The 144179-nt window shown below is 32.7% G+C and overlaps 9 protein-coding genes and 3 long non-coding RNA genes across 19 annotated transcripts; 7 read left to right on the top strand and 5 right to left on the bottom strand.

Annotated features, from left to right (window-relative positions):
* Positions 1 to 7833: 7833 nt before the first annotated feature.
* LOC103496526 (uncharacterized protein At3g28850) lies at positions 7834 to 9134 on the top strand. The gene has a single exon (XM_008458401.3). The coding sequence runs from the start codon at positions 7949 to 7951 to the stop codon at positions 8999 to 9001; it is 1053 nt and encodes a 350-aa protein (XP_008456623.2). The 5' UTR covers positions 7834 to 7948; the 3' UTR covers positions 9002 to 9134.
* Positions 9135 to 10479: 1345 nt separating this feature from the next.
* Positions 10480 to 12522, bottom strand: LOC103496527 (uncharacterized protein At2g39795, mitochondrial). 2 transcript variants are annotated; one of them, XM_051082730.1, is made up of 4 exons: positions 12324 to 12522; positions 11868 to 12208; positions 11300 to 11401; positions 10749 to 10897 (listed from the first exon to the last, which is right to left on the bottom strand). In XM_051082730.1, the coding sequence occupies exons 1-3, from the start codon at positions 12492 to 12494 to the stop codon at positions 11338 to 11340; spliced, it is 576 nt and encodes a 191-aa protein (XP_050938687.1). In that variant the 5' UTR covers positions 12495 to 12522; the 3' UTR covers positions 10749 to 10897; positions 11300 to 11337. The 2 variants fall into 2 exon arrangements, with proteins under 2 accessions (XP_008456624.2, XP_050938687.1); XM_008458402.3 differs by lacking the exon at positions 11300 to 11401 and having other exon boundaries at positions 10480 to 10897; positions 12324 to 12521.
* A 2632-nt stretch (positions 12523 to 15154) lies between these two features.
* On the bottom strand, positions 15155 to 23625 carry LOC103496528 (nuclear pore complex protein NUP1-like). Of its 2 annotated transcripts, XM_008458404.2 has the most exons (10): positions 23237 to 23625; positions 21768 to 21814; positions 21195 to 21310; positions 20665 to 20866; positions 20268 to 20522; positions 20078 to 20173; positions 19254 to 19985; positions 18095 to 18795; positions 15650 to 17129; positions 15155 to 15582 (listed from the first exon to the last, which is right to left on the bottom strand). In XM_008458404.2, the coding sequence occupies exons 1-9, from the start codon at positions 23490 to 23492 to the stop codon at positions 15668 to 15670; spliced, it is 3867 nt and encodes a 1288-aa protein (XP_008456626.2). In that variant the 5' UTR covers positions 23493 to 23625; the 3' UTR covers positions 15155 to 15582; positions 15650 to 15667. The 2 variants fall into 2 exon arrangements, with proteins under 2 accessions (XP_008456626.2, XP_008456625.2); XM_008458403.2 differs by having other exon boundaries at positions 15155 to 17129.
* Positions 23626 to 61532: 37907 nt separating this feature from the next.
* Positions 61533 to 65728, top strand: LOC127148579 (uncharacterized). Its single transcript, XR_007819681.1, has 3 exons — positions 61533 to 61631; positions 61784 to 61929; positions 65534 to 65728. It is a non-coding gene; the product is annotated as an uncharacterized LOC127148579 (long non-coding RNA).
* Positions 65729 to 71650: 5922 nt separating this feature from the next.
* On the top strand, positions 71651 to 72237 carry LOC127148632 (uncharacterized). Its single transcript, XR_007819719.1, has 3 exons — positions 71651 to 71810; positions 71884 to 71979; positions 72061 to 72237. It is a non-coding gene; the product is annotated as an uncharacterized LOC127148632 (long non-coding RNA).
* A 1389-nt stretch (positions 72238 to 73626) lies between these two features.
* Positions 73627 to 75971, top strand: LOC107991496 (uncharacterized). Its single transcript, XR_001763575.2, has 2 exons — positions 73627 to 73878; positions 75541 to 75971. It is a non-coding gene; the product is annotated as an uncharacterized LOC107991496 (long non-coding RNA).
* Positions 75972 to 79706: 3735 nt separating this feature from the next.
* LOC103496529 (uncharacterized) lies at positions 79707 to 81618 on the top strand. Of its 2 annotated transcripts, none has more exons than XM_008458406.3 (2): positions 79707 to 79921; positions 80297 to 81618. In XM_008458406.3, the coding sequence occupies exons 1-2, from the start codon at positions 79792 to 79794 to the stop codon at positions 81484 to 81486; spliced, it is 1320 nt and encodes a 439-aa protein (XP_008456628.2). In that variant the 5' UTR covers positions 79707 to 79791; the 3' UTR covers positions 81487 to 81618. The 2 variants fall into 2 exon arrangements, with proteins under 2 accessions (XP_008456628.2, XP_050938627.1); XM_051082670.1 differs by lacking the exon at positions 79707 to 79921 and adding an exon at positions 79963 to 80120 and having other exon boundaries at positions 80297 to 81593.
* A 5245-nt stretch (positions 81619 to 86863) lies between these two features.
* Positions 86864 to 99439, top strand: LOC103496530 (chlorophyll(ide) b reductase NOL, chloroplastic). 2 transcript variants are annotated; one of them, XM_051082974.1, is made up of 15 exons: positions 86864 to 87013; positions 88260 to 88825; positions 89583 to 89651; positions 90176 to 90237; positions 90382 to 90468; positions 90870 to 90937; positions 91022 to 91070; positions 91148 to 91233; positions 92070 to 92127; positions 92644 to 92694; positions 93010 to 93060; positions 93149 to 93190; positions 98850 to 98960; positions 99055 to 99122; positions 99225 to 99439. In XM_051082974.1, exons 2-14 carry the CDS (start codon positions 88471 to 88473, stop codon positions 99100 to 99102), a joined length of 1137 nt encoding a protein of 378 aa, XP_050938931.1. In that variant the 5' UTR covers positions 86864 to 87013; positions 88260 to 88470; the 3' UTR covers positions 99103 to 99122; positions 99225 to 99439. The 2 variants fall into 2 exon arrangements, with proteins under 2 accessions (XP_050938931.1, XP_050938933.1); XM_051082976.1 differs by lacking the exon at positions 90176 to 90237.
* Positions 99440 to 104064: 4625 nt separating this feature from the next.
* On the top strand, positions 104065 to 110015 carry LOC103496531 (probable inactive leucine-rich repeat receptor-like protein kinase At3g03770). Of its 2 annotated transcripts, none has more exons than XM_051082973.1 (8): positions 104065 to 104179; positions 104322 to 106553; positions 107139 to 107269; positions 107735 to 107975; positions 108369 to 108571; positions 108664 to 108716; positions 109228 to 109339; positions 109434 to 110015. In XM_051082973.1, the coding sequence occupies exons 2-8, from the start codon at positions 105200 to 105202 to the stop codon at positions 109683 to 109685; spliced, it is 2346 nt and encodes a 781-aa protein (XP_050938930.1). In that variant the 5' UTR covers positions 104065 to 104179; positions 104322 to 105199; the 3' UTR covers positions 109686 to 110015. The 2 variants fall into 2 exon arrangements, with proteins under 2 accessions (XP_050938930.1, XP_050938929.1); XM_051082972.1 differs by having other exon boundaries at positions 109225 to 109339.
* An 846-nt stretch (positions 110016 to 110861) lies between these two features.
* Positions 110862 to 116263, bottom strand: LOC103496532 (probable mitochondrial import inner membrane translocase subunit TIM21). 2 transcript variants are annotated; one of them, XM_008458411.3, is made up of 9 exons: positions 115992 to 116263; positions 115690 to 115803; positions 114722 to 114787; positions 114600 to 114618; positions 113968 to 114128; positions 112771 to 112949; positions 112610 to 112658; positions 111577 to 111696; positions 110862 to 111459 (listed from the first exon to the last, which is right to left on the bottom strand). In XM_008458411.3, exons 1-9 carry the CDS (start codon positions 116103 to 116105, stop codon positions 111301 to 111303), a joined length of 981 nt encoding a protein of 326 aa, XP_008456633.2. In that variant the 5' UTR covers positions 116106 to 116263; the 3' UTR covers positions 110862 to 111300. The 2 variants fall into 2 exon arrangements, with proteins under 2 accessions (XP_008456633.2, XP_008456634.2); XM_008458412.3 differs by having other exon boundaries at positions 114606 to 114618.
* Positions 116264 to 118451: 2188 nt separating this feature from the next.
* LOC103496533 (phospholipid-transporting ATPase 1) lies at positions 118452 to 124096 on the bottom strand. The gene is made up of 7 exons (XM_008458414.3): positions 121736 to 124096; positions 121323 to 121629; positions 120429 to 121128; positions 120231 to 120354; positions 119595 to 119814; positions 118975 to 119433; positions 118452 to 118884 (listed from the first exon to the last, which is right to left on the bottom strand). Exons 1-7 carry the CDS (start codon positions 123336 to 123338, stop codon positions 118662 to 118664), a joined length of 3636 nt encoding a protein of 1211 aa, XP_008456636.1. The 5' UTR covers positions 123339 to 124096; the 3' UTR covers positions 118452 to 118661.
* A 12916-nt stretch (positions 124097 to 137012) lies between these two features.
* LOC103496534 (uncharacterized) lies at positions 137013 to 142611 on the bottom strand. 2 transcript variants are annotated; one of them, XM_008458415.3, is made up of 8 exons: positions 142408 to 142611; positions 141584 to 142321; positions 140829 to 140920; positions 140652 to 140728; positions 139962 to 140031; positions 139398 to 139488; positions 139233 to 139295; positions 137013 to 137924 (listed from the first exon to the last, which is right to left on the bottom strand). In XM_008458415.3, exons 1-8 carry the CDS (start codon positions 142438 to 142440, stop codon positions 137289 to 137291), a joined length of 1800 nt encoding a protein of 599 aa, XP_008456637.2. In that variant the 5' UTR covers positions 142441 to 142611; the 3' UTR covers positions 137013 to 137288. The 2 variants fall into 2 exon arrangements, with proteins under 2 accessions (XP_008456637.2, XP_016902016.2); XM_017046527.2 differs by having other exon boundaries at positions 139233 to 139310; positions 142408 to 142600.
* Between the last annotated feature and the right edge of the window lie 1568 nt (positions 142612 to 144179).

The following is a 144179-nucleotide window of genomic DNA, read 5'->3' as shown; positions in this document are numbered from 1 at the left end:
CGAGGAGTTCCCACCCCTGTACAGCCAAGAGATTGACATGTCACAGGACGATGTACACGCTTTAGAGGGTTGGGTCGGATCGAGTGGATCCAAGAAGAAGAGGGGAAGTCAGCGAGAGGTGGATGTTGAAGGCATACATCTGGCACTCGACCAAACGAACGAGCAACTCAGGATGATTGCGGAGTGCTCTGCACGCGTCCTTGCCAATGACAACCATGTGCGCACAGAATTCTTCCGCACATGCGTGAGATGCCGAAACTAAAGTTTGGATAAGGCGTTGTTGCAAAGGCATCATCCATCTCGTATAGACGACCTGCAGGGTTTTATACTCATGCCTGAGGATGAAAGGAAGGGCTTTTGTAGAGTCCTCCTACGAGACATGACGAGATAATTTATGTTTGTGTTGACCTGGGTTGCTTCTTATTTGCTTACTTCACTTTCTCTATGATATTGACCGTTTATGTTTTTGCTATTGTAGCAACTATTTTTTCCTTATGTACTTGAGTTGTTTATGCATATGTATTTTTTTTGTCCCTTCTACATCCGTTCAATTTCATTCATAATGTTTATTTAAAATTAAGGAAAATAGTAACAATTTCACCCAGGCGTTATACCCCGTAATTATATATGTTCAAAATATGGGGACGTATGGGGACGTCGCTATCGCTAATTACAAATAGGAAATAATTAATTTGTATTTCTAAAAAATGAATTTTAATAAAATTTTCACAATATGCTCAGAAATCAATTACAAACTGGACAACTATCTTTACTAATTTAATAACATTACACATAGAATAAATTATTTGTAATAAGACGGGTTCGACGCCTTTCATAAAAAAGTATGCAATAAGAATTTTTTTTTATCATATTTACAATCTCATTTAAAAAATATTATAATATATAAAAAAAATTATTAACCCAACCCATATGACACTTTCCCCAAATAATTTTATCATAAATTCCACATAAACCTACCCACCTAACCCTTCCCCCAAACACATCTATAAGAGGTCTTTAGTTGGTCCTTATGATTTGGTATTAGAGGTCTTTGTGAATTAGGTGGAAATTTTTTTTAAATCCAACCTAATTGTTATATGTAATACTTTTGCACATTTCTCGACCATTTTTATTTTTAACCCCTGTTACATGACTTCCTTAGAACAAAACTAATTCATAAAAACATTTTGTTGTACATTTTAAGCTATTTCAGTTGAACAAATTTTGAAAAAAAAAATTGTATATCTTTAGGTCACTTTTTTCTTAAAGCTTTCGAAGATTATTTTTTACCTTAAGTTTGAAAGATCATGGTTTTGGTGCAATAAAAATATATTTTCGTATAATTGTACATTTAAAATTGAATTCATATGAATTAAAAATTTGATTTACAAACTAGCATTATTTTGATCTTCCTCTACAATATCATCGCCTTGTCGTTGTCGTCTAATCGAATGCGTCTTTGATCCGTGTCTGCAACATTGAGTCGTCTGGTTTGCTGAAAAATATGTTCTATATTTTCAAAGGTTTGATCACACATTAAACTCAAATTTTGTAAATTGTGTTCCATTGACTATTGAGTAAGCATGTACATTTTGAACAAAATTATTCTGAGCGATTACAAATAATATAATTAAATTATGTGCATATTATAAAATTATAGAAGAAATCATATTAAAATGCTTACCATGCAATAATAGTAAGTGTCATCAAGTGTGATAAATCGTCTTGTAAGTGACGTGCATACTAGGGAAAATAGTCCTCTGATATAATTGGCTAGTGTGTTGCTTCTTCTGATACACAAAGATCAAATCGTGAATGCCACATTGTGATATATTTCGCATGAATCTGATGCCGATCTTGATAGTGTTTGCTTCTTAAATCAATTTACAGTGTCGGGTCTATAAAGCACAAATGTTGGTTGGATTTTAAGCATACCTAACTGTCGCAACACACAATTTGGTAGATGCAACATACTCAACTATATGGAAGTATATCATAGAACCCATGTAAGCCTAGACCTCTTCACCATTATGACATCGATCAAGAAGCAATGTCATAATATCATGTGTATGATGTCCAATTAATTTGTTAAAAAAACATAAATAGACAACATTCATATAATACTTTACTACTTGAGTGTGCATCAATTGGCCAAATATTTATCAACAATATATTTGCTAATAATTGTTCCAATGTAGTTAGGACACCACTCCATCTACCTAAAATCAAATAATATGCCTAAAATCAAATAATGTTAAGAATTACAATCTAAGCATTATTTAACAAAATCGTGTACCCAATCCACGACTAAGTTAAATTCAACAAAATCACACATTTCCACTATATAAACAAAAATATAGTACAACAAAACTATACAAGGAAAGAAATACTTTGTGACTCAATTATAGCTTGCTTTCAAAATTTAGAAAAAAAAGTTGGTATAAAAATATATACCAAAATCATCTAACACAACCATAAATAAGTGTGAGATGATTGACTTATAAATAATCTCATTTGACCCCCAAAGAGGTGTGAGTAAGTAATCTTCAAATGAAAGATCTCACCTTACTTCTTCTTGTGCTTAGATGAATATTAGTCGTGGCTAATACTAATTTAAGTATTGGAGTGCAATAAGTTTGACATCATACTAGTACGAGAATCTCTTAAAATAGTTAGTCCCAATAAGATAGAGACTAAACTAGAAGGGAGTGAACTGAATGTCACGAACACCTAACACCCATAACATAATTCCCTTCAAGGGATCACAAATCCAACAAACCCAACACCAATAGAACATGCATAAGAACATAATTAGCCTCAAATATAATAGTTGCGATGCATTTTTTGTTAGTATAACTGCAATACAATCTAATATCTCTATATTTAACCTTTTAAATTAAAGGATAGATTTTACCCTAAAACATAATGTTGAACAAGAAATTTTGACCAATTAAATTGCACTACGTCATCACAACAAAATTTTGATGATCATATTTTTATTGAATTCAGGTAGTCAAGTTTTCTCATATCCAACCCAATTCAAGCTCTAGATGAAAAATTGGGCCAAAGAAATAATGGATCCGAGCCCACGAAGTAAATGGGCTCAAGCCCACCTAAAACCCATCAAATTTCTCTATAAATGGTGACATTTGCCATTCATTTGAATATCTTTGGCTAGATGAAGAATTGAAGCTATGAAGAATTGAAGACAAACTTCAAAAAGCTCTTAAGACGTGCAAGTTTTTATCAACCTTGAGATCATCATCTTAAAGATTGAGGACTTGAAAGATCAAACCTTCATAAAACTCCAAAAGATTGAAGCTCAAATCGACTTGCAACGACAACTTCCTGAAGATCAAAGATCAAGAAGTTTTAAGTTTAATTTGTATGTGAGAGAAAGAATTAAAGGAGTAAATACTATCCACAATACCATATAAATCAATATATAAAGTTCAATTTCACGAATTACATTTTTAGAAAAAATTTATGTGAACACAAACGTCACTTTAAGATTTTAAAAGTGGATAATTAGTTTAAAATATTATCCAATGACATTATGGTTTACTCCAAAGCATATCCAAGAAAAAAAAAATCAAGTCTTGTTTTTTATTTTTAGCCTACGTATTAAAAAAGATTAAGAGTAATTGACAGTTAGCTTACGTATTAAACCAAAGTACTTTTGTACGTCTCGTATCAATCCGAAGAGTTTTATAAATATATATAAATTAAATAAAGTATAGCAAATAAGTACTTTTGAAAATGTCCATTAAGTTGAATTATTATGAACAGTAAAATATTGAATCTATTGATAAAATAGAGTAGAAAAAACTTTAATAGCCCACAAGGAGTTCTAACTTGTAAGAAATAATAAATTTAGTTGATAGCTATTAAAAATAGTAAAATGAACAAAAATATTTATAAAATATAGTAAAATAGTACGGTCTATGATTGAAATTGATTAAGATATATTACTATTTGTATCTCATATATCACGATAGATACAAATAGTAACCTATCTTGGTTTATCACATATAGATTATGATATTTTGTTATATTTGTAGGTATTTTTAGAAGTTTTGTCATTTAAAATAATTTTCTTTATTACTATTTAAAAAAGACATTCTAGTATATTATTATTTAACCAATTTTAAAAAAAATAATTACTATTGAAAGACTAAACTTAAAGATTTTTTTTTTTACATTTAAGTTTATTAAAAGTATAAAAACTATAAAATCTTACATTTGAAAATATAACGAGTAAACTATATTAAAAACTAAGAGCATGTTTAGTAGAGAATCTAAATTCTACTTTTATATTTTCAAATTCATTAAGTTCAACAAATATGCATTTAACAATATTTTGTTTATCTAAAATCTGTTTTTGAATAATTTTGTAATTCAAATAGTGTAATTATATATATATATATATATATATATAACAAACATTTTTATTTTTAGGGTTTAATTGTATCTAGAAGTTGAATTTTACATTTTAAATTATATAAATATATATAAAAATATTTAGAAATGGAATATGTCATATTATAAACTCAATTTATTTTTTTAATTAATATAATATGTTTTATGTAATTTATTTTAGATTATAATATATTACAAAATAATGAATATATAAATATTTTAGTTAAATTACAAATTAGGTTTATTGTGATATTAGAAAGATAGAATTTAGTATCTATGGGTTATAATTAAAATTTAATTCCTTTTGGTCTGATCAAATCATGGAAATCATGTTTTATGTTATAGTGACTATTTACGAAGATTTTTTAAACTATAAGAACTGTATATGATGAGGTTTTATCAAACTACAAAATTAAGCTCCTACTTTCTCCAAACCATAAAGACTAAATTTACAATTTAACCAATTTTTAAATTCATAAATAAATCAATTATAGCTTATTGTTAACTAAATCTTGGTGGATAAGTAAGATTAATTTAGTATCACACCTTTAAACATTATTTTTAAAAAATTAGAATCCAATTTCTGAGACATATGCATGTTTTCATCGAATTCCTTGATTTTAAATTTTTTCAAATTTCTACTTCCAGATTATCTACCAGATAGGTTCTAAGGTATTAAAAAATATATTTTAACCCAATAAAATATACTCAACTTTATTCGATTCAAATAAATAGAGAATAAACTCAATATGGATCTTGCAAGAGAATATAATCAATCCTAGTCGAATTCAAATGAAACTCACGGAATCCTAATGTTTAGCCTCTGAGTTTTAAAAATTGATCTTTTTAATTTTTATGTTTTGAAAGAATAAGTTTATTAGGTCTCTTAACACCACAAACAAAAATATAAAAATTATCCTCATGGCGATTGGACTGTCCAAGTGGGTTTTAGGCTTCTTTTCAACCCTTTTTTTTTTCAATTTTTTTTTTTTAAATTTTAGACTTGTAACAAATATATATTATATTATATATGAATTGAGTGAATGAATTTTCAGGGCTTCAATATGTGAGGGAATTTTGTTTTGGTTAGGTAGTAGCTTGTAACTACATTGCTCTACAATTTTCTTAATTCTGTAATTTCCTTTCCTTTCCTGGTGTTTGTTTAAGCTTCAATTTCGGAATTTGCTTTGTATAGTAACAGCAGCCATTAAGTATATATATACACATTAAACAAGGGAGTATAATTCCAAAAAAAAAGGTGACAATTAGACCATAATAGAGTAAGTCCTTCAATGCATCTTCAATTTCAACCTCCTGCAAATAAAATGATCAATGAACAAAAAGTGAATTAAAAACAAGACATATCTATGAATGCAAAGTGAAATCATACTTACAGTAGTAGGAATGTTCAATGAAGGTTCTCCCTATTGTGCTTCTTGTCGACTTTTGTGCTAATGGCCCCTTATATATTTTTTCATTTTGTTTAGTACCTTTACATCAACTACATTTTGTAATGACTTGAATGCATTTGTTTTCTTATGCAACCATATGGTCTACCAAGAGGCCTTTGAATTTTAGGTGCTATCAAAGGTTCCAATTTGATTCTTGGTTACAATGGTGGACCATCAAGCAGGGGTTTGAATTTGAGGTCGTAGCAAATGTTCAAATCTGATTCTTGGCCACAATGGTGAATCATTGACTGATTTAACAAAGTAGGAGTAAATGTTTTTTAATGTCTTCTTATGGTAAGACTCGTATACAAACTCCTCGGGTTTTTTTTTTCTTTTCTTTTCTTTTATGTAATAGATACTTTGTATAGCAAAAATACAAGGTATACCCGTTAAATCCCATGATCTATGACTACAAGTTTTTTTTTTCATTCAAGTCCACCTTATATTGGGAAATACCACTTTCTACCTCAAACATCATGTTCTCAGCCCATGTTAGTGTGCAATTTCTAGACTGAGCCTTACATTTGTCCAATTCTTTTGTGCACTCAAGATCCTAACTCTCCTTCCAAACCACTGTATAATTCATACTTCTTTTATAATCTAGACCTAACAAGTTTTCGAATAGTCTCAACCATTTGGATTATTGGTTTATACCTTTGCTTGTGACTATAGGCAATAAAGCATTCATATATGTTGTTCAACAAAAGATCACATTTAACTATGTTAAGAATGCATACCTAGACCAATACTTCATTTCGTTATATCATTCAAATATTGGTAAGCACGCACATCCAACTTACCAATTTCTTTCGTAATATTGTCAAACTCTGGTTTTTAGTGGCCTTCAACATCTGAAAACATGTTTTTCAAAGCCAAACCTTTAAACTGCTTTTGAAAATTATTGTACAAATGTCTCACCCAAAATCTATAACCGATGTTTGGGAACACGTCGTTAGAAGTCAGAACAAGACCCTGAACAAAAACAATCAAACAAACAACATGAAAAGAATTGTTAAAATGTCATTCTACAGGAAGGGAACAATCAAACAAATAAAATTACCTTTTATTATTATTAATTAAAGTTAGATACTCAATTCTTACCACGTCAAACATAAAAAAAAGCACAAAAGTAAAATATATTTTTTACATTTACTTATTATTCACGTATTGAATATAGTTGCTGCTATTTTGAGAATTGTTTCTACTCTTTTATCTAGAATAAAATCTTGTAATATATATAATATACACTAAATAAAACAAATATCAAAATATTAAAATTATTTTTTTTATTTAACAGAATTTTATCCCTAGATCACTTTTAAGTTATTTCTCAAATTTGATTAGACAACTAATTTGATCGTTTAAGATCTCATTGGACGTAAATTCACTCCACGAGCCAATTAACCTTTTTTTGAGAAAAAGAAACTCTATTTCTAAAAAAAACAATACTTCAAAAACTTAGATAAAAAGTTTGAAAGTGAAAAAAATGGTTGATATTCTTATAATTTAAAGGCTTATTATGCAGAAAGGTTAAAAATTTATGAATTTATTAATTTCACAAACTAAATTAAAAATAAAAAATATGAAATAGTTTATTTTTAAAATAATAATAATAATAAGTTGGACACTAAAATGAAAGGAGAAAAAGAAATAATTGGCGAGAGAAATCACCAAATTTCTCCAAATTATGACCGTTATTCAAAGAATTCCGACGTCCACGATATCTCTTCCAATGAATGCATCACAAACCACACATATTTCCGCGTGTCATTCTCTACAGCTAATTGATCATCAATTGACAAAATTTCAAAATACATCACACGTGGCATTCTTTCATGAGCCATCTCTACGAGCTTATGATGTAACCGAATACACATGATTACAGTTTCCCTCTCAACGTTCTTGAAAAATCGCTAAATGGAACTTTTACTAGCCGTTTGAACTCCATTGTTGCTAACCTTTTTCCATTCTCTTTCTCTCTCTCTCTCTCTCTCACTGAATTCATCGCAAGCTTCTGAAGAAAATCTAACAATCTCAAGCTTTGAATATCCCTTCTTCATCCAAATCAGATACTAAAAATGAATGGGGTCGGAGGAAAGTTCATGAAGAAGCTAAAATCGATCAAGCCCGCTATAGCTTATCTAAACCAAGATCGAATTCTTCAGGCCATTGCCCCAGATGGGTACTGCGATTTCTTCACTAGAAACGAGAATTTCAAACCCAATATTCCGATTCAGAAGACGATCCAGAAGATCGCTTCGAATTTGGGGAAGAAAAACGGAGATGGGGTTGAAGATGGAGAAACAGAGGAGTCTGGTTTCGATGAAAAAGAGAACATTGAGCCGTTTGTTGAATGTAGAAATAAGGATTCCTTGTGTTCAAGTAGTGGGAATTTTTTAGTGGATTCAAAACGAGAAACCCCTTTGTCGGAAATTGACATCTCGTCTTTCCGGCCACCGGATATGAACTCCGGTAGCCTCTTCGACCCTAACTTACTTGAGGTTTTTCAACAAGCTGTGATGGAATATATGAAATATAGGGAAGATGAGATCGAATGTAGAATCGAATTTGAAGAAGAAGAAAAGAGGAGTCCTCTGTTTTGCTTTGAAGAAGAAGAAGAAAAAGAAGAAGAAAAGAGGAGTCCTCTGTTTTGCTTTGAAGAAAAATGCCCACCAGGGGGATCAGACTCTGTTATTCTCTACACAACAACTCTAAGAGGAATAAGGAAGACATTTGAGGATTGCAACAGCATAAGATTTCTATTAGAAACATTCAAAGTGAAATTCCACGAGCGAGATGTATCGATGCACACGGAGTTCAAAGAAGACCTATGGAAAGTTTTGGAAACAAACAGAGCTTTACCTCCCAAGCTGTTCATAAGAGGAAAGTACATTGGTGGAGCAGAGGAAGTTTTGGAGCTGCACGAAAAGGGGAAGCTACGCCCGTTGTTCGAAGGTATTCCGATTGATCAATTCTCCGGGATCCCGTGCGAAGGGTGCGGCGGAGTTCGATTCGTGCTTTGCTTCAAATGCCACGGGAGTCGAAAAGTTGTTGATGATGAGAGTGATGAACAGAGGAAATGCACAGAATGTAATGAAAATGGATTGATAATCTGCCCTTATTGCAGCTGAAGAAGAACATGGATTTTTGTTGTTTGATTCTTTGATTGTGTAAATTGGGTTTTGATTTTTGTTAAGATTCTTTTATACAGAACATGTTCTTCTCAAGTTCAACAAGATATTTCAGGGTTTTTTTTTTTTTCATTTTGCTGGATTTAGATGTGTAATTAATCTAATATTCTTTGGTTAGATTTGATTGAACCCCTTCATTAATAAATAAAACTTTGGATTCTTATGGAATACCAATTCTATTGTTATTTTTTTGTTGAAGTTCATTAACGTAATCGACATATTCTCTTATCTATGCTTTTTAAACAAGTTAAAATTAAAATATATTTATTACCTGTGTTAGTTAAGAGATCTGTTGGTTGATTCAAGAATTTCGATATAATGAAACGTCGACTCATCTTTTATGTTAGATGTCGAACAAAACTCGAATACAATCAACAATAAATCCACCCTGGAGCAACAACTCTTAGGTGGGGTTGTTATTACGGTCCACAATTTGAAGGGTGAAGTCATACTAGTGATCTTAGCTTACAGGGATTTTAATGACTGTTGTGATCAAAGCTAGTTCGCTTCATCAGATGAAGTAGATTCTCTAATCTATTGAAATCGTTTAACAAGTTGTCGTTTGCCAAAAAACAGTGTTGTGGGCTAATCCATAATCTTCTCATTGTACGCGTGAAGGAAAACATTGTTGCAAATAATTTTGTGCATACACTCGTTTCAAGTCCTAAATCGAAAATTCCACATTCTTGGCTATTTGTAAGGACTTTATAAACCATTTCACTCCCTGGTTTGTGTTTGTATTCGTTTTCTTTGCTAAAAACCACCACAAAAATATCGATGAAGATTTCTACATGTGCTCGAAATGACTAAATGTTTTTCAAATTATCGTTTGGAGGCAATGCCTACCACCTCCATTCATCCATGATTTTATCTAGTGAACTTGAAATTCTTGATTTTGTTTCTTTAAAATATTTATATTTCAATGGTTTAAATTTAGTTCATGTAATTTCAATACATCTTAAATTTAACTTCTCAAAGTTTTTCTTTATCGAGATTAGTTATATAATAATATTTTTCACATATAAATATGTTTTCAAAATTTTTAATAAAAAGTATTAACAGATAACAAAAAGTAATATGAAAAATGAACAATAAACTAACACTTCAGGGTAACTTTACAATTTGACTAGCCGTTAAAAGATTAAAATCAAACAAACTTAAAAGAACGTCAGTATTCAACAAATGTCTGCATTGATTCATAGATAAGTAAAAGCAGGTTAAAACTATTCACTTCCTTAGAAGATTTGATTGATCATGAGAAAATAATGGTCAAGTTTCAAGAGCAACTCAAGAAAAGGAAACCTTACGGGTTGGATTGCTTGTGTCCACGTGACAAATCCCATTTGACATGGATGCTGTGAGTTAGTCTAATATGCTCGACAAGCCGCGCATATAAACCATGGGTAATAAGAGAAATATAGTTTCAAACAAAGATCATTGCAACGTTGAGTGCTCGAATTCAACGTTAATCGAATCACATTTGAAAAACAAAACCATGGCTTATCAAGAAGAGATAAAGGGCTTACAAAATTGTATAATGGAAGCGAAATGGACCATTTACCTTATACACCTTAACCAATTTTGAAGATGGAACCCTGAATTCCACGAAATCAAAGCATCCAGACCAACAGTTTTTCTATCCAATGCTTTAACTATCAATCCTTTTTACCATTCTTGGGCTCATAGATGAATGTGCCAACTGATCTGAACCATCGCAAAAGATTTCGATGTTCTTTCACATAAAGCCATGCTTGAAGAAATGGAAAGAGAGACTCATTCACACCTCGCTCTTCTATATAATTGTGAAACATATCTCGCATTTTCTCATCCAGATCTCTGTCATCCAAAGAAAAGTTTTAAGTGTAAGTTTTCTCATGGCATGTTTTGCCATCTCCAGTAATTTGGCATAGATCATGAGTATATGAACATCTAAGGCCGAAAACATGGCAATCCCACTTGGGTTCATAGAAACTAACATATACACAATGAAATAAAAAAAACTACTATCATGATCCTTAGATACCATATCTAGACCAATTAAGATGAACAGCCTAAAAGGTGTCTACGAGCAAAACCTTTTAATAAGAGATGGCTTCCACAAAAGGAAAATAAAAAGGATTATAGAACTACATCATACAACCAAACCAAAAGGTACTAATAACTTATTAAAATCTGCAAATTTGCACTATGCTATGATGCTAGGTACTAGGATCCAAGCATCTCAGGTGAGTGACTAACACGATATGAGGGGATTCAATCAACTGCAAGAGAAGAAATTAAATCAGTTGTGTGAGTGAAAAACAAAGTCTAACTTTGTAGCCATGAATCAGCGGCTGCAGCCTGCAAGTGAAGGAACAAAATAGGTAGCTGCAAATGAAGATTCAAACACGCAGACTAAAATGATAAGCATTTAGGCAATACACAATAATTACTTAAGCGAAATTAACTGAATACTTATAACCTATGAACCAAACTAACATCCAGAAATCAGGATAGTTCATTACCAATTGGGTTGTGTTGTTCCTGTTCAGTTCAAGTTACTGGTTATTTGGCAGTAAATTGTATTCGGCAACAAAACTTGAACTTATAACCTTCAATTAAATCTTAATTCATACCTTACTCTTTTGATTACTTTATCTGATTCTTTTCTAGTTAGTTTAGTTGATAACACTAAAAATTAAGACAGGATCTAAAGTAAAAGCATTTCTTTAGTTGATGAACTACCACCAAAAACATACAAGATACAACATGAGACAACAAACTCCAATATAATTGCGGCTGAATAATTAAAAGACATTGAACTTACTCGAATGTAGGACCATTATAGCTGGACGGAACAAGGAGAAACCCCGACCCCGAAGATTCGCCTTTCGGTCTCATCGAAACGGAATGAATACCTAACGCATCAGGATACAACCCACAAAGAAAATGCAAAGTATCCTTCTGCTCCGGCTTCGATACACTCACATGAAGAAACAACTGGTTAATGTCATCGTCATCGTTGTCTCCACCACCTCCCCGAACAATATTAGACAATCGCATAACCGAAATGTTAACCTCTTCTTTACCGTAGTTCTTAGTAAGCACCGGTCCATGGCCGTCTAATGCGCCTGTGATGATAGAAAAGGAAGAAGGAGGGCTCACTTTCTGCAATAAAAACCAAGTAGCTAAGTAAGAAAAAAAAAACTACATTCACGTAGCTTAAAACCCTAATTCTAGGGTTTAATGATTGAAAACAGAGAACAGAACATGGAAATCATACTGGAGGAGCCGGCATTCTGGTGATCTCGAGATAGTGTTCTTTGAGGGAGCGGAGGAGAAACGAGTTGACGGCGGAGGATGCGGAGGTCGAATGGCGGCAAGTGACCATGAGAGACGGCCGGCTGCCACTCCGGAGAGCCACCGCAGTGGCGGCCATCAGTTTGTTCAACATTTTTCTCCGATTTTGTCGTAAGGTTGATTTCTCTTCGACTTAGTTTTAAAGCCGAATTTTCCGGTCCGCCGAGACGGTTCGAACCGGTTTATAAAACATAAACTTGGTCAGGTCAATGAATACTTAGACCGGCCGCGAGAAAAATTAGAAATATAATTTAAGGAAAAAGCATTTACATTTCCTAGAGAGAAAAAAACCACTTATACATACATTTATTATCCTTTATTTTTCTACGAACTATTTTCTCAATTTTTCTATTTTTAATATTTTTTTATTTTCAATTCATTTGACACTCCTTATTTAAAATTTTAAACTACTTATTATAAAAAAAAAAAAAATTTGAAAAAAAACAATACTTTTTGTTTGTGGGATAAATTTTATTGAATCTAAAATTTGAAGTAATTTTGAGAGAGTAAATTTTAAATAAAATTGAGAAATGTGTGTTAAATTTTGATATTTATAAATATCAAGTTACTTATATAAATATATATTCAGTAGAATAATTTCATCATCAGTTTTAATTGAAGATATAGATGTCGACAAAAATATCGAGATTTTAGTTTTACAAAAACATCATAGAACCTTATTGTCAATAAATATTTTTTAAAAATGTTTTACAAAAATTCAAATTTAAAAAAAGAAAGATTTTAATTAGTAGATAGATATTTTATGATTCAATCAAAATGTATATTTTTCAGAGTTTTTAATGATATTTTGTTGCTTATTCTTTATGTTTTGTGATATTTTTTGTAATATATTGAAAATATAGATTCATCATTCATATCGATATCAAATCCATTAGAACGTGTGAAAATATAGACATATTTATACAAATTTAATACTTAGGAAACTTACCCTCTGTTAACACGAGATCTTTGAAGAAATTTAATTTGTGGAATTTGAACTTTGTATTTTTATTAATTTCAATATAGTAGGTATAATTTCTAATACATGTTTTTTTTATGCTCTCTCGAGAAAAATAAGCTTTAATTTTTCAATTTGTTGATCTTTTTGAGTAATCAACATTTGAGCTTGGTGATCTTCCTAAATGATCAATCTTTGGGCTTAATGATCTTCTTGGATCGGTTATTGACTCGTTGACCTCTTGGAGAATCAACTTTCAAACTTAATGATTTTTCTAGCTAACCTAGCTTCCTAATTATCAATTCAACATGGTGAACAAGAAAAGTTATCCCTCGACCAAGAGGAGTCTCTATCGTGTGGGAGAGGTCTCTTTTAGAAGAAGATAGAGAACCTGTTTTGAATGTTCCTCTTTCATTCTATGTTTACAAAGTAGGAAAGGGGGAATCAGACTTATTGCAACAGATTGGCTCTTACCTACTCCTGTAAACTAGCTCTTATTTGCCACAAAAGGATCATTAAAGGTTAGATGATTAGTTTGGATTGATTTCTGACTTGCAATCTACTTGAATCCAACTTCAGCAAAGTTATATTCTTTAAATCTTCAAAATTTTGATCATATAATTTTTTAGATCTTAAAAAATTGAGCGAGCTTCAATTCTCAGAATTTGAAAACTTCAAAGTTTTAATCTTCGAAATTTGAGTGTTTCGGTCATCTAAAATTCAAGTAAAGTTTAATCTAATAAATCTTCAATTTTTAAAAGATGATAATTTCAGATTTTTTCACTTCATCGTCAATTTTTGAAAAGGGAAGCTCCTCTTTATAGAAAATTTGCATAGAGTTTAAAATATTTTCAATGTCATTCAAAAAACTATGGTATCAATTGTCAATTCTTCATGTTTTTAATATTTGAGATTTGCGTTTGCATAATTTTTGTTTTTGTTTTCTTATACACTGAATGTTATTTTTCTCTTTCATTGTTGGCCTCTTCCACTTCCAGTTCTATGCATGTGTCACCATACCAATCTACCCATAATATAAACCAATACAACCAAAGATACAATTTTTTTAAATCTCTCCTTGCCATCATCATTCATCTCTCTTTCTTCATGTTTGAACTTTACATTTCATTTCCAACATTATGGTCACATATAACTTAAACATCTTACTTGTAGTAATTCACTAAAGTCAAAGTATTGGATGGCAAGGAGGGATTTCATCTCACTATCTATTGTTAAGACTTTTGTTGGTTTGAAATGACAATAACTCAAGTAGGTCTAAGGTAAATAGTTGTTGCTTCGAAATAAGATTATAATATGCACCAATCAACCCAAAATATGCAGCATGCGTATACATTTTTAAAATAGACTACTTATATATGATTAAACCATAGGACTAACTTCAACTATATTTTTTTAATACACTTTATGTTATCAAACAAAGTGCATGAAGGGAATTGTTATCCTTTTATCTCTTTCAGCTAACTATTTTCTTATTCTAACTCCTCTTTCCATACTTTCTCTTACCCTAAATTTATCTCCTAGATTTCCTCATCTCCATCAAAATAAAGTTCTTACTTTATATTCTAAAAACAAACCCCTAATGTGGACTAAAGAAAAAAAAATATTGAAGTGTACTAAGGACTTGCCTTTTCTTTTTTGTGATCTGAAAAAAAATAAAAGAAGAGAGAAGAAAAAGAAACAAATGTTCACAGAAACAAATATGAATCGAAAAAACATATATTTTTTCTAAGAAAAGAAAGAAAAAGAGGGAAGAGAAAAGGGAGGAGGAAGAAGAATGATGAGGAAAGCAACAAATGATGCTCCCTTGGACAACAGCATATATTTCCTTTGTTGTTGTTATAATACAAATAAAAGATTACAGGAAAACTGAGTCCATAGCACAATAGAAGAAGATGATTGTTACCTCAAAAACATTCACAGACTACACTTACTTCTTAACTACAGTACACAGAATGTTCTTCCATTTGGCTAATTAGCTATTACAAAATTTCTCAACTTATGCTCCCACAAATCAAACCACGAAAAATTTTGCCAACCGAACCGTTCGTTTAACTGGAAGATCGAAAACCAACAATTCTTGGCTTTAACGCTTCCCTGTATCATGCCGAAATCAAACAATCCAGGTGACAAATGATACCCTACCCCTCCACCCCTCCTCTTTCCAGTCATCGATGTGACGGAGATGGTAGTATAATTTTTTTTCCTAGATGAAAAATAACAGGGATATAGAAACACAAAGAAAAAAAGAAAAAGAAAAGAAAACCGAATACCTTCTCTCTTGATTCCTACTACTTCTTTCTTGATTTGCTTTTAACTTTCACGTATTTTCGGTTTGATTTGTCACCGCCACCAGCACCTAATGAGAAGCTCCCTCCTGCACTGGCATTGAAGTCTAAGCTACCAGAAGCCTGGAATGGGGAGGGATTCTGTGGTACATTTTGCTGGCTACCACCGAATTGAAAAGGATTTGCTCCTAGCGGAGATGGAGCTGTTGAACCGAACATAAACCCTGACGATGGAGGTGGTGTGAGGGGCTGTTGCCCGAAACTAGGCATAGGCGATGCTGTCTGGACGGTATCTTCAGCCATGCTATCCTCCATACTTGCTTGCTCATTATTATTAGCAGGAGGAGTTGAACCAAAAGTGAAGGCATTATTAGAATTACCAAAAGCAGGTTGTGACGTCGTCGCACTTGCAGCTGAAGTAAATGAGAACATAGAGGCTGGCGATGCACCGGTTGATGATGATCCAAAGACCATAGGAGCACTATTAGAAGCAGAAGATGATGACGAAAGACCAAATGAGAATCCTCCGCTTGGAGTTGAGCTGAAGCCAGTAGAAAACGATGGTGTTGAGGAAGGCTGCCAGTTAAAGAAGCTAGAACTAGTACCAGCACTGGAGCTGACAGAATTGTTAGCAGAAGAACTGGAGGAAGCAAGCCCAAAAGTAGCACCGGAAGTGAACGGATTAGATGCTGGAGCTGAAGAACCAAATAGAGAACTGCCAGATGCCAAACCCGTATTCCCAGTCAAACCAAATGACGTAGATGAACTGAATTGCAAAGCAGGTGTACTCTGAGTAGATGATGCAAGCCCGCTACTAGAAAATGAAACCGGAGCACCAAATGCAGGAATGTTGTTTTGAGCAAAAGTTGAATTTGCTGGTCCTTTATTGGCATCTGAAGTAGTAGATGCAGCTCCAAATTGAAAAACACTGCTTCCAGTACTAGCAACTTTAACGGCAGCTGTGTCACTTGGAGGAAGGCCACTTAAATTGCCGAAGGTTGTCTCTGGCTTGGTCTTGGCTTCTACGGATCCAACTCCACTTGGTGCTGATAGAGCTGAAGCAGAAGTAGATGGAACACTAGAGCTTCCAAATTTAAAAATTGGTGCAGCTGAAAAGGATGGCATAGGAGAGGACATAGGAGGACTCGTAGAAGTGACAGGTTCACTGTTGCTAGTGGCAGCAATGGAAGAAGGTTTGATGGATGAATTCTGACTTGTTACATTATTAGAAAAGGTGGTGGCTGGAGTTGGCAACGTAGATGGAGTAATAGAAACAAGAGATCCGTTGTTGAGATTTGAATTAGTGCTAGGGGAGCTAAAAGAAAACAAACTCGGAGTTGGTGTTGATGTTGAGACAGATGACGAAAACAAATTCCCAGATGTACCAAATATAAGACCAGGACTTGAACTCTTATCACCAGCTTTCTCTGACATGGACTCTTTTGGAACTCCAAATGATGGTATGCTGCAATTAAAACCGTCCAAAACATCAGATACTAATACATTTTGTAAAGCACAAGTATCTTTATAACCTAGAAACAGACAGACTGCCCCTTCAACCTTGGAAGATGGACGAGGGAAATTTCAATTAAAAGGATATCTTAATATTTCAAATGTCCTAAAGCCCAATCAGAGCCATAAGCATATCTAAGTTGATGCACAACAATTTTCTCACCCCATAGAAAGCATATAATTTTTTTTAATACACACACTCACGTAACCCTGAGATAATGTTGACGTAACCTAACATGAAAAACCAAATGAAAATTCTTGAATCAGTAAAAGAAAAAGATACAGGTACATAGAAATGTATGCTCTAGTGTTTCTATTTCCAACAAAGTATCTACTCTACAAGAGAAACTAAAGCTGAGAAAGAGATCACAAGAAAAACAGCTCCATTTATCAACATTGTCTTAAATCAATTAGCTTCATATAAATCTAGGCATGTTTAGATGAAGACTGCCTACGCTAACCTAAAAATAGCTCAAACACAAAAGAGGGAGTAATGCAATCAACAAACAGTGAAAAAGCTTAAGGAAAAGTGCCTCAATTGTAAAAGTCAAGGCCAAATCATAATAAAGAAACTGATAGATATATCACATTAAACAAAATAACAGAATTCTTGAGCACCGTTCACAAGTAACTTAATTAGATGGAAAGTCCTTTCAAACTAAAATTTAATTTAAGATGTAAAGTGGGAGCATTCAGGAATCAGAAGTATACAGCTTAAAGAATAGGTATCCCAGTTTTCTCAAAACAATTAAAATCAACGGAGCATCTTCAAACCAAATTGGAACACCAACGATTATAATCAATTTATCATGCATTTCACATAATCTAATAATAGAAACATACCCCTACAATGATAAAAGTGCAAACAAAGCAAACATTCTCCAACTTCAAAGTGACAACGGTAACAAGCAAACTGACCTGCTGCTAGAATTCTCTGCTTTAAAAACTGAAGCACTACCGCCAACATTAGCACCTTCTTTTTCGTTAACCAAAGGTGATGTGAACTTAAATAGAGACCCCGCACTCTTATTTCCATTTTCTGTAGCGGCATTTGCTGGAATAGAAAACGAAGCTTTGTCTCCAAATTTAAAGGTGGTAGGAGTAGAAGCATGTTTAGTTGGTTCGGTGTTGGCTTCTGAAGTTACAACAGGAATAGCATTTTGTTCATTCGTTGTGGTAGCCTTGCTTCCAAAGGCAAAGGTGGGGGGTTGAGACAATGTTTCCTTCCGTGAAGGCGACTTTTCTCCAAAGCCAAAAATAGGGGCAGTGGCTGCTTTTGGTAACTCGGGTGAAGCAACTTTTTCAGGTCTCAAGCTTGATTCAGGACCCTTCACGTTGGCTGTACTGCTAGGTGAAGATGTTGTTGGAAAGGAAAAAATGGGACTCTTTTCAGTAGTCGTGGGAACATCAGATTTTCCTTGGTCATTTATTTTGTTCATTACAGATACCACAGATGGTTTAGCCTCAATTGAAGGCTTCGATTTAACTACTGTAATGGCTTCAGTATTCTTCGGCTTACTCACAGACACTAATGAGTCATCAACTTTTTCTCGCATCTCAAACGATTTATCAGCTACTGGTCCATTAGAAAATCCTTCTTCATCCATATCCACAAAATCCTAACAAAAAGAGAGACAATCCATAATTATTGCAACTTGGAAGGTTTACAAGGAACATATAGATAGTGGACATCAAGATCCACAAAATCCAAGCAAAAAAAAAATAGATAACTGAAAATTAAACCAAAGAGGCTTTGTAACAGACAGACATAACGATACACTTTTTTTACAACTTCTATCGTGATATACTTTGAAACCTTCTTATTCGGGTGCGGGTGCATGTAAAAAATATGAAGAATGAAAAACTTCAAGGGGAATGGAAAGATATTTGATGGTCGATAAGTAATTTACTAATTTAAGATGGAAATGCTGGGTGCTGAGAGAAATATACTCATCCATCCCAATTAGTATTCTTTTCATCTATTTAATTGGGAAATCTGGAAACGAGGATAAATTTAAAGATAGAAACATGATAGGATTGACCCATTGAATAAACTGGAAGGTAGAAAATTACATACCTCATGTGCACTCATCTGGAAGGCACATTTTGTTTGTACGGAAGGACCAACAAATGAAACTTGCATACCAGAACCAGATCCGATATCCTTAGTAGGAACAGAAGAACCTACACCATCACTGGTAGAAATAGATTTATCATTGGGTACATTAGATTTTGACGGACTACTTTCCTCGAACTTATCATTCTTTTGAGAAGTAGGATCACAGGCATCGTTAGACTGAATGCCTTCAACATTTTCCAAATACTTAGCTGAATCCACATTTTCCAGGCTCCTAAGAGCTGGCCCATGCAACATTGATGGTGATAACTTCATGGGTGAGTTATTCCTCACACTAAGCAGCTTTAGTTCCGAAGATTTTTCCTTTGGAGGGGTCAATATATCAAGCTGCTCTAATATTTTTGATGCCATCTCACTTGACCTGAGGGGAATTCGAGGAAAACTTGAACTAGGTGTCATAGCATTTTTGGACTCTGCAGACGTTTTGGAGAAATTACGCTGTGTCTCACTTGAATAAAGTGGCTTCCCACCATTAGACGAAAATGGATGTACTTTTGTAGACTGCAAATGCCGAGCAGTCTCCGAACGAATGCCACTTGCTGGAATAGAAGTGGAACTGCTTGGTAAACTCAAACCTGTTGGGAATAGGTGATTGGATTTCTGACGAGTTCTTCGGATAGGACCAACAGATCCCATATCATCATCTAAAACTGAGTTTCGGCGTTTCAAAGCCTACAGAAAAAATAATTAGATAAAATAACATGATCTGATAGGTTCACTCAATAATACAACATTTTATAAAAGAACATTTTCACAAATCATACTCCTTGTTTAGACCCCAAAAGTCCCCCTTGCTCCCATGCTGACTGAGATGATGAGGATGTTGTGGCCCTGTAAGCATCTGTTGTGGCTATACTATTCTGAGGAACAAACCAGAGAGGGAAAAAGCTAATAAATACATGAGCTATAAAGTAATCAAAAAATAAAACAGATGTATTTCATTAGAGTACAAACCTTTATGCTGGGGGTTGCACGAACTCTGGAATATGGAACTCGAGCCATGCTGTATAGGGCAGATCTACCACGAGATCTCGGCGTGACAAAACCATTTTCAACAACATCAAAATTTCCAGGAGACCTTGGCACAAGAGATAAGGTAGAGGATTTCGAAGGATTGCCTGCCATACTCAACGGAGTTGCTTTTGGAGGTCTGCTGCCCATGTATGCTTTTGCAATCTCAGCAGGTGAAGCAACATCCTCATCGAGGACCTGAAATGATTATCCAAACGACAATAAGATCAAAAGCATGAAGTACAGTTTTCAGTGTGAACAACCAGCGGAAGATAAGCACAAAGCATCAACCAATACTGAAACCAAAACGGCAAAAAAGCATAAACGGAGAAATTCTTACATTTGCATTCACAACATGAGTTGGAGCCATATGCGGGCTAACTCCATCCTGACTCTGAGTTGGAAATTTTGGAGATCCTTCCTGCAATCCATGACTGGTAACAGGGGTTGAAGGGACCTGTTCAAATTTCCTCGATTCAACTCCACTTGGAACGTCAGCAACTCTTGATTTCAGAAGTTCAGTCAAGCGATCAATCTCAAATCTGTGAAGTGGTTAGCATTTGACACATTAAACATTAAATCCTTATCTTGCTTAAAATAAATATATAGAAAATGAAATCAAATTTCTGTCCCAAAGGTTAAAGTTGACATGGTATATCGTAGCAACATTGTGGTTTATACATTTCGCACTATATCGTAACTTCTTACCATGCTACAAATTGCAATATGTGCTAATTTGTTATACATTTCCCTGAGTTAAAAACTAACAGACAAAAAAAAAAAGCAACCAACCAAAACTAGGCAAAACTTCAAATAGAATTGAGGTGAGTGACTAAAAATAACTTGACCAACAGACACTCAAGTACTTACCTAGAAAAGGTCTTCTCCTTCAAAATTTTCTCAAGGTCACTCAACCCTTGGGTGTTACTAGAATTGATGCTTGGAACAAAACCGACATTAGTCCCTTCTTGAGTTCCAGACGGATCCTGAAGAATAATTAAAAATTCAGAAAATGCTGACAGAAGTTAAGACTACAGTTGCACAAAAGCATCTGATTTTGCATCAGATTTTTTAAGGCAGTTTCACTTCAATGATGAGAAACCTAATGCATTTGCAAACATAAATAGCTTTATGTCAGCTACTAGTGCTAACATTGGCATCATGTCTTTTAAGGAATGAACAGTTTAAAACAACTTGTTAACGTCAAATCTGAAAGAAAAGAAAATGTTGATTAGTTAAAAGAAAGAGGAAAGGCAACAAAAAATACTCACAATGTCTGCAATAGGAAAATAATGATGCCTAACAAGCATGCACACCAAGGTGGTAACACATTGATGGTGTGTTGTATTTTTAATCAAAAGCAGAATTAGATTTTAAAACAAAAATACAAGATGCAGATGCAAATATTATCGATAATCAAAACCCATAACAGACAACACTTACAGCTGCAACTTCTTCCTGATTCCTATGTTCCATCTCTTCATTAGCCTCTGGAAGTATAAAATGGGAGAAAAAAGGTTAAAGATTAAGAAGAAAACTAAATATCAAATGAAAAATTTATGCCACAGCCACACTATCTTGTGACTATTTAGTACATATCAACACATCATAGCACCTGTCCCCAAGTCAAAAGTCAATGCAAGCGCAACAGTATCTACTCCAAAATACATGATAAGATAATGGCATAGTGCTTCACTGCTTCCTAAATGGTTATCAACGATTCAACATTGATATAATTCAAAATCTTACATGTTACTTTCATAGAAAAGAAAAAATTAATAAGAGATCAAAATGCTTGAGAGCACAACCAATTGTTTATAAACAATTTTCAGTTTTAAATCTTAAAAACGATTGTATAGAATCCTTGTTCAGCAAAACAATTTTGAATGATAAATAACAAAATAACCAACATAATAAGAAAAAGAATTCTGCTGTTTACGTGTTATCATAAGCTGGCTTCTAAACAACTGGTGATGCATTGTTATAGCTTATTATTAATTTATTACCATAATTTACTTTAGATATATTATGTTTATTAGATTAACACTTCCATCCATTGGTTAAAATTAATATACAGAAAAGGGCTCAAGGGTAACAGTGGAAAGGACTTCTAATGGGCTCTAATTGAGGAAACACAGTGAATACAAGAAGACCAAGTGGAAGCTAAAACAAATTTTCTTTCCAAGAGTTTTGAGTTTTCTAAGCTCTAGAAATATCTTCAAGGACTCTTTCTGTTTCGTTTCACACAGATGGTTTAAGGGGTAGCATGAATCGCAATGCAAGAAGACCAAGTGGAAGCTAAAACAAATACTTTCCAAGAGTTTTGAGTTTTTCTAAGCTCTAGAAATATCTTCAAGGACTCTTTCTGTTTCGTTTCACACAGATGGTTCAAGGGGTAGCACGAATCGCAATGCAACATTCACATAGCCCTCGGCCTTGGCTTTAAGCTAAAATATATGAGACAAAAAATATCTTTTTACAGTGGCAATTCTTAAATACTCTTAATGACATCCAAGCAACGGAAAAACACAACATTCCAGGCAAACTCAATATAATTCGACGAGCAGGCATGGAAACCTCCACTCTGACATATTTCAAAAGCATAGAGCACAGAACCACGTAAAGCAATGATATTTAAATAAATGAAGCCCTAAATCAAAAAATAAGAGCTACAACTAACCCAAAACCATACGAAATGATACATCCAGTTTCATCCAAGACAAGGATTAAAACCCCACGGTCATGAAAACTCCCTCGCGAACAAAAAAATCAAAATTTAAAACAATAATATCAACGATATCTTCAGGCGACACCCTCTAAAATTAAACGAGCAAGCAGAAAAAGATACGTAAAACAAAAACCCCAAAAAACAATTTTTGCAATTAAAAACAAGAAGAAGAAGAAGAAGAAACCTCGAGAAAGTGAAAATGACGGCGGCGGAGGGGGAAGGCGTTTACGAAAGACAGTAGAAAAAAGCCTATGGGCGCTGGAAGTAATTAGCTTCTGCGCAGGATCGACAAGCTTAGAAAGCCATCCTTTAGCAGCAGAGTTCCTAAGAGCAGTCGGCGGCCGATCATAGGGCGTGGTATGAGACCTTCTAATAGGCCTTTTCTGGAACTTCCCACCTCTTCCTCCTTCATATTGAACCTCCTCACGCTCTGTCGCCATTAACAACACAGAGTTGAGGGCTTTCTCTCTTCAATGGCGGAATAGAGAGGAAAATTTGTTGAAAGGGGGAGAAAGAAAAGTAAGGTATTGAGCAAATTAGGGTTTTTATTCGGACCACGCGCAAAAAGAGAAAGAGAGATAGAGAGGACGAGTGATAAATTTTGAAAAATTAAAAAAACAAAACAAAACAAAAATTGTGTTTGTGATTTTTTTTTTTTTTTCTTCCAAAATTTTTTTAAAATAACATTCGTAATTTAAAATTTTAAAAAATTACAACAATTTTCATAAAGAAAATAGAATATATAAATATATAGTAAAAATGTCAATATAAAATAAAGAGTTAAAAAATTAGTATGAAATGTTTTAATCTTAAATATATCCTTTTTTTCCCATTGGGAAATTTATAATTTATGCAATTATGTATCTACTCGAGTTAGTTGGAACCAAGTGAATGTTAGATTGACCGTTTGTTTTCATTGATATTTAAGTTATTTTCATCCTTTTCTCAACTTTTTGAACTTTCAATTTTTTCCTCAAGATCGACATATGTCGATTTACATAATATTTTGAAGTTAGATGTTAAATTTTCTTGTAATTAATAAAACTGTCGGACTTGTTGATTTATTGGGGAGAAATGATTTTAAAAAAAAAAAAGAAAAAGAAAATTTGATTGATTTGTATATACCATGTTGAGTCGCTTTTTAAAGTCTTTTGTTGGGTTGAGTAGAATTTTGAAGTATGTAGTTAATATGTTTGTGGAGTTAAAGAAGTTTGTGTTTAGGTATAAAGTTCTTTTAGTATGGAGTTAATGTGTGTTATGTTGGATGTGCAAAGTTTAGTTATTAAATAAAAAATATACAAAGTCAATTTTTTGGTAATATGAAAAAGGAATATTTTATTTCAATTATTTTTTTTCTTAATTGTTTGTTTAACTTTTTAGTTGCGTATCCATTTTCCAGAGATTTTAAGTTCAACTCGTACATCAATTTAAAATCTTCATACATATTTTAGAATTCTTTCATATAATTGTTATATTTGAGGTAGACAAAATACTTTTATTTTATATCGATAGCACTTAAAGCGTGTTATTTTGTTTCATTTAATTCAGAATCGTTCGTTGATCTTACATGTTTATTTTATGATTTTAGAGATTACAAGCGTAATTGAGATAGAACAAGCCTTAGACAATAACATGTGGACCAAATTGGAATCTCAAAGCTTGGGGCAAAAAGAGAGAGAGAGAGAGCAAAAGAATCTTTGAGGGCTACTAAGACGTGTCTTGGCTCTTGTCATGGTGCAGCTCACAAAATGCAAACAAGGTAAGATAACTACAATGTGATGTCATTCACAAAATGAGGATAGATCATGAAGAGTCAAAGCTCCACAATGTTATGGCACAATGCGAGTCATATAAAAGGCAACCCTTAAGGAAAGCATCGTGGAACTACAAATCTGAAGGTGGATGCGCATGCGAAAAACTATGTAAAGTCACGCTACAACTCAAGTGTATAAGTGTTGCAATGTTAATGGGATTTCCTATTTAACAGCTAAACGACATTATTGTTTTTCTTAATTCTCCCTATGCTTCTTCCTCCGTCAGTCTTTACTCAACCAGACTCATGTTCATGCATTTTTTTTTCTCATACAAATCGATTCCAATGATGATTATCAACTACTCACATAAATCATAGCTTGGTCATCACGAGTATTTTTCAGGTTTTCGACAACTTGTGAAACATTCTCTTCATCTAAAAGTGATTATTACTATTGTTTTTCTTCTAAAGAGAATTTTTTATCATGTTATCTTGAGGTTGTCTAACAAACTAGCCGGAGATGAATGATTTTTTTTATCAAAGATTTATACTTAATACATCATCATTAAGTCAATAAAACATTGAGTGGCAAATCATTAGGCTAATTAAGCAACCTAGAGGAAATTAGAACTGTATTTAGCATCTAATTAGGCATTACCAAATTGAATTTCATTTTAGCATTACCTTTGATATTAACGTGGTTAGACTAAATTGATTAGCATGTGTTTCTCTCTATCCACTTGGTCTCTCTATTAGTTAATCAATAAGGTTGATTGGCTAACATTAATGATTAACTTGCCAATAATACATGTGAAACTTATATTTAAAAAACAAGTAAAGTTTTTTTTTTCTTTTTTAAATAGAAATAGAAATATAGTTAATTGAACATATAGTCATCTAGACACCTAAAAAATAGTTACGCATCATTTTACTCAAAATCAAAATACCCATAAAAAACAAGTGAAATATTCTATTTTTTTAGAAATTTAAATTTGGAAATCAAAATATAGAAAACTAGACAAAACAAAATATAATTACACAATATTAGTAAAAGTGTACGAAATATAGTTTTTTTATACATAAAAATGCATGAAATATAGTTATTACAATATAATTCATACAATCTAACTTACTAAAACTTCAAACATAAGTAAGTAGTCTACGTCTTTGTTTTTTAAAATTTAAATTTGAAGAAAGAAATAGAGTAAATTGGACATAAAGCATATAAACATATATGTATTGGTCAAAATGTAAGAAATATGCTTATCTAAACATTTGAAAAATAGTTGGAAATTATTCTTCCTACCGATGGAGAAGCAGTCTTTGGGATCAAAGTATTGGGTATAGAGGTATTTGTATGAGGATTGGTACAAGGAGCAAACATTCGTTTTTCGTCATCCTCGACTCCCTAGAGGTCAAACTCTCAAACCAGTCACATCATGCATTCCTAAAATTAGGGTTCTTTAGGTGTGGGATCTTATTAAAGATGATGGCTCTTTTGAATGATGATGATATTGACAGAGTGTCGTGGGATGTAGATAAAATGGTTGTGAGATCTATCCCTCTATCGTCATCTCATATGTATGGATCTGTAATTTTTCTCATAGTGAATAGTTTACAACTAAATCTGTGTATGTAGCCTCAATTTTTAAATCTAAATCGATCTACTATGAAATGGTGGAACTATGTATGGAAATCTCTTTTGGCCTCAAAATATTTTTTTATGAAAGATTTTTTTAAGGATAGTTGCAACTATAACAATTATATTCAAAATAATTATGTATATAACAACATTCTAAAAAATTACAAATATAACAAAATATGTCAAAGTCTATGTTGTAAATATTGGTCGATCAGTGATAGAAGTTTATCACTTAGGGGCTGTTTGAGGTTAGGGTTGACACTGTGGGCTTGGATTAGCCCAACCTTAACCCCCACTTAGGTCGAGTATTAAGGAAACCCTAGTTTAGGGTTTCCTTAACACGGATTCAATCTCCCGCAAACAGCCGAAACCCTCCCCGCCTCTTCACCTTCAATCCGTGTTTACCATTTCTCCTCAATCCGTGTTCGTTCAAAACCCTTTCCCCCTCAATCTGTGTTTGTGCGAAACCCTTTCCCCCTCAATCCGTGTTCGTGCGAAACTTTTTTTCCCTTCCTTCATAATTCTCCCTCATCAAATCCCCTCAAATCGCCCTCTTTCGTTGTGTGTTCTTCCTCTTTCGATGTGTTCTCCCTCTTTCGATGTGCTATCCCTCTTTCGATATGTTCTCCCTATTTCACTCTATGTTCTTCCTCAAGAAATGGTTGAATCATTGTTTCGTTGTGTGTTCTCCCTTAATTCGTCTTCATGCAAAAATGGTTGCGTGTTCGTTCAATCCGTCCGTTTCGTTGTATGTTTTCTCTATTCGGTTGAATCATTTTTTTTTCTCCTTATTTGGTTCTATGTTCTTCCTCAATCCGTGTTCCTGCAAGTGGATTTTGGGGTTGGGGTTTGGCCGATTGGGGACGATTCGTTTAGCCGAATCTCTATCTACATCTCTCTCACTCCCGAAAGGATCCGTCGTGTTTGTTGAAGCCGACCCTTCCACGGTGTTGGCTCCAAACACAATAACCTTTCGGTTATTGTTTTGCCTCCAAATTCGTTTTGTTGAAGGCGATCCCAATTGCAAAATCCTTGCCACTCGAGGTTCCATTGTTGCGGCTGGGTGTTTGGCTTGCCATTTCGTTATTCCTAATCTGATAAGACAGAAACTTCATCCCTTGTCTGCCAATGGTTGCCGATCGAGCTTGGTAGGGAGGTATTGGACTCTTTTTCAATCCAATTCCATAACCGATGATGAGTTTAAGTTTTTTACACAAACTTATTTTCTTACCATTTTTGTTTTCCATATGTGTACGTACCCTGATTAGGAATAACTGTTCTGATTTAATTTGGCTATGTTGTAATGTATGTTGAGATTGCATTCTGTCTTCTTGCCAATATGTTCGGATTGAATTCTGTCTTCTTGCCAATATATGTTGCATTTTGTCTTCTTCCAATATATGTTGCATTCTGTATTCTTCCAATATATGTTGTACAAAATTTTGTTTGCCTTCCATTCTGTGTTATTTGCTTACTTTTCAGTTTACTTTGGTTTCCTTGTTAATTAGGTTTTCATTGTGTCGGTTTAGTTTGGTTTACTTTCTTGCCCTTCAAATTGTTTCTGCCCTTCCTTTAGTTTGGTTTACTTTATTGCCCTTCAATTTGTTTCTGTCCTTCATTCCATATATATAGATTTTGGAAAAATCTATTCATTTCTGTTTTGTCTCTTCAATGGTTTGTCTTTATCTTTTCATGTGTACTTGGTTGCAGAATAGCTTGGTAATTCTACTTTTGACTGTTGTTTGACTTATCTTCTAGCCTACTTTTGTAGAGGTTCCCTGTCTTTTCTTGGTTGGGTCATTTATTTCCATATTTAATCCCCATATCCTCTCTATATAAATCTTGTTTTCTACTTATGATTTACCACTTCCATTTTTCATTGCTTGGCTCTGTCCTTCATATTCTTCTTTCGTAGGTAAATGGATCTTTCCTTCATATTCTTCTTCTTTTGTATGTCCACTATGTTTCTATGTCTTCTTCTCTCACGGTTTGTATGCCTATGTTTGTATGCCTTCTTCTCTCTCAGTTTCTGCATTGTTCTCTCACCGTTTCTGCCATCTTTTGTATGTCCACTATGTTGTATGTTATGAACAGTTTTTTTCACGTATGTTGGCGTGATGTTTATCACATACTTTCTGCCTAATTTTTACATGTGTTTTTGCATTTGTTGTTTGTTTTTTATCCTTCTTAATTGATGTTTGAAACACGATGAAATCTGGTTTAAGTTATTGAACCGATTTCTATACTCTGAGGCAACTTAACCTTTGTTTTCAATTTTTATTTTTTGTTTTCAATGGTTTCTTTTTTACAGTTTCAATATCGTGTTAATGGTTTTTAATACAAGGTATGCACTTCTTCCATTTCTTTTTTTTTTCAATTAGGTTGCATTTGAAAAACGTGTATTGTTTTCGGCCTCACTTCTATACTAACTTGTTCATTTTTTTTTCAGAACGTTCCCCGTTATCCCACACTTATAAGAGGTATTATAGGTTACGTATATGTACACTAAACTTCCATGTTCTATTTTTTCATTTAAATACATTATAAATTATGTATGTATGTACTTTGATGGCTTATGACTATTTGTTTTGTAATAATTTATTTTGATGGACATTTCATTTATATACATTCAATAATATTATTTTTCTTCCATTGTATTTTCAATTTTTGTTGAAATTAGGTTTCATGTTCAACAAACGCCCTTTGAACCCGATTTTCATACCAATATTTATAACTAAGAGAAATAAAGCAAATAACCTAACAAAATTAACATACCAATTTTTCTAAGTTCACAATTTTTTATGAAAAAAGTTTTCAAAGTCTGAACAATCATTTTAAGTAAGACAAATAAAGCAATTCTGCAAGTTATTTCTTTTACGTTACACAAACAAAGTATTTTAAAAAGACGTTCATAAATTGGAGAGGATTTAAATACAATAGTTCTTTGTTATTTTTTAAGACATCATTTCTCTTTTCTTTCTTTATTTTTTTTCCGTCAAGTCTACCAAATCATTTTGTCAAAAAGAAAACCGTAAACCTAGTTTAGGGAAAATTGATATTAATGAGATGTAGAGTCCAAAACGAACCAATAATGAGAGTACATAACCAATTTTTTTAAAAAAATGAAAATGTAACAAAATATATTATTAAAATTTGATAGACTTTATAAAAGAAAGAATATTATACCAATTAATATTGTCTTTGTCCTTACTTCTTCTATTTGTTACTAAAGAAAGAATAGTACATATTTCTTCCATTAAGTTGTTATACATGAAAAGAATAGTTATGATTAAGTTTCGTAGGTAAAATTTAAGAACTAATTAGGCATGAAGTATAGGTGAGTGAATGAAGTTCTAATAAGCTTCATACATGACATGTATCGCATATTAAATGGGGGGGGGGGGGGGGAAGGGGTTTAGCAAATTACTAAGTTTAGGGTATTAATAAGTGCGTAATAAGCTTTAATTACGGATTTTTCACAATGTATATGGATATTGTGCTAATTCACTCAGTACATATTTTTAGGAAACTTTACATAGTTCGCGATTCTATGTCATTTATAGGGGTTTAGCAAATTACTAAGTTTAGGGTATTAATAAGTGCGTAATAAGCTTTAATTACGGATTTTTCACAATGTATATGGATATTGTGCTAATTCACTCAGTACATATTTTTAGGAAACTTTACATAGTTTGTAATGGACCAATAAACACTCCTTGGCGTCCTAACTGCGTTCACGCTGGCCCAACGTCTGATCTTACTAACGTTGGAGCTACTAATGAACGACAATAGGCGTATCACATATACACCGTCCGATACACGCCATAGAATAAGGCAGCTCGCGTACTTTCGCATGATACACGAGTCAGATCTTGGGTGTTGCCAAAGCACACGAATGGACAGGCGAACATTCGCAATTCTATGTCATTTATACTTCGGACTGTATTTGGTCTTTCGTCCACTGAGATTGTCGACGTTGAGGAAATGGTAGCAATGTTTTTGCGCGTCCTTGCCCATGACGTGAAAAACCGCATCATTCAAAGGGAATTTGTACGGTTCGATGAGACAATATCGCGACATTTTAACCTTGTACTATTGGTTGTCGTCCAACTATATGAGGAGTTAAAAAAGTGACCTGTTCTGGTGACAAACAACTGCAATGATCAACGATTGGAAGTGTTTCGAGGTGGGCACGGTACAAGTTTAATGTATTTGAGCTTAATGTACGTGGCACTTATATCGATGTGTTTATTACAACCGGCAGAATTGCCTTTGCGCGTTAGACAGGACGTACATAAAGGTGAACGTCCCCACAACAGATCAGCCTACATTCAGAACGCGTAAGGGGGAAATTGCCACAAACGTACTGGGCGTGTGCGACACGAAAGGGTATGTCTTTTTTATAATAAAACAACGTCGCTTTCTACTTACTTATTCAAAGCGCTTAAACGAGTATTTTAATAACAGGATATTATTATCTGTGCGATGCGGGTTATCAAGGCGCGAAGGGGTTTTTGGCCCCGTATAGAGGCTAGCGGTACCATTTGCAAGAGTGGCGTGGTGGAGGAAATGCGCCAACAAATACTAAGGAGTACTTCAACATGAAGCACTCCTCGACAAGGAATGTCATTGAGCGCACCTTCGGTGTTCTTAAGAGTCGTTGGGCCATTCTTCGTGGAAAGTCCTACTATCCCCTGCAAGTCCAGTGTCGCACCATACTAGTGTTGGGTTTTATGTCCTAAAACTCGTAGATAGTAAATATAATCAATTGACTGTCATTAATAAAATGCTTTATTATTATAATTTCAATAAGTGTTATTGATTATATTATTAGTTTTGTCTTAATAGCCTAAATCCAATAAACTAACATTCTAAGCTGTTTGATGAGTCTTGAACAGTATGTAGAGACATACAGGGATCAATGTTCAAGATCAGCTTAAAGGGTCTATAGTATAGGGTTAAGGTTGGGTACCTTATTCTGTTAACACTATGGATACTGCTCACTTTGTATTTGATACAAACACATTGATCCAATGTGTTCATGTATGTGACATGCGAGTGAGGGCATCCTATGTAATGAGTTTGCATAAGACTGGACCACGAAATAGTAATTCACTAGATGTAACTCCGTTAACTAATTGGATTTCTATTTCATTAGAATGACTTAGGTGACTTAGTCTTAATCCTTAGTGTATTATGAACTCCTGTTTGCAAGGGATTGTCCTTTGATTTATACGGGTGAGAGTGGCCAAATTGTCGACTCAATATGCTTATCATTTTGGGGACAAGACTGAGTGGGGAGCTGGGAACATAATCACACAAGATAGAATTCACTCCTTCCCACCTTTAGGGTAAGTAGATAAGTGTTCCCTTAAATGGTGTCTCCGAGACTTGAACAAAGGGCCCTATCCTTTCTATGGCACGAGAGGGGTTTTTGTTTAGTGGTTGGACCATAAATAGGTTGTTTATTAAAGGAGCATTGGTATTTAAGGACTAGAGGTAACCCAGGGGTAAAACGGTAATTTGACCCAGCTGGTGTTACGAAGACTTGTAAAGGCTAACTTACTGGTATTGGTCTATATCCGTGAACACAAAAATATATCTACAGTGAGAAGAGTTCAGCTGTGAGTCTACGTGGAGTGTACACACAGTTAACGAATATTGATTAATGTAGTTAATGAGTTTAGCTAATTAATCTCATATCGTTGTAGCTTCTGATCTGTAGGTTCATTAGGTTTCATTCCTAGCTCATAAAGAGTAATGAGATTTATTTATATTGGTTGTAATTTGAAATGTTCAAATTTACTTTGGGAATTAATATAATGTATATTAATTCATTATAATATAAAGTTTATTAGACTTTATTATATAAATTTAATTTTGGATATGATTCAAAATTAAATTACGAGAGAATAAAATATTTGAATAAGTTCAAATATTAGTTTAATTTGAATTAGATTCATATTAAAACTATAAGTTAAAATTTAATGTGTATATGATACATATTAAAACTATAGGTTATGAGAGAAATTTATATTTGAATATGATTCAAATTATGGATTAAATTAAATATAAGATATTTAATTTAGAAATTAATTAATTGGAAAATTAATTAATAGTTTAGTTTAATTTGATTTAATTAAATTTGATTTAATTAAATTAAAACTATAGGTTATGCGAGAGATATTCATTTAGATATAATTTAAATGAAAATATTAATTAAATATGATTTAATTAATTATTAAATTAATTAATTAGTTTAATGTATATATTAACTTAATAATTGTTATTAAGTTAATAGGGAACGTGGGTGGTTTTCCCACGTTCGCATTTATTATCTCCAACTTCCCACTTCTTCAGACACTTTGCGTAACAAGGAGTGAGTTCTGCGAATTTGTGAAAAATTTTGCTCTCCCATTTCTCTCTGACCAAAAATTTTCTCTCTAAGAAAAATTCTCTTATTCCAATTTTGGTTCCCACAAACCATCTCAATCAGATAATAGGAAGGTTTCCAAGTGGTGGTGCCCAAATTGGTGATCGGTAAATTCAGAGTCGTCAACGAGCGTAAGTTTTCTTCTCTGTATTTTTATTCAAAGCATGTTTAACCATAAAAATTGTTTTTGTAATTTTTTTGCCAATGTATTGGTAATCTTAAGGTTCCAATTAAAATTGGGTTTATGTAATTTTTCGCTGTAAAGGGTTTTCATCCCTGCAACTAGCATGTTGCTTGCTCCACAATTTGATCAGTAGAAAAATGACATATTGCAACGACGTTAACGACGTGGACGAGGGAGACTCCACGTACTCGACGACCACCGCTTCAGAAGACATTCAATATATTGAGACGACAAACGAGTGGTCTCAGTGGCGCGACAAACTAGTCGAATCAATGTTCACTGATTGGCAGTTACGTAACGCTTAGATAAGACAATTTTACATTACAAGCCATCGATTGTATGTGAATTTCTATCACCTGTAAAATGTACTGTTGCATATGAAATGTATGCGTGCCTTTTGTTTGTGACTGTTAAATGTGAAATTGTGAAATTACTAACGTACTCCATGTATTTTTGTAATTTGTCATTCTCAGAATGTCAACCTCAAACCGTGCCCCGAGACATGTCTGGACAAAGGAAGAGGAGGAGGGCACTCTTGTGGAATGTTTAATGGAGTTGGTGACAATATGGGATGGAAATCGGATAATGGTACGTTCCGGCCAGGTTACCTTGCCTAGTTGGTACGCATGATGGCGAAGAAACTACCTGGATGTCAGGTCCGCGCAACGACTGTAATTCACTATAGAATTAAGACACTGAAGGGACATTCCAGGCCATCGCCGAAATGCGTGGGCCAGTGTGCAGTGACTTTGGGTGGAACGATGAAGAGAAATGTATCATTGCGGAGAAAGAATTATTTGATAATTGGGTTAGGGTAAGGAAAATATTATAAACGCCACACAACGTTCGCAATGTACATTTACTTAACAATTTTCTATCAGTCACTACAACAAATTTGGGTTTCAACGACGCAAAATATGTGTCATAAAGAGTTTCAACGACACACTTTTCGCGTCATTGAAGCCACTGTCAAGAAAAGCTCTTTAACGACACTTTGGAAAATGTGTCATTAAATATGATTCGATGACACTAAAATTGTGTCATTGATACCTTCACCTTGACGCAATAAATATGTCGCTGTCATCTATAAAACGACACCAATATAGTGTCATTAATACTCTTACATTGACGCAAATTATGTGTCACCGTTATCTATACCTTGACAAAAATATATTGTCATTAATACACTTACATTGACGCAAATCAGGTGTCGCCGTTATCTATACCTCGACACTAATATACTGTCATTAATACTCTTACATTGACGCTGTAATTGTGTCACCGTTATCTATACATTGACACAAATATATTGTCATTAATACACTTACATTGACGTAAATCAAGTGTCACCGTTATCTATATCTCGACACCAATATACTGTCATTAATACTCTTACATTGACGCTTTAATTGTGTCACCGTTATCTATACCTCGACACGAATATATTGTCATTAATACCATTTTATTGACGCTTTAAATGTGTCATCGTTATCTATACCTCGACACGAATATATTGTCATTAATACCCTTATATTGACACTTCAAATGTGTCACCGTTATCTATACCTTGACCCGAATATATTATCATTAATACCTTTATAACGACACTAATATATTGTCATTGTAAATGTTTCGTTACACATAGTTCTTGCCAAGAAATGTGCTTTGACGACACTGTTGCTGTTTACTAAAGGCTTATATGTCGACACATGTTTGGTGTCGTTATTATTCTTTTTTGCAGCACGTATTTCCTATCATATATTTCTTCCTTCAAAAAAATTAATTACTACATTTTAACATTATGCACGTTTGTTTGGAAAGATATTTATATTGATAATAAAAAATGTAAATTACATTGTCGGTAAAGGTTTTTCAATAATCCAAAAGATAAATTAACTGTAATATATGTACGACCTAATCTAATCAAACTAATGTAGGAATGAACTTGATCGATACCATGATCCATCTATTCTTCAATTACCTACAAAGTTGAAGAAAATGAACCTTAGTCAACTTTCATTACGGAAAATGCATAAGCATAAGCATAAACATTAAGTACATTCCAAATAGGAACTTTTTAACATAAACGTTCAAAGTTCATACAACCAAGGTTCTTTATAAAAGACCCATAAAGAACACAAAAGATAAAAGAAAAACACCGACTACATAAGCATAAGCATAAACAGAGAATCAAATAAATATATTTCAATTCAATCTTTAAAGACCTAACGATATTCTGATTTGAATTTAAAACTTAAGCATACACGTATCCTTAGCCCCCCGTTCAAAGTCATTTATAAACTTAAACATTAACTTAGCATCTCACTCACTCCTTCCAAGGTCATTATCAAAAATAAATGTATCACTCCCCTCCCACCCAAGTCATACAACCAAGTTTCTTAGTAAAAGATTCATAAGGGAAGCAAAAGAGAAATAAAAACACCAACTTCATAAGCATAAGCATAATATATAAGTAATGCAATAATTTGTTTTGATTCATTCTTTACAGACCCAACAATGTTTCAGTTTGCATCAAAGAACAACTTAAGCATAAACGTACCCCTAGTCCCAACCCCCCGCCCCTCTAAGTCATTTCTAACCTTAGCAACTCACTCCCTCCTTCCAAGGTCATTATTAAACATAAATGTATCTCCCCCCCCCCCTAATTTCCCACTCCCTCACCCCTTCTAAAGTCAAAGTTGAGCTTAAACATGAACTTAGCACTCTCACCGTCCCGCTCCCCACTTCCAAGGTCATTAATAAACCTAAACATAGACTTACCTCCTCCATTCCACAAACACCTATGCTACGAATAAAACTTTACAAGTAAACGAAGTGAACGAGAAATTAACAAAACAAAACAATGTCAACACGGTTCCTAAAACATGTGTAAGCAGATTGAACAAAATAGCTAGCTTATCAATGACTACCATAACTGCAGGATAGTCAACACAACTATGAACAGAGATCTAAAGTACATGTCAACATGATTCCTCAAACATATGTCTAAAAATCAACAAAAGAGCATTTAAATGACTACCATAACTGCAGGATAGTCGACGCAACAACACGTGTTGTAATAAAATCCACACAAAAAAGCATATAAAGTTGTCTCGTTTACAAATTTTACCTTTGAGATTGGGAACAGAAAATATATTTGTTAACGAATTCAGCCCACTCCGTTCTTACGACATCTAAATCGTCCTGTGAGTATGTTGAGGTTGATCCTTCCATCTATTCATCATTTAAAAATGATTTAATATGCAACAATTGTACATAACATAAGTAGTTTAAAAAGGTAAAATGAAATACTTACTACTTCAATGATTGTCTTGTTGCTTGACAATATTATATCACGCATGAATCGCATCACATAATACCCGCACTCCACAATGCCACCTTGCTTCGGACACTATCCATCAGAGAAAAAGAACAAAATACCCATGTTACAGTTGCAAAACATAAAGTATGTTTACCTATTTCTTCTACTAAATCCCCACTCCCCATACCTTGATTATCCTCCAAACAGGCTTCTTCTTGTTCGAAATGTCGAAAGCCCTAAGAATGCATATCAAACAACGTAAGTTATACAATCATTGTCTCATATGCAACATATTAACTCATTATTGTTTTATCATAGATAAAAGTTCCAACATACATCCAGACGACATCAGAGGCATCATTGTTAATTCGATTTCTCAAAGGATCCATCCAATATGCAGTGCCTCTTGAAAAATCGATGGCTATTAGACACCAATGGTTTCTATATTGACAGGTAAATGTGAGTTAAACTTAGAATGAAGGTCATATAGTTCATTAGGTGCATTAGCTGAAAATTTTTTTGCACATACCCTGAATTGTATGGAAACATCAAAATCTGACGATGGTCGGTCCCAAGCAATCTAGCATTCAGGATCTGTGCTCGATCTTCTTTACTTTACCAACTGAAACAGAGCCAGCGTCTGCAAACTTGTAGGATCCCAACGTTCCATTCTCTTCCATCACTTTGTAGAGATGACTACAAATATGAACAGCATACTCGACTTTACTGCGTGGTACACGTTATTATACTATGTAATTGATGTACAAAAGAGGTAACTTACAACATGAATGCATCAATGCATTGGGTTGATATAGGCTACATTTGACAAAATTCTTGGAGTGCCTCGAGGAATATGCAACATTTTCGTTCATACCCAAAAACTTTAGCAGGTACGTGAATTTGAATTTTTGACCCAATATAATCAAATTCCCATAGCAATAATCGTAGTGTAACTGGTGCTCTCTTTGTATTCAGTGTCAACGACGGTAATCGCGGATCAGCTTGGTACACGCTTTTCATCTGCCACAAACATAAAATCTCATCCATATGAAATATATTTAAACCAAATCCATTGTGAAAAACACATTACCTTTTCGTCTAGGGGAATGACTAAATGACGAGGCCATAACAACTGTGGACCAACTTCTTGGGAAAGCATAGTCCTACCTTCCCTTGTTGGAATAGGAACGAAGCAATTACCATCGGTAACCATGTCCACTGATACCTTCACGTTGTCACCGTCCATGTAGTAGTCGAAAATAGTTCCAGCACCGACAACATTGTCCTTAGTCCCAATTGCAAGTCAACAAGAAGTGCCATCCTACAATATACAGTGAAAGAAAATATGATCATATTACTATATTGCATCTGAGAAATTGGAAACTATAGGAATCAAATTCATACTGACCTTCACTTTTGTCAAAGTCTCAATCGATGCACAAACATATTTGTTCTCCTCACCAACCTTCGTCGCACATAAGTGTTAATTGATCAGATATTTAATCATTAAAAAAATAACGTTTGAGTTAAAAAAATAAAAGTAGATGCTTTCTACCTTATCTTGTTTTTCTATTGTCAAGTCCTCTATTGTCAAGTCTTCTAGAACTTGTCTATTTTCTTCTTTTGCGTCATAGTCATTTGCATCATCTGATGTGTCAATGCTTTTAGAAGCCATTTGACTCTTGATCTTGCTCTCGTCAGTTTCTCCCTTTGTGGCCACTTCAGAAACCTTCTTATGCTTCATTAATTCTGCTTTCAGTTTTAAGATACGAGCAGCCATTCTCGCTCGCTCTTCAGCATAATCTTCTTCTTTACCGACCTTCTTTCGTTTTTCTCTTGCAGTGTGGAAGTATTTACTTGGTGTGACGTATTGACCCACCCCTCGAATCCTTCCTGGTGGATCATTCCCTCCGATGGCTTGCGATAATATATCACAAGTTACGTTGTCCATTGAATGAGACACACGTTTTGAAACAAGTAGGTTGTCCTATCATGAAAAGGTTATAGTATTTTTAGTAAGTACAAAAAAAAAAAAAAACACCCTTACAAGAGGAAAGTACTTACAATTTTATTGGCACCTCCTTTGTGTCTATGTCTAGAATCTCTCCATCTTTAGTAGTTCGTGTTTTCTTCCATACTAAAGCACGATCAATTAACTCACCATTAGATGTGCTTGCTTTATGAAAAAGGAAAGAACACTATGATTAGTTGATGCAACGAACATAACCCCACTATTTTGAACCGTTCTAGTGTCATCACGGCGCTTTGTGTTGTAGCAAATTCCATTGACTTTATATCCCTCATATATCATCACAACGGGATGTGGGCCATGTGCAATCCATCTGATTGTCGTGCTCACGACTTGACCTTCCTGGATTTCACGCATGACCTATTATGGCGATCATAATTAGTCACGGTTGTTCGTACTTTCTATTATGTGTCAATAACATGAAAGTACATTTAAACAACATACCTCGTCTCGTATCCAGTTAGGAAATGATCTATTGTGCTCATCTCGCAACCATTTCTCATTTCTTGCCCTTCGTGGGTTGGAAGATTTCAAGATTTCCATATGTCGTCTATGTAAGGCCAATCGAGTTGGAAGCAGTGAGTATCATTTATTTAAAAGAATGTATATAAAAGTAAAATAACTTGTCAACGGTAATGAATCGTACTCTCTGTATGGATGAACTTCTTCAATGTTTTCTAGTATGTGTAGATGGGCTTGTTTTAGTACAACTTGACTAGGTGTAATAGATGATCCAGCAGATAACGGTCTTTCGATCCGACCTTCCTCTCGAGATTTAAATGAACCTAGTCCAATGGGGTCAAGCCCAGATAGAAACTCAGAACAAAATTCAACAGCTTCCTCACATATGTGTGCTTCTGCAATCGATCCTTCCGGACGATTTCTATTACGGACATAACTTTTCACCACTTTCATATATCTTTCGAATGGATACATCCACCGAAGGTATATGGGTCCACAAAGTTTTGCCTCTCGCACAAGGTGGACGCATAGATGTACCATAATGGTGAAAAATGATGGTGGAAAGTACTTTTCAAGCAAACATAATGTTTCAACAACGTCTTGCTGCAATTTATCTAAATCTGATATTCGCAAAGTCTTGGAGCAAATAACGTTGAAAAAAGAACACAATCTAGTGATAGCCACTCTAATATTGTTAGGTAAAACTCCACGTATTGCAATTGAGAGAAGTTGTTGCATTAGAACATGGCAATCATGTGATTTAAGACCAGAGAGCGTTAGGTTCTCTAAAGATACCAAACTTCTGAAATTCGATGAATAACCTTCTGGAGCCTTAAGATCAGACAAAGTTCTGCAAATAGAGACTTTCTCCTCTCTTGACAATGTATAACATGCTGCAGGTATGTAAGTTCTACTTCCATCGGACACAGGGGCCAACTCGGGTCGAATGTTCATTTCTACCAAATCAAGTCTAGCACTCAATCCATCCTTACTCTTCTCTGGTATGTCAAGCAGTATACCAATTATATTCATCAATACATTCTTCTCAATATGCATAACATCAAGACAGTGTCTTACATGTAATTTTTTCGAGTACGTTAACTCATAGAATGTAGAAATCCTCTTCCAGTAGTCGTTCGAAATATCTTCATTCAACCTCCTAGTAGACCTTTTACCGCATGGAAATGTCTTATCCTTAAGTCTATTATAAATTGTCTCGCCTGATAAAGGGAGAGGAGGTGTCCCATGCTCATGATTACCATCAAATGCTTTCTTTTGTCTCCTATAAGGGTGATGACGTGGTAAGTATTTTCTATGTCCCATATATGCATTTTTCTTCTCATGTGGTAGTCTTATAGAAGAAGTTTCCTCCCCACATATTGGACAAGCCTTATACCCCTTCACGCTACACCCACACAGGTTCCCGTATGCAGGAAAATCATTGATAGTCCACAGTAAGACAGCTCGCAGGGTGAATCTTTCATTTCTATGTGCATCAAAACACTGAACACTTTCTTCCCACATAAGTTTGAGATCATCAATCAAAGGTGCTAGATAGACATTTATGTCGTATCCTGGTTGCTTAGGTCCCGAGATTAACATAGTTAACATCAAATACTTCCTCCTCATACATAGCCATGGTGGAAGGTTGTATATTGTAGCAATCACAGGCCAACAACTATATTTCGTTGATAAATCTCCGTATGGATTGATGCCATCTGTGGACAACCCCAAGCGGAGGTTTCTCGGTTCGAACCCAAAATCTGGCCACAAATGGTCTACCAACCTCCAAGATGGAGTATCAGCTGGATGCCTTAACACACCGTCTACTTTCTTGTCATTTGCATGCCAACACAAGTGCTTTGCATATTCGGAGTTCTTGAACATCCTTAAGAACCTCGGAACAATTGGAAAATACCACAGCTGTTTAGCTGCAACTCCCTTAATCTCTTCATTTGAGTTCTTACTTGTCTTCCACCTCGAAATGTTACATTTAGGACACCTACTGATGTCTGCCAGATCTTTTCTATACAAGCAGCAATCGTTAGGGCATGCATCTATTTGTTGATAACTAAGGCCCAACGCAGTAAGCGTTTTTTCTTGCTTCATACATGGATATCGGCATTTTATTATTTTCAGGCAATAACTCGCTAATCGTTGCCAGTAGTTCGGAGAAGCTAGCATTACTCCATCCAAATCTAACCTTCAGGTTGTATAGCCTAACTAATGCTGATAACTTTGTGAATCTTTTACAACCAGGAAATAGAGGCTTCTTTGCATCATCGAACATATTGTCAAACGTATTAGGTACTTCAGAAAACTGATCGCGGACATTTTGAACCATATTTATGACATGAAATAAATCATCGTCGACCGTTTCTTCATTCGTGTAAGCCTGTCGATTACATGAAGTCTCTAATGTAAAAGATTCGCCATGCTAAAACCATATCTTATAGCTTTGATCGATCCCATTGGCATATAGATGATATCTGACTGTTGATTCGTCTTGCGGCAAACGGTTCCCACATTTCAAACATGGACACCTGATAGTACTGGAACCTTTGGCATGACGAAAACCAAATTGAATGAACGCTTCCACTCCCAATTCATACTCCCTGGACATCCTATTCTCCATCATCCATGATTTGTCCATTAGACGATATTACACGGTTTATATATCTCAGAAGTTAGGACTTAGTCAAACCTGTTTGCAAAGAAATAGTAAGAAAACTGGCCAAATCCTCTAAAAGAAAATAAAAAGAAACCAAATGGCTATCAAATTCCTGACCAAAAATTTGTGTCTAAAACAAGCATGTTAGAACTTAGAAAGACACTCCAAAGTTCCAAATCTAGTCTTAATTTAGAGAAACCATGCACCTAGTAAGTGGGGAGTGACTGAGAGTTTAAATAGTTCGTTAAGAGAAGATAGGTGACGGGGAGGGGGAGTAGTGGGGAGACCATCTAGAGAGAGAGGTTGAGGAGGAGATGATCTCCTGTGGGGAGACCATTTTGATATCTTTCCCTCACCAACCTGAAGCCTGTGTAGAGAAATTTCCACAACAAACTAGTCATTCAGCATGATTTTAACTTCTTCCCACACCCTTTCCCTTAACAGCAGTACCGTAGCCTAGGATCACTCCATAATTGTGTGTTGCTCCACAATCAATGAGCACAATAACTTTTTCTCCATGGATTGTTCCTCTCACCTTCATTATAAGTTCAAACGAACCTGAAAAGTTCTAAAAACGTGTCTAAGTGTCACTTGAACTTTCAAATGACCTAACAATGGTCAAGTGTTAGTTCATAACTCATAACCTCCCAAAAAGTTAAAAGAAGTCGAAAAAAAGCACTTCCTGGCCTAATTGGCAACCAAGTGTGTAAGTTTGTAAGTCATCACCTACCAAAAAGTTAAAAACATCTAAAAAAAACACTTGAAGTTCGTAACTCATAACCTACCCAACCAAAAAAGCGTTCAACACATTTATAAGTATCACATTACTTTTCAAAATGACCTAACAATGCTGAAATGCAAGTTCGTAACTCATAACGTACCCAGAAGTTCAAAAAGTGTGGAAAAAACACTTAAAGACCCAAAATGGCAACCCGGTGTGTAAGTTGAATAAACTTAGTTTCAAACGAACCTAAAAAGTTCTAAAAACGTGTCTAAGTGTCACTTGAACTTTCAAATGACCTAACAATGCTCAAGTGTTAGTTCGTAACTCATAACCTTCCAAAAAGTTAAAAGAAGTCGAAAAAAGCACTTCCTGACCTAATTGGCAACCAAGTGTGTAAGTTCAACAAACTTAGTCTTAAACCAACCTACAAAGTATTCACAACGTGCATAAGCATAACTTTCAAAAGGACCTAACAAAACATAAGTGTAAGTTTGTAAGTCATCACCTACCAAAAAGTTAAAAACATCTAAAAAAAACACTTGAAGTTCGTAACTCATAACCTACCCAACCAAAAAAGCGTTCAACACATCTATAAGTATCACATTACTTTTCAAAATGACCTAACAATGCTGAAATGCAATTTCCTAACTCATAACGTACCCAGAAGTTCAAAAAGTGTGGAAAAAACACTTAAAGACCCAAAATGGCAACCCGGTGTGTAAGTTGAACAAACTTAGTTTCAAAAGAACCTAAAAAGTGATCAAAAGGTGTCTAAATATCACTTGAACTTTGGGGTACTCAGCTTTATAGTTCTCTGCTAAATGTCAAACAACTGTTGAAACTATGAAAATATCACAACTTTGATAAGCAAAAAAAACAAAAAAAAAAAAAAAAGAAGAAGAAGAAGAAAGAAAGGAAGAACGTTATGCAGCAGTCATTTACCTGTGATAACCCCTAGATTGACTGCTAATGACTGAATGATGACAATAGCAAAGGAAGCCACTAATATGATCCAAAGCAACTGTACGGAGAGAAGCAACATTAGTTGTCAGGTCCACTAGGAATATAACAAGCAAGTGAATTCTAGTGACATGACAGGACTTACTAGCTTCAACAAGAAAAGATAAATATAAATAAAATTGGAGCCTATTCAAAAACATTACATAATCGAAAACTTTAGGAAATTCCTAGTTCTGAAACTTGTCTTGATTAGATTTATGATTAGGCTGGAGGTAGCACCATACATATGTTTACAAACAAAAAGGCCTATGGTGAATATGGGTCATCTTAGCTCTTCATAGCAGCATACAAAATCTTCTAGGGGAAGGAACGACATTAAGCAAACAGACATTGTTGATTCTTCCAAGTCCAATGAGAATGCCAAAGAAACTAAACAAGCTGGAAGTCTAGAGGAAGAGAAGGTTAAAAATGTTCACAGTGAAGAGAAGATTATAAGAAAACAAAAACGTATCGTAATGAACGAAAAGCAAATCTCAGTAATTCAGAGAGCTCTCTTTGATGAACTTGAAATGTAGCAGAAATTCCTATAAGGCAGCAGAAATTTCAGATATTCTGTGAAACAGACCTAAGAGTTGTGACTGTTCATTATATACCTCATTATTCTTGCTATAATTAGTGTTTTACACATTAAATATTCTGCTGAAACTCTGCCTTTAGCACAATTATTATTTGTATATATATATCCCTTCATTGGCAGCACCATAGATTTATTATTTTAATGGTTTCTTTGAGATTTTGCTCATGTAGTTTCTCCATTCAGCCATACAATTAAACATAATTTGAGGCATGTACTTTCACAGCCTTGAAGAGAAACTACACGATCTACCTTCACTATAACGGTTGTCAAACAACGTAGCTTTAGGTGAGCTTACTGACCATTCACATAGAACAAACAACTACTAAGCCGATGCGTGACTAGCTAATTTGCCACCAGAATAACAAGAAACAGTGTAAAACAACAGCAAAATGAGAATTCAACAATCATTCTTCATTTCTTTAAAGGAAACAGACAAACAACGCTCTTCTTGACCACGAAGAGAAAAGAAAAAACAATCATCGAACATCACTTCTCAGGTATTTAAGGTAAGAAGATCATTTCCAGCAGTAAAAATAATAAAAAAAAAACACAACAAAAATTGAAGAATACAAACGAGAGGAGTGACAAGAAACAATTAAAAATGCTAAAAGCTAAAAGCAGTCTCCTTTTTCCGTGTGTTTTGCAATTACTTCTTAGACCAATATCTTTTAAATGAAGCATTTGTCTCGTCATTGTTTGGTAAGTGATGGAGTTAAAGAAAGGAGATGAGAGATTAAGAAAAAAACATCTGCCGGAGACCAAGACTTGTTTTATATGTTGGAATTATGGCTTGGTTCTCTTACATGTCAACTAACCTAATTTAAGTTTAGAATTTGAGCATTATCCATGTAACATGCCTAGGATGATTTTTCTTAGGTTGTTCTCTCTTAGTAGTAACTATTTCATCATATACTTTGTCATGGAAGGTTGAAGGGTCCAAGTAGTTATGGGAAAATGTGATGAATGTGATGTTTTCTTTAGCCGTTGTGTCATTGGTATGGTGTATGAGTTAGGTAGCTGAAGTGTTTGAAAAAAGTACCCAATCTTCAACAAGCTTCAAATTGGATCATTATAAATGGTTAGTGTATTGCCATTATATATTTGTATTGCAATTCTCAAGCGCCAGAAGTTCCAAGTCTTTATATTTCAAGGACATAATTCTATCATCAATGTTCATAAACTTAGAAGTTAAAGTTCTTAGTTTTAACACTATTCTCATTTTGTGCTTTGTTACTTGCTAAATCATGTTTGTCGTTAGTGTGCATTGATAAACTAAATTGGATGATAAATTTGCAAGGAATGGCAGCAGTGGACAGTAAAAAATAACATAGGATTCAAAATAGCAATCAAAGAACTCAAATTTCAGCCAAAAAATGTGAATGAAAGAAAAGAGAGTGAAGGGAGCGAACCGGAATGAACGGAGAATGAAGCGGATGAAGGAGGGAGCAAGGAGAAGAAATCAACAGCGGAAGACAACTTCACGGAGGTAACCAGAAATTGATTTTAACGGTGTTGCAAATGTGATGCGCTTCAACAACTATTCCTAAAACACAAAGACTTGCAAGTGTCAAAAACGAGTTTCAAAATGGAGCTAACCTAATGGCTACCATAAAACTTGATATTTTAAACCTTCCTTAAAGAATACTCATGTCTTACAAACCATAAAACTAAAAGATAAGAAACTCCAACCAGGCCCTACGACCATAAAGTATCTCTCTTAATCTAACAGTAACAAAACAGAAAAAATACCTCTAAATCTAATAGTAACAAAACAAACAGTTCACGGAATTAGAACCACAATGCAAGCAGCCTACGAAGCAGACAATGAACTAGCCAAGCAAACTTAGTATTAGTTAGTAATCCGAGCGATTAGACATAGGTTGGTATTCTGATAGGAAACATGTTTGAATGATTTTTTTTGTATCTAATGATGATTAGTTTATTGTGTTTTTATGTAAATAGGAGCAAGACAAAGCTCCCTAAAAAGATGATAGTTGATAGTAAAAGTTAGGATACAAGTGTAGAAGGTTATTCTATTCAATTTATAACTTTGGTCCACAGAAAACACAAATGAAGTGCATGAACCATTCAAAATGATATGAATAATCACTAGATCTTGTCAAAGAAGATGTGGTAGAAGTTCTCAGGTGTTGTTCCAATTTTTTGTTAACTCAATCAAACTCAAAGCTATTGATTTTGTTCTACTTCAATGTATGACTAAGCAAAAACGAACAATACAGGGGTGCCTCTTCTGAGTCTTATCTTAAATATTTATGCATTTATGAGAAAGCTATCAATGATGAAAAGCAGAGAAATATTTGCTGAACAGGTTGCTAAGCTATTTTGCACTTAAGTTTCTAATGTGGTCACATCAAAACTGTTGCTAGTGATGATGGAACACTAAAATAAGCTTTAAAGAACCAGGTCAGTATTGTACAGGAGCTAGGAGCCTTGTCTTGTCTTGAAGTTTATATCTAGTAACTGCTTTTGAAAATTATATTTCATTGCAATTCAGAATTTTACTTTAAAAGAAAATGTATTCATGCATGCTTTAATCCTCACATAAACTATGTCACCTTTGTACTCAAAATCCTCTGGTTGCCAAATATTTCAAGTCAATTTTGCAACATTCCAAGCAGGCAATGCTGCGTTAATCCCACAAGTTCTCTGTTACAGTCAAAATCAATTTCTTCAAATATATTTAAGTTTATAAATTGAGCAGTATCCAAAATAGCAATCAAAGAACTCAAATTTCAGCCAATAATTTTGTAAATGGAATAAAAGAGAGTGAAGGGAGCGAACTGGAGAAAGAACGAACCGGAATGAATGGAGAACGAAGCGAATGGAGGAGGGAGCGAGGAGAAGCAATAAACAGTGGAAGACAACTTCACGAAGGTAACCAGAAATTAATTTTGATGGTGTTGCAAATGTGTTGTGCTTCAACAACTATTCCTAAAACACAAAGACTTGCAAGTGTAAAAAATGAGATTCTAATAAAGTCAATAGCGAACCTTAAGTCCTCCAAATTCATTTTAGTGTCCATTTTTCAAGTTAAAGTATCTAATATTTCCCATATTGTTAAAGAATAGCTTCAAATTGCTTAAACAACCTTAAATCCCAAAAATAAGCATTCAATGACAGAAAATAACGAGTACCATGTGTAAATAAAAGGAGTCAAATGGACTGTAGGTAACAAGAAAATAGCGAGAATAATGCTGAAACGCCACAACACGAGCTGGACATGGAAGATCAAATGAGATTATAAAGCGCGAGGAAGTTAAAAGATAGCAATTATACCTTCACATATTGCCATCTTACTTTTAAAAGTGAAAGGAAAAATAAAACACGCATTTTAGAATACTATGAAAAGTTCACACTGAAGCACCAAAGTTTAGAAAAGTTTCAATAGTCTTATTCTTCATACAGAAGAGAAGATAATCTATGCATGCATCAATCACATTAGTTTCCAAGATGGTAAGTTCAATATAACATCAAATAAAAAAAAAAGTGTCTAATGCATGAGCTGATGAGCATGATCTTGGCAGTTACTTTCTCTTGGATGGAAAATTAGAGTTTCCTTGGATGCTGGGAAACTATAAGAAACTATAAAAAGAAAGTTCCTAGAGAAGTAGATGGGTAAATTTAAAACTGAAAAAAACCCCAAATTAGCGTAGTTCATACGGTTAATAAGTGATGGTTAAGTTAACTATACAAGTTTAAACCGATAATATTTCAGTTTATAGCTAGGAACACAACTAACTGAACCACTTACACCCTTTTGTACACTAGATAAGCATAAACACCATATCCATCTCAAGATCTTTGTAACCAGACAAGGATAGTTTTAGAAGTACATAGTCAGAGCATACACAATAGTCTTGGATAAAACAGATCATGCTTTAAATTTTATTTTAGAGATTTAGTGGAGATCAAAGAATGAGAACAGTGAGCTACCTCTCAGGCTGATGTTTTAAGAATTGCTTTGGATGACCATAGTCTTGAATTGAGAGTGAAAGCTGTAAATGAAACTGAAGCTGCTTTTCAACAACGACTTTCTGCCGCTGAAATTGAAATAACAGAGTTAAGATCTAACCTTGATTCTGCTGACAGATTTGTTCTTCATCTTCTACTTATTTGTTTTTATTTTATTTATTTACATATGAATGTAACTTCTCACTGGTTATTAAATGGAGTACATGTATGCAAATACTCTCATTGCGCAGGGCATAGTTCTCAAAGAGTAGAAAAACCCAAATGAAAAAGAGAAAAAAAAACGAGATCTTAATTATCAATTACTCAGGCTAACTATTACTACTCAAGGTGGCAACATTCTTCTCTCTTATCTATATCATTTGCAAGTGCTAGGATAAAGAAGAAAGTCAGTTTTCAATATTTAAAAGTAAACGTATATGATAAACATCGTGTAGTAAACATATATGAAATTTTTTATTTACAAACTAAAAGAAAATCCAAAACTATGGAAATTAGGTTGCATTATTTTGGGGAATCCATCAGGAGTTTGGTTTTTATCTCTCTTTAGTTCTCATTACTCAACTATGGAATGGAAATGCACTTTGAATGAATGATAGTCTTGATTTTTTCTCTTATGATATAGTTTTGTTGTTTCCATTGTAGACATGGTGTTGGAGCTTTAGGGGAAGAAGATGTTGTCTACAAATACCTAGAATCAGAGTATTTCACCATAGGACTAAAAATAGAAATCAAAGAACTTAAATTTTAACATAAAAAATGCAAATGCGAGAAAAGAGAATGATGAAAACGAACCAGCAAAAAGAAGCGCTATAGAAATGAATGGATAACGCGAGGAGAACCAATACACGGTAGAAGACGGCTTCACTGAAGTAACCAAAAGAGGAAAATTAGAAGAAAAGAAGATTTGCAGTGAAATAAAAATATAAGCAAATGAAAAAGGATAGAACGATATATAAGGAACATATTAAATAGATGGATAATCCAAACTATGTTTTTATTTTGTTTTAAAAACTTATCAACAATTTTCAAATTGGTAAATTGTCAACAGTGATTATCGAACAACTTTATATTGAACAAAGAAAACAAAAAAACAAGTGAAAAAGTCGGTTACAATGGTAGAAAATAAAAAAGAAATTGGCCTTCGACAAAGAATTACAAATTACAACTCGTAAGTTTTAATGTTATATACAGCTCCTCGTTTCTTGTCTTTGCCATTATGTGTGCTAAGTGGCTTTTGTCATTTAATCTATTTTCATTAATTTTGAATTTCATCTTCTTCTGTTGGATATACAAAAAAAAAAAAAAAAAAACAAAACAAAACAAAAAAAAAACTTTAGACGTTTCAGCTATACTTTCTTCGTTAATTGATTTCTATGTTTGTATTTGTACTCCCATCCAATCCCATCTTTAAGGAGCTTTTCTTTAGCTTTTCTCCTAAGCAGATCCCTCATGGCACGCTTTATTCTCTTAATCCTGAGAAGTTGAAATTTTGAAGGCCAAATCCTTTATTTTGCAAGTAATGTATGGGAAATTTAGCACTTATGAGTCATGGTGAATATCGACAATCTCAGATAGTCTGTTAGATATGGAGCTATTTTTCTGAGTCATTTGCTGTTTGCTGGCCTTGTAACCGGAATTGTTGTTTAGTGATTCTTTTTTACAAAGAGACTATCTACATTGTGTAGTTTCTTTTATGGGGAAGTTTGACTAGGGCGGATGAGGAAAATTTGTGAAGTGTAGGTGCCAAGAAGAAATTAGGTCTCTCACCATTCAATGCATCTATTTAGATTTATTTTTTCAAGAATTGTTGCAAATACTATTTGGCTGCCCTTTCATATGAGCTTTAAAATTGCAGAAACGTCCATTCTCAACATTACAACTATCATTTGAATTTAGCGTCTCGAGATTGCTATGGATATAATGGTAGATAGTTGTAGACCTTCACTGGACCAAGAGTGGTTTATTTTTGTGAAGATTTCCCACACGGAGCAATTTTGATAACAAGAGCTTATGTATTCTTTAATATGCATCGTAATCTTATTAATCTTTATTTCGTAGTCTAAAAGGAGCCTTAATACAAAGAAGTCAAGGTGTGAATTGCTCTTAAGGATATGTTTGATGTTTTAAGCTAATTGACAAGGACAGCCCAAAGGAGATTGAAAGTAGTACACCTGGTTCCTTCCATAAAAATCACATCTATAGAATCCTTATTATATTATTTCCTCCATCTTTGACATCCTATTTATGAATCTTTGGAAGAGACATTTTTTACATTGGAAAGAAATGTGGCTTAATGCTGTTAGGAGCAATTTTTAGGTCATTTTTGTTAGAAGAGAAGGGGAACTTTTTTTTTATAAAAAGAGAGGCAGGTCAATCGGTAGAACTGAATTTTTGTACCTCTACCAAATGCATAGGCTTTGAGTGCAGCTTGTGGTCTTGAGATGCGAGAATTTTCTTATAAATTCAACCGGTAATCAATTTTTATGTTCGTCTGTAGTCTACAGGTTTGGGTTCAGTGGTTCTATCTTGGTCTTTTAGCCTTTTTTTTTTTTTTTTTGTGTTGGGTTTGGTTATTCAGGCTTAATAATGAGGCTCTTTCTTGGAAAGTTTTTTTTTCTTCTGTTGGGTTTGGTTATTCAGGTTGAATAATCAGGCTCTCTTCTTGGAAAGTTCTTTTTCTTTTTATGTGTTGGGTTTGGTTATTCAGGCTGAATAATCAGGCTCGCTCTTGGAAATTTGTTTTTTGGAGTGTTTTGTTGTTGTATGGATTTTTCCCCTCTCTGTTGTATCTCTTTGATGGTTCCCTTATTGTGTTCCATTAAGTTCTTTTTTCCCTCACTTGAAGACTTTGTATCTCAGACAAAATAGCTACTTGCAATCAGACATATAATAAGTAAATTTGGAAACAAGCTTACACCCAGAAACTATATTCCCTTGTATCTCAGACCTGCCACTTGAACAGTTGCTGTCTTTTTAAGATGAACAAGAATAAAGTCCTATCTACTTCTTCAGAGAAATATGGAAATTTTATGTATGTAGTACATACATAGTGATGTTGCATTTCAAAATAATTATTTTGTAAGCAGTTAAAAGAAGCACTATATTATATAAAAGGTAAATATATACGGTTGGGACGGAATTACCTTGCTGAACGATAGCAAAAATCTCTTGGAGGAAGACGACGGAGGGTGATAATTCAATAGGCAGACGAGGTGGTATGAAGAACTCGACAGAGGATGTCTGCGAGCGGTTGGATTGTTCGAGTGATTCGACGGCGGGAAATCAAATGCGAGCGGTGGATGGCGGAGGGAGAAAACGACGATGATCTGTTGGATTGTTCGAGTGATTCGGCGGCCGAAAATCGTATACGACTGAGGTCTGAGGGCTGGGAGTGGTGGATGGCAGAGGGAGACGACGGCTAAGGTCTGGGAGTGGTGGATGGCGGAGGGAGACGACGGTTGAGGTCTGGGAGTGGTGGATGGCAGAGGGAGACGACGACGGTGATTGGATTGAGAGAGACGACGTCGGAAGGCAGCAGGCGGCGCAAACACAAAACTAATTAGGGATTTTTTTTGACACATATAATTTGTGTCAAGAAATAAGAAAATTATTTTTTTTATTTGAATAACTTTTTAATGACACTTTAATTATGTCGTTAATTAGGAACGCAAAATTTTTGTCAAGGAAATTTGTGTCCAGAATTAATAAAATTATTTTTTTATTTGAATAACCTTTTAATGACACATAAATTATGTCGTTAATTAGCGACACAAAATTTTTGTCAAGAAACATTAAATAACGACGAGAAAAATGTGTCGTTAAAAATTCTGCATTTGTTAGTTTTAACGACACATTTTTCTTCCACCCCACCCTTTTTTACTTTTAACGACACAATAATTTGATTACTAGTGTCGTTAAAACCCAAATTTGTACTAGTGAGTACTCATAAGTGAAATTTTTTCCCCGCAGTCGCATCCTGCAACGAAGAGATTCCTGAACAAACCGTTCCCGTATTACGACGAACTTACTTCGGTCGCGATAGGGCGACAGATCGGTTCGCTGAGACATTCGCCGACGTGGGGTCTAACGAGCCTGGCGGGTATGACTAATTTGATATAGGGGATGGAAACGAGGAGTTCCCACCCGTGTACAGCCAGGGGATTGACCTCTCGCAGGATGATGTACATGCATCCCGACCTTCTTGCGCTTCAGAGGGTAGGATCGGATCGAGTGGATCCAAGAGGAAGAGGGGAAGTCAGCGAGACTTGGATGTTGAAGGCATACATCTGGCGCTCGACCAAGCAAACGAGCAACTCAGGATGATTGCGGAGTGGCCTGCACACGCCCTTGCCAATGACAACCATGTGCGCACGGAATTCTTCCGCATATTGCGTGAGATGCCAGAACTAACGAGTTTGGATAGGGCACTATTGCAAAGGCATCTTCTGTCTCGTATGGACGACCTTCGGGGTTTCATACTCATGCTTGAGGATGAGAGGGAGGGATTTTGTAGAGTTCTCCGATGAGACATCACGAGATAGTTTATGTTTGTACCGACCTGGGTTGCTTATCATTTGCTCACTTTTTTTCTGTATGATGTTGACTGTTTATGCATTTGCTATTGTAAACTATATTTTTTTCCTTCATAATGTTTATTTAAAATTAAGGAAAATAGTCACAATTTCACCAAAGCGTTATAACGGGTAATTATATATATGTTCAAAATAGGGGGACATCGCTATCGCCGATTACAAATACGAAATAATTAAATTGTCTTTCTAAAAAATGAATTTTAATAAAATTTTCACAATATGTTCAGAAATTAATTTGAAATTGGACAACTGTCTGTACTAATTTAATAACATTACACATACAATAAATTATTTGCAATAAAACGGGTTCGACGCTTTCGTAAAAAAGTATGCAAATTTTTTTTTATCATATTTACAATCTAATTTAAAAAATATTGTTCTACCTAAAAAAAGTTATTAACCCAACCCATATAACACTTTCCTCAAATAAATTTTATCATAAATTTCACATAAACCTACCCACCTAACCCTTCCCCCAAACACATTTTATCATAAAATCCCCATTAACTCTTCCCACCTAACCATTTCCCCAAACACATATTATCATAAAACTACATTTCTAAACTCTTCCCCCAAACAAGGGTTACGATAAAACTAGATTTATCATAACACTAACTCTTCCTTAAATCAACCCTTTCCCCAAGCGCACCTTTATAGATTTTGTATATTTATAATTTTTTTTAAATTTTGTTGAATACTTTAACTATTATTCCTAAGACTGTTCTAAAAGGGTTTTTGTTTTTAATTGAAATTGCATCCTACCAAGAAAGAAAGTCAGCTGTTGGGCCATAAGAAATAATAGAAAATGTGTTTGAATAAAAAACTAGAGATATGTGTAAGGTGGAAGGGAAAGTTGACTAATCGTTTGGTTATGTGAATGAGTATGAGTTAATTTGATATTTGAAAGTCGCACCATGAAACTTGTTTGCAGGCTACCGATCAGGTGTCCTCCAATGGTGGAGGGTCTGAAGATGAGCGTGGACAATGCAACACCTGAACCTCTCTAGAAAGAGGGATTTGGAATTGGGATTGCGCTGGTGATGTTGTTCTTGGCCTAGCTATATATTTGTTATATATCAACTGAAGTGGCTGCAGAAGCTTTTGATGATGTGATGAAAGGGTTAGATACAGGTGGGTGAGAAGATTTGTGTTTAATTGATTTGTTTGGAGAGGTGGTGCTAAAGTGGTGGTTAATAAAATCCACACATTTAATTTTTCTCACTCTCAATGTAATGTGTTGTTGTCAAGACTCAATAAGAGTTTGATGGAGTCCCCCTATCTCTGTCTCTATCTCTATCTACATCATGCATATATCAAAGCATCAACCGTAAATCTACCAAGGACAATATAAAAATAATGAAAATAGAAAACCATGTACACCTTGTTCACCATTTTCTCCATTCTTCCGGTCCACAGCCACCCTAAATTTTCTTTTTATTTGATTTCATATACACTCACTTGGGTTCAACCCATTCTTCGGTTTTTGCGACTTTCCCTCAAGGTGTGTTTGGGGAAGGGAAAAAATTATGGATAACCCTTTCCTTGTTTGACATAACCATTCCTCAATCATTCCCCAATCTTTCCTTTAACCCTTCTTTATTTATAATTAAATCCATTTAACTTTCAATATTATTTTAATCAAATTTTCTTCTCATTTATAAATTTTTATTACTTAAAAGTTTTATTAATTTTAATCTTTTTATTTAAAAAACATAACTTGCTTTTAAAGTCCTGAATTTGGCACAATTACATGAATCTAAAGTTTTCATTTATTCTTTTGCTCTTGAATTAGGTAATTTAATGTGATTACACTGCTTGACTCGTAATTTTTTTTTCCTCTGCATTACATAAACTATGACGGTTTGGTAAATTAAATATATGAAATTTGTGTATTGGAGTTTGAATATGAATTTTAAGAAAATGATAACTTTTGCTCTTGCATTGTATTTCATGTAATTGACTTTAGTTTATAACTCCCTTCCTATAAACTATTTTGTTATTCGTATATCGTTTCGTTTGAATTAAATTATATTGTCAATCATTAGTTTAAATCAATTGTTAAATATATGTATTGCATTTAGAATATCAATTAAAAAGAAAAAGTAAAATTTATTCACACATAACGATTCAACGTTAAAAAGGTTGAAAATGGACGTCGTCTTTGAAGAAATTACTGAAAATTATTTTAAAAAACAATGATTATTTTATAAATTAAATATATATAATTTATATATTGAATTTAGAATAAGAATTTTAAAAAATTAATAACTTATTGACATGAAACTCTTGCATAAAAAACATTGAAAATAAATATCGTATTTAAGAAAATTAATGGAACTCGTTTTACGAAAATATGACAATTTGATAAATTAAATAAAATATACGAATTTTAAAAAATAATAATAAAAGATAATTTTCCTAATCCTTTCCCCAGATAAAAACAATCATAACACTACCTATCGTCATCTAGTCATACCGCAAACGCAACCTTGAAATAATTAAAATACTTAGGAAGGTCGTTGGAAGAAACTTGCATTTATCTGTCATCAATGATGGATGGGCTTGGGTCATTAACGAGCTTAAACGGCTGAACTGGGCCGTTAACCCATAATCAAGTGGGCTCGTACTCAAAGTAAAATGGATACAATTGGCCCACCCTATATATCAAATTCAAATGAAAAAAATTTTCTTTTTAATAAATAAATAGTCAAACAAACAAAAATCGATTTTTTTTCCAATAAAACTTAAATAGGTTATTTAGAATTTATTTTTTTTTATATAAATAATTTCGTTTTTCTTTTCTATTTTAAAATATGCTCCTTTTTACTATTTAAAATTTAATTTAAAAATATTTTAAAATGGTTGTCATTTGTCACACGCTTGAATTTTTTTCTTTGAAAATGATTGATTTTTTAAATTAAGCATTTGAAGATGTATATTCCAACACACTGTTAGTCTTGGTAGTTCTCGGTACAGTTTACACTAAAATTTTAGTATATAGTCTCTTGTTTATTATATTTTGATTTTTTAATAAAAAACTTAAACTTGAATAATCATCACTAATTTTAAACGAATCAAAATATTTTTTTTTGAAAATTTTTCAACAATAAGTTGATAAGAGATATTAGCAAATCCTTCATCCCTAAAAGTCGGAAGTTCAATCTCTACCCTTACAATTATTGTACCATAAAAAAACTTAAAAAAGATGTATTCTTTAAAATGTTAGTATAATCAAAGAGAGTCTACATTTAAGAAAATTGCAATGGAGGACAGATTTAAAAGGTAAAATTGTAAGTGTTACTTTATTACTAAAATAAATTGAGAAGTATATATTATAAGTTTATAAAATTATGGTTTCTTGACTAATCTAAGTTATGTTCAAATCTTGTTTTGGAGTGATTTTAGAATGGTTAAAATTACTTTTATTTTAAAATCTTTTAGACACGAATGAGTAATTATTTAAAATCAATTTTGATGATCTAAAGTTTATATTTAAAAATGTAAAATTAAACCGATTAATTACTTGTGTGTTGATCAGAATTATATAAAATTAGAGACTTTATTAACTAATTGAATGTTGAGGAATCATTTGACATCATGCACCCCTTTTTCAAGTTTAAAAATGTGCTTTAAAAATGTGTTTAAATTTAAAAACTAAGATACGAAACTCAAATTTAAGTCAGAATGTAAATTGATATTAAAGGTAAATTTAAACATTTCATTCCCCTTTGTTTAGTTTGAAATTTTAATAAATATTTAATAAAAATACTTTAAAATAAAATCAAAGGGGTTTTTTAAATATAGAAAAATTGACCAAATGGACACAAACATATCTATAGTGAGGGGAGTCGAACTACGAGATTTTAGTGGAATCTACCCCTTAGCTAACGAATGTTGATTAGCTCGATCTAAAAAAGTTTATCCAGTTAATCTCAGATCGTTGGAGCTCATGATTTATAGGTCTATTAGGGTTCTCTGCTAGCTCATATGAAATAAACTTATAATAGTATGTTGGATTAGTTTGAATTAGGAAAGAAGAGAAAAACCAACAAGTATATTTGGTATGACATCGATTATCATTTAAGAGATAAAGTTTTGTGTTTAAAAGTGGTTTGAATATAAAAAATATGAATGTGGATTCATATTCGGAAGCTTGGAAATGATCAAAGTTATAAAAATTCAACCCTATGACTTTCAAATAGTTTTGACTTTGAAAAGTCAAAATCTGATCGGTTTTATATTTAAATGTGGTTTGAATTTTGGAAAAATGAATACGGATTCATGCTCGCGATAACAAAATGGTAAAAAATCAAAATGTCGGTTTTTGGTTTGAAAAATCAAACTTTGACTTTGATTATAATAGTGAAAAGACCATTCTAAATTTTGACTAAGTTACTTGAAAAGTTCAAGATTTGTTAGATAATCAGATTTTTCCATTAACTCCAGTGGGCTATGTGGTTACATGAGATGTTGATACCAAGCCTCCTAAAATCAAGTGTTAATGCTTAATGAGATGTTGGGCCCTGGTGAATTAAATACATGCATTTTTGCATGTAATTAGTTTATAAAAAGAGATATTTTCAAATGTTGAAAATTTTATGGATTTTTTGTATTACTTTCTAAAATATTCACCGATGTTTATTGTTAAAAGGAAAATTATGTTAGTATTTTCTATTATTATTTTCCTTTTATGAATTTTCTTTTAGTGGTTTCTTTGAGATCTATATATTTTTTTAAGCATTGTTATGTACTCTGAATTATTATGATTTATTCAATAAAATTCACATGGTATCGGAGCTTTAGGGTTTTAAAATTTAGTTGAAAAAAAAAGAAGAAAATATGGGAGGTAGATAGTTTGGCGGGAAAGGCATGAAGCTAATCTCTCTTAGACGAGACGAGTCTCCTACAGAGGGTCGGGTCTTTAGGTGACGCCTTTTTCAGTCCCAAGGCATATTTCTTCATTTTCTCTCTCTATTCCCAAGTAGTGAAAGTGGGAATATTTCTATTTTGATACTCTAATAATAGATGACCTAGCCTCACTCGAATGAGACATAATATCTAAAGAGGAAGCTGAATCCCTTTTCGTGAGTCAGTCAATCGAGCTACCCCTTTCTTGGATTAGAACTAGCCGCGAGAGAATTCGTATTTGATCCAAAGGAGTTGAAAGCGGAAATCAGAACATCATGGAAAGGCGAGATGGAACCCACAGAGCAAAAATTTGCTGAGTTTAGGGAGAGGGCCGAGTGCAGGTTCCTTTTTTAGCCTGCCAACGGATGGAAGTGGAGTGACTTTTTCCATTTTATTTTCCCGGTAGAGCGAGAGAAAAGAAGGAGTTGGATTTCATTATAGATCTCTCTATAAGGATCTTTGTTCTTGCCCATAAGTTCCTGTTTCGCTTTTTGTAGGTTTTGTTATAGATCTCTATACGAGGATCTATGTTTCTATCCCAGAAGTTTTTCGTTTTGTTCTTCGTGGGTCTGTCTTTAACCTAAAAGTTTCTTGTGTTTGTGTTCTTCGTGGTTTTCTAATTCTATCATAGATCTACTGATTTGATTAAGATGTTTCTTAGTAAACCCAAGTTTGTGATTCTAGCACCTTGAGTTTGAGGGAGGGTGTTAAAAGGAAAATTAGGTTAATATTTTCCATTATTATTCTCGTTTTTGGTATTTTCCTTTAGTGGTTTCTTTGATGTCTATATATTTTCTTATGTAAAAATATTGTCATGTACTCTGAATTATTATGATTTATTCAATAAAATTCATATTTATTATTTCCAAAATTTTGTAACAATCCTAAAATTATTTCCATATCTCTCTCTTAATTCCTTCATTCATTGGGTACCACAGTCTGATTCTAAATATGGAGAATAGTAGGTCAACACTAGTGGTGGTTCCAATTTAGTTCGTGAGAAAATTATAGTAATTCAGGAGCTTAAAAGGTATATGTTATTAAACCCTAGTGTTGATTAAATTTGGTGAATGCATCTTAATTTCTAAATTGTGTTAGATGCATAGGAATATTGTGTTGCGCATGTCTACGTTTCCATCACATCCTTCAAAGTATTACTCGAAAAAACACTTGGGGGCTGTTTGGGCCTCCATTTATCAATGTGAGTTTAGGTTTCCATAACACTAACCTTTGTTTGGGGCCCAATTTATGAAACCCTGGTTTTAGGGTTTCCATAATCCTCCCAAATTCTTTTCATACTACTCCTTCCTTCTCGCTTTGCCTCTAAGTAATACCCCCTTGAAATCGTGGTACTCCTTCCCTTTCTCTCTCTGCCTCTGCGTAATGCTCCTTGAAACCGGTAATCTTTGTCGATTTTTCTTTCATCCTTCATTTCTTTGTCCAATTTTGTCTTCTTCCTCTAACACCATTTCTATCTTCATTTTCTTTTTCCTCTACAAACCACAAAGAAGATCTACTTCTCCTAATAAATCTTCTCCTCCATCGAAGTACTCTTTCTGTGCCGACATCGTCGCCGCCGCTTAGGTTTTAAAAGAAACTCATTAGAACAACAAAAATAACGGGGAAGAAAAAGAAAAAGAAAGATATGTAGTTTGAGAATCTGCAAAAGGGAAAGAGATTTATGTGTGATTGAGGTGTTTTTCGTTTTTTTTCTTGATTTTTTTTTTTGAGTTTGGAAAACTAAAATCACTCTCTCACTATACATATGGAGTTTTAGGAAAAAGGGTGACTAAATTTGTATCTAATGTGGATTTTGCCTCTTTTTCTTGTTTTTTAGACAGTATTTTCTTCTTTCTTCTTTTTTTTTCCTTTTTTACATTTAATTTTTTGGGTTTGATTTTGATATATTAGATGATAAATAACATTGGGATTTTACTATATTTCATCAATTTCTCCAATGAGTGTGTAGAAATAGTCATTAATTGACACTAATCTACTTCAAAATGACCTTTTTTAACAAGTTTTTATACTTACCTTAATAAGTTTTTATATTAATTGACTCTATTATACTTACCTTAATAAGTTTTTATTTAATAAAATTCCTATTTGTCATTTTCAGCTTTTCTTTGTCTAAAGAAATTTTGATTCATTCATTTTTTTGTTCATTTTATTTACAAAATTGTTTGAAAAGGGCTATAAAATTAGTTTACTGAACCATCTCACAATTATGTAATAAGAAATTCATAATTTAAAACAGTCTCATAATTATGTAATAAGAAATGCATAATCGATCGTTAATTTTGTTGACTGCAAAAGAAATTTGGAAAAAATGTAAAGGTCAGTTATGAGTTATTATTTCAATTATATATATATATATTATAAACAAACATAAAGCTGAATTTAAAAAATGACATTGAGAACTTAATGAAAAAGTTAGATTAAAAATGTGAATGGGAGAGATTAAATTAAAACAAAATATATACAAATTTCATTTTCAATAATGAGATTGTAACGTAACATTTATAATATCGATAAAAAAAAAACATTCCTCTTGAATTAACGTCAATAATGTGGTAATTAAGAAAATTAAGACAAATGATTTTAAGAAAAATAAGATTATTTAATAGTTTATGTTTGTACCTGGTTGTTTCTTATTTGCTTACTTTTTTTTCTGTATGATGTTGACTGTTTATGCTTTAGCTATTGTAGAGAACTATTTTTTTCCTTCACAATGTTTATTTAAAATTAAGAAAAATAGTCAAAATTTCACGCAAGCGTTATAACAGGTAATTATATATGTTCAAAATAGGGAAACATCGCCAATTACAAATAGGAAATAATTAATGTCTTCCTAAAAAATTAATTTTAATAAATTTTTCACAATATGTTCAGAAATTATTTCTAAATTGGACAACTATCTTTACTAATTTAGTAACATTACACGTACAATAAATTATTTGCAATAAGAGGGATTCGACGCCTTCGTAAAAAAAGTATGCAATAAGTTTTTTTTAATCATATTTACAATCTCATTTAAAAAAATATTATACTACATACAAAAAAATTTATTAACTCAACCCATATAACACTTTTTCCAAATAAATTTTATCATAAATTTCACATAAACGTACCCACCTAACCTTTCTCCCAAACACATCTTATCATAAAATACCCATAAACTTTCCCAAAAACACCTTTTATTATAAAACTACATTTCTAAACTTTTCTCCCAAACAAGGGTTATGATAAAACTAGGTTTAACATAACACAACACTAACCCTTCCCTAAATCCACCATTCCTCCAAACGCATCGTTGAAGACAAAGAAAACAAGTATGAATAGAGAGAGGAGACGAAAGAGATATGAACTCAATATATATTTTTTCTAATACAAATGAAGAAGATGAAGGTATTTATATAGGTTACTGTTGGAGAAAAGAAAACATAATTTGAGCGGCTGGAAATTGTTGGAATATGTGGGCGAAAAGTGAACTACACCTGCGGAAAGTGGTCGACCGTTGAAATTGGTGAACCACAGAAAAATTAATAGAAATTTTGTGAGGAAAGTTGATAGAAAAAAATTTGAGGTGCGAGTGGAGGAGGAATATTAGGTGGAATAAATAATTAACACATCTAATAAAAATAGTATTATTATTTTACTCACTACACCTTACCACTTGTGTGGAGATATATTAGCAAATGTTCATTTGTCTATCTCTTCGCACCTTCTAAAATTTAAGGCTCAAACTAAAGGTATTTAAGGAGTCTTATTTCACATGCTAATCTTAGCCTTGTGAGAATTGTCATTTATGAACTATACATGTTTTTCATTTTCCAAACAATTTTCTATCAGTAGCGTGTTTCGAAATTGACAATCATAAAATGGTCATACTGGTATATTTCGTCAAAACGAGCTTTAACTTAACAGTGTGATGTACACTTCTTTATGGTCTTTAATCGAAACATATGTTTGTGTGTGTGTATATATATATGCTCTTCTTTTTAAATGTCAAATGTGTGATAAACCTAGACACATGCTGCTTGTGACTACTACAACTGAATGAACTTCAACTTTCAAGGTGGACATTTGCTTGTCCAATTAGCTGCAATGGCAGTTACTTAATTTTATGCCCCGTGATTGACTGTTTCTGGTTGGTAACTCTCATGCTACATATGATATGGGTTCCTTTATATAACTTTGCAAACGAGTACATCGGTAATGACCAAATTGCTTTAGGTAGTGAGCAATCACTTCCAATAACACACTCAGGTTGTGGTTTACTTCCCACTCCTCATGTTTCCTTTAATTCGCAAAATCATTTTCGAGTACAAATTATTTCATCGAACCTTTTATCTGTCAATCATTTATGTGTTGATAACAATTGTATTATCATTTTTTATTTTGTCTTCTTTATTATTCAGGACAAATAATCTTTCGGCAAAATCCTATTCAAAGGATCTAGCATCAATGGCCTTTATCCTATCAATCCCACAATTGCAAATACACCAAAGAAGTCACTTACTGCTCATGTTGGAACAAGAACATCCTCTTCCATTTAGCATAATCGGTTAGGCCATCCAACTGATCCTATTCTTCAATATCTAGTCTTAAAGTCTATGAATATATAATCTACTGCTTTGCCTAAGTATATCCATTATCCTTGTCTTCAAGAAAAACTCCACAAATTACCCTTTCAATCCTATACTTCTAAATTTTTGTATCCTCTTAAAATAATTCATGCTGAAGTGCGAGTCGTCCTCCCCCTCAATCTTTTATTAATATGGATTCAATTACTACGTTTCCTTTGTTGATGATATGTAGTCTAAGTTCACTTGGTTATTCCCTATCACTAAAAAGTCTGATGTGTGCTCTATTTTCCAAGCTTTCAAACCACTTGTTGAAAATAAATTCTCCACTAGAATCAAAGTCCTTCGAAGCGATGGAGGTGGTATTGTTAACCATTCAGCTCATAGCTCATATCTTTTAAACAAATGGGAATATCTCATGAAAAATCATGCACCCACGTACACTCGAACAAAATAAAGTTGTGAAACGCAAACACTGACATATCATATCATAGTAGCTCTTTCTTTAATGCCCTTATATCCTCAGTGCCCATCAAGTTCTGGCCATTTATCTCCTGCACTGCTGTTAATCTCATCAACATCCCTCCATCTCTCCTTACCTAAATCACAAAAACTCCTTATGAACTGCTCTATAAAAGACCAAAGACAAATAAATGTGTCTTTCTTGGTTATATCCAAATGGTTTTCTCTATGTTACAACATGAGCAATAAATCTCTTTATACATCTGGACATGTCTTTGATGAAACCTCCTCTCCCTTTTCTTCCAAAATAAAAGTAAAGAACAGGTTTTGTATTAATAGCTAGCAAATTTCAATAACCAATAAATATTAAAACCAAAAATCAATAATTAACAATAACTTTACTGATTAAATTAAGCATCTAAAGACATTATTATTTTAAAAGTAATAATACGTGGATTGGTCTTTAAGTTTTAAAATAAATATTTTTAGCTCCAAAATTTATAAGAATAGATGCTATTTAGTTCATAAGTTTTCAAAATGTACGAAGTCAATGAGCTTTTAAAAATAAGTTTAAAAGATCATAAACTTTTTTCTTTTTGTTTGGGTTCTTAAAAATAATTTTGTGATTTTTAAAATTAAAAAAAAAAGTTTTAGAGGGAATAATTTAAATTTCAGAAATTATTTTTCTAATTTAAAATGTCATCCAATAAATTATAAAATGTATAAAGTTATTTAAAAGAGTTTTTAAACCAATTTTTAGAAATTCAAAAACAAAAAGTATATATTTTAAACATTAATTCGATGAGAATATGGTCTATTTTTATAAACGGGATACTAAAAAAGATACATTTGAAAACAAAAAAACAGTTCAAAACCTAATGACTAAAAATGTAATTTTCTCTATTTCAAACTCTAAATCCTAAACCACAACCATCTTTGTTCAAATAGTTTCAAAACAACCGAATCTCAATGATAAGTTTCTTTAATTAACCACAATATTTAAATAAAACTTCCACAAAAATACACTTAAAAGGAGTAAAAAAGTAATTTTGTATATTTTTAACTACAAAGATTTGATGAAGAGTGTTTAGCATATCTGAAATTAAAAGACATAATTAAAGTAAATTTTTCCCACAAAAGAAAAAGACATTCAGGACCCAACTTGAAAGAACCAAAATGTTTTAGAATAGAATCTTTAGTTAAATTGAAAAAGGTTGTAACATCCCAACAATTTGGAATTTAATTTATTGTCTTAAATGTAATTATGAGAACCTTGGATGTAATTGAGGAAACTTGATTAATTATGTTTTGATTTTGTGATTAACTAAGTTTTGAGGAATACAATTATTTTATTTGGATGATAAAATATTGGTAGAGATATTGTTTGTAAATAAAGATGTTTGGTTGGTTGAGGAGAGAGATGTGATTTAATTGGGAAAAGAAAGAAAAAAATTAATTAAAAGGAGAGAAAAAGAGAAATTTGGTGAGATTTGGAGGAGGAGAGAGAAGGTTGGGTTGTTTGGAAATTCAATAAGGAAAAGGAAAGATGAATTTAGTATTGAGTTATTTGGTGTTTAAATAAGGCATAGGGACCCGTGCACAAAAAAAACCCATCATCTTTTTCAAAAAAAAAAGGAGCTAACCCTAATATTTTTTTTGAAAACCCTAGCCGCCGCCGCCATCACCGTCGACCGCAGCCCACCGCACCGCCGAGCCCCAGCCGTCACGCGCGGATCTCAGTCGCGTCTCCAAGCCGTTCACGTGGAGCCCCGCCGGTCTGTCGTCTGCCCAAGCGCCTCCGTCCCCGCACCAGCCGTCGCGTTTGAGTCGAGGTCTGCGAAGCCCGTGTCGCCCAGCCGCTCGCCGCTACTTCCGTCGCACAGCCGAGCAGCGCCGCCTACCCCAGTCGAGTAGTCCCGAGCGAAACGCACGCCGATCCGCGACCGCAACCGATCTGCGTTCCCGACCCGAACAGCCGCGCCGCGCCTTCAACCCGGAACTCGACCCGCGTGCTCGCGTCTTCTTCTCCGCGTGAAGCCGGTCCGACCCGTGTCCCTTCCCCGCGACCCGAGCCGCGCCCGCGCTTATGCCGTAGCTGAGCCTCACGCACGCTACGCTTGCCCGAGCCGTTCTACACGCACGCAAGCCGCCTGTCCGAGCCGCCTAGCCGTTTCGCCTGTCTTTGAGCCGCCAGCCTGTTTTTGGACCTTTTGCACCTGTTTGGTAAGTTGATTGGGTTTTGGAATACCCAATTAAGGTTAATTTTTTGAATCTTAAATAATTTAACTTTGAGTTAAATTAAATCCTTTCTCCTAAAGGACCATTGGAACCAGCTGAAGTTGGATTGTGGAATTTCTTCAGTTAAGGGCTAACTTGCTGCGACCTCGAACTTGGGTAAGTAGTTTCGACTGAATTCTTGGGTTTCTAGTCGTTGATGGTTAGGTTATTCAAATTGGTGTCTTTCTAATTATTAGGATCTTGTCACTTGAGAAGCGTGGTTTTGCTGTAGTTTCGACTGAACTAATCTCCAGGTAAGAGATTCTACTACTAGCCCTACGAGTAGAAATAAGAGATCGCATACATTCTTGGTTATGCACATTGACGACTAGACTGCATAATGACATGTGATTTAATGTGATGACATGATGTTGTGGTTTGATATGATATTATGTTTTGACATGAGGATGTGACATGATGACGTGATGATGCTATGTTATGTGTATGCTATGGTTAGGATGCATGTTAGCTTAGCCTATTAGAGTCGTACTTGCATGAGTGTCCTTCAGGATCACCACCTATTTAGGATTGCGTAGTCCGACGGGACCGCTAGTCTAACATGGATATAGATATGATTCGAGTGATTCGACGGGATCCTCGCAGCCCGATTTGTCTTAGTGTTTCCTCCGGGTACGCTACAGATCAGTTTGTCCTAGGTGTTCCCTTGGGACACCAAAGACCAGATTTTGTTCCTACGGGAGCACATGTTGCACGTGTTCGACAACGTGCCAGTTATTGGGTACTATTTTCAGGACTCTAATAGGAAGTTAACAGGCACCTAGCGGGACTAGTAGTGGATCCCTTACTGAGTATTTTATGCTCACTCTTTCCATTTCACATTTTCAGGTAGGGGTAGAGGTAAGGGCAAAGGCAAGCTGGCGAGCGACCAGAAGTAACTGTGGCGAGCCATAGGGATCTCTGCTTCCGCTTTACATCCGAGTTTAAATCTTGAGTGTTTGAATTTTAATTATTCTTTATTTGTTATTTCGTTTCTTTAAAATTAGATAGGCCCGAGTTAGGATTTTAATATTTGTTTACATTTTGCACATTACTTTTGATTTGGTTTTTAAATAAATAAAATTTTGAGGTTTTGTTCGTTTTAGCCGAATTTTATAACTTTATTTGTGTTATTTACATTTAGTAATGACTTCGACTTAGTATAAGGAGTTGGGTCGTTACAAATGTATACAAAAGCATATTGATCATGATCATATATATATATATATATATCTTGCCAAACTTGGTGGTTTGTGTAACATGTAAGAAAATTGATGGAACAGCAATTGAAACAATCTAAAGTATACTCTTCTTTATTCTTTTTTTTTTTCCACCTATCACTTACACTAGAACAAATATAGGCTTTAATGTCGCTTGGGAAAAATGAAAAAAGACCATTGGTGTCGGTTTTGAAAAAGCGGATCTTTAATGTCGGTTTTCCACCGACATTAAAGACAAAGCTTTAATGTCGGTTTTAAAACGACATTAAAGGTCCGCCAATTTGAGAACCGACATTAAAGGTCCATTTAAATTTTAATTTTTAATATTTTTATTTTGTGAAAAAATAGACACTTTAATGTCGGTTTTCCACCGACATTAAAGGTCCATTTAATTTTTTTTTAATAATTTTTTTCGTGAATTCTCTCTCTTACTTTACCTTTTCGACCTAGCTATTCGATTCCAAATCTCGACCCTCGTCTTCTCCGAACTTCCTTCATTTCTCTCCTTCATTTCTTCTCCGATCGACGCCACAATTTTAATCGACGCCGCCATTTTATCGCCGCCACCATTTCTATCGCCTCCACCATTTCTATCGCCGCCACCATTCCGATCGATTGTTGTTCTGTTCGCCCACCCTTGGAATCAAATTCGGCCGCATTTCTCTCCTTCTAAAGAAATTCGTCCGGTCGTCCCCGTTCACAGCAATCGTGTTCACAGCAACCGCGTTCACATCAACCAGCAACCAGGTTCGCCCACCCTTGGAATCAAATTCGTCCGCGTTCACAAAATACATCTTCTCACGGTAAAATTTCCATCTTCTTTCATTTGGGGTTTTTAGCATGTTTTTTGATTTCGATTTAGATTATGGATTCTTAGACAAGGGAAAGTTGTCAAGGCATATAGAATACGAGTAGTTTTCTTTTCATGCATATACCGCGGTCACACATCAATTCTGCTGCAAAACCCAAAAAATTGGAACATAATTGTATTGATGCTTTGATTAATTTCACTGTCTTCTAGTTTTATTAACTTAACACATCAGGTATATACAACATAGAGTTGAAGTCGGTCGCTATATACAAATCCTAGGAATGATGGATTGTTATGAAAAGAAAGGGAAAAAAATAATAGAATCTGTTGGAATGGCTAGATTAGAAACTAGGAAGAGAGTCTAAATTTTGTCTGGTTGCATTGGAAGATTTGTGTTGCAGGCTTTATTGGGAGGATCGAGAAATTTGATTAAGGGAATTTGGAGCCCTGAAGTTGCAAAAATCTCATCTTTCCGGCAACCCATTTTTGGTTATTGGGAAAAGAAATGTGAAGGATGATGGTGTTGTGTGGGTTTTGTTTGCTTTGATTCCAACTTTTGTTTGCTTAGACAAGGGAAAGTTGTCATCTTTCCGGCAGCCCATTTGTTTGCTTAGACAAGGGAAAGTTGTCAAGGCATATAGAATACGAGTAGTTTTCTGTTCATGCATATACCGCGGTCACACATCAATTCTGCTGCAAAACCCAAAAAATTGGAACATAATTGTATTGATGCTTTGATTAATTTCACTGTCTTCTAGTTTTATTAACTTAACACATCAGGTATATACAACATAGAGTTGAAGTCGGTCGCTATATACAAATCCTAGGAATGATGGATTGTTATGAAAAGAAAGGGAAAAAAATAATAGAATATGTTGGAATGGCTAGATTAGAAACTAGGAAGAGAGTCTAAATTTTGTCTGGTTGCATTGGAAGATTTGTGTGGGTTTTGTTTGCTTTGATTCCAACTTTTATGGAGTTCTGCATTTGATTTTCAATTACAATTAATCATGGGTGGTTTAATGGAATTTGCTGTTGATGTTAAGTTCTTAAATTCAGTAGTCTGGATATAATAATTAGTGAACAAAAGCTTTAGATCATTCTGATGATGTTGGTCTTGTCTATAGGAGAAATTTTAGGCTAAATTTCTCACACTGCTTTAGGGATAGATGAATTTTTATGTTTGATTTGTTGAAAGTTTTTCTTTTTGAATGGTAATTTACATTTACACTTTCTAGCATGACTGGTCTTTAATACTTTTGAATATTTGATCAAGGTTTGAATGATTCCATGGTTTCATTCTTGCTTGAAAGAGTAGGTTTAAATTACATCTTGCATGTTAGGTTGTGGTTTGAATTGATCACTATTTTAGTTCGACAATGGTAGAGATTATTGATGCAGGAACATAATGTCATAGTCTTAATTTCATATTGATGAAATATTTTCTCTAAAACTTCTCTTAGTTAATAACTTTCATATTCGATCACCTTTATTTACTTTCTTAGTTTAGTTTAAGTATCATCACAAGTCGGTCCTGTAAATAAAATTCAAAGATATAGTTTAGTTTTAGTTTTGAGTAGTTTTTTGGTTATTTGATTGTGGTGTTTGCATATGTCATGTTTTATTATTATTTTGAATGGCCTTAAATCCCTATATTCAAAGATAGATTAAGACAATTACTATATTATTAGACTGCAAGCACTCAATTATTCATGGTAGTGATTTGATTTGATTATTTATTTGGTTTTATATAATTTTGTAAATTGTTTCTTTAAAATATATATATTTGTTTTTTTGATGTTGTGTAATGTAAAGTACATAGATCTGCACAATTGAGTTGCTTTCATGAACCATCTATGATTGAATTTCTTTGTGTAAGGAATGTGACAAAGAGTTGTATATATATATATATATATATATATATATGAAAATGGCAAAACTTTCTTTTTCTTTTTAAATTGTTATCTTTCTGGGCTTTTATTATTCACCAATGATATTAATTTTTTTTTTCCTATTATATGTTTAGGAGTACAAACAAACCAAAAACTTAAAATTATCAAGTAATTTACAAAGTTGATTTTTAACGATGTTGTAAGTGATGATAAATATGTCTTTCAAAGTTTATTCTTTAGTTGTCATTTCAATTCTCTATTGACCGTTTCTTAAAATAATTTCCAAGTTTGAATATTAATATGGAACTTTTCAAATTCCAAATATATCAATTGACCGTTTCTTTAGTTGTATGAACTTTATGAATTTGGACGAATCTCCAATGATATAAACCGTACTATTTGATGGATGATTTCATAAGTAGAGAGGATAGGTATGGATAGGGAATAGAAAGAGGAAAGAAGAATAGAAATAAAAAAGAAAAGGTCATTGTCACATTTGAAACCATGTATTTATATAGAATGATAAAGAATTTAAAAAAGTGGGAAGTGAAGAGAAGATACTGAGAAGGGAAGGGGGTGAAGAGATATGGGGAGCCATTTTAGTTGTTCTTCATTTTCTTGCAAAATATGAGATGAGAATATTAAAGTTTTAACTTTTGAGCTTAATATTATAAACAATATGTGTGAGATGAGTTATGCTCATCATTTTATTAACGATTTTAGTTTAAGTGTAATTGAAATCCTAACTTTGACACTTCCCTTATTTATTTTTCATTCTTTTATTCTCTATGATATATTTAGTTCAAAGAACAAATTATATAAAAATCATTGATCATTCATGTTGGATTTGCAACATAAAACCACAAGAATAGTTATTAGTTTAGTTAACTTTAAAGAGTGATTAAAAAAATGATAAAAATGATTTTAATCATTTTTAGAATCATTCTCGAACATGCCTTATTAGAGTACTTAATATTATGTTTTATTTACTTATGTGATCTTTTAGCCATTTTATCGTAACTAGTAATTGTTGTTGATTTTATGACTATTTAGTTGTTTTTCATTTTCTTGCAAAATATGAGATGGGAATATTAAAGTTTTAACTTTTGAGCTTAATATTATTGTAGTTTCTTTTCGGTTTATATAGAACTTGTTAGTTTTTGGAATGTGGGTTCAGTTTAAGTTTACTTAATTTCGTTGTTTTCTCGATTTTTTTTGTAGATTAAATTGCATCTTATATAATATGGATAAGTCGTGGATGCAAAAGAATAGAACGTCATCTGAGTATGCTTATGGGGTTGAGATGTTTATTAAAAATGGGTTGAAGCATTCAAAGACGTCGAATGTCATGGCATGTCCTTGTTTAAAGTGTGTGAATGCAAAAACTTTAGATGTGAATACAATTAGAGATCACTTGTTTTTTAACGGCATCGATAAGAGTTATCAAGAATGGATTTTTCATGGTGAATCACTACCAATAAAGAGAAACAATGAAAGTGTCTTTAGTAGTGTAAAAGAAGAAATTGACGAGGATGACGTTGATGACACAATTGGAATGTTTGAGGCTGCACATAATTATTTTAATGACAAGTCAGAAAATTTTGAGGAAGTTGTAGATGATGCCAAGAAACCATTATATCCTAATTGTACGAATTTTACCAAAATATCTACGTTGATAAAGTTATATAATTTGAAAGCTAAATTTGGATGGAGTGATAAGAGTTTCACTGAGTTATTACAATTAATTTCTGACATCTTACCTACTCCCAACGAATGCCCTACTTCTACTTATGAAGCAAAAAAAATTTGTGTACTCTTGGAATGAAGTACGAGAAGATTCATGCTTGTAGGAATGATTGTTGCTTGTTTAGGAAAGAACTGTCTGATGCAAATGTATGCCCCTCTTGTGGTATGTCAAGATGGAAGATTCCTAAAAATTCAAAGAAGGAGGTTAAGAATGTTCCAGTGAAAGTCATGTGGTATTTCTCTCCAATTCCAAGATTTGAAAGAATGTTTCGAAGCAAAGAAACATCAAAATTATTGACGTGACATGACAGAAAAAGAGAAGTGAATGATCTATTACAACATCCAAAAGATGCATTATCATGGAAAAAAATAATATTGTTGCAGTAGCCACGATAGTTGAGGAGAACATTGGATGTCCCAATGTTAAAGTTCTAGTAGACGTGGTTACAGGAGAAAATTTGACTATACCCAATCCAGTGAAGGGAAAGATAGAGACTTTAAATCAAGCATTGGGTAACATTATAGAATGGCCTCGTCGGCTTGTTTCTACGATCAATGACAAACAAGTGTGTATCTTTTTTTTACTATTTAAGTTTTGATTTTATTTGTATATGTATTTTGAATTTAGAACCTTGGTTGTGATAGGAGCATTCAACTAGGAAGGATGTCGTATACCCTTCAAATTATACTGACGTTAACGGGATTATTAAGCTTTTAAATAGACATGCCATGAACAACATGGAGAATGTAGACATAATTCGCATCCCAATGAACGAGCTAATATTTGGAAGTGACAAATTTGTTTATTTAGCTCGTGAAGATTTGTTGCATTACTGCGGCATGGTTGAAATCGGCTATATGTGTATACTAGCGTATATTATGTAAGTAGACAACTTATACTCATCTTTATCTCCAATACCACTTTTGTAGTTAGTTTGTTGATATTTTAACTATGGTTGCTTTTACTTAGATGTCTTTGGGATAAATGTGACTGTGCAAAGAATTTTTTTGTCATTGACCAATCAAAAATATCGTCACATATCAAAGATCGTGATCTTCGATCCAGAAATTTAGCCAACCAGCTAGAAGCAGTTAACTTGGAACAGAAAGTGCTAATTCCATATAATACCGGGTAAATAAAGAAGAGAAACACATTAATATATTTCCATTGAGCTTAAATGTGTACTCACATTGAAGATGTTGTTTATTGTAGTTTTCATTGGATGTTGCATGTTATCGATCTTCGTGAAAATTGCGTTTATGTTTTGGACTCTCTTCGGAGTAAAGTCAATGAAGACATTCATGGAATCATAAATGTGTAAGTGTATTTACTTTATTACTTCTTATTTAACTTTCTTGTCTTCTAATGTTTAAAAATATTTAGAGGGTTGAAGACATGGCAAGCGAAACACGATCTACAACGCTATCGATCAACTCCAAAATGGAGACCTGTAAAGGTAATTTGCATTTACAGGTTATTACTTTTTATGAAACATAAGATTAATTTGTATTCAATTGATATACATGCAGTGCCCTCGTCAATTGGATTCTGTAGGGTGCGGGTACTACGTGCAAAAGTACATACATGAGATAGTGCATAATTCTAGTACTTCTATTACTAACCTTGTAAGTTTCTACTTTAACTTTTTACATATTACAATTTGTGATCCAAACTCATACTTTCCATATCTTTCTCTTTGTGTGTAGTTCAATACCAAAAATGCATATAGCCAAGAGGAGATTGATGAGATTCGAACTGAATGGGCAGCTTTTGTTAGCAGATTTGTGTAAGTAGTTGCTTTTTGTAGTTAGGTTAGTAGTTGATTTTTGTAGTTAGGTTAGTAGTTGATTTTTGTAGTTAGGTTAGTAGTTGGTCGAGTTAAGTTTTTGTAGGGGACGGCAGTCCTATAGTTTTTTGAAGAGCAGGTGGTCCCGTACTAATTGTTGTTTGTTAGATAGTTTGTACCTATACTTTAGTTAGTGAAGGAACCTTCTATTGTGTTTATAAATCACGATCTTATATATTATCTTTAATGGCGTTAGTGTGCTTGTATTTTAGTGTTGGATCTTATGCATTGTAGGTGTTTACTATTGGTTTGCCATGGATGGTAGGATGTGTTGTTTGATATGTGTGATTATGTATATATTGGAGGATTTGGAGTAGTTGGACTTATAGTGTTGAATATAGTTGTGTTTATAATATGTAAGTGTTGGATGATGTGTATTTGTTGTAGTTCTATATGGAAGTGTGGAAAAGTGTGCTTGTATTTTAGTGTTGGATCTTATGCATTTTAGGTGTTTACTATTGGTTTGCCATGGATGGTAGGATGTGTTGTTTGATATGTGTGATTATATATAAGTGTATATATTGGAGGATTTGGAGTAGTTGGACTTATAGTATTGAATATAGTTGTGTTTATTGATATGTGACTATATGTAAGTGTTGGAAGTGTATGCTGGAATTTTAGGTATTATTGTGTGCATTGCAGGTGAATTAGGTATTATTGTGTGCATTGAGTAGTAGGCATTATAGCTAGTGTGCAAGCAATTTTTTTATTTTTTACAATATACGATGACGAACATTTCCGGACGTAGTTCGACTCAAATAATATCGGTTTTGCCGTCATAAAAACTATTATAAATACGACATGAAATGAATCTTTAAAAACGACATTAAATGTGTCTTTAATGTCGGTTTAAAAAACGACATAAAATGCGTCTTTAATGTCGGTGGAAAAACGACATTAAATGTGTCTTTAATGTCGGTGGAAAAACGACATTAAAGATGTGCACTAAGCAACATTAATGTCGGTTTAAAAACGACATTAAAGACATCTTTAATGTCGGTTATAAACCGACATTAAAGACAACTTTAATGTCGGTTATAAACCGACATTAAAGATGAACCGACATTAAAGACCTTCAATAACACCTTCAAAGATGTCGGTTTATAACCGACATCAAAGGTCTTTAATGTCGGTTTATAACCGACATTAAAGACACCTTTAATGTCGGTTATAAACCGACATTAAAGCCCAACCGACATTAAAGGCCTTTAATAACGCTTACAAAGATGTCGGTCGCCAAGTGACATTAAAGGCCTTTAATGTCGGTTTTAAACCGACATTAAAGGCCAAATTTCTTGTAGTGTTAGCTAGGATATATTCCAATTTAACAGCAAACACAAAAAAGCCAAAAGCATTTTGAAAGGAATAAGGGTTTTAAAAGGATGAAAAGGCCATATATATAAATGCTTCTTGATCTCTTAGGCTTGCACACATTCCATGCAAACACCCCAAAGCACTTTCTAAGTGATTTTACCATTTTCCCTACTTCTCTCTTCTCCTCAAATTTGCACCTCTTCAAACATAACCCATAAAAGAATTTCCCTTGATGTCGAGCCGGCTCGCCAAAAGTCAATTTTGGAGAAATTACTTAAGCCAATCAAATCAAATGATTTCTCCATCTGTAAAATGGGAGGACGAACAAATTAAAACAAAAGGTCGTTTTCCATGGGACTCTCAGGTAAAAATAAACTACATAATTGTCTGTGTTAGATGCATGTTACAATAAATATATCCTTGATTAACCACTAGCTTAAGCCCACTTTTGAGTCAACTAGATAGAATGAACACGTACAAAGCACGTGAAAAGTAAAATTTTAAATTTAAATTTTAAAATATTGTTTAATTATATAGTACAAATGTAGAAGTTTTAATTTAAGGTTTAAAATAGTATATAATTTTAATTTTTGTTTTTAAGATATTCAAATATTATAAGTAAGTTAAGTAAAATATTTGTTATTATATAATAAATTTATACAAAATAAAAGAAAATTTAAATATAAAGCAAAATATCTATTTTAAAATTTTAAATTATACATCGCTTAGAAATTAAACATTCTCATCTTATTTTAATTTTTTTGTATGAGGTTGATTGAATGAAAGAAACATCTCTTTATTCTTTTTTTTTTTTTTTTGGAAAATTTGTGTTATTTCGATTGTTGTCTAACCAAATCATAAGATCAATTTTAAAATATTCTCCAACTGAAATTTTATATATCTAAATTGTAGGTACTAAATTTGTTATCGAATCAATACAAAATTAATAAATTTATAGTGTAACAACCTAAAAACTAATTATAAAAGATATCTTTAGCTTATATATATGCATAGCAGATTATTAAATCCAAATCTACCAATGATAGTGAGATGACCACATTGGACAAACTATATCTTAGCTAGAGAATATAAAAGACCAATATAACAACATAAGTTTATGAATACACGGCTATATAAATACAATATATATAAATAAAGAGGAAATTAGTGGTTAACCATAATATAACAAAACATACTTTTTTTTCATTAAAAATAAATTAAAGAAAGAAAGAAAATTAAGAAAATAGAAGAATAAAGAATGAAATGACATAAATAAAATAAAAAATGATGGATCAATCCAAAATATAATACTTAGAAACAACCAAAATATAAATTAATCGAATATAGATACATAGATGAAATAATGTTGTAGTGCATGGTAAATATTATAAGAATATTGCTTATTCTACATATAGTTGATAGTGTCTTCTAAGGCCTCATTACATCTCTATACATGGGTTGAAAAACACAAAAGTACCTCTTGCTTTACATCAAATTCTCCTATATATGGATTTATTTTCTTGCTCACAATATGAGAAAGATAATGATTGGGAGTGTGAACCTGAGTCACAAGGAAGATGAGGAAGAATGTATGAGTGATAGAAGGGAAGAAGAGAAATTTATATAGTTTTAAAATCGAGCTAATGAATAGTCATACGTTTTTTCTTAATTTAATTTTGTGTGAAGAGAGTTTTAAAGCATTCAAAAGAAATTATTGGATTTAATTAATTGAGAGATAATGAGAGAGATGTAACCGTTAATTGATAAACCCATAACAATTAGAAAAATCAAATTACAGTAAAACCAACATATAGTAAATGAAAAAGCAAACTACGAAAAGGGCAAAATGGAAAGAAAAAGTTTTTCTCTATTGACACTTTTATATATACTATAGATAGATTATTAATTAAAGATGGTACTCGAGAAGGGTGCTAATTCATAATAGCTTTTGTAAACTGGGTAATTTAATATATAGTGTGTTTGCTTTGTATGTTAAAATTAGTTACATTTCATTGATTTTTGTTAGGTTTTTCAAAGGATCGACTATGAATCAATTTGAATACAAGAACAAGAACTATTATAATTACAGGAGAAAAATCATATGGGTTATTCAATATTATTCGTTTGAATGAACGGATACCAATCAAACAGGGATGCTCGTTAGATTGGGTACAAGCAGATTGGTCCGGTGACACTCTTATTGTCACATTTCAGAAGGAACATTATAAATTTTTATTTTCACACAAATCATGAATTACTCCATGTACGAATAAAGATCAACTTCCATTGTCACAATACAGTTGGTCATGTGTATAGAAACTTATATCCATATTGTAATTCAAATTATGTATGAATGTTAGTGTATGTACATTGTAACCACTCTCCAACATTTACGTACTCATGTGCTTGTACAAGAAATTTCACTATGTTGTTTATTTAAAAGTGAATATTTATATATGTATCAATTAAACTACTAAATTATATAATAGCTCTTCTTTGACATTACAAGAATTTTGGTTACCGCCAACACCGAGAAATGTTGGCAAATTTTAAGAAAAATGTGCGCTAAGCCACTATCGATGTTATTTTTGCGTGAGCATGCTTTGTAGCAAAAACTCCTTCGTCTTTTCCTTTACCCTAGTGTTGGCATTATGTCAATAGAAATGCTCATGCAAAAAAGACTCGTGGACAGAAAAGGCTACGAATTTAACGTGGATAGAAATGCTCACCCATGAAAAATACGTCGCTAGAAATGACGTTTTACCCACAAACATTGTCTCATCGGCAAAACTTGCATCTCTACCCACGTTTCTGTGCGGACAAAACAAAACCTTCTCCCCATGTTAAATTCGTTAGCATAAATAAATGTATGCCTACGTAAAATACTTTTTTGGATACAAATTGCATTTTTTTTGCTACGAATGATGTGTCGGCAGAGATAATATTTGTTTTTTTTTTTTTTTTTGCACATGCACAAAATATCAATAGAGCTTCCTAACTGCCAACATATTTTTATTAGCAAGAAAAAAAAAAGAAAGAAAGAAAGAAAGAAAAACGTGGACTAAAACTATTTTAATTTGTTTCACATTATTATTTAGTATTGTATGCTTTTAGATGAATTTTCAAGTAAGCCGAATGAATTTCCTATAACAAAATATATCAAACATCGCAACAACAAATTTAGATATATATTTTCAACCATTAATATTTTATCAAAACATACCCTACAATTTTTGAGCTTTCATTTTGGTGTATACCAAAATGAACAAAAAAAAAAAGTATAATACATGAAAAATAGTTAGCTCAGTAAGCTTGTCTTCACACTCAAAAAGAAAAAAAAAAAAAAAAAGAAAAGAAAAGTCATTATCGACATCTTCAAATTACATAAACCTAAAAAAGGTATACTAAAATGAATAAGATCAATAAGATAAGCTAAATCTTAATTACTCGTATCAAATGAATTAAGTATCAAAATTTATAAAGTAAAATAATAGACATATGTATTAAAAAAATGTCTTAACTCTCGAAACAAACCTACAAATGCTTAAATGTGACTACCAAACTCAAAATCAATTATAATTAATCTAAAAAGTGTCTAAGTGATACTTTAACTCTCAAAACAACTTACAAATATTTAACGTATTTTACTTGTGTTTCATATTTTAAATTTGTTATGCATAGGTTATAGAACTTATATATATACAATTCATTAGAGAATTAAAATAAATATAGTTTAGAAGTAATTGATATATTATATTCATTTTAATTATAAGGTTTAAATTTATACACTCCATAGTTAATAGGGGTCTTTTCAAAAATATAAAAAAGTGGCAAAATATTTATACTCTATAGAACAATTATGAAAAATGGAAAAAGCCCAGAGACCCACCATGTAAAATACCAAAAATATCTCGTCAACAACGCGCCCGTAATATATTTACGATCGTTTAGATTTGGTTATTGTTTGATACGCGATCGTTTAGATATGTCTACAATTTATCTTTTTAATTCCATCATTTAATTGGATCGTGTAATTTGGTTACGTTTAAATTTGGTTACAGTATCGTTTAGATGATTTTTTTTTCAAAATTTGGTACACGATTTTTTTAGTTCTTTTGCTACACGACAATTGTTTAGATTTCTTTACACGATCGTTTACTTTATAGACTTTGTTACACGGACAATAAATAGTTTGGTGTTTTGTTACATTTACGAAAATTTCCCTAATTAATATGCATATAGATATTTTGTTTAGAATCTACTATTTAAAAACCATATAGGTTTTGTTTTAATTTGTTCTTGAAATTGTAAATGGCTACTATTATTTTTGCAATCATCTATTCATAAATTCATAATTATAAATGTGTTTGATTTTAGTTTTGGAGGAGAATTATCTAATTTTTAGTCTTATAGTTTTAACGAACACATGTGTTTAGTCGTTGAGTTTTAAAAATGTAACCTTTTAGTTCTTAGTTTTATAAGAACATATTCATTTGGTCTATGAGTTTTCAAAAGGTACCTAATGTTTAGTCTTGAGTTTTTAAAATTAGATTTCAAAGATCGAAGTATTTTTGTTTGATTTTTAAAAATAATTTTATGACATTTAAAATTAGAAAAAAATTGCTTTAACGAGGATATGATTTTTAGAAATTGTTATTATAATTTAAAATATCATGTATTTATTTAAAATAAAACTATAAAGTTATTTGAGGAGTTTTTTAAACAAACTTTTAAACATATGGAGACTAAAAAAGTACATTTTAAAAACTTGATGACCAAATAGGTTTATTCTTATAAACCTGAAAACTAAAAGGTCGTATATTTTTAAAACTCACCCAATGTACCCACATATGCTTAAAAACTTGGAGGTTAAAAGGGTAATTTTCTCTTAGTTTTATTGCCTCAAAGAAAATTTGAAAAATACTTCTTACAATGTTGTTGATGTTTGTCACTCAGCAAGGTTTTGAATTATTAACCTATAAAAGTATAGAATACTCTAAAGAAAACATGTTTCATTTTTTTTTCCTACAAAGTTTATTCTTTAGATGACAATTTTCAAAAAGATTTTCTTCCTATTTTTGAAAATTTTGAAATTATACCTAACAAAATAATTTTTTCAACGAAGAATAAATGTCTTTTTTTTTGGAGTTCACATTTACTTTTTATAAATCAATTTTTTCGATACAAAAAAGTATACCGAATCATTTATATTGTATTCTATAAACAAATCTTATCTTATCTGAGTTAATTAAATTTTTGAAAAAACACTAAACAAAAAGTATCTAAAATAATAATTGATATCAAATTTTGAAGAATTTTTTATAGTTGAGGACTAAATTTTTTCAAATTTGAAAGGAAAAAGAGTTGAACTATTACATGTACCAAATTGATTCGAACTTTCATAAGTATTTTATTAATCCTTTTCTTGGTTTCCTTCGTCATTGTAGAGAACCTTAAAAAGAAGGGTTTGGAGGAAGGAAAAGCAACTTGACAAAAATTTATTAAAAATTTGCAAACGTCTTTGAGATTAAAAAAAAAAAGTAGAAATATTCTGGAATCAATCCCAAATGGAAAATCACCGAAAGGAAAAAGAAAAAGAAAGAATAAATCATATTCTAATAATAAAAAAAAAGCATAATATAATAACAAAAAATAATAAATAAATTAGAGGATAATAATAACACAAAAATAGTGACTCGAACATATGGTTGATTTTAAAATGGTTTAAATCACTTTTATCGTTTACGAAATTACTTTAAAAATGTTTTTCATAATCCAATAAAATGATTATTCACATGGTTTGAAAACGTATCAAATATTAACAAATCCTACAAATTTGTATATATATAATAACAACAGTAACAAAAAAAAATGCAAATTTGTATATCAATTCTCACTTTGTTCCTATCCCCATGAGAAAAACAAAACAGCTCTAAGTGCAAGTAATTAACCTCTTCGTTGTAACCCCAGACGATAGAATAACCAATACAAAGAGAAGAGAAAACAAAAAGAATATTCTCCTCCCCTCGAAAGTAAACCCTCATACAAAATATAAATTATTCTTCATGTAAGAGTAAAGAAAACCCATTAAAAGACCCAAATAGTGAAAAAAGGAATAGACTTGTTCACAAGAAAATTATATATCTTTTCTTTAAAAAAAAAAAAAAAAGCCCCACAATGAAGAGGAGTTATAAAATCAAAATCCATACGTGTGTTACATTTTCATTATTATTCGACCATAAAGTTTAAAGCACATCTGAATAGAAAAAAAAGAATTATGAATTGGTTTGGAAAAAGTTCAAAAGTAGTAGAAAGCAAAGATGATATGGAAAGGCTTGGCATAAGATTGGAAACCATCAAATTCAATCATGATCGTAATGAATACGAGCTCCTTATCCACCTTCCAGGTCAATTCTTTCTATCATTTTTACTTTTTGGATTTTTTAGGTTAAAATATATATATATAGAAACTTAAATCTAGAAAAGGAAAGTCATATTATAATTACTAGCTAAAGAGACTTAGTATAAAATAAAATATAATAATTCAAACCATTACTAGCTAGCTAAAGACACTTAAATGTTGAACTTTGAATCTAAGGGATGGAGGTAATGTACTTACTATTTTCAAAAGGACCTAAAGAAAACGAGAAAAGAAACAAAATTGCATTTCTTTTACGCATTAACGGGTGCAGAATGTAATAAAGCGAAAATCTAGAGACATTGACAATAATAAATAATTATATTTGTTGGGGTAATTGTGTAATTTTACATTTTATATGTAGGTTGCCCAAAGGATCTCATAAAATTAAACTACGTGAAGCCCTCCGGAGTGCTTAAGCTGCAGGGAAAGATGCAAAAAACAGAATTCCTTCACCGATTTCCTATTCCCACCGATTCCTCACCCACCAGAATCTATGCCCGATTTCGAGGTGACGTTCTTCACATCATTATGCCCAGATCGTTCTGTGATCGGAAAGATGCCTCTTCAAAGCAAGAAGATGATCAACAAGCTTCGTCTGATAGGAAATCCACGGAGCAGGTAGGGGAGGATCGCGAAAATTTACCTGCTAGGGTTCCGGAATCATTGCCTTCTCATCAGAAATCAACCGACGAAATGACGGGAGAAGCCGGAAAAGGTCGCGGTAAATCACCTGCTAGCGTTCTGGAACCATCGTCGTCCGATCAGAAATCAACTGAGAAATTGACGGAAAGAGGAAAAGATCACGAAAAATTATCTGATAGGGTTTTGTCGTCATTGCCGCAGTCTGATCAGGTAACGACGGAGAAATTGAGGCAACCGTCCGTTCGAAAATCGAGCTCCTCAGTAAAGGAACTCGCAGAAAATTACCAAAAGAACATCTCCAAAACTTCCGAACTACCACCACCACCTCCACCGCCGCCAACGCCACGTAGGGCTGCTCCGGCGCCATGGAATCGGAAAGCAAAGAATATCGGATCAAGAAAAGAAGAGGTAAAAGATTCATCTGATCAGACAAATGACAAAAAAAGAGACAACCCTGAAAATTCAGTGGTAAACTCAGAGAGCAAATTAAGAGAAGAAGTTTCTAAAAACGTGGAAATCACCCTTGATGAACAAGGACGAAGTAAATGGGAGAAGAAGGGGAACAACAAATCCAATCCGAAAGATGATAAAAACGAGAAAACCGGAGTCCGTAAGTTCGGTGAAAAGGATGTTAAAAACGAGAAAATGGAAAATGAATCAAAACCTAGAGAAGATGCTAAAAACGATAAAATCGTCTCAAAGGTAAAAGAAGATGAAAGGGAGAAGAAAAAAGATAGCGCGAAGGGGAAGGGAACATTAGGGATGGTGGTGGAGAAAGTGAAGGAAACTGGGAAGACGGCGGTAGCGGCAGCAAAGAAGGAAGAAAACCGGCCAATGGTGATTGTTGGGGCTGCTGTTTTGGTTCTTTTGGTAATCGGAGCTTCATTGAGAAAAAAACCCAAAAATTAATTAATATGTAAAAATACACCTCTTTCAAATTTAATTTAATTTATGTATTTAATATATATTTATAACAAATATTTTTAAATAAAGCTGCTGATCCATAATTTGTTTCAATAAAAAAGAGTAAATGATTCTAACAAGAAATTTAAAATTGAATTCAACCCTTTTAACTCCTATTATATATCTATATCTATATCTATATATTTTAAAAAAAGTGAAATCAAATTTAAAACCCAATCAAGGGAAATCCGTGGAAAAATAGCAATTATATTATTTTTGATTTATGGCAAAACTAACAAGCCATAAATATTTTCCCACTTTTTTTGGTCCGAAATTACCTTGACAATTGTCCAAATATAGTGTATTGGTTGAGATCAAAAAATCAAACAAAATAACAAAATATCACATATCACTAGTAGAAAAAGGGCCTACAATAACAGTTGATTAAAGGTTTTCGTGATAATTTTTTGCAGTCATTGATGCGGCAGTCATGGAAAGTATTTTATGACAGTTACTGTCACGAAATGTGGTTTCCATGACATATAATAACTGTCACGAATGAAATATTTTATGACAGATTATAACTGGCACTATTTAGTTACGATGACAGTTAATAACTATCACAGTTTATGTTTTATGACAGAGTATAACTTCATTATTTATTTTTTATGACAGTTCATAACTGTCATCGTTTATATTTTATGACAGTTAATAACTGTCATAATTTACATTTTATGACAGAGGATAATTGTCATTGTTAATATTCTATGACTGATATTAAATGTCATTTTTTATCATTTATGACACTTTTTAAGAGTCATCATTTTTCTTACCATGACTTTAATTAACTGTCAATAAAACTTTTTTGACGACAGTTTTATTTTTCAATTTAAATGTCGTAGTTGTGTTTTTAGTCACTGTTTTCAACAACCCTTTCTTATTGAATCCTGTATTTCTTGTCGCCCTGTCATTACAGACTAATACAATCACATATGGAAAAATGGTGAACGCTTTAATAGAAAGAAACACACTTTGTAATATTGCTTTAGTTGTTGGTACAAACGTGTTTTGGTACGAACAAACTATTTAAATAACTACATTTAAACAAAAAAAATTCATACCAAGCCTACAAAAAAGCCTATACATCAACTAATTGGCGTAAATATAGCTTCATTGCTCCAATGGATTGTGACAAAACCTAATAAGAAAAGAAAAGGAAAAAAAATGATTCAATAAGACAACACATTCACCCACATAAACACATCACATTCACTTCATGATGAACAACACACTTCAACAACATAGAGCACATACACACTTCAAGAATAATAACGTATAAGCTTAGTTAAATTCAGCCCACAAACTAAGCTAAATTACATATACACTTCAACAACACTTCATGATCAAATGTGCATACTAAAAACAACTAAAAATAACATGATCCCATAACCCACCCATCTTCTAAAGGAAGAATCTTTTTGCAATGCTTGATCAATATTATACTGTGCCTAAAAACCAAAACATGAAATGAAACAACTTATGGGTAAAAATAAAATCATTTGCCTATTCAATCATAACATGATTGAGTACATATCTTATAGAATGCCATAAGATTCCCTTTTGCCTTGTTAAGACCTTTGTCAACCTAGCAAAAACAAAAAGAAAAGATATTGGACTAAAAATTTAAGTATTAAAAAAAACAAAAAGGGTGTTTCGATAGTTTCAATGTTCAACTTTGACCCTCTAGAAATCCCCCATTGTTGTAGCAAGACCAAACCTAGAAAAATTGACAAGTTCCATACTCTTAGAAGGAAATGAACAATCTTGACGTGCTTAAAGAGCATTATTATGACGCATAAGTTTATAAACTTAAAAATATATATATATACATACATAATATATATATATATATATATATATATATATATATATATATATATATAAACAAGGAACTTGCCAATATTGTCCTTTCCAACCAACATGCAAAGGTTTGCAAGACTAAATCATTAAAAACAGTCTTTAAATATAATATGTACCAAGAGTGAAGAATATAAAGATAGATTCAATAACTAAGAGAACGTACTTAATTACATGTTCCACGCAAGCTACTGTGTTATTGACAAATATGATCCTCCTAAAACTCCAATAACACATATCAAAAAATCAAAGTGAAAGGATCTATATACACAAGCAAACTACACTGCTAAAATTCTAAAATATATCATAAACTTATAGTAGAGCTAGTTCGACCGTGCAAAATCTTTCATAAAAAAGGATACTAAACCTACAAGTAAGGTTATTACATTAGCACCATGGACTAAAAATAGTAAATCCAAATGCACGGGAGGATACTAACCTCCAAAATCCAAAAAGGATTAACACCACTGAGAATAATATTTTACTAACCCAATATGCAAAATAACATTAATTTAACAAAATCCTACAAAATGTCAACATTTTCGTGCCCCAAATTTTTTTATCAAGCCATTCTACATTAATTTCCATTGGATAAAAAACAAAATGTATCTTCCATGCTTCCTTGTTATTATCGGATTTGAATTATGGAATGAATATGCCCTATAGCATATTTTAACATAAAACTCTACATAAAAGTCAATATGATTCTTGATACACATGAATAAAGCTAAAACTAAGCTACAAACTTGAAAAACCAACAAACTATAAACTTAAGAAAATCAACAAAGTTGTATTAATATCAAGAATCAACAACTAAATATATTAAAAAGCTTGAGAAATTGCATAATGTTCACAGTAATAGATTTCTTATATGAAGATGAGCTTCACTATATCATGTTTTCATATGTTTTATACTTCATTGTTTGAGAAATTGAAAGACATACCTCACCAGGGTGTATGACAGTCTTGTACTTCTTCACAAATGGTGAGCGTGCTTCTTCACAATCTTCTTATATAAAAGAAATATCATCAATCATTAGAGGAAGGAATATAAAGAATACATGAAGGAATGTCTCATTACCTCAAGAAGCATTCTATCCAAACCCATGAATCCAAAAACCTAATTAAATTCAACTAAAACGCTAAAACCCAATAACATAAATTTAGGGCAATTTTATACGTTGTATTTCAATGCTATGTTTCTCTCGAAGAATATCTCGATGTTTCGCTGATGCTCCAATAACATTCACTATATTTGTAGCAAAAAAAAAAAAAGACCGGCAATTTCCACATGATCTTTTGCAGTATTTACAAGAGCTAATTGAAGTTGATGAGCAAAACAATGAATGTAAAAAGCACATTCATTTTCTTTCAAAATAAGTGCTTTCAAGCCATGGAACTCACCTTGCATATTACTTGCTCCATCATATCCTTGTCCTCGCAAATTAGCAATACTTAACCCATGTTGAGAGAAAAAATCATCAATAGCTTCCTTAAGTGATTGGGCACTTGTATTATTGACATGGATGATTCCAATAAATCGTTCAATCACACGACCTTCATCCACATATCATAATACAACTGACATCTGCTCCTTTGAAGATATATCTTTTGATTCGTCTAATCAAGATAGAAAATTGTTTGTCACTTACATCTCTTATAACTATATTAACAATTTCTGTTGCAATGCAGTTTACTATATCTTTTTAAATATCAGGTGCAATCAATTTCAAATTATTTGGAGCATTTTTCAAAGTCCCGACTTCAATATCCTTGTTATGGTTGCACAACCATTGCAATAGTTCAAGAAAGTTACCTCGATTCTTCGAATCATCAATCTCATCATGTCCATGAAATGCAGGACCTTATCATAATAAAAATCGGAGAATTGGAAAGATATTTGATATTTAAGGAAAGAAAATTAATGATGTTTGGAATAAAATATATTTTCTGACAATTTAGGAAAAATTTTGATATTTGGGAAATACAGTTATTGAACTTTGGAAAGATATTTGATATTTGGGAAAAGAAAATTAATGATGTTTGGAATAAAATATATTTTGTGCAATTTATGAACAAACTTGATATTTGGGAAACAAAAATATTGATATTTGGAATAAAAATGATTACAATTCATAGGATTTGAATCTTTAACTTAGCGGTTAAAATGGAAGCACAGCCACTACACCAAAACCAAAATTTTAAAAAAATAAAGCATTGTTTAATATATATTATAGTTTGACACTTCAAAAGTAATATTAAAATACAAAAATCGATAATGTGAGGGGGGCACGTGTCCCCGCTGGCCCTTTAATAAATCTGCCCCTACCTAAAGCCATTTGGAGATCCATAGCACTTGGTAATTTGGTGGTCTATTGCGATAGACTTGATGATCCATAGCCCCTTATTGGGTGGTTTGTTGCGATAGACATACTTGATGGTTCATAGCCCATTGTGTGGATAGTCCTTAAATGGACTTGATGAATGATACAAAAACCTTTGAGTGGTCCATAGTTGGTATTGATAATAATAAAGTCTCCATAGCTCTTTTAGAGTGTGTTGGTTTGGTAAACTTGATGGAGCATATAACGTGATAGTGAATGTAGAGCTGCCTTCTATGAAAGAGTTTAAGGTCTCTCTCTAGAGCTCTCACGTTGACCCGAGGTTCATTCTATGTGCATGGCCATAAAGGCACAAATCTACATTGTTGAAACAAAACCGTAACTAAGGATAAAGCGTGTCGTAAAGGTCTCAACCAGTGGTACAGGGAGTTCAAGATATAATTCACTCTCTCTAACAAGGTTGTTGCCTTACTTCACTACACATCAATTCAAATCTTTGGATATTGATGTCTAAGCTTAATGTCCCATCTATGCTCAGAACAAATTCTAGTGAAATCTCATTCTTATTCGCTTACCCAGTAACTTTGCTACTATAGTCATTTGTGGGGGATTGTTATAAATGATTTGTGGGCTTTGGCCTAAATAGTAAAGTTAAGTTGTTTACCCTACATTGCTAATCTTTGAAGTGGAAAGTGGGTATATCTACTTAAACCTTCAAAGGGGATTTCAAACTAAGTTGGTGGTGATTGTATAACCCTGTTATCACACATGCGTCGTCATTCGATCAAACGGGCTCAAGCTCGGGCTTAGGTAACTGTGCTTTGGCGCGAAAAAAGATGTAATTTTTTATTACCTATACTTTTTGATAATTTACCCTTTTATCCCTTACACTTTCGATGCCAAGCGTTAGACACGTGTAAATCTTTTACACAGTCATTGTCGGTCTAATTCTTTTGTTCAACGTGCACACGTCATCCTATTTCGACGTTTGCTCCCTGCCATGACGTTCCAGTGATCACTCTCCTCCTTACTTTTTCGACGATCACTCTCGTCCACTTCCTGCCGCCTTCAGCTCTCTATAAATTGGACAGAATTCATTTGGTTTGAACACATTGAAAACGTTCTTCCAATTCTCTTTTCTTCTATTCGCATTCTCTCGACATTCTGAGCATTTCATACGATTTTGTTTCTATTCCTTGTTCTGACGAGTGCATGTCTGTATTGGAAAGTTGTGTTAACCTCGGGGAGCAACTGACATCACGATTAGCACCACGGTTAGTTGAAATTGCTTTCAGGGCAGTGGTTCGTCACGACACAACAATTACCTATTGATTGATATTCTCAAAATTTTCAACACTTATCACCGCATTTGTTGAACTAAATCAAAACATAAGGAAGATAATGACTATTTTGTAGGGTATAAGAATAATAATTGAGCTTGCATCCCTACCTTTTGAGGTAGGTTTAATTTTAGAAATTATACTTTCAAAAATTTCATTTTAGTCTACATTCATTCGGTGAATTTATGTTGCATTTGAATTGACATTTTAGGTGTCTATAAATATCTTTTTATTTATATTTATATGCATGTACTTTTTTAGACATATAGAAAGTCAATCCAAACATGCACTTAATCTAATTATTCGAAACTATTTTCTTTGTGAAGACTAATCAAACAATAATAATAACTTTCATACAACAAATCAGGACATGTGAAATATGTTTATTCTTAAATTAATTTATAGTAATTAAGAAGACGAATAGATATTAGCCAAAACGAAGCTTAGTAGTGCTTATAGTATTAATATTGAAGTATGAGAGAGAGAAAAAATAACAATAATATCTTTTCCTATGAGAAATCAGCAATAAATTAATAATATGAACTAAATTTTAATTTAATGAGGTACTATTTTCGATTATAGTAAAATGAACTAAAATATTTATAAAATCTCATAGTCTATATATACAATGGATTATGACAGACCAAAATAAAATATTGTTTATATTTATCTATATCATGATAGATACAAATAGTAGTATATATTGACATATATAGATTGTGATACATTATTATATTTATAAACATTTTTTCGAAATTTTTTCATTTAAAATAATTTTATTTTATTGAGAATTAAAACCTAAAATTAAATATTTATTAAAAAATGTATAAGTTTGTAAACATACTTTTCTCATCTTGGCATATATACTTGACACACCTAATATATACGTGATGCACCTGACGCATTCGATATGTACTTGATACACCTAATATATTTTTGATACATTTGGGTACATATATTTATATACATAAATGTTTGGAAATGACAAAATGTTAAAGATTTTTAAGCTAATGACAATTCAATATCTATGCCTAATGATATTTGGGTCAAGTGATATTTTTGTAAATAAATGGATCTTTATTGATTTCAAGGCCAAAAAACATTAAAGACATTTTAGAGAGTGAGGTAATGAATGAATTATTATAATCCTAGCTTGGTAATAATAAGTTGTGTTTGATAGGTAAATTAAGACCAAAATCCAACACGTTGGAGAATGAGGCCCGATGCAATGATAACGTTGTTGTTGGGTGGTTCCATCTGGGGATGGATAGATAAAGCTCCAATCACTAACAAAATTCAATGTAATGAATAGAGAGCGAGAAAGAAGAAGATGAACGAGAAGTTTCTTTTTAAGAAGAAGAAATGGAGGGTATTTCTGTAGTTAACAAAAAATGTTATATATATATATATTTATATGTGTGTGTAAATTACCTAAATTAATCAATCTGGAAAATTTCTACCGCGCAAAAATGGCTTCAACTTCTTCTTCTTCTTCCTCCCTCCTCTTGACGTCTCCGTTCATCTCCCATAACCATGGCTTCTTCATCTCTCCTTCTTCTCAAATCCGCTTATCACTCTACAAATTCAAGAGTTTCAGTCTTTCCATACCTCGTTCCCGCAAGATTTCCAACATTCCGGCGAACAGCCTCGTGAATTCCAATTCCGTATCCCCAAAGCCCGAAGAATTTCAGCAGAAGGAGCCTATGGTTCCTCCTTACAACGTTTTGATCACTGGCTCCACTAAAGGTCTACTGCTGGTCTTTCTTTCCTCTATTTTTGGTTCGCTGGCTTCTGATGTCGTTTTTGCTAGCAAGAAATGCGGAACTCCTGTTGTCGTTTTAGCTCTGTTTTAAGCTGTTTGATGAAAAATTTGATGGCGGAATGTGTGTTTGTATGTGTGATGGACTTGAATTTTTGTAGGAATTGAGTTTGAGAAACTTTCTAGTTGTCGTTGTTAAGAATTGGAAGACGTGTTTTAGAAATGATTTCAGGTGTATAATTGGAATTTGGATTAGTGAGGTTTAATGTTTAGTTGAGATTTGCGAGCTTATGTCACATGATTGAAGTTTAACTTAATGTTTGGAAAGATGTTTGAAAACTTCATTTGTTAGGATCGGGATTAGCATGAAGATGAATGAAGTTTGAGCTCTTAAAATGGAGTGTTAAAATATACTTTGAATTGTTATGTTATACATGATCCAAATAAATTAAGCCCTTGGACATATGCTTTTATAACTATATTGCCTTGTGGACCAAAGAGAACAATCAATTCCACGGAAAATGTTTGTTATATTTTAACATAATAACCTCAATTCTCTTGTTCGTGTAATAGTTATATTCTAATCTACTTACAGATCCTTGGGACTGATGGAGTTTTTTTTTATTTTTTATAATGAGAGCTTACAAATAATTTGCTGATTCTATTTTCTTTGACACTTCAGTGCCTTTAACTTCGTATTGCCATTCTTATAGTGATTTCTACTAATATTTGCAAATTATCCAGGAATAGGATATGCGTTGGCCAGACAGTTTCTGAAAGAAGGTGACAATGTCGTTATCTGTTCACGATCAGGTAATGTTTGCACTATAATCACCACGCACACTTGCAAGTCGCACAGGACCTGAAAATGTCTGTACAGCATTGTAGAACATTTCAGAATGATTGTAGGTTACTATGTAAAATGGGCTTGGTTTTCCTTTATATTTTTAATTTCAAAGATGTGGCTTCTTATGTAGTTATGTGTTTGTAATTATTTTTATTTTATAGACATGCCTGGTGCTGCACATTTATTAGTTTTTGTGTTGATTGATTAGGTATGGTTTTTAGTAATTTGCTAGATCTTGCACCTTTTCAGTTTTTGTGTTGATTCCTTTTTCCTCTTTTTCGCTGGTGTAGGATTATTAAGATGCTTGGAATATTGTAAATCTGTGTTTATTTCCATTTTGTATTATGGTTGATGCCGGCATCCTTAGTAGGGTGTGACTTGCACTAGTTAAAGCAGTTCTATACACCATAGTTAAGATCTGGAAGCAGTTTAAGATTCGTCTATTAATGAAATGCACGATTTCACATTAGCTCAACGGACCTTTTAACAGCTGAGAGGGTTGAATCTTCTGTTCAAAGCTTGAGAGAAGAATTTGGGGAGCAGCGTGTGTGGGTACCTCCTGCTAGACTTTTGCATTTTAATTTTCTCTGCAGAAGTTTAGTTACCATTTCTCTATCATTTCATTGTCTTCCATGTACTATTCTTAATTGGAGGAGTTGCTGATACTTCAAGCTCATTGTCTTAAATCCTTTTCAGGGTACTAAATGTGATGTGCGAGAAGGAGAGGATGTAAAGAATTTAGTCGCATTTTTGCAGAAAAATCTTAAATATATTGACATTTGGGTATCTACTTCAAATTCTTTTTTCTTTTCCCCTTCTCCATAAAGAATGATGAGTATATCTTAACTTGTATTTTCTAGTGACTAGAATACATGTTTATTTGGCATCGTAGATTCTAAACAATAATTTTACTCTGAAAAGAAAAAACATAATTAATATTGAATGTATTAGATAGGTGGCCTACAGCTAAGACAGTTCTTAGATATTCTTGGTCAAAGTATACATTTTCATAATTTAAAATTACAATATAGCATTGTCCGCAGATCATAGGAAACTGGACTTAAGATCTAGAAACATTTAATTGTCTACTATTTAAGCTATCGATCAATTTTGAAGGCCACGAGAGGATATTGGAATTTTATTTGCTTTTATTGCTATTTTAACTTATTGCAAGGACAATGCAGATCAATAATGCAGGATCAAATGCTTATAGCTTTAAGCCTTTGGTCGAGGCTTCAGATGAAGATCTCATGTGAGCTTCCTCCTCCTGATCTCCAAACCTCAATGACATTATAGAAATCCTTTTAGTTTATTCTTTAGACACTCTCTAATGCAGTGAAGTTGTCACTACAAATGCTCTTGGTTTGATGATATGTTGCCGAGAGGTATATACTGCTTCAATCACGAACTCTATTGTATTTTTGACATGTAACTCATGCATAGTTCCTAACTTCTTGTTTAGGCAATAAAGATGATGTTAAACCAACCTCGAGGGGGTCATATTTTCAACATTGATGGGGCCGGTTCTGATGGACGACCCACCCCTAGGTGCCATTCTTTTTATCACTTGCATTTTTTCTCTATTGTCTGATCTTGATACGATGTTCTTTATCTTATGTACATTTTTTCAAGAAAAATGTAGATGACATGAGAAAAGCACAAGAAATCTGTGATGTATTAATGTCATTCACAATGTGCTCAATCTTATATGATGTAACTATTTTAGAATTGTAGCAATGCAATGACATATTCTAATTGCACGTCATTTCATTCCCTTTACTTGAATAACAGATGGAGCAAATAATTTTATGCTGAAACATCTAAGACCATAATAACTACCGTTTTGCTACAGTAAATACTATGTAAAAGTTTCCAATTAGCTACAATAAACACTATTTTAAAACCCTCAATTTGCTACAGTATTTACTAACACATCATTTTTTATTCTTTGCTACGGTATTTGCCATTTCCTTCTCAAATTAAATAGTTCCCACCTCAAACACATACAACTCAAACTATAATTTACACACCAAACACAAACTATTGTAAACCAACTAAAATAACCTGGGTAATAACTCACTCCTTGCCCCAAACACCCTCTAAAGATTTATATCTCTTAAACATTTACGATGAATATAAAGATACCTCATGTGAAATTATTAGGATGGGCCCAGTCAGTTTGAACATCTATACTGGACAGGACTTAAAAATCTGTATCAGAAAACTAAAGTACGGTAATGATTGGTTTTGTCTTTGGTGAGATAAGCGTTATGTTTTCAAGGAGCCTATTAAAGTGGGGTAAGGCTATTATATGCATTTACTCTGTTTATGTAGTGGTCACTCACTCAGAAATGTTGTTGGTTGATAATTCTGTCTTTCCTTAGGTTTGCTGCATACGGGGCAACTAAAAGAAGTGTTGTCCATTTAACGAAGTCATTACAGGTACTGGCTACATGAGCTTCTCTCTTGAGTCCTTGACTCTCTTTTTCCCAAATAAATTAAGTTTTAATCAGGATTGTGCTTTAAATAGGATGCATCGATGTGTTATGCAGTATGAGTAGCCTGCATCAGTTCTGTTTGATTCAATATAGTAGACATACCGAGGATGATTAATTTCAACAATGTATAAGATTGGGAAAAAAATCTTTTAGCATTTGGAGTGCCTATCTGGGATGGTCTTAGTCATGAAGATCCCTGGGTTGTTTTATGGGGTGAATGATCATTACAAGAATTAACTACCATCAGAATCTAATAATAAAGTCCGAGGAAAGTCTCTGCCATCAAGACTCAGAGTACTAAGGTTTCACCAAGCAACAAATAATAATTGAAGTGGGTTTGTCATTAGTCGTTAAAAATACAAAGCATCTTCATATCTTGTTCCTCCTCTTACTTACTCCTTTCAGTTCCTTTTGGCTTTTCTTGTTAATATTTTTCCATAATCCTTAAAATTATTTGCAGGCAGAACTGCGGATGCAGGACGTGAAAAATGTTGTAGTGCACAATCTTTCGGTGCGTTAATATTGCACATTATTTATGATTTCAATTCGAGTGCAAACTTTCTATTTCAACACTTTTGTCAAAGACTCAAAATTGCTTGTGAAGTTTATTTATGTTTTTCTGATGATTTTTCTGTGATATTTTGAATCTGACATCATTTTCATAAATAAGACCCTTGACATTCCAAGAGATATATTGAAGAACATAATACATTGAAATCGTGAAATTTCATATCATGTAAGGTACATTAGAATAATTCCTAACACCACACAATTCTATCTCACTTTCTTTTCCTGATAATGCTATTTGTATTTTTTGGTCTTGCAGCCTGGGATGGTTACAACTGATCTTCTTATGTCTGGTGCTGATACGAAGCAGGTTGTTTAGGCATTATAATTTCTTTTAAATTAAATGTTATTAACAAATTCATGAATTTGGAAAATTTATATTTGTTGCCCTCTTGCAGGCGAAATTTTTCATCAATGTTTTGGCGGAACCACCTGAAGTGGTAAGATTATGCTTTGAATTTCTTTATCTCCATATCGATATTTAATTTTCTTCGCATGCAGTTGACACTTGACAGTGTCTTATTCTATAAGTGACCTTGATCTTAATCCAAATCAACATATTGCTTGGTTATAAACCTAAGAACATTTCCTCTAATATCAAATCTCATTCTTGATTGTGAATTTTATTTAGCATAACAATTTGCATATTGGTATTGAGTTTTGAAAAAAAAAAATAAAGAGTAGTTTTATAATTTTTTGGACAAATTTCAATTTGAACTCACTTTGAAGGTCGTATCAATTTAAACCCTAAACTAATAATGTTTCAATTTAAACACTGAACTTTGGGGTTATCTCAATTTAAACCCCAAACTAATAGTTATATCAAATTAGACCTTGAATTTCAAAAGTGTATTGGTTTAGACTTTGAACTCCCATAAATGTTTCAATTTAAACCCTCTTATATAGTAAGGTTGGTTGACATGGCTACTGTTGGAATTGAAATAGTGGGTTTAGGTCATGTTGAAAGTCCAAGGGTAGTTGAGATTTACTTAGCCCTAATTTTTTAATTAGACTTGTGTTGCTTATAAATATTTTCTCCATTGTACCTTTATTATCAAAAGAAAATTATTGAAAGCAATAAACAAAAAATCGGCTTACGTGGAAACCCGAGAACTGGGAGAAAAACCATGATGTTTTTAGTTTTATTATTTTTCTGATATTCATACAATAGGTACAAGAGGGAATAAATAGAAAAGTACAAAGAGATAAAAAAAGAAAGAATATTTAGGGTAAATCTTCCCAATGGACTAAGCTCACTAATTCTAACACTCCCCCTCAAGTTGGGATATAAATATCAATGAGGCCCAACTTGCTAACACAAAAATCGAAGTTTGGTCTGAGAAGCCCCTTGGTGAGGACATCAGCAACCTGTCGGCTCGAAGGGATGTATGGAATGCATATGCTCCCACTGTCAAGTCTTTCTTTGATGAAATGTCGATCAATCTCAACATGTTTAGTTCTATCATGCTGAACTGGGTTGTTAGCAATACTAATAGCAGCTTTATTATCACAAAAGAGCTTCAATGGAGTTTCACATTCCTGATGAAGATCGGACAGGACTTTCTGGAGCCAAATTTCCTCACATATTCTCAAACTCATAGTTCTATATTCGGCCTCAACACTGCTCCTGGCCACAACACTTTGCTTCTTACTCCTCTAAGTTACAAAATTGCCCCAAACAAAGGTACAATAACCGGAGGTTGACTTTCTGTCAACAACAGATCCTGCCCAATCCGAGTTAGTATATGCCTTAATGGTCTTTTTGTCTATCTTTCTAAACATCAACTCTTTACCAGGTGTCGTTTTTAAGTATCTCAAAATTCTTTTGACAGCTTCCATGTGTTCCTCATAGGGAGCCTCATAAACTGGCTGACAGAATTCACAGCAAAGGAAATATCAGGACGAGTATGAGATAAGTAAATCAATTTACCCACAAGGCGTTGATATTGTTCTTTATCAACTGGAACTTGATCATCAGAGTTTCCTAGTTTATAGTTGAATTCAATAAGAGTGTCAGCGGGACGACATCCTAACATACCTCTCTCGGTTAGCAGATCAATGGTGTATTTTCTCTGAGACACGGAGATACCTTCTTTAGATCTGGCCACCTCCATTCCAAGGAAATATTTCAGATTTCCCAAATTCTTGATTTCAAATTCATTACCCATTCTCTGCTTAAGTTGACTGATTTCTGCCTGATCATTTCCAAACAAAACGATGGCATCCACATAAACTATCAGAACTGCAATCTTCCCTGTCTTGGAAACTTTTGTAAATAAAGTGTGATCAGAGTGTCCCTTACTGTATCCTTGGGACTTGACAAAGGTAGAATCTGTCAAACCATGCTCTGGGTGACAGTTTCAGACCATATAAGGATTTCTGGAGTTCACAAACCTGTTGACCAAACTGGGCTTCAAAACCAGGCGGAGGGCTCATGTAGACCTTCTCTACTAGATCTCCATTCAGAAAAGCATTTTTAACATCCAGATGATATAGAGGCCAATCTTTGTTTACAGCAAGAGAAAGGACTCTGACGGTATTCAACTTAACAACAGGAGAAAAAGTTTCTGAATAATCAACACCATAGGTCTGAGTAAATCCTTTTGCAACTAACCTTGCCTTGTGTCTGTCAAGTGTTCCATCTGCTTTGTATTTGAGAGTGAACACCCATTTGCATCCCACATGCTTGTGTCCCCTGGGTAGAGCGCCGATCTCCCAAGTGTTATTCTTTTCAAGAGCTTTCATCTCTTTCATGACAGCATTCTTCCATTCAGGGCACTCTAAAGCAATATGAATATTTTTCGGTATTCTGGTAGAGTCAAGGCTGGCAGTAAAAGCTCTGAACTGTGGTGAGAGATTCTCGTATGACACATAATTAGATATGGAGTGCTTTATACAAGACCTAGTACCTTTTCTCAGTGCAATAGGAAGATCAAGAGAAGGGTCATACTTGTCAAGTTTCCTGACCCTGTTCGGCTTCATTGTTACTGGTTTCTGTTCTGACCTCAGTCTCATCATCACTGTTCTTTTCTTCCACATTTTCAAGAACAACAACATCAGACCTGTCATTCTCATTCATTGTATTATTAGTGCAAGGTTCGGTAGGATTTTCCATACCTTGATCTCGAGGAGTTTTGGAGTCTTGGACTGGACTAGTAAGGGACTCGACTTCCTTTCTGAGATTCCTCCTATAATATGTTTTCCAAGGAACTTGGTTTGTGGGTAGGATTATAGGGTGAGGATCAATCTCAGACACGGTACTAGGAGTAGGTTCAATAAATTCAAAGGTGCTGTTAGACTCTTCACTCACACTCTCCCCCTGAAGATGGCTAACGGAAAAATAGGATCGGTCCTCACAGAAAGTAGCATCCATAGTGACAAAGTATTTTCTGGATGGCGGGTGAAATCATTTATAACCACGTTGGTGAAGTGGATACCCAACAAACGCACAAGCCTGAGCCCGAGGGGTGAATTTGGTCTGATTAGGGCCAAAACTATGTACATAAGCGGTACACCCAAACACACAAAGAGGAACCTCTGAAACAAGACGAGTAGAGGGGTAGGACTCTTTAAGACATTCCAAGAGAGTTTTGAAGGTGGAGGATACGAGAAGACATTCTATTGATTAAATAAGTTGCTGTAAGAATAGCATCTCCCCACAGGTATGAAGGAAGGGAAGTGGAAAGCATAAGGGAACGGGCTACTTCCATAAGGTGTTGATTTTTTCTCTCGGCCACTCCATTTTGTTGAGGAGTGTAGGCGCATGAGTTTTGGTGAACAATCCCTTTAGAGGCTAGAAATTCACTAAGGTTATGGTTTTGGAATTCCCAACCATTATCACTCCGAAGAATAGCAATTTTTTTATGGAATTGTGTTTCAATGGTGTGATAGAAGTTTTGAAAAATAGCGGAAACCTCAGATTTATCAGTGATAAGGTAGACCCAGGTAAGACGGGTATGATCATCAATGAAGGTTACAAACCATCTTAGATGAGGTGGTCACCTTGGAGGGACCCCAAACGTCACTATGGATAAGGGTGAACGGTTGTGTGGGTTTATATGGTTGTGAGGGAAAAGAAACACGATGTTGTTTTGCCTGAATGCACACATCACAAGATAACGAGGAGACATCTATTTTAAGAAAGAGATGGGGAAACAAATATTTCATATACGTAAAGTTTGGGTGACCTAACCAAAAATGTCACAACATAAAGTCATGTTCAGAAGTGCTAAAATAAGAAGACAGTAAACTAGTCGTAGAGATACTACTATCGGAGGTATCATCATTAAGGATGTAACGTCCCCTGATATGCCGGGCAGTGCCAATCGTCCTCCCTGAATTCAAGTCCTGAAAGCAAACAGACTCCGGTAAGAAAGTAGCTTTACAGTGCAGCTCATGGGTGATCTTACTGATAGATAACAAAATTGTAAGAAAGCTTAGGCACATGCAAAATATTCTGGAGGGAGAAACCGTTGAAAAGGACTATTTGTCCTTTCTCAGCAATCGGGGCTAAAGAGCCATCGGCTATCCAAATTTTTTTCATTACCGACACAGGGGGTATAAGAGACAAAGTGCTCCGAGAAACCCTCGATCTGTGGCCCCCGAGTCCAAAATTCAGGGATTCGTCCCATCAACACTAATAAGGCCAAGGGACTGAGACATACTTGATTCAGCAATGGCGCTTAGAGTAGGAGAGCTGCTCTGACTAGCAGTAGGGCTAATGGGCTGAGAGGTGCTGGCAGTCTCTCTAACATCGGTACGCCCTGAGTTCTGTTGCTCGTTGGAGGAGCGTTTGTTACCTCTTGGAGGCCGATCGTGGAGTTTCCAACACTAATCCTTTGTATGCCATTGTTTCTTGTCGTGCTTACAAACGAGAATTGGTTTCCCATTATCATGGGTCTAGGATTGAGCACTAAAGGCAACAAAGTTAGTTATATAATTTGAAGGCACGTGAGGAAGCAAAATTACCGGGTTCTTGGAATACATCGATAGATCGGTCTGTGCCAAGGATGTACTAACTTCAAAAACAGTTCTCCTGTAGGTTTGATTAATCCCGAGACCATGAACATATGGCTGTCCATAACCGGAGGATGTCGATGACTCGCCAGCTTCAATTCCCGATCTGTTATGGTGTTGATCAGCCTCGTTCCTATAGAGAGGTTGCTGTAAAGGGTCGATGAACAGATTTGCACTGCTGGACAGATTTGCACTGTTGTACAGGGGCGGCGCGTGCGGCGGCGGATGATCGGAAGGGTGAGACAGTTGGACAGACGACAACGCGTGGAAGCGGATGGGATGGGCGGTGAGATTAATGGATGGCGGCGCATGGGCCCACGCGCCCGACAAAGGCGACCGTGAAGTCGTTTCTGGCCGAAAGGTTGCGTGGACGCGGCGAGGGTTGGCCAATTGGATAGATCGGCGGCGTCTGAATCCGTTGGAGTAGTTTTTCCATGGTGGTGTCGGTGGCGGCGGTAGTGGCAGCGATTGCGGCGGCTGTTTTGGTTCGGGTGATTCCTAAAATTTTTTCTAGAGTTTCTTTGTTGCTTCGCTTTGATATCATATTGAAAGCAATAAACAAGAAACCGACTTACGTGGAAACCCGAGAACCGGGAGAAAAACCACGATGTTTTTAGTTTTATTATTTTACTGATATTCATGCAATAGGTACAAGAGAGAATAAATAGAAAATTACAAAGAGATAAAAAAGGAAAGAATATTTAGGGTAAATCTTCCCAATGGGCTAAGCCCACTAATTCTAATAATTCTAACAAATGTTTCAATTTAAACCCTCTTATATAGTAAAGTTGGTTGACATGGCTACGGTTGGAATTGAAATAAGTGGGTTTAGGTCATGTTGAAAGTCCAATGGTAGTTGAGATTTACTTAGCCCTAATTTTTTTAATTAGACTTGTGTTGCTTATAAATATTTTCTCCTTTGTACCTTTATTATCAAAAGAAAATAATAAGAAATATCAGCATCGTTGTTTTAGTAGCTACCAACATCATAATTACACTAAATTTATAGATGATTAAAAGCCTTATAATTCGTTTGCATCTGCCTTTTCTTCTTCATCTGGCGGGTGATATTTGAGTTTACAGGTGGCAGAATATCTCGTCCCAAACATAAGATCTATCCCAACCAATGGTTCGACAAGGCCCACATACATTCGTTTCCTCACTGGACTAAAAGCTTATTCCCAGATTTTCTCAGTTAAGAAGTGATTTAAGTTAGAATTGTTGTGTTTAATTTCTTCCATTCTTGGTGCCATCAATTAATTGTTTGATGTTCCTCATGTCAATTCAGAGACTTGCTTTTGGTGCAAGAAGAAACAGATATCTTCTAGAAGATTGATAAGAAAAGAATAGTTTTTCGTAAGTTCTCTTATGTCTATCATTTTTCTCATTTATTGTTCTTCACCTCACCCAGTGGAATGGCTTATGTTCACAATTTGTTCACTGACCATATTGATGAAGCATGGCGGACCCATTGGACTGCTCCTAAAACACGACGCAAAGGAAATGATGCCTTCTTGTCTTTCACCCCTCCCCCCTCCCTCCCTCCCTCCCTCCCTCCCTCCCTGTAAAAACTGTTAGTCTTTTTTTTCATTGATTTACTCAATAAACGATTAATTGTAATTTTATTGTTTGTATTTACTTTAACAGGTGTAGCTCTTATCATTTTTTTCTTATTCGTTTTTACCATAGCATTGGCTGAATATTTTCCTTCCTTCAAAGGTAACTGAACACTGAACAGGGGTTGCATTAACTTGGAGAAATCGTTCGCGGAGGTTGCTATAATGTGATGTATAAAAGAGAAGGCAAAAGTACTTTAGATATGTCTAGTGGTTATTATTAGCACAATTTTTTTTAGCCTATATCAGTTCAGGTATAGTTAGAAATTACTTTTCTTATATTCAAAATAACAATAAAACACATTTTTATTCATTCAAAATTGGTTCAGGCTTTTTTTTTTTTTTTCACTTTTAAATGTTGTTTTCGTACTATAAAAATGCACATTTCAAATTTAGCAAAATAAATCAAAATATTTATGAAATATAACGAAGTTTCATATCTATTAATGAAAGTCTATTGGGAAGAGATTCTAAAATTTTATTATATTTTTAATAGTTTTATCATTTACTATCTATCTTTTTAAATAAAAACTGATTTTAAATGATTAAAACCAAGTTGGGGATATTTTTGAACATGTGGTTTTGACTTTTAAAAAATTAATTAAGGAGTCTTTTGATTAGTTCTTTTATGCAGCCGTAGTATGTAGCAATCAGGTTGAATAATTTTTCCTAATACCATCGTTTATTGGAAATTCTATGTGGGGATATTAACCCCTTTAAAACAAAACACAATACAGGTATTATATGCAGTAAGTATTTGATTTTTGTTATATGATATTCCTGAGACATTTTGAGAAACCCATTCTAAACATACCAAGTTTATGTTTATTATATTGGTTTTTCTTATGTATTATGTATTATTATCATTGTTTTTATGTAAAATTTGTGTCAATTATTTTATATCATATTCGGAGTTCTTTGTTTTCTTTATTTGTTAAAACTTTAATTTCCTTACGTTGTCGTATCAAACTAATCTATTTCATACATATTTTTTAAGTTTGATGAATATTAATTAACTTGATTTTTCGATATCTACGTCTAGTCTCAAGTTTTCCTACACAAGTAATCGTAAAAATGGTGAAGTGCCAAATATACAAAAATGCGACATTAATCTTGTTTTTCGTTTTCAACAACGATAGACGATGTTGTATTGTCCACACTTTTGATAATTTGTTTTCTTTTGATTTGAATGTACATGAAATCTCTAGTCCAAAAATCAAATTCTTTTTTTTTTTATTTTATTTTATGTAGTTGCCAAATTTCAAATTTATTTCCCCTATTATTATCGTAGATTTCTTATGAGCATTACATCACATATTCTTACAGATTTTTCTCACCTTTAATTTCATCACATATTCTTCTCACCTTTAATTTCAAATCCATTTTACAGATTTTTAATTCAATAGACTTACTTTTATCTCTCTTTGCTGCTTCAAAGTTTTTAAATTTTATTTCATTTTAATCCGTATACATAAAATTATCTTTTATAAGAAATATCAAAATTTTAAAATATTTCTATATCTGTTAGAAGATTTATATTTTAAGAATAAATAAATCAAAATATGAAAGTAAAAAAGAAGAAGCATTTTCCTCTTACTATTTTTTTTTAGTTTTGTTGGTTTTAGTTTTACTTTCAAATATTCATATGACATACGGTGAGAAACAATTCATCACACTCATAAATCTAACAAATTTTAAAATATAATACCAATAGTAAATCAAGTAGCTCTAAACAAAATCTTAAAAAAACACTAATTTACTAGAAGAAGATTCATAGTAATTTACTTTATTTTTCAATTGATTTGGAATATTAGATTCTAATAATAATAATAAACCAACATTGAATTTTACTTATCAAATTTTGAGAAAGAAATTTACAAAAAAAAGACAAAAAAAAAATCATATTAACATAAAAGATTCTAATATGAAATCCATACATGCGTTGTTACAAAAAGATTTTTCTTTAGTTAATGTCTAATTTATTAAATTTATTTTCTGTAACCAAATCCAGATATATATTTCTCATGAAATATATTATTTTCTTATTTTTTTATTCAAAAACAAAAAATCAACCACACCTATAATTAAGGTAATAATTTACGTTATTACATCACTTTTATTAATTTTATTTTTATATTATGATGTATTTTAATCATGTTCATCCACCTATATTTTTATTTTTATTTTATTAAAAATTAACTTAAAATAAGAAATATATAATTTGAGGGATTAGGGTTTAAAATTTGAGGGAGACGGGGCAATGGCTATTATTGTGTTAAAAGTTCTATTTTGGCTATCCTGTAGCCTTTAGTTCAATTCTAAAGGTGCGTTTGGGGGAAGGAAAAAGTTATGGTGGAAAAGGATTATAATAATTCTAATATTATGATAATATGTGTTTGGGAGAAAAATTATTGTTTGCAGTGTTATGGTAATATGTGTTTGGAGGAGGGATTATGATAGTAGGGTTATAATAATATATGTTTGGGGGAAAGATTATGATTGTAGTAATTTAGAAAATAATAATATAATTTGGATTGGGTTAGTTGGATAGGGTAATGTAGGGTTGTAAGAAAGTAAAAGATAGGATAAGATAGGTTTATTTAGGGATTAGGATAACCTTAATCCCCATTTATCATAACCGTTGGGCCAAACACGGTTTTGGCCCAATTTTCTAATCTTTTCTCCTTAAAACCTCACCCCAAACACACCCTAATAGTTTATTTTTTACAGCTTTGAATAACTTGTTGATTTGTGATGGCTATCTAGTAGTCATGGTACCCTTTTTTGTTTTTAATTTGTTAATATTTCTAAGGGGTGGTAGTAGAATAGCTTGTAAGGTAGTGTTGTTGGAAGGGGTGAATAGGATGCAAAGATTGAAATTGTTTGTAGTTAATAATTAGGTTGTGCTGCCTATAGTAGTCTATGTAGTTTGAAATTAGTTTTAGTGAAATTTTTTAGAGATTGTATATTCAGGGGAGTAAATTTAGGATGTGAGAGGAGATGAATATATTTTTAATCAAACCTATTTATGTTCTAGGGTGAACAAAGGTTGGATGAAAGTTAGGAATAAGTTATCCTTTGAGTATAGAGAGGGAGTGACCCAATTTTTAGAATTTGTCAAATTTCAGGTTGATGCCTACGAACGAGAGGGTGTATCTTGGGAAGTCATTAAGCTTTATAGGTACAGAAAACTTTGAGAAATGAACTAGTAGTAACCCTTTTGATAAAGGAACTAGTAGTAGACAGTTTAGTGAAAAAGATGATATGTTTGGTATGCTGAATGATTTACAAGCCCCGATTGAACATGAAGAGGAAACGGAGGAACATCGTTTGGAAGATGAAATGCTGAGGATGGAGTACATACAGATGAAGATAGAACAAACATATTTCAAAACTTATTAAATGAAGCACGTAATGAGTTGTACCCCGGTTGTTCTGAATTTTCGTCCTTGAATTTTTTGGTTAAGTTGATGCATGTGAAGGTTCTAAATGGTTGGAGTAACAAGTCATTCGATATGTTGTTAGAACTCTTAAGAGCAACGTTTCCAATGTGTAGTAGTACTATCCCTAGTTCATTTTACGAAGCCAAACAAAAACTTCGTGACTTGGGCTTGGGATACAAGACTATTCACGCGTGCAAGTACGATTGTGTATTTTACTGAAAAGAGTTTACTGATTTGCAACATTGTCCTACATGTGGCGAGGCTCGATACAAGATTAATCATAATAGAGGAAAAAAATTCTACATAAGGTATTGCGCCACCACTTTTCTTTGATACCAAGATTAAAGTGCTTGTTTGTATCGTAAGAAGGGTTCGCTGACATGAGATGACATAGGGATAAACGTGTTGAAACAGATGATGTATTGAGACATCCAACTGATGTAGAGGGATAGAAATACTTTGATTATGAATTTCAATCAAAATTTAAATTATATCTTTAAACTTTATATCATAAAATTTTGTAATCATGTGCATTGCACGTGTCTTCTAACTAGTATATGTATATACTAATTATAAATAAATAAATAAATGAAGTAATGTAGAAACATTCATTGTTTTCTATTTTATATCTACTTGTTTAATAAAATTGTATTTTGCTCCGGTAGATGGGACACACCCTTTTAAGTATAAGTGTTCAATGAGTCTAGTGGACATATTTGATAGTTTATTTGATGCAATTGATATCGATGAGATACAATTCTTCAAGATGAGATATGGTTATTAAAATATATGTATTTGTTTAGTTCAATAGAGACAACCAATATCAATAGATTGTTATTATTTTGATAGAGATGATTGCATATTGATATGTCATTGGTTTAACTTAAGATAGATGTGTATATAATAATAATAAAAACATATTACTTATGTTTCATAAATTAAACTTATCATAGTTGAGAAAGAAAACATTATATAATATATATATATATATATATATATATATATATATATATGATATCATGTATTTGCATTTGTAGGTGTTGATTACAAGTTTGTATAAAAGTATCTGACAGTGAGAAGAATATTAGACCAATTCCCACTTTTTAGAAAATGGGGGCAAAGAAGGAAAAAGAACCCAAATATGGTAGTAAACATGAAATCTCCTGTTCTTGTTAATAGGTAGTAAGGTATTTACTGTTTAGTGAGAATGGAATTTAATAATTTAAACTTCTCAATGATTGAACAGAGTGCTCCAATAAAGATTCACCCGTGACCCAAAGCTCTGGGAGGGGGGAGGGGGGCCCTAAATCTGAGTCTGCTAAGACCCAAAAGGAAAAAGAGATGAAATCAGAAGGTTTGGGGTTAGATGCCAAATCTACTTTATACAACAATAAAAGAAGCACTTTTTTTTTCATTGTTTGATTTGTCAATCTAAAGTGTGTATTTTTGCTCAGTTTCTGTGCTTCCCGTGAACTATATGCTTTTGTTTTTTTCAGGGACAACTCCTCCCATCATTAAAGTCTTCATAACAGCCATTCAGCGACACCATCTTTTATCTCATTCAAACCCATCTACTCTCTTTCATATCTCTACAAATCTCGAAAACCACCTCTATATTAGGATAGTCCCAAATTATATCCTTAAACTTACATAATTGAGAGTATTATGTATGGTTTAAGTTTAAACATTAATTTTCACATCTAGAACATAGTTATACAGAGAATTTAGTGATGTAATCATGGTAGTATATCGTTGAAGTGTGAATGTGAGCATTATGGCTTTAATGTATTTTGGTGGAATAATAATGATTTCTTTTTACCGAAATACAGATAGCTTATATTAATCACACCATCCAGTGCAATTAATTAAGTGAAGTAGGATACTGTTTCACTTTAGGGCAAAAACCCTGTCTCCTGACAATTAGTATCTTAACATAATTTTCTATATTCTTCTTTCATAAATGATAATGTGGCTTCTGCTATACTATAGTTGATTCTTGTGGCTTAGAAAACTCAAATACAAATACAATATCAGAGGCTCCATACATTCTGTTTTGGTAGCCACAAAGCATCTCAAAGGCATTTTATTTTATTCAGTGCCCAAATCATGGTGGAGTCCAATGCCATTTTAATTTAAGCTGAGTAATCTGTAGGCAATGTCTAGATTCTAATCCCTTGGGAAAAGGGGAAAAGCAGTGATTAATGTTAAAGCTTTTTGTTTTATTGCAGCCACTGTACTTCTAACAGCCTTCTTTAACAAGTTGTGAACACAGCCAAAAAGAGAGAGAGAGAGAGAGTTTCATTTCTTCTTAATGGGGTTTTTCCAGCTTCTTTCTCTTCTCTGTAACTTATTTGCTCTCCTCTTCTGAGCTTTAATGGCAAAACTAAAAGCAGTCTGCCATTTCCATCTTCTTCTCTTCTTGTTTTTGTTCTCTTCTTTTCATCTTTCCACTCAGCTTCCACTTTCTCAATCCCAATCTCTTCTACAAATCCAACAACTTTTAAACTACCCTCAAGCTCTATCCAGCTTTAACACTGTCACAGACTTCTGTAACATTGAATCCACTCCATTTCTTACAATAGTGTGCTATGAAGATAACATAACCCAGCTCCACATTGTTGGTGATGTTCTCCAACATTCCCCCTCATTTCCTCTCAATACTTCCACTGATTCTTTGTTTTCCACATTTTCCCATTTCCCCAATTTGAAAGTGCTTTCTCTGGTTTCTTTAGGTCTTGAGGGTCCATTGCCTCCATCTGTTGCTAACCTTCTGTCACTAGAAATACTAAACTTATCCTCAAATTCCTTATATGGCTCCATCCCTCACCAACTTTCTTCTTCCAAAACCCTACAGTTTATCAATCTTGACGGCAATTGTTTCTCTGGTAACATTCCTGCTTGGATTGGTTCATTGCCATTCTTGACTACTCTGAGTTTACGGAACAATTCCTTTAATGGGTCCTTACCAGATTCCATTGCGCATATGTGGAGTCTAAGAATTCTCTCTCTCTCAAGAAACTCTCTTTCTGGGAATGTCCCAGACCTTAGTAACTTGACCAACTTGCAAGTTCTTGAGTTGGGAGACAATCTTTTGGGACCCCATTTTCCTAAATTACCACAGAGATTAAGTATACTTGAGCTCAAAAACAACCGATTTCGCTCAAGTATTCCACCTGAGTTAGGCTCGTTATATCGTCTTGAAAAGCTGGACTTATCTTCCAATAAACTTGTTGGACCTTTTCAGGCATCACTTCTGGGACTTCCTTCCATTAAATATCTGAATATTGGGGGAAATAGATTAACTGGACTGCTTTTACAGAACATATCATGCAATAGTGATCTCACTTTTGCAAATTTGTCCTCAAATCTTTTGACAGGAGACTTGCCTGCATGTCTTCAGGAATTCAAGTACAAGAATGGTGAAATCATTTATGGTGGCAATTGCTTGTCAAATCAAGACCAAAAACAGAACCCTTTGAACTTCTGTCACAATGAAGCTTTGGCAGTGAGTATTAGGCCTCGTAATCTGGAGCATAGGAAACTTCGTCGTGAGGTAATGACTTTCTTGAGAATTTTTGGAGGAAGTGTTGCTGGAGTTGTAGTTCTGGCTCTGGTGTTCTTAACGATGAGAAAGACATACAAAATGGGAGTTGTTAAAGAACCTTCAACAAGGTTTATAACAGAGAATCCATCTGTAACAGACACAACCAAGCAGCTGTATGATGCCAGTAAGATGAATGTCTTCTTTTTCCCCCTTCTCCTTTTCTTTTTGGTTGATGATTTCTTGAACTGGGTTGATCTTATTGAAGCAAATCAAGTGAAAAATAATCACATAATTTGTATTATAGCATCCGCTTGCATAATTAATTGTTTTTCATCCCTCAACTTACCAGAGGCTGGAGGTCTGCTTTCAACATTTTCCTAACCCACATCAGTTGGACTTTTATAAAAGTCAAATTTAGTCCGTATACTCTTGAATTTGTAACAATTTTTGTCCCTATCATCAAAATCTCGTCAAACTTGTCAATTATGATAAGGATTTTTGTTTAAAAAAGAAATTTATAAACAAACTTGTTTCTTAATTCGTTTCTTGATCTACACGTGTAAGAATTTCATTAAATCTTAATATTACCGTTCTTGATAGGAACTTGTTTTAAATGGTAAAGATCACTAACTAAATTGATACTTATTAAAATTCGGGAACTAAATTGTTATTTTTATAAAAGTTTAGGGTAAAATTATTTTGTAGCAGGTTTTGTTAATGAATTTAATCCATTTTTGTATATTTGTTACAATCCACCATGTGCTTGCAGAATATATATCTCAGACAATGAAGCTGGGAACTAGTATTCCTCCTTATCGAACTTTCACTTTGGATGAACTTAAAGAGGCTACCAACAATTTTGATGTTTCAACTTTGATAAGTGAAAGTCTGGACGGCCAGGTATGATTTTACAAAGGTTATTCGCCAGATGTTAGTTTAATTTTTAATATATTTTCACTGTTCAGAAATTCCCATATCTCTCTTAGTTTGTGCTGTCAAATCTTATATCTCAGTTACTTTTCTCCATACTTTTTTTCTCTCTTTCAGAAAGCAGTACTTTTGAAATGGATTTTTATTATGAACTTATCATCAAAGATAAAAAGTTGGCTGGAAAAGACTTAAAAGCATTGTTTATGTAATTGGGACTTTCCAAGCAAAGGTCCCACAAATGGAAATTAATATTCATCAAGGAGTAAATTATATGATATTACAAGGATTCAAACACATTACCTCCTAATCTGCTACTATACAAAACTAACTAATAGATTTAATCTCTCTTTATTTATCCCATATAAACTTTCCTTTCTTATTAAAAAGAACTCAACGATAGATTTACAAACGAAGTCTCTGTCTTGACAATAACAGATATTCAAAGGGGTGTTCACAGATGGCAGTGTCGTGGCAATTCGGAGCTTAGCTTTGAAAAGGCGGCAAACCCCTCAAACCTACACACATCAGTTGGAGTTAATATCTAAACTACGACATATCCATTTGATCAGTGCCCTTGGACACTGTTATGAGTTCCTACCAGACGGCCTAACCATCAGCAAAGTGTTCCTTATCTTCGAGTACTATCCGTATGGGACTCTAAGAAGCCATGTATCTGGTAAAATGTTTTTACAATGGCACATATATATATATTGCTCTAACTTGTGTTGGAATAGTTTTCAATTTTAACCCAAGCGACTTCCCCATTGGGCAAGAGCTTTGGATCTCTCAGCAATACTAGCACTGAGATTCCAAATTTGAGCCTTCGAGTGAGCTTAATACTAAAAACTTTTAATGTCTCCCAAGCTTGAGCCTTGGGACAGATATAATTAGGTGCTTGAGTATAGGGAAGCAAAGCTCCAACACCCGGTTATGGAAAAAAAAGAAGTTAATTATTCAAACATACTATATCGTATTTTGTTTAGCATAGTACTGAAGGTGCATAAGATTTAGTAGAGAGTAAACTTTTCTGTCAATGGATATAAGTTTATAAAAGAACTTGATCCTGCAGGGCTACCGGGGCAAAAGCTTTCTTGGACGAAAAGGATATCGGCTGCAATCGAAATGGTGAAGGGAATTCAGTTCCTGCACACAGGAATAGTGCCTGGTGTATGCTCAAACAATTTGAAGATTACAGATATTTTACTTGATCAAGATCTTCATGTGAAAATCAGCTGTTATAATTTACCTATTGTAGTTGAACATGGTGGAATGGTATGACACAGAGAGGATAAAGAATGTCTTGTAGGTTCTACATATTAACCTCTCAAAGTTAAAGTAATTGATATATTTGTTTTGCCATTCAGATGATTTCAGGAGTTCCATCCACTGGTACAAAAGGGAAGCGCCATGCTATAGGGTAAGGCTTCTATTTTTATCTCTAGAATTAAAATGAAGACAAGACCACATTGCTCTTTTGATCGTTGTTTGTCATGTCATGTCATACCAATATTATTAAATTAAAGTTTAGTTTAAGAATTTTTGAGCTTGTGTTTGTTTGGTCCCTAAATTTTGAAGTGAAATAGGTTTTTGAACTTTGATATTTAAACTTTCATTCACCTAGTTGAGTAACATTCATGATCTCTAAACATATGCTATATCTGAAATTGTAAGTTTAGGTTCATATTACACACAAAAAAAAACCAATTTCGGATTTACCAAAATAGTTTAGAAATTACTTAGATACAAAATTGAAAGTGGGAAACCTGCCAAAACCTTCTTGGAGTTCAAGGACCCTTTCGACAAAAACTTGAAAGCTCATATACTAAACTTTGGATATTTGCACAATAAATTAGTCCTTGTAAAGAGTACTGAATTAGGTAGTAGAATATAAATTTGAATGTGTTGGAATTATCTGTGTTTTTTAGCAGAGTAAATCACAAAGATAAGAACGATGTGTATGACATAGGAGCCATTTTATTGGAAATCATTTTGGGAAGACAAATCACATCCCAAAACGAAGTTCATGTTTCAAGAGATCTCGTAAGTACATTTTCAATGACCAAAAAGTATGAATTTTTTCATGGTAACTTCTTCAAACTGAACTAGAAAATGTGCTTTCAACTCCTATTCTCAGTTGCAGGTAAGCCTAAAAACTGACGAGATAGCTCGAAAGAGCATCGTGGATCCAGTAATACACAAGGGATGCTCAGATGATTCGTTAATAACGATGATGGAAATATGTGTTAGATGTCTCCATGAGAAGGCAAAAGATAGACCCTCAGTAGAAGATATTCTTTGGAATTTGCATTTTGCAGGACAAGTTCAAGAATCAAGCAGAGAGGCACCTACATCACCGTCACCATCATCGTCCTCACAAATTCCTTAGAAGGAAAATGGTACACTTATATATTCTCAAACTTACTCATTTCTTGAACAAAACAACCTGTAAAGCTTCTCATCAATTTCATTTCCCAAAGTCCAATATGTTTATCTCGTTAGGGAACAATTGTAGTTTGCTCAAATTTTAGAGTTTGTCACCGTATTGAGCTTCTTTATCATTTGAGTTGTTGAAGTAAACTTAGACAACTTTGAGAAAATGGTAATAGTCGTGCATAAAAGGTAGACAAGATTCAAGTTTGAGTATATACTATAGATTTTAGTTCTGATGTTTTGAAAATGTTATGTTTATATAAATTTATAGGTACAATTTAAGAAATTTAGTGAATAATATATCATTAAAAATTTTGACTGAAAATAATAAGACAATAAAATAAATGGACCAAAACAATCACTTCTAAAAATATTGATTGAAGTCGAATGAACTGAGATTGTGAGATGGAGAACTATTAAAGGAACAATTAAGTACAATAATAGTCAACCTCAAGAAAGAGAGTGCACTAATTAGCTCCACAAACTCCATTCTCTACAAGGCATGTCATTACATATTACCAAAAGCTAGTTTTTATTTAGGTTAAATTGTAAATGTCCCTAATTTGGAGAATATTCTCTCTATCCTTATAAGTTTTAAACTTTCCCTCATAGTTTTAATATAATCTCATAAATACTCATTTAATCAAAATTCCGTTAATTTATTTTATAAACTAATTATAATATTTTTATCAAACGACTAAATTCTAATTAATTATTATAATTATTTTAGTTTGTATTATATATTATTATTGTTGTCGTCATTATTATTGTGATGTAATGAAATGAAACCAAGTATCATTTTATAGTCTACTTCATATGTTTTTTAAACAATTAATATGAAAACATTTCACGAGTTAAAACATCTAGTTCGGTTATATATATATAACATGAATATTTTTTGTTTATATGTTAATGATATTTTGCTTCCTAAGAAAATCGAGCAAAAATACAAAAACAAATAAATTCTTACCATGTAACTAACTGCCATCCATTTATGTCGTGATCAAGTTAAAAGAAAAATCAAAAGGGCAAAATGAGTCTTTTAACTTAACATGCAACATGCCAACATGCGTTTAGTTCAACTTCCACCAAAAAGACCATGGGTTTGAATCCCCTCAACCCCAATTCAAACTTTAAAAAAAATTCCCCAACATGGGAAACAAATAAATAAATTCCATAACTATTCGGTTGATTCCATGTTGTAGCTCTAACAAAGTGGGGGTAAGCTTCATACAGTCAGCGAGAAAATCTAGGACTTTGGACGTAAACAAGAGAGATGAAAAGAACAAATCTGACCTTTCAAGAGAGAATTCAACAATCACCGATGACTCAATTGTTGAATCAAAGTGGAAGAAAGTTGAACGAGTATTACTTATTGGAATGTAACTCTCGCTAGGAGTAGAGGAGGTAACGACTAGAAATATTGAACTCGAAAAAATTAGCCTAACTGAGTCCAAAGTTTAAATGGGGGCGAGAGGAAGGAGAAATATTATAAACAAGAGATGATGATGATTCTAAGAACAGTTATAATTTAATACAAAATCTTGAGCGAATTGGTTTGTGCACAAAATTCAGGCAGGCATATAAGATTCTAGGATCAATTGGGCCGGAGAAGGTGATTTCACCTCGACGATTAAGTATGTAAACTTCCACTGCTTGTCCACTTGATCCTTGAACATCTCAGTATAAACTTTCCCAGCTCCATGCGGCCCACGGATGTAAAAGTTCACCTATACAAAAGTTTATTTGTCACTTTATAATGAAGAAGGGGAATGTGGTTATTCAGGAACTTGGATGTAAGAAAAATATTGTCGTTAGTACAACAGGAAGATCTTGTCATGTTTTACCTCTACACGCTCTACACCATCTTCGTCAGTCCATACCCTATTAGGGATACGTTGGCGAGCAGCTCGATTTCTAGTTTCTTGCCCATAGCCAGTTATAGGGGAACCAATTCTTACTCTAACCTGACAGAATAGCAAAACCAATCTAATAAAACATAAAAGCTCAGAGGATAGATTGAACACTAAGTAAAGCAGTAGTTGAGTACACTTCAAAAGGCTAGATCTTTGTTACAATAAAAAACAGAAACATAGTTAAAAGAAAAGAATATATATTTTTAAAAATAAGAAAACCACAAGAGAGAAGGGAAGAGAAGAATATGGCATCCTTATAGTAAGGAAAAGGAAAATTACACAATAGTATGAATTTAATGGACAGAGATGAAAGATAACATGCATAAGGATTATCCCATTCCCACCCACCACCCCCTCATTGCCTATTAATTTTCCAATTAAACCGAGCTATTTTTCATAATTAGTGGAGTAACACAACTCATCATACCTAGGAATTGGAGATATAGCAAGAAATATAATACGTATATATTTCTGTTTCTTCCCTAAAAGGCATCAAGTGAAATTCATCTTTTTCCGACTCAATTAGGATGCAAGGAATCTCTACGATGCTGCATAGTGGCACACTACTTTTTCAAATCTGAACATGGGTGCTGAAAATACATGAACTATATCTAATCCATAGTAGGTGGAGAAAAGATTGGCCTATCTAGAAAGTACCTTCAATTAAGGTGCAAGAGGTCCACTATGTGGTTCTCATTGTTCTCTTGGTTGGTGATTACCTGAGAATCTGCTGTAGTTTGGTTAGTTCCTCTCAGTCTCTAATCAGGTCTTGTTTTGTTTTCTTGTTAAGTTCCTAGTTTATCTTTTTCAGTCATTTGGTCTTTGACAGACCTAATTGCCTTGGTTGTGTTTGTTTCATTTTGTTGGATTTGTTTCTTTAACAAGAAGCCTTCAGCCCCAAGGGAAGATATAAGTGGGACACAAACACATACAAAACACAGAAGTTCAAGGTTAATTCACTAACCTGGCTGTCATCTTGAATCCTTTTAAGAGCCTTGTCAAAGATCTTATACCTAAACAAGAGAGCTTGCACATCAGTCACCAAGTCAAGGAAACCACAAGGTTTAGATTAATAATTCTAAGCAAACGAATAAAATTAATCAAACTGTAAATTGGTTCTTTTACTCTTTTGGTTGAAATATAAGCTCCTTAAAAACTGCATATCCAGCAGCTGCTGCCACTCCAAGCCCTGCGAGGATGATAAAACTGTAGGAAGCTCCCTCGGCAAATGTAACAGGCTTCTCTGGTATATTATATGTAGGAGCATCAAATGGATCCTCCACTGTTGATATTTCTTTTTTGCTCTGATAATAAAATCAAGGAAAAACTCAGGTTTATGAACTAATCGGTGATCACAAAATAGTAGTGGCCTCACCTGACCAACACCAATAAATGAGAATACACATAAGAAATTTAATTTTTTTAAAAAAAAAAAAAAAAAAAACCTGTACCACAATGCTCAGTTATGTCACATCTAGTTTTAACCAACATTCAAATGAGATGCATGCCTAGTAAACATTAATTTTGGTAACGTATATTGCAATTATTCATATTAAGAAAAAACCAAACAATTATTTGGACTTGCTATAATCATATCGCCACCTCTTGTTATTCTTTCTTATTGGGAGCTGACTTCTTCTCACTAATATATTAGAAAATATAATAGGAATATGTTTGACACTGTTTAACAATAACTTAGACCCCATTTGGTTCGCAATTCATTTTTCATTTTTATGTTTTCAAGAAAAAAATTACACGGAAAACAATTAAAACGTATTTGGTAAACTTATTTTTAAATATGATTTTAAAAACAACTCCTAAAGAGCAAATGTTTTAAAAACAATAAATTATCATTCTATTTGTTTATAAATTTTGTTCTCAGAAATTATGTACATATGATACAATATTGCATGTCAAATTCACGATCAAATACTAAATCTGAAATTTGAATTAAAATTTCAAAATTTTAAACTAGAACCAAATATGTTTTCAAATACAGTAAAAAGGAAGTTTTGTTTTTTTTTTTTTGTGTTTTACTGAATCATTTTTTTCTAAACTAATCTTTGGATCACGAACCAAATAGTACCTCCAGTTTTCCTTGCAAAAATTGATATTCTAATTATTCCCAGACCTTGCTTTATTAGATCTAAGATTTTGCCAACACTAGTCATCTTCATGATCATTTGACGCATGCATAAATTTGAGACACAAACACCACATCTAAACTCAGTCAAAGTGCCTTCCACTAAAATTCAGAAATTGAACCTCGAAGAAAACCAGAGCTCCTTTAAATGTTAAAACAAATTCAAATTGAACACAAACCTCAGATTCAGTTTGTCCACGTTTCTCTGAAGATTTTGATGACATAAACCTAGCAAAACACGGCCCTCTAGCACTCGTATCACATCTACTGGTGACACCTAATGTTGAAAAATTGACAACAGATGCCCTTACATTCTGCCATCTAGATAAAACAGGGATGCCTACACAAAAATATAATATGGAAGGGTTAACTGCAAGCAATAGACGTTCACCCCCACCCTGCAGATTGAGAAAGGGAAAAACAATTGAGCACTAGAATAATAGCTCTCAGCATGAAGCCACTAAAACTCATTTTTCACATGTTAGTCCATTTGAAAATTCCCTAGAACTACTTCAGTTTTCATTGCCATATACGGAGTAGAATAGCATCATACAAGGTGTGCAAGATACCAGACCAGATGAGTCAGACCCACATATCAATATGAAAACCTAAACTGAAAAATAGTGAATCTCTCGAGGGAAGCTTTGAGCAAGTTATGACCCACTATCCAGAAAAAATTTGGAAAGATACAGCTTTAATTAACCCTAGTTGCACAAATAATCATTCAATCTTCCAAAAAAAAATTTTAAGTCTTGAAAAAGACATGGCAGAATAACAAAGTTCATGAAAGTTAAATGTAAACAAAACCAACCATTACCTCCAAGTGCAGCCTGCAAAATAAATGAATAAAAAAATTAGACAAACAAGGTTCAAAGAATGCTAAACGAAATAACAACTAAAAATCAACATCTGCCATGAAATAGGGCATTGCACCTTAGGAATATCGCACACATACACAGCAGACTGTTTGGAAATGCCAAACTTCAGTGGACCAAGAAGCTGCACCAAAGTTACACTTCTTCATTATAAACCCCAAACTAGAGCATCATCATAAAAAACTAGAGCATCTTCGACACTGGCTAGGAATCTTGGAAACTAATGCAAAATCAGAATTAGATTGAGAGAAGTTCTCTGAGCAATATCTACATCTATCTTACAGATTAGACATTAATTTTCTTATGTTATATTGCAAGATAAGTGTGATCCTTTTTCTTTTTTAATAAACACTAAACAAAGAGTTAGAAAGCTTCCAAAGAGATCTAAAGAGAAGCAACAAAAGGCACAAAGCTTAAAAAATAAGAGCTGACCTAAATAATACTTTAAATTTCCTTTTTTTGAGGGAAAAGGAACACCTTACCTTATTAGTTTAGTTGTTAGGATATTTGTCTCTCCAAAGAGCCATGACAAGCACTTAGGAAGAGACAGACCTGCAGTAAGGATCTATAAGCTCTCTATTTCAAACTCTCTTAAGTTCATTCTAAAGTTAAAATTCCAAACTCGTTGAGTTGATGCAAACACCGTCCCACCGAAAATGTTTTTGACTCCCCAATTAGCACATACAAAGGAAAAGGGTTTCCATATTGACATCGATGCTGACAGAAAGAAGTTCCATATCGATCATGCTACACTTACACTAAAAGAGTTCAAAAAAGTTGTATATATTTTCATACGATCCGATGCCCTTAACTGCCAACAAGTTATTGCTTTTCTGCTTGTTCTTTTAAGGAACAACATATTGCATACAGGAACATCCAAGGCAGATACATTTTAATTATTGGGTTATTCCTTGATTCTTTTTGCTCTAACAAAAATTCCTCTAGGCAGTAACACAGCAGAAGAAACCTACATATCCTACACAATTTCTTGTATGCTAAGTTTCTCTACCAATATCCAAAACATACCTCTCTTACAGAAGTAGCATAAGTATCCGGTAAACCCCTCTTTGCTTCGTCAATGATATTTACAGCAACTCTTTTAGAAGCATTCGTCCCACTACTCCTCATCACCTCAGCTGTCTGAGGTCCACATGGAGATTAAAAAAAAACGAGTCAAGACATCAAATTCCGCATTTTATCGCTATGAACAAACCAATTCAAACTTTTTAGGTAAATTAAAATCCGGAGTGAACGAAAAGCAATGGTAATCAGCGATGGAGCAAGTACTGGAGAGTAAAGTAAAGAAGAAAAATGGAATGCGAAGTGACCTGGAGGAATTCGTGAGAGCCGAGACGAGAAAAAGAGGAGGAGTGGTGCCATTGACGGGGAAGGAGAGAAGAGGGAGAGATGAAGCGGGTAAACTTCAATAATCCGTTGGCCATTGGTTTGAATATAGGAGGTGATGATGAAGAATTGATGTGTATAGAGAAACCCTAGAAGCGAGGTGAGTGTGCGTTAAACCCTTTATTCGGGGGAGGGCGTTTCGGTCAAAAACCCTCGACGGAACTCTGACAGACTGCCGGAGGCAGGCACCCTAAGTTTTTTATAATTTACTAAAAATACAACCCAATTTATTTTAAATCACAAAACTTATAAAAATATTATTCATAAATATATTAAAATATCTTAAGAATATTTTAGTAAAATTTAGAGAAAAAATATTGTTTATTTTCTAATTAAATATGATTAATAATAAGTTTAATAAATCATAACGTACAAAAGAAATAATTTCATTAATTTAATCTGTTGTCTAATATATATATATAATTAAAATTTAATCTATCGTGAAAATTAGAAGCAAATGGAACGTAACAACTTAAAATCAAAAATTCCATTTTTTTACTCAACAATTTCAAAATAATATATATATATATATATATAACAAAGCATCACGATAATTGGAAAATTACTTCTTCTCTCGAGGTTTAAGATACAAATTCTCATCCAACAAATAAAAATATGCTTTTAAAAAAATTGTTGTTTAAATTCTATTTTGGCTTAATTTTTCGAGGTTGGTGCAATTTATTCTTCGAGGTTGTATTTCATAGTTTTAGGTAATTTTAACTTTTGGAGTAGTATTATGTTTTGTTATATTTTTGTAAATAGTTTTAATATTTTGTTATTTTATGCTATTCTTTCTTCTTTTTTTCTCGATTTCTTGCTATAGATTTGTATATTTGTTAGAAAGCAAGTATGGGCTCCTTACCCAAATTCCCAAATGTCTTTTTTTAAAAAAAATTGGCCTAAACTTTCAAAATAAATATATATTTTGGTTTATCAACCTCCATGTTTGTTTTTGTTCATAAATTTTTAGTGTTTATGAACTTCTTAAAAACAATTATTCTTGTGTCTAAAAAGTTTGAGTTTATAATGAAACAAATATATGAAAGTTCAAATACTAACTTCCTTTTTTCTTTTTTCTTTTTCTTTTTTTTTTTTTTTTTTGCAAAACTCAAAGATCAAAATAAAACAAATTTGAATTTTTAAGAATCATAGTAGAATTCAAACCTTAGAAAAATTTAGGACTCAAGATAAAAAAATTGAAATTTTCAATCCAACTTAACTACATTATCAATCCAAGAATTAATATGTGAATTAAACAAATGTTGATAAAATAAGGTATTTATTTAAATTGAAAGTTTACTAACTTATGAGTCAACATTAAGATTCATCATCAAATGTAAGATCAAAGGCCTTAGACAGTCTTAAAACCTACCACATATAACTTTGAATTGATAAACTTAACTCTTTTGTGGTGCATAATCATTCTTGGTTAGTAGAATGATTTGATCGAAGGCAACTCACGTTGCGGTATGCACCAACTTAGAGAGTTGATGGTTGTCTAGACTAAAGAAGTTTGAGCAAATGACAGTTATGCACTGTCCTTTTGGTTGATAGATCTCAATAATTATTGACATCTCAATATTTCATTTTTATTCCTATGTTTTTATAATAATTTCAATCTTGGTTTTGGTTGTACAATTTTTGTCTATTTGCATAAATTGAATATTGATGTATTAATGTTTATTGAAATAACTATAGTAATAATAATGAATGAGTGTGGAATCTTTTTCCAAACTTGTATTTTGTTTTATATGTATTTGCAATTCATCCTCTCTCTTTCTTAATACATTAAAAATAGATAGATGAAGACATTTTTTTAGCAAGAGGGACTTTTAAAAATTCCATCAATTCTTCATTAGGTAAAGAAGTTCTTTCAATTGTGACAATTTGTTATTATCAATTATAAAAAAAAAGATTATGACTCGATGAACTTCTTTTCCGAGAATATGTTAACTTGAAACGTTGTTGATGATGTTCTTTTCCTCACCCTTTCTATTGAATGTTACATGTTCTTTTTCTTACCCTTTCTATTGAATGTTACATGTTTTTCTTTTGTAAAAGAGTTCACGATAGCAGTGCTCTTGTTTAGCTCTCGAGCTCTTTTCCCAATCGTGAGAAAGCTTGAGAGTTGGATTTCTTTGCTTTGTCTAAGAATTTTTTTTTATATATATTGTAAATGACTAAACTACTTAAATATTTACAAAATATAGAATTTTACTATCTTTTTGTGAATATTTGGATTCATTTTGTTACATTTGAAAATACTCCTAAAAAGAAGTATTAGCTTTAAGAAAGAATATATATTTATTCCATTACGGAAAAGAAAATTCAAAATACTGCTCTTAAACAACACTGTAGACTACACTTAATAATGCACAATAACATCAACAACAAAAACCATAAATAAAGAAAGAAACTAAAGAAAAATTATATTACATTTCCTATCCTTTGGATGGCAACTGACAACAGGAGAATTATTCTGAAGCAGCCTAAAGAATTGTGATTTTTCTTTACATGAAGAGATAATACAAAACTGTGAAGTACAAATGAAATGAAAGAACAAAAGAAAGAAAATGGTACAAAGAGTTGTTTTGTCATACTTGTAAAGAGTTGTTGAGGACTGGGATCATCTCTGTTTGTACAACTCCCAGCTCTCTTGTAAGCCCAAACTTATCAGCCTCCCTTGCTATTTGGATGTCACATGGACAGTAATATTGATAAATGTATTTTACGACAAAACGAGGAAGTAATGCTGCTACGATGATACACAACAAACATAGCCAAAAAGATGCTGTGCTCGCCACGTGATATATCGCCCTGCCATATTAGAATGGATGGAGTTTTAAGAAGCGTCTTATAATGAACAGAGATTCAGACAACATTACAATGTAATATTATGATACATACCAGTAACCGGGAAGCGACAATATCGAATCAAGAACAATGACACAAATGAAAGTTGCGAGAGTGGATCCCCAGATCACAGCATGGGTGACGGTATACCATCGAACGACGTCCATTGATAAATGTAAGTTGACAACGATGACTGTGGCAAGTAGCCAGAGATCTCCAAGGCCTGAAATGTCGACGGTGGTAGCCCAAAATGCGAAGAGGGGGATAAAGAAAATAGCAATGCTTTGCCACACAGTGTCAATAATAGTTAACCAAAACAATCTAGAGTTGTAGCTTTCCTGTCTGTGGCCAGCCCCATAGAGTTGAGGGTAACTAAGAAGAGTCCTTCTACCCAAGTCCTTGTCAAGAATTCCAACAATAATAGTGGGCAAACAAGTATAGATTATAGAGTAGAGCACACTGCTCCATTGGTTGATCGCCGTTGTCAACGAGTAACCGGTAAATAGCACATACCTACAAACGAATACATGATAATATCATAAGCATATGATGATCTACAATGAGTTCTTAAGTTATTAAGGAACTTTGTGTTCTTAAAACTAAGGTACACAGTTATCATTTCATTCTTTTTAACTACTATCAAGATTTATGTGGTCTACGAAGAGGTTACTCACCAAAACAAAACAAGAACAAATACTGCATTTCTGTAAAAATTGTACAAGATCATGTAGCCCATCCGCTGGTAATTCCAATGCCCATGGACCAATAGAAGAGGAACCAAGAATCTAAATTGTCCCATGGCAAAATCTGATGCCATAACAGCTTGTCGACCCTCTAGACCACTGATTCCAACACCCACATCTGCCTTTTGGATCATTGACACGTCGTTCGCGCCTACAAAATAATTTAACAATCACAAACTCTATCAGACTGTCTAAGTTTCTGCCTAAAAACAAGTAAGAACACAAGAACACTTAAAAGGTAGAAATATATATTGCAATATCAAAGGAAGTTACAACATACCATACCTTTCAAGAGGACTAATCTCTCCTAATTCCCACAGAAAATCCCACAAAAATTTTCATCTCCTTCTCCCGACCTTACTTACTCTATTGATAACTAAAATTCCTAACGAATTTACTAATGTACCGTTACTAATAACAATACTAATAATTCTAATATTTCCCTAACTAGAGGTCTTACACAAACCCAACATCCAGAGCAAAGAAGACTTTGAAATATGTTGAGAAGCATAGGTTTTAAAAAAGAAGAAGACAAAGGAAAACTACAAAACAAAGGCATTGAATTACCGTCACCAATGGCAAGTGTCATGTCAGAGGTCCTTTTCTTCACAAGGGCAACAATTCCAGCTTTTTGCAACGGGGCAACTCGACAACATAACACCACCGAACAGTTGCAAGATAGTTGGAAAAGCTGAAACACAGGAGAGTTAGGTAAGCGTTGGAGATTCCAAAGTACATAGAATTTGCAGGTTTATAAGAATTTACCTGTTCTTCGAGTTTACTGTCAAGAATATGAACGAGGCTACTACCATCAATGATCAACGCAATCGAAGTCGTTGCAACTTCAGTGCTTCTTTCATTATCCAGTGAAACGCCTGAAGCAGTCTTTGACATGATTATTGCATCTTCTAATTTCCTTTTGCATGATTCTGCCGAATTGCTGTTAATTATAATTTGAGTCATCTTGTTTGTCAAAAGCTTTGAGGAGTAACCTATTGAAATGGCAGTTTCTTGCTTGTCACCAGTCAAAACCCATACTTTAATTCCCGCCGTCCTTAAAGCTTCTATGGCTTCTGGCACACCTTTTTGTAACTTATCTTCAATGCCCGAGGCACCTAATATGAACAAATTGTTCTCAATGCTGCTGGCAACCTTGCGAAGCTTAGCAGCCCTACCGATCAAAGCAGTACTTGCTTCCTCAAACATCATGTGCCATTTATCAAAATCGGTGGAACTGAGTTCTTTCATTCCAATAACCAGTGTTCTGAGACCCTTTGATGAGTATGAATAAAGATGAGCTTTAGTTGATTGAATGATATCTGTGTTCATATTTTCGCCCATCACCTTGAACATGGAGTTATCAGCACCTTTTACAAACACTTTAAATGTCGTATCAGGACACCCCAATATAACCGACATCCGCTTCCTGTCACTATCAAACTCGTGCATTCCCAAAACATTATACCTGCAAGACAACATTAAAGAGATTGAGAAAGCAGACCTTAAAAGAGTGGAAGTGGGGGAAACTAGTGAGCTCTTTGTTCCTCAGGCTAATCGTGGAGCAAATAGTTATAGGGCAAAAATCAAACAGCTCCAACGTTAAAGCATAGAGTGCAACAAGAATATATTCAAATAACCAAGGATAAAGCATGATTTTACCTATGTTTTTCACCATGTATGTCAATAACTATATGGCCAGAAGTTCGTTCAATTAGCATAAAACCATATGCTGCAGCAGCATAAACCAATGCCTGTTCATCTGGAGATTCCCCTTGGTAGTCAATTAATTGCACCGAAGGGTCAGAAGTTTCGGTAATGAGAGGAACAATGGTATTGCAAGCAGCTAATGCAAGGAAGAAATCATGAATATATCTTCCATCCCTGGTGTGCCTTCCACTTCTTGACAACTGTAGAAGCTCGGGATCAGTTTTGACAACCAATTTTGGTCTCAAAACCTTTCCATTCACTATTAAAAAGCATGGGAAAAGATAAGCTAAACTAATTTAATTGCCAAGGGCACAGAAGATCTTATTTAACAAAATAAAAGACAAATTCAACATAACTTTGCATACCTCGAACAGAGTATCCAATCTGCTCGTCGAGAGGAATGGAACTTTCACCTCCATAATCAACTCCCCAGATGCTTGCGCATCGAAATTCCATCTTATTCTCGGTAAGAGTACCTGTTTTGTCCGAAAACACATACTTTATTTGTCCTAAATCCTCATTTATGTTCAAAGCCCGACATTGAAATCTTGAATTTGATGTTTCGTCGTACATTTGGGTGTCTCGGATCATGAAATAAGCCTGACCAATACGAACAACCTCCATGGAAATGTATAGTGAAATGGGGATCATGACCTGGAACACAATGACTGACATGAGGAACGCAAAAAAAGCCTCCAATCCCCATCCATAGTAATTATAAGTTTCAGGTGGGTCCTTTGAGAAGTCCTTATTTCTGAAATAAGGTAAAATGTCCAAATTTTCCCTGTTTCTGATGAACCAAACAGCAGCCAAAACACAAACAACAGTACACAAGGCAACGAGAAAGAAAGAGAGCATAACAATCTCCACATTCATACGAGTCTCAAGTCGACTTCTTTTTGATGGAGCTCCAGAACTGTTAAGCATGGCTTTTGTCTCACGGCCAGCATATACAGCAACACCAACAGCCCAGCTAGTATTCTTAAGCTCACAGCCACGAAGAACTATGTTTGGAGGTCCAAGAGAAAGACGTTTCCCATCAATCTCCATATTAGCATGAAATCCATAGATATTCCTATTGGGTTTCTCACATTTAATCAACCCTACAATCTTCTCTTTGTCGGGCATTTTTGACATTGTTTCCTGTTTGGCATACCTGGTTTTCAAATTTGATTCCCCATCCAAATTCAGAGTTTGAACATATGCAACCCCTGTGGAATCACTGGTAGAAAGAAGCACCATATCACAAGGAATGGTATCATTGGCACCAATCTTAATTATCTCACCAACTCTAATATTCTTCCATTTCTTCAGTTGAAACTGACCGTCTACCAAAACTGAAGCTAATCTATTGTTCTCAATTTTGTCAGAACGATGCCTTCTCCAATCCTCATATGCATCTTTAACAGCAGTAACTAGCAGCACAAAAGCTAAAGGCAAAATGGAAACTCCCCGACCAAAAACAGCAAGCTGGGGAAGTTGATTGAGAACCGCAATAACAAGGAAATATATATAAGCAATTCTATGAAATTGTTCAAACAGATTCCTGGGCAGAAAAGTGAGAATCGAATACTTGCCGGTGCGAATCGAATTTCTAGCAAATTCGAACTTCTCGTTCGACTTTTCGGGATCGTCAATATAAATTAACCTCGCATCTTCATCACTGATCTCCTTCTGGGATATGCTGAATGCTTCAGAATCAGCACCTCGAGACCCATGACGAACAGGCCTCGGTCCAAATTCACTAGAACCCACTTCACGAATTGACGACTTCGATTGCAGCGACGATTGACTTCGCCGTGAGAAAGACCGATAACCCAGTTCGGTACTCGCTGAATTCTCATTTGGGCTTCGAGAATCCATGGCGAAGACCAATCCAGGTCGATTCAACTCCGGTTTCTGTAGATCGTGAGAGACAGTTTTCGGTGTTCTTGGAGATATAATCAGTAGCGGCCGCTCTGACGCCATGATTTAGCAATCAGAGGCCTCTGAGTTATCAACACAAACTCAATCATCAACGCACTCATGAAACCACCAAGTTGCAAAAACCCAATCAAACACCAAACGAGCTAAGAAAATACAAAATCCAGATGGAAAACGAGAATCCCAAATTCAAATATCTGCTAGAAACTCACACACCAACACATTCAAGAAACACCCAGATGGAGGAATCGAACCAGAACAAAACAACTCAAAGAAACACAAGTTCAAAACTCCACTAGAAACTCATTCCACTGAATCCCAGATGGCAAAAACCACAATCAAACACAAGAACACAAACCCCACGTCCAAAATCTAGCAAAACCGTCATTCCAACAAAAACTGAAATGCAGCAGAAGCAGCAGAAAAGAAGATCAAAAATAGAGTAAGAGCTGGGATTAATAACACAAAACCTGTTCTGCCAACAATGAACAGAGAATCATAGAGAAAGGAAGAAAGAGACCAATTGTGAAGGAAGATGGGGAAATTTCTTAAACGAAAATGGTAGTTGGGGAAGCGTCGTGTAAGAGAGGAAGAAGATGAGAAGGAAGTAGTAGAATAGAGAAAGGTCAAAGCCATTTTAGAGAGAGAAGAGTGATGAAAGAGGGAGTCTAGAGAGAGAAAGAGAGTGAGAAGACGATCATTGCAAGAAACGGGGAAGAAGTCGTAATGGGTGGCGACAGCAACAAAAAATGGATCCACCGAATCAAAAAAATTCGCAAAAAAAGAGAAAAAAAACAATAATTCAAATCAAAACAAGAAAAATTGGGTTTTTCTCTCTCTCGTATTCCAAAATTTTGAATCTATTTTATTTATGCTACATCAAGGAAAAAAGTCATTGTTCCAAAAAGGACTGAATTTTTTTTATAGGATGATGATATTGATGGATTATATTATGAGTTTTGGTTCTTGAAGATGCTTCTAGAAGGACCGCGGAATTTGTTTAAACGGGAAAGACAGTGATGGGAAGAAAATATGGATCGTCCCAACTTGACCCGTTTGAGGATTTTAAATCTTACGGATATATCCATATATATATTTGGAGTTTAAATTATTTTTTGAAAATTCCTATTTTATGAATTAATAGTTATATTTGTTTTAGTAAATTTGTATTTCCTTTTACCAGATTCGTGAACAAAATTTGTGGTTCAAAATAGGTGTGATCGTATGTTTATATTTGTAATCATAAAACAAAATATTCTAATATAAATCACCTCTTTTGATGCTTCCTATATAGTCAACTATTGTCTTTTTTGTTCTACACAAATCTAGGATATAGATAGATTTAATATAAAGATTCTAAATGCAATCCACTAAAAAGTATAAAGGTAAGTTTAAGTTGATTGATAGTTAGAAATTTATTTGTTAAATTGTTGATGTTGGGGTGGATTATTTTTGTGCGACTTTGTGGAAACTTAAAGAGAAAGGCGAGGATTAGATTATTTTAGGACTTTTATTTTCTTTTCTTTTAATTTTGGATTAGAAAAAATTAAAAATAACATAATGTTGATAAATATATTAATTAAAATATAATTGAGGTATGGCTATATGATAACTCATAGTTTATAACCTTGAATGTCATAAACAACCTTAATTTCTCTAGCATTACATGTAACTATAAGTGAAAGTTAAAAGGAAATACCTATGAATTGCATCATTCAACAACTCCAAGTGGGACTCTCTAATTGAGTGATTAGATCTTATTTATTGTGTGCTAACCAAACTATGCATTTTTTATTCTAACTTAGACATTGAAGTGTGGTAAGTACAAAGTGACTTACACATAACAATTAACAACAAGTCAAGACTAGACTGACAAACATAACAAAATTCCATATAATAAGTAACTTGGCTTGAAAATAACTCATTTTAAGTAAGTTATAATAAACAAAATTCCATATAATAAGTAACTTGACTCGAAAATAACTCATTTTAAGTTAGTTATAATAAACAATATTGTTAATATTTTTATTTGACTAATTAACAGTAATTAAAAAAAAAACGTGTTGTTATTGTTTATAGTCCTATCATATGTAAATACCAAAGCATTCATTCTCTCCGATAATTATAATGGTTAGCAATTATATGAATAATAATCAAATATATAACCATTTTTTTAAAAGCAAAATACAAATATAGTAAAGTCTATCAACAAATGATTTTATAGTCTACCAGTTAAATGTCAATATTGATCTATCCTTAGTAGACTTTATTATATTTACTATTCTTTTTTAAATATTACTCTATTTAATTATTGTTTCTAAAATTACTACCATTTAACCATACATGAAAGAATGCTTTTATTCTAGTTTTTTTTTCCTAAAGAACTTGAAGTTGTTTTAATGGCTATACTATTAAAGTCAACTTAACCATAATTCACCATTCAATTGGTCAAATTGTAAGTCATTAATTAAAAAAATATATATACAATCAATTTTTCACATAGTTGTCTAGACTCTAGTTGAACATTTATAACCATTTTCATTTATATTAGTGTTACCATTGTATAAACTATATAGGGTGAATTAATAAATTATTCAAAATAAAATAAAAAAGGTTAAAAATAACACATTCCTTCGTTCATTCAATTGTGGTTTTTAACGTTTAGACACTATGCTTTTGATTTTGTATCTAGACTTTGATATGAATTTAGTATTTGTACTCTCAATTTTATAACAATATAGCTCCAACTATTAAAATAAATTTATCAAAATTTAGTTCTAATTTTTATTATTTTATGACGTAGACTTTGTATGTTATAAAATCATTAAGTCTCTAATTGATTTGTGTGCAATAAGTCTCATTAGATTTTCGCACTAATTTATATAATAGAGACTAAATCATAAAAAAAGAACACTAGTTTATGGACTAAATTGTTATCGAAGAGTAAATAAAAATGATGGAGGGATTTTATGGGAGAGGAAGAAAGCTTGATAGGAAGGAGAGAGAGATTGGAGGAAGAAGTTTATGAAGGGATTTATAAAAAGACTTGTGGACAAAAATTGGGAATTACTTGTTTCTTAGTTCAACATCCTTCCAAAATGAGTATATAGTTGATATTTAATTTTAAATTTAATTTTAAATTTAATTCATACAATTCAAATATAAATTCATTTAAACAAATTAATTTCTCATTTTCTACATGCTCTTTAAAACTACTTTTTTTTTTTTAACTCAACTCTATACCATAATATTAATTCATGAAGACATGACATTACAAAAATTTAATTAAAAAATTTGTGTTATAATATTACGTTAAGTTACCAATAAAATCCATAGTTTTAAGTTGATTGGTTTGTCAAATAGTGTTGATCGCATCACTTGTTAATATAAATATTTTAAATCTATATAATAGATTAATCTAAAATCATTTATACCAAATTGTCAAGAATAAGTTACATACTAGATTCTCGTTGGCCAATCGATGGCTGTTATAAAATGGCTATTTGTCTTCCTCAACCAAAATTTGTGCAATTTTTCTCTTGATTGATATAAGAGAAACTAAGTTCATATTGTTTTGATATATTGGAAACCATAGTCCTAAATCTCTTTATATATAGATCAATTAGGATTTTCATTAAATCCTAATCGGTCTAGGTATAGGCTTCTATCGGTCATTTAGTCCATACTCGATTAGGAATCTTGAACCTTAATTAAGTGGATCACATAATAAACCTAATTTAATAAAATAATCCAATGCAATAAATTATTAATTCACATACATAGCACAAACTTTAATTATACGCATTATTTAAATACGTCTAACAACACTTACTCCTCTGAACTCGAACATTCAATCTTATATCCATATGTTGTCGTACGAAAAAAAAAGTTTATGAATCCTGATAAATTTAATTACTTCGATATTTCAACAAACAATTATGATAGTAATATAGATAGAAACCTAGTTTGATTATAATTAACCATTTTGTTTTTGAAAACTAAGTATGTATATATATGTATGTATGTATGTATGTAAATAGTATTTTCACATTCTAGGTAAATATTGAAAGAAAAAAGAAAAAAGAAAAAGTGAGTGTCAAATAATAAAATATTTTAATTTTAAGAATGCAAAACACTTGGAAAGGGGTATTGATATCAATTAATGTAATTAAGGGGGAGGGGTTGGGAGTCCAATCAATATAATGCACATCCCCTTCAAATACCTACAAATGCAACTGCTCCACTCTTTGTTTCTTCCTCATCGTTTTTTCCGCCCTTTGTCTTTCTCTTTTGTTTTTGTTTTTTGTTTTAATTACATCATTTCTATATTTTTAATTACAAACACCAAATCTATAACATCGATATCATTTTAAACCTTTCTTTTCATTCTTTTGTAGACGATACAACCAAATGGCATTATATATCATATCTCTTGTGCCAATCACATCGGTAGTGTAAACAATTCCATATTTTAGAGAGTATGAAGAATGGGAAGACTCTACATCCACCTCCCATCCAAAATCTCATGAACAAACAAACTGTGCTAACTGTATTTTGACTATAACCTCATTCCTTAGCCTTCTGTATCAATAATAAACCATAAAAAAAAAAAAAAAAAGTGTGACTTTAGAATCGTTAACAACAACATCATTCAACATATAAATAATCTCCAAATAATTTGATTAAGTTTAGAACATTGATTCATGGATCTTGATCTTTTTCATATCGAAGAATAAACTTCAAACCAACATGAGGTATACAATCTTAGATGGTTTCAAAGCACCATATCCAAATTACTATAAATTAGAGCATTTCAATTTTATTCTTTTTTGTTTTTATTTTAGTATAACAACTACACATCAATATATCAATATCTTAATGCTTGTATTTTTCCTTTTTGTCGTTTTAAAATTTTTGCCAAGAATTTAAGTGCGATGAATTTTCAAAAATTATTTGAGATCTTAGTTATATTTTGGTTTAAAAAAGTAATGGGATGTACTTTTCTTTTTAAGCGTAGAGTTAGGACATGTTTGGAATTAATACATTTTTAATTGTTTAATTAAAAAAATAAATCATTTTGAAAAAATTTAGAATGTTGGACAACCACCCAAAGTAATTCTAAAAGTGTATTTTAAACATTTTTTAATCAAAGGTGTTTAAAAATGAAGATGATTAAAAAAAAAAAAACATATTTTTTTTATTAAGTTAATTCAAACGAATCCTTAACGAATCAAGAGATAATCGTAAATATAGTAGATAGATTTAAAATATTAGCCTACATATAAATATTTTTTTAAAAATTATAAATATAACAAAATCTTTCGACGATTAACTTTTGTCTATGACTTATATCTCGTTTTGGTGATAAAATCATACAAATCTATTAACCATGGATGTTTATTACAAATTAATTTGTACTTAGGAATATTAATTTGATCATCATTATCTTCCTTCAAAGAAATATAAAGAAAAAAAAAATGAAATGAAAAGTTCCCAATTAATGCTAAAGTAAATAGGAGGTGAGTTAGCATGTATAGCAATTAATGCATACAATTTCTCTCATCCCAAAACCCTAGATTGCGTAGGGTTGTTTATAAATAATTCTTATATTCCATTATTCACATTAAATTAAAAATATTAAGTTCAACCTTCCATAGTAATGCTTATGTTTAATAGGCTAAATTACAAAAATACTCTTAATTCATTCAAATTTTACGTCAATTTTATTTCCAACCTGAAGATCAAAATTTTAAGTTAAAATCATAGTTTTCAATTTATTTGACTATTAAAATACATCACAAACATAATCAATTTCAATAGTTACTGTTATAACTAACATATAGTTAATTGTCCAACAAAAAAAAAAATGTATTTGACTACTAACACGCAGCGCAATTTGTGAGAGTTTTTTTTTTTTTTTTTTTGGATTGGTTATTGTTTTAGTATGTTTTAAGAAGATTTTTTTTTAATTTCGTGAGATTTTGTGGACTTTTATGTTTTAACCAAAGTTTAAAATATCGATGTTGATTGATATATTGAAGTCTTAATTTTACAGAAATTTGATTTGGATGGATATTTCTAAAAATTTATAAGAAAAACACATTTTATTATTTTTAAATAAGTAAGAATGTCCATTATTTATATTAATACAATTTTCATGTTTATTTTTTGTGATTTGTATATTTTTCTACGATGTAATGGAAATAACGATTCACCACTCCTATTGATATGGTACCCACGAAAATGTGAAAATATCAATAGAAATACCCACATATGGATGGAAAGTTAAAACTATATCTTTAACTCAAACCTTTGGTTTTTATTTTGAGGATTAAGAAATTTGGTGTAAAATTAATAATAATAATAATAATAATAATAATAATAATAATAATAATAATAATTTTATTATTATTACTATTAAAATTATTATTATTATTATTATTATTATTATTATTATTATTATTATGTTAATTGGGTTTACTTTCCTAAATATCATGTGTTATATGTTGCAGCCCTGTATTAATATATGTGTATATGTCAAAAGTTATGGTAAAAATTATGGGAAAATTGCCTAACCTGGTGGACCTCTAATTAAAGCTTGAAAAGTTGGAGAAGTTGTTAAAAAAGAAGTGAAATTTTCAAAAATAAATGGTTAGCTTTGAATTGGAAAAACCTTTTCCTAAAGTAAAAAATGACAATGATCCAAAATTATGTATCTTCATAGTAAATTTGGAACTTAACGTTTTTAACAAAGAAAGAAAAAGAGATTAAAATTAAACTCAGGAACATTATTGTAGATTTTCTTTTAAAATAACATTACTAAGATGAAGTCAAATGTGTTTTCCCTTCATCCAAATTTTCAATCTAACTTTGACATAAATATTAAAGATTGAAACATATACCTAAAATAAATACACGCATTTAATGCGAAGTAATTAAGATATATATATATATGTGTGTGTGCGTGATGGGTTAAACTATAATCTAATATTTTGACTTTATTGCATGTGACATTTTCACTTATTTTTTGATTAAAAAGAAAAAAAGAAGAGTTTTCTTCTAGTAGTAAAATATTTTTTTCCTTTCTTTGTAAAATAAAAAATTAATTTTATTTAACAAAATCTAAGATAAATGTATGTTTAAATTACATTTTTGGTTTATATAAATTGGACTATGTTTAAATTTTGGTTGCTTTTGAACTTTAAAGGCTCTAATGTAATCTACATAACCGATTTTCATTCCCAAAAAAAAAAATCTACTTTTGTTTTTTTTTTTTTTTTTTTTTTTTTTTTTACTTATATAGAAAGTCATTCATTTTCATCTATTTATTGGTCAACATCTATTAAATTGGTCAAATTAAAAAGTTAGATTCCAAATTGAGTGAACTATAATTATATTTAAGAACTTGGTTTATTACTTTATTTTAGATTACCTATCTTTAAATTTAATCTCTCACTTCCAATAAAATCTTAGAAAATCATTCTATTTAACTTTTAAATATGACATCTACATTCTTATTCTTTTAAAGTTAGCCATCATGCTAATTTTAAGATTTATTAGTGACCTAAATTTTAATATTTGAGAATTTAAAATTTTAAAATAGTATATAAGTTTTAACCGGAAAGTGATAATGAGATTATTGATTTTTTTTTTTTTTTTTAAAAATATTTATGTAGAATTAATTTTGTAAAATTGATTTTTAAAAATAGTATTAAACTCTTAAAAATGATTTATATATATATATATATATATAGTTGAATGTTTGTTGTTTATTTTGATGGGAAGGCAACTTCTGATGTGTGAGCGTTGGGAAGAAGGTGCGTGGAATGAAACTGGACGTAGCACTCTTTAGAACCTCCAGTCAGAAACTCCACGTGGCAGCATCCCATTTGTTAATAAAATAGAGAGAAAAGAAGCATATTTTAAAACTTCATTTGGTATTCAACAAGGGAAGTGTGCACATAAATTAGGAGCTTTTTGTTTACACCCATTCATTCCCAACAACACCTCCATCCATAACAATTTTGTGCAACCAATTCTCTCTTCCAACTCTTTCCAATGCCTATGGAACATTTAACATGGAGGAAAATCATTTTATACATGCACAAACACACATTCTTTTAGCTTCTCCCTCCTCACCTTTGGATAAGAAAAAATAAATAACAAATAAGAGAAACGGTGTTGTCCAAACTCAAGAGAAATGTGGGAAAATAGGAGAAGTTAAAGAAATATACACAATATGTCATGTCAATTTTCCGTTAAAATAGATGGAGAGATCATTTAGAAATATTCTATAAACTTGAGGGACTAAAGTGTTCATTTTGAAACTTATGAGACCAAATAGACACTAACTCTAAACTTCATGGACCAAAAGTATATTTTGTGTAACTATCTATTTATATATGCTCTTAACTAGAACAATTTGGACTCGAGATATGCCAAACAAGAAGCACAATCTCTGCCAATGTCGAGATTGATCCTACCCAACATATAATTAAAATCGAGTGTGTCTCTTTGCTTGGAAGGTCATTTAATTATCCTAAGTCGATTTTGAAACTCTAGGTAGCAACCTATGTAAATTAAACTTTCTATACAAATACATCAAATGTCTTCAATATGAGATTACATTCTTTCACAACTCTTTAACTTTTTTTCTTCTTCAGGCCATATTCAATATGAGTCCTACCTTCAAACTCTTTAACTTTCACATTCTTTCACAACTTAATCATCAAATGTGTGGACACGTTTTTTTCTTCTTCAGGCCATATTCATCACCTCTTCAAACAAATTCACTACTAATTTCAGGGGAAGGTTAAATCAAGTATACTTTTTGCATTAACAAAATTTATATATATATATAACTAATAACGTAGTTTTAAATCAATAAATAAATATTTTGAAGACCATTTCAAAAGTTATATTATATGGTTGTATTGGTGGAAAAAGAAATAAATAAAATAAGACCACATTTAGCTTTTAAATCATAAAATAATGGAACAAAATGACTTGATATATTCAAATATTAATCGATTTAAATATAAAATAAGGATATATTTTTTAGATTTGATCAAAAATAGAAAAAATTAATAAACTATTGACACACCATAAAATAAAACTATTAAAAAGACAAAATTTATTATACTTAATTTTTCTATAATAGGTAAATATAACCAAACTACTAAAAAAATTTTTATTATATTTGATTTTTCTATGAAAGATAAATATTTTACGAATATTCCATTTTCTTTTATAAATATTTCAGATTTTTCTTAAATTTTATTAATTATTTTTTTTCTCTACAAGGTCTCTCTGTTTGAATTGATTGCAAATATTTATGAAAAATATTGTTTATATTTAGGTTCTCTAATGAACACTCTCATTGTTTAATTAATTAAAAAAAAAAACCTTTTTAAAAAATTGTGGTGCAGTCAAAATTGGAAGATTCTACAACTTTTTTTTTTTCTCCTTTGACATAATTTAAATTTACTTATTTATGAAAATAAGACCATTATTTTAGGTAGGGAGTTGACTTTGACTTTATGGAGCCCTTCTGCTTTTAGATCTCTACCTTTTTTAATAATTGAAATTTAAATATGTAATTTGTTTTTGTTTTTTTTTTTCTAATATATTACTACATGTACTTTGATGCCACATTTTTAATTTGTTTTAAATTAAAATACATATAAGAACTCTAATATAATAGTTGCTTTAAAATAGGTATTTTAAAACTTTTGAGGATCAACGTACACAAAGGTAAAAAATTTTAGGAATTGGAATAAGAATTTTGGAAGCTTAGGAAACCAAAATAAAATATATCCTATTTTGATCTTGGGTTTGGGCATCTAAAGTATTTTTTTGTTTTGTTCGATCGATTTATGTATCATTCATTTAACTAATGAGTATTTGAGTATATGTGCTAATCATTTTTATACAAGTATGATTTTTAGTTAAATAGATAAAAGTAAACTTCGAATAAAATTAATTTTAAGTAGCTAGAATAGTAATACGACAATTGACAATGAGAGGGAGCAAACTAAAAATAATATCTCATAGTTTTATCAAAATTTATTTCTTTTATATTTCCAAGAGTTCGAGAGGTCAAAGTCATCAATAGAGTAAACAATACTTTTTTTAATTGATATTATTATTAATTTAATGATTTGCAAAAAAAAAAAAAAAGTCATGAATGTTTACGAATATATATTCATAGAATTAAGATCGTGATATTTTACGTTTTAATTATTGAAGTGACATAAGATATAAAAATGATTAAACTTTGTAATTATATAACCAAACTTATTTTACAAAGATAAGTTTGTATAGAAAAGACTTCATGGGTCAACAATAATATTTTATTTTTCAACCTTAATCCATTTTCATGGCTGCTAATCCAAGCTCTTCCAAGTGGTTTAATTTCCACCCAAATTTTAAATTGGTTTTGGATCATGAAACATGTGTTTCAAAAGTGTTTTTTCTTTTAAACAACACAATAGTGTTTAATATACCTAATTCTCATATATATAGACTTGTTTAAATATTGAATTAAACAAATGAGCGACTGAAGTTGATATATTCAAATGAATGTATAACGTAGACTCAAATGACGTATTCATGAGAACTTTGAGGTTTGACCGATAAAATAGCAAGAAGTGATTTATATCCAAATGGAACATAACAAAGATGTATGAATTTGTTATACACCTAAGAAGTACTTTTGAACTTATACCCATAGAATTAGTAGTTCATCGTTATATTTGATATAATTTTAAAGTTTAAATATACAATATGATATTTTGTAGGAAAAAATATTAATTTATATGTATAAACTTTGAGATTGAATCAACTAAAATCTTGAATATACATTTAATTAGAAACTTTTTTTTTTTAAAAAAAAGTATACATACATTTAAAACGCAATTAAAATTTTGGTTTCAAAAACTAATTTTGAAATTGGTAATTTAGAAAACACAAATTGGTTTTGACGTGTGTATTGGAAATTAAGATTATTTGTGGATCCATTCTAATAATTAATTTGGTAAAGTCAAGCTTTGAAGAAATCCAAAAAAAGAAAAAAAAATGATGGCAGGAAGTATTCAGCAGCCACGGAATTCGAAAGTTTCTATTTGAAATTTTGTTGGTAAACCAAAGATAACATTTTCATTATTATTATTATTATGAGAACTGATCAACAAGGACAAGTAGATAACATAAATTAAAAAACTAATTATGTACATCACAAAAGGTAAAAATTCAGGTTAATTAATGATTATTATAGAAACCTCCATAAAAACAAAAAGAAAAAAAAAAAAAACATCAAATTGATTACTATTGGCATGCTTATAATAAATTGAAATTGATTACAATGATGAGTAGAATAATCTTTACCATTTCTAATCTTCTCTATTCCAAACGATTCAGGTTAAAATCGTCTCATGAAATTTTTTTAAATGGTATATTCTTTTGTATATGAGTGTGATATATATCCTGTATACATGCTCATTTAGTTGAAAGGATATATCTTCTCATATACGAGGATAATGCAAATTATCGATGTGAAAATCATGATTTAACTAGAAATATATTTAAATAAACAATCACAACTTTTTATCTTTAAAATTTTTTGAGTTTCTATCTTGTCATTTTCTTCGAATATTACAACTATTCGAATTGATAGATAGATTAGGGAATCTTTTTTAGAATAATGTATTTTTTAAAAGATAGTAAAAAATAGGGTAGGAAGAAAAATATTAACAAAAATAGGGTAGTTTGGACAAAGTCATGTACGTCAATGAGCTAGTACGTGGACCCTACATATTTTTCTTTTATTATATATATATATATATATATAAAGGAAAAGTTTCGTAAATGTAACAAAACACCACCCATGAAATTAGTTATTTTTTAAATATTACAGGTTTGTTCTTTCGCCTTTCTTCTTTTCCTTGCTGCAATTCTTTTATCATCTTTCTCCTCGTTGCGATTCATCGTTTTTCTTCTTTTCCTCTTTTTTTTTGTTGCGATCTGTTTCCATCGTCTTTCTTCTTTTCTGATTCTTTTTTTACGTCGTTCAATCTTTCCATCATCTTTCTTCTTTTTCTCTTCTTTTGTTTTCCGCTGCGATTTGTTTCCATCGTCTTTCTTCTTTTTTTATTCTTTTTTTGCGTCATTTAAATTTGGGTAATCAAATCTAAACGACCGTGTACAAAAATAGCAAAATTTAAAAGATGGTGTATAAAGAATTTTGAAAAAAAATCATTTAGATTGGAGTAGCAAAATGTAAACGATCGTGTAAAAAAGATAAATCATCTGCCAGACAAATTTAAACGTTCGTATAACAAAAGAATTAAAAAAACAGTTTAGCCAAAATTAAACAAATAAATAAATTTAAATGATCGTGTAGCAAAAGAATTAAAAAAACCCGTTTAGCCAAACCTAAACGATGTAACCAAATTTAGAAAAAAAATCGTTTACATTTGGACCCAAATTTAAACGATGATGTAACTAAATTTAAACGTAATCAAATTAAACGATTCTATAATAAAATTAAACAATAGAATTGAAGAAATTAAATTGTATCTAAACGATCGTATACCAAACAATAGCCAAATCTAAACGATCGTGTAGAAAATATATTACGTGCGCGGTTGACGGGGCATCTTTGGTATTTTACACGGTGGGTCTGTGGGATTTTTCCGTTTTCGAAATTGTTTTATACAGTACTTTGTTATATTTTTGAAAAGACCCTTATATTTAATTTAATATTCAAATTTTCAAAAATATCTTTTCTTATTAAATATCTTTCCAAATTCCAAATTTCAAAAATATATTTCTTTATTAAATATCTTTCCAAATTTCAAATTTTAGTCTCCAATTTTTTTAAAAATATATATATTAACAAAATATGTTATTAAAAAATATATTAAACAAACATTTGCAATTCATTGATATTAACAAAATGATTTGTTATCGTAACTCTTCATTTTGATTCTAAAACAAAATTAGATAGTGTAAAATAGAATATATTTTGATTCTAAAAAAAATTAGATATTACAATTTCCATACAATAGAATTATTCTTGTCATAACTTTTTTTATTTTGATTCTAAAAAAAATAGATATTATGTTAATATCGGTGGATTACAAATATTTGTTTAATATATTTTCTAATAACATATTTTATTAATATATATCTTTTAAAAAAGAATTGGAGATTAGAATTTGGAATTTGGAAAATATTTTTTGAGATTGTAATTTGAAAAAGTATTTAATAAGAAAAAAATATTTTTGAAAATTAGAATTAAATTTTGAAAAAAATATTTAATAAGGAAAAACATTTTTTGAAATTGGAATTCGAAGATTTTAATATTTAATATATATATTAAATAATATAAAAAAATAAAAAAGATATGGAATCCACATGCAATCTGATTGCAGTCATGTACTACAAGATTTCACTCGTTACCCTATTTTTGTCAATATTTTTCTTCTTATCCTATTTTTGACATATCTTTTAAAAAACACATTATTTTTTTTAAAAAAATTCTAGATTAGAAGCTTTTAGAACTTCTTTTTAATTACTAAAATAAAAGTAGAACAGAACTAGTATTAAGGATAAATTGGTGAAAAAGTTGATAGAAATAAGGTATGAAAAGAAAATCCAAAGGCCAAAAAAGGAGAGCTACTAGATTCAACTATCCAGAAGAGAAAGAGGGAAAAAGAATGATAATAACGAGTTTGGATATATCTTTTTTTTACACTTATGAGATACTTCTTTCTATTAAGAATCCTCAAGAAAAGATAGATGAAAGTCATTCCTTACAAATTTTACCTCACAATAACAAAACTAAACACCTTTAAACTTGTACATAAAAGTTGTTTTCCATCTTCTTTCGAAATGTTCCTCAGCATTTATCTATCTTGAGAACCTCCACCTACAAAAACAACCACTTACTTTCCATCCAGATGAAACCGGAGGTCGCAATAGAGAGGCTCGACTTTAGTCAATAATTTCTCCTTCCTCTTCAAGTACCTGTGTTCCATCTCCTTTGAGCTTCTCGTCGTTGTCGCTGTCTTCAATGTCATTTTCGTTATCACTGTTGATGTCATGAGTACCATTGTTTTCAACCAATGAATTGTTGTTGGTCTCTTGGAGATTGAAATTCCCAGTAGACAGAGGGGTCTCGTCAACCACATTGGTCTCACCTTCATTTTCTTTGACCGTCACTGAAGGAAACTTCAAGGGTTTATTGGGCCATTCTTTGAAGAAAGAATTCATCACCATGAATCTCAAAGCTTGTAACAACTGGCTTTTGTCTTTCCTCACATCTGCTTTCAAGAGCTTCTGCAATAATGTTGGTTCTCTTTTCTTTAATGGTGGCTTGTTTGACAAATGCTTCTCAAATTTTCCCTTCTTTCTCGGGCGATTCTTTTTCTTCAATCTTCCCCTCTTGTTTAACCTGTTTTGAGATTTTTCTTTCTCTATTGAGGCCCCATCGGCTTCCTCTCCTAATGTCGATGGACCTCCACGTTGTTTTCGATTGTCATGTTTCTCTGAGTAGGAGAGATACTCTGGTGGTATTTCGGCAACTTCCACTCCTAATTCAGCCTGCTTCGCTAAAATCTCTTTCAGTTCCTGCAAAAAAACAATTATGATCTTACTTAGCAGTTAATATTCTCACATCGGCTGCCTTGCCAAACCTTCCATACAAGAAAGGTTCTCGTATCTGCTTCTCTACTTGTGTTGTTTACATACAATTCGTATTTCAGAAGAGAGTTTGAACTAATTCTTATTCAGGATGATGTAAAGGCTCTCTTCAGAGAGTTTGGTTCTTTACTAGATAATCAACAAAATACAATCCGCCTCCTTTCGAGAGGGAGGGACTCTCTACAAACAGAACAACTAACATCCAAAAACATAAGTCCCAAAAGCATTACAAAAGTACATATATTAACCACCTCACCCAATCAATACATAACCCTGGTTAGGTGAATTACTCAGAACTGTCTATCCTAATGTCCAACAGATACCAAAACTAACATTTCCCTACTTGGTACAACTTTAAGCAAAACCTTTATAACTTAAATCTCGTTTAGGAACCATTTGATTTTTATTTTTAGCTTCTGAAAATGAAGTCTATAATTATTAATTTCACCCATAAAAATTTCTTGTTTTGTATCTAATTATTACCGATGTTTTAAAATGTCAAACCAAAATTTGAAGGAGAAAAAATATTTTTTAAAAACTTTCTTTTTCTTTCGTTTTTTAAATTTTGTTAAGAATTCAACTCACAACCTTAACATGACGCAAATTATTGTAAAAAACTGAGAGAACCTAGACTTTAGTTTTCTAAAAAGAAAAAAACGAAATGATTACGAAACACGATCTTAATAATTGATAATGATTTTGTCCTTCCTTTTCCACCCTACTTTCTTGTTAACATTGAATAGACACAATAAGGCACCTACTATTTTACATAATGTCTCATATGGCTGAATGTCATGTCAGACTACACGAGTATATATAGCCACTGTGTGAATCATGTTTACATTTTATGATGGTGGCGATGCCCCACATGGACGTTGTCTGCAACCATCTCTTTCTGAAATTAGAAAACCTTTCTACAATTCTATTTCCTTTTTTCCTTTCTTCTTTTTTGCAGGAAACTGTGTTTTTTCTTAGAGAAGGATGAAAGAACGCAAGTGAATACAAGAAACAAGCTCCAACATAAAATAAGCTGATCCTAACAACCAAAAATTGACTTCAATCCAAGAAACCAAAATCAAAATTATAATTACTCAACGGTCTTAGACCAACGCCCACAATGAAATTTAATGGATATTTGTACCTTTGAGGAAAGATTGTGACATCTCTGTGGGCTTTAGAAGAGGAAACAAAAGAAGAGAAAAGGAAGAAAGGGAAAGGGAAATATGAGATACGTACTTGTCGCAAAAGCTGAGCCTCCTGATTGACCAATGTGCAGTTGGTTTGCTTTTCAGTGAGTTTCTGGAGGATAGAAAACTATCAGCAAATTGGTGACTTGATTAAACATAAAGTTGAATTCACACTTAGCCATAAATTGCACTGGGATAGGGAAGTACGTCAAACCTTCTGTATGTTGGTTGATGATGGGTAATTCTTCCGGCGTGCCTCGCGCCATTGCCGAATTTCTTGATCCGTGTAGACCAAAGAGAGAGATCTAGAGAAAATATAAACAAAATATGAGATGAGAAGCTATAACATATCAGTTTAACTTAGCAAGAATCCAATGCAAAGTATGCAATATTCAAATTTGAACACAATTCAATAATCTCATCAGTTTTGAGATTCCCCACAATCCACTAAAAACCATCACGGAAGAAAGAACATAAGCTAATCAAATACAGGACAATACCTTCTTATATTAAGAGCTACACAAAATGGTTAAACATTTTTTTTTATTTATAAATAGCCTAATTTTCATTGGAAATAAAAGGAAAGAACACAATATCATACAAAATAAATAATAATAATAAAGGCTACCTAAATATATTAACTGTTACATAAATGATCAACATAAGATTAAATATCCTAAGATAACATGAAACTCGTTTCATCGAGTATAATATGCCTCAAGAACAATTACAAGTCAGAACACAACGTTTTATTTATGGAAGAACAAGAAAGTATCACCTCTTCTGTTCTTTCACTTGATCTGTGGAGTTGGTGCCACAAAATTTGTTCCTCCTCTCGTTGTGAAAACCTGTTTACAGTCTCTATTAATCATGCTTCATAAGTGACAAGAAACAAAGCATAGCAAATTACAAGAAAGAAATACAAACTGCACCATAATCGTCAATTCTCTGCCTAAAGTAGAACTTAAAAGTGAAGCTAATGCCATATTTGAGGGAAAAATTAAACATAAAAAGAAGGCGAGGCACCAGATTTAGGATAAATTACGAACCTATAATTGATCCCAAGTACAGTTCCAAATCAAACTACAATTTTGAGCAGCCTGACTTAGAATACAGACTCAATAATTTCAACTTTTTATGAACAATCTTCTATTATATTCTCTTGTTAAAGTGCAGTGAATAGTTATAAATCAAACTCAATATATCAGAGAATTTCAAAGACCAATTGAGCACAAAGATTCTACATACATGGGATAAAGCCACTGCTTTTCTAGCTAAATATGCAGACCTCATCAGATTTGATATTTGAAATGAAGCCATGAACGCTGAAGGTAAATAGACTAAAATAACAAGTAATCCAACAGTGATTTGAAATTATATAAAGCTGATCCTAAAGTGATTATCTCCATCCATGAGAGAGGGTATAGAATTAAAACTTGCAACAATCTGCATGTATGAAACGACAAACCTTTCTCTTTCTGTCCGCCAGGAAACCCAAACCTTTTCTTCTCATTTTTCATATGATGAGTTTGATTCTTCTGAAATCTACATTGTATGAGTTGGTTGAGAAACAGGCCCTCAATTTAAATTTTTTTGTTGCTAAAGTACAAGAGGAGGGCAAAAGGGAACAATTGGCATAGCATACCCTTTTTTTGAGTTCCTCATGAAATTCCTGTGAGCTGAATTATTCGAAATTGAATTCAATCCATTTCCTCCATCACTTATTGAAGAATTACCCTGTAATAATTAATAATGATCAGTCAATTGATCTCAGAATGTTGTTTGGACCTTGGAACTAGTGTTTTGACAAATGAACTATTTCTAGAACACTGATTATTTCTTTCAAGAAACCTTTCTAGAACATTGATCATATAGTAAAGGAAAACCAAATACAAAAGTATAAGCGGATACACTTATAAACTAAATAGTACTTTTCAAGAGAGTGAAAGTTTACAAAGAAACTAAACACACACGGAGAGTAAACAGACAAACGATCTTTATTCGAGTTTACTACAGTGGAAGTGAAGTTACAGAAACAGTTTAATTTAAAGTGAAAAACAAAAATAGCATAAAACATGGCAACATCTCATCCAAACTCCTTCGCAAATCATTCAACACTATTCCAACTATTCTTGCTACACACAAATATCTCTGTCTCGCTTTCCCAAAAGGAAAAGACGTGGACATTTCCAAGTCATGTGAATCGATAGATTCTCAGGAATTCATACAAATATTAAGACTAAACTGTCTATTACACTTCATATTATCATTCACATTCCCTTTGGCTGAGACAATTTCCATATTCAATCAAATGCTTAACAATCCAAGTATGGCACAATTGACTAAGATAATGAGCTAAATTTTTTTTATCAAATGTACAATTTGAAATGTAACAAGAACCTGTGTCCCAGCGAAAGCAGGTGACTGCAGGTTCCTAGCTTGTTGTGGTTGAGTGGAAGAGTTAATCGGCATGGTCGAATTCCCTTGTAGCGGTTGAACCGAAGCCGGAAATTGATTTGATCCAGCACCGCCCATTGCTTGTGGAATGAAGTTCTGGGGATTCTGGTTAACAGGGTGCATTCCCTGATTGACACCGAAAGGCTGGGCCGTAGAGAACCCAGGATTCTGGAAAGGCATTGGAACAGCTTGTTGATTTGGACCACCATATGAAGTATGAGAAGGAACTTGAGACATATTCATCATCTGTCCAGGAATTACATGTTGATTCATATTCTGAAACGGCAAACAAAACTGCCCATTATTTAAACCCATATTCTGACCCAATTGCTGAACCAAATTCGGCATGTTCTGCCCAAAAAACTGCGCTAGAGGCAAACAAGAGTTCATATTCATCTGATTCACATTCGGCATCAAATTGAACTGCCCCTGAGCTGGAAAATTAGAAGCAGAATTTGCAAAACCCATATGGCCAGGAGCAAAAGGGGAAGCACCAAGAGGATTATTAGGCAACCCCATGAGAGGGTTTTGCAAATTCATCATTAATCCCGGCTGAAACATGGGAGGTGGCATGGTGGGAACAGGGTTTCCAGGGAGATTGTTAAAATGGGGGTTTGGATTGCAGAAGGGGGCCTGATTTTGAAACCCATTGCCGGAATTCGCGAGAGATGAATTGGGTACCTGTGGATTTGAAAAGATAAAGAGATTAAAGCGAGTAGAGAAGAGAAAGTGAGTAAAAAAAAAGCATCGAATTCATAGGAAATTACCTGTTGTGAAGAAGGGACAGGAGGACGAATCATGTTCACAGCATGGAAATTTGAAAGGGGTTTTCAAGTATCTCTGGCGTGGAAGAAATTTGGTTTAGGGAAGAAGAGAGTGTGTTCATGCTAGGGAGGGAAAAGGTTTATAGGGTTTAAGACCAGTCGCAAATCGCAAATTGCGATTCACCTTGGTCAACCATCGCTGAAGATGGTCAACATTTCGATATGTTATTATTTGAAAAAACCCAATTTTTTTAGGAAAATTAGTGTGAAAAACCTGTATTTCATGAAAATTACTTACACCATATTTTATTATATATTTATTTTATAAATATTTTGATTTATTTTGCTATATTTAAAAATATTTCATATTTTTTATTTTTCATTTTGTTTCGTTGAATTTTGGATTTGGTTTCTGTTTAAGTGTAAATAGTAAATTTGAAAACATAAAATTAAAATAAATGATTAAAAAATTGAAGTTTCATATATCATTTATGTGTTTGATAACATATTTAAAAATAAGATTCGATAATTCCACGTTCAATTTGGAGGAATTGTCAAAAATGATAAAATAGAAAACTATTTACACTCTATGGCAAAAGAAGTGTAATGAATTTTTGTCCTTTAATAGTTTTTTGTCGTGTAAATAGTTTGTATCATTTTATTATTCTTGAAAAAACCCTCCAAATTTCCAATTTCATGCATACAAAAAATATTCAACATGCTTGTGACAAATAAGTCTATAAGGATGATCTGACTATTCTTAGACAACTTTTCAATATTAAACTCCTCTAATAGACGACCATTAAGCATCATAAACTAAAATATGATTTCAATTTTGTATATAAAAGCACTTTATGAGTCGAGTTCTTTTTTCCTTTTTATAGTATATTATTGGTCAAGTTAGTCATTGTAAATGAAGAACAAAGTTGGTGGTTGGAGTTAGTTGCTCAAGATGATCGTCAAAGTTGGCTGCTAGATTTATTGTTGTTGATCGTTAGAGGTAGTCATAGTAGGGTTTTTTTTTTTTTTTTTTTTTTGCTTAAGGTGAATGTTGATATTGATTGTTAGAGGTAGTTGTCACTTGTCATTGAAGTTATTATCAAAGGTGGTTTTCATTAAAGTTTGTCGTAGAGGTAGTTGTTGGAGTCCAAAATTGAAGTTGATTGTCAAAGTTGATTATCAAAGGTAATTTTCGCCAAAAATTGTAGCTGTGGGTGGTTATTGGATGCAGAAGTTGGTTGCATGAAAGTGAAATTGGAGTTAGACATAAGAGTTTGATGTTGGAGCTTGGAATTCATCATGTAAAGGTGATCATCGAAGTTTGTTATTAGATGTGGTTACCAAAACCTAAAATTGGTTGTCAAATTAAAGTTGGTCACGCAAAGGTGGTCGTTGAAGTTTTAATCAGAGGTGGTTACTAGAGCCCACAATCGGTCGTTGGAGTTAGACGTGTAAAAGTGATCGTCGAAGTTGATTCTCGAAGTGCGACAATGATAATCGTCAATGGTGGTTGTTGGGTGAACTCACTGGAAACATTGGGAGAAGGAAGAGTTGGAGTGAGTTGGTTATACCAACATGTAAAGTTGGTGGGGCAAAAATGAGTTGGTATATTATGTCAACTCAACTCATCTCATCTCGTGTTGGTACGTAAAACACAAAAACTTTAAAATGGCTAATAGCGACTTTCAACTTTAAAGTGTACTATAACTCTTTAAACAAAAACTCTAAGTGACATTTTAACTACTTAAACAACTTTAAAATGCTAATAGTGAGTT

This window comes from Cucumis melo, chromosome 3, assembly GCF_025177605.1.
Source record: "Cucumis melo cultivar AY chromosome 3, USDA_Cmelo_AY_1.0, whole genome shotgun sequence".
NCBI lineage: Eukaryota > Viridiplantae > Streptophyta > Magnoliopsida > Cucurbitales > Cucurbitaceae > Cucumis > Cucumis melo.
Note: the sequence above shows the minus strand (reverse complement) of the source record. Positions and strands in the feature narration are given on the sequence as shown.

What these genes read in the sequence shown, in the direction of transcription:
- LOC103496531 (XM_051082972.1), top strand. Translation starts at nt 105,200, where the DNA reads ATGGCAAAACTAAAAGCAGTCTGCCATTTCCATCTTCTTCTCTTCTTG. An exon ending in CAAGCAGCTGTATGATGCCA is followed by an intron (nt 106,554 to 107,138) that starts GTAAGATGAATG and finishes ATGTGCTTGCAG; the next exon opens with AATATATATCTCAGACAATG. An exon ending in TCTAAGAAGCCATGTATCTG is followed by an intron (nt 107,976 to 108,368) that starts GTAAAATGTTTT and finishes TTGATCCTGCAG; the next exon opens with GGCTACCGGGGCAAAAGCTT.
- LOC103496526 (XM_008458401.3), top strand. Translation starts at nt 7,949, where the DNA reads ATGAATGGGGTCGGAGGAAAGTTCATGAAGAAGCTAAAATCGATCAAG.
- LOC103496530 (XM_051082974.1), top strand. Translation starts at nt 88,471, where the DNA reads ATGTTATATATATATATATTTATATGTGTGTGTAAATTACCTAAATTA. An exon ending in ATTTAACGAAGTCATTACAG is followed by an intron (nt 92,128 to 92,643) that starts GTACTGGCTACA and finishes AATTATTTGCAG; the next exon opens with GCAGAACTGCGGATGCAGGA. An exon ending in CTGGTGCTGATACGAAGCAG is followed by an intron (nt 93,061 to 93,148) that starts GTTGTTTAGGCA and finishes GCCCTCTTGCAG; the next exon opens with GCGAAATTTTTCATCAATGT.
- LOC103496529 (XM_008458406.3), top strand. Translation starts at nt 79,792, where the DNA reads ATGAATTGGTTTGGAAAAAGTTCAAAAGTAGTAGAAAGCAAAGATGAT. An exon ending in GCTCCTTATCCACCTTCCAG is followed by an intron (nt 79,922 to 80,296) that starts GTCAATTCTTTC and finishes TTTTATATGTAG; the next exon opens with GTTGCCCAAAGGATCTCATA.
- LOC103496528 (XM_008458403.2), bottom strand. Translation starts at nt 23,492, where the DNA reads ATGGCGACAGAGCGTGAGGAGGTTCAATATGAAGGAGGAAGAGGTGGG. An exon ending in TCCAGATGAGTGCACATGAG is followed by an intron (nt 18,796 to 19,253) that starts GTATGTAATTTT and finishes TCTTTTTGTTAG; the next exon opens with GATTTTGTGGATATGGATGA. An exon ending in GCAGAGAATTCTAGCAGCAG is followed by an intron (nt 17,130 to 18,094) that starts GTCAGTTTGCTT and finishes TTTTAATTGCAG; the next exon opens with CATACCATCATTTGGAGTTC.
- LOC103496534 (XM_017046527.2), bottom strand. Translation starts at nt 142,440, where the DNA reads ATGATTCGTCCTCCTGTCCCTTCTTCACAACAG. An exon ending in TGGCGGACAGAAAGAGAAAG is followed by an intron (nt 140,032 to 140,651) that starts GTTTGTCGTTTC and finishes GACTGTAAACAG; the next exon opens with GTTTTCACAACGAGAGGAGG. An exon ending in AGGCTCAGCTTTTGCGACAA is followed by an intron (nt 137,925 to 139,232) that starts GTACGTATCTCA and finishes GTTTTTTTGCAG; the next exon opens with GAACTGAAAGAGATTTTAGC.
- LOC103496527 (XM_008458402.3), bottom strand. Translation starts at nt 12,494, where the DNA reads ATGTTGAACAAACTGATGGCCGCCACTGCGGTGGCTCTCCGGAGTGGC. An exon ending in CCAGAATGCCGGCTCCTCCA is followed by an intron (nt 12,209 to 12,323) that starts GTATGATTTCCA and finishes TTTTTATTGCAG; the next exon opens with AAAGTGAGCCCTCCTTCTTC. An exon ending in TATAATGGTCCTACATTCGA is followed by an intron (nt 10,898 to 11,867) that starts GTAAGTTCAATG and finishes TTTGGATGACAG; the next exon opens with AGATCTGGATGAGAAAATGC.
- LOC103496533 (XM_008458414.3), bottom strand. Translation starts at nt 123,338, where the DNA reads ATGGCGTCAGAGCGGCCGCTACTGATTATATCTCCAAGAACACCGAAA. An exon ending in ATACATGGTGAAAAACATAG is followed by an intron (nt 121,129 to 121,322) that starts GTAAAATCATGC and finishes GTTGTCTTGCAG; the next exon opens with GTATAATGTTTTGGGAATGC. An exon ending in TTTGTTCTTGTTTTGTTTTG is followed by an intron (nt 119,434 to 119,594) that starts GTGAGTAACCTC and finishes ATTCGTTTGTAG; the next exon opens with GTATGTGCTATTTACCGGTT.
- LOC103496532 (XM_008458411.3), bottom strand. Translation starts at nt 116,105, where the DNA reads ATGGCCAACGGATTATTGAAGTTTACCCGCTTCATCTCTCCCTCTTCT. An exon ending in ATGCTACTTCTGTAAGAGAG is followed by an intron (nt 114,788 to 115,689) that starts GTATGTTTTGGA and finishes ACTTTGGTGCAG; the next exon opens with CTTCTTGGTCCACTGAAGTT. An exon ending in GGATTCAAGATGACAGCCAG is followed by an intron (nt 111,697 to 112,609) that starts GTTAGTGAATTA and finishes CTATTCTGTCAG; the next exon opens with GTTAGAGTAAGAATTGGTTC.